The sequence below is a fragment of the Epinephelus lanceolatus genome, chromosome 20 (assembly GCF_041903045.1).
Source record: "Epinephelus lanceolatus isolate andai-2023 chromosome 20, ASM4190304v1, whole genome shotgun sequence".
In the NCBI taxonomy this organism is placed as follows: Eukaryota; Metazoa; Chordata; class Actinopteri; order Perciformes; family Serranidae; genus Epinephelus; species Epinephelus lanceolatus.
The window spans coordinates 4,313,777-4,436,943 of record NC_135753.1 but is presented as its reverse complement, the minus strand read 5'-3'; the positions used below and the strand labels follow the sequence as shown (position 1 = coordinate 4,436,943).

The following is a 123,167-nucleotide window of genomic DNA, read 5'->3' as shown; positions in this document are numbered from 1 at the left end:
CAACAACATACATTACAACATAACAGCGACAGAGCTCTCCGGCACCTCCAACGGTATGCACGACTCTGGCGAGCTCGACGAGAGGAGATTTGCTGCATCTCCGAAGTACAACAAAACAAAATATTCAAATGTGGTGCTACGGACGGCAGCGGAAGTGAGCAAGAGGGTCGGAGTTCAGGGAGCGATGGCAGATGTAGTGTGTCCCAATAGTATGCATACTGCATGCATACTGCATACTACACTAGATACTTTTTAAGGGCAGCTGCAGTACATACTAAAAGTATATAGTAGAAGTATGGGATTTAGCAACAGAGTTGCCTATGGTTTCGTCCTACTGCCACCATTTTGGACTGTCAGCAGACCGCAGCAGACCCGCTTGCATACAAAAACACACAGAAAAACTATGCTTACAGTGCTACTCACCTCGTGATAGCTTGGTCACAGCTGCTTTTTCATGTTTTTGTAAAGCAAAATATAGACTTAAAAAAAAAAAACGAAGAAAAACAGCCGAGATGGCATCTCTACATATTACATCCACTTAAGAGAAGATTAACTTAAAGGTAGGATCTGGAGGATTTTCAAACAAAACAAAATATAGACATATACAGATGAAATCCTGCTTAATAATCACCTATGGGCTTCTACTCATATGTGGCGGTGACTCTGTTTGCAGAGCTCCTGCCCTTTAACTGTATTTTGATGTTTTTGTGAGCTCGGACCGCTTCTGGGCGGAGATTTCCCCAGCCAATGAGAGAGCGCAGGTGCCGTGCCCGAGCGTGTCCGAGCGTGCACCAGCGCGAGCCTTGCCTGAACCTCTTCTGTGAAGCCTTCTTCCGTACCTCCGGGCTCCGTACACCCGGGAGAGTTGAGCCTGATAGGAGGGGCCAAATTTGAATGTGTGTTTACAAACAGCAACTGGAAAATCCTCCAGACCCTACCTTTAATTACTCCTTCAAAATCACCCCATAAGCCAATCTACCAAAAAATAAAAAAAATAATTAAAAAAAATCAATATTTTAACTAGAAACACATTAATGGCGACATCACATAGTCAGGAATAAAGATTTATTTACAGTTTGTACAGTAAGGGGACAGTAATAATAATAATAATAATAATAATAATAATATATAGGCTATTTTAATGCTAAAGCAGTAATCAGTTCTGATATAAATGGTCCAAGAGGCTAGCCTGGTTCCAGACCATAGACCCCGCCCACTCAACTGAGTAGGCTTGCATCTCTGGTCTGGCATACTTCAATGAATTTGCAATTTATCTCGTCCAAACGCTGGACGGACCAATGAACGCCGGGGGTGGGGGCGGGTCTAGCGATTAGCCAATCAGCGCCTCGCTGATGTCTCGCTGTACGCCGGTGGGTAACTGGTGAGGATAGCAACAATGGCGACCGCTACAGATCCTACAGACCACATTGACGATGCTATCGAGGTATTTCACCACTACTCGCGTTAATGGAGGACCAAATTAAGGAAGCTGCTAAACTGGATTTAACGGCGATGCAGCTGGGCGTGTACGACGACGGAGACATTTTAAACGGGCAATGCTCGCTTGTTTTCGGCACCCCCGAGGTATGAATACTAATGACGTCAGATTCTGGGTGAGTCGTTGATCTCTATTGATTGGTTAGGGAAAAATCAAATCAAATATATATATATACATATATATATATATATATATATATATATATATATAATATATATATTGTAGCATCCCTTCACAGTGAAGCTAAGAGGCATGAACTCGTTTCGTTGCTCTTTATTCTCAAACTCAATACAGGCTACTGTGGGCCGTAGCCAACGCCAAAAACACAAACCTGTCTGCTCGCAATGTGCTCTTAACATTAGCGGCTCACTTCAACATCTCCCGCTCGTCCCCAACCAAACTACACACACCCTCCCAACTAGCAGAAACAACAACAGCCCTCCCTCTTAGAGCCTCTGCCAATCACAAGTGGCTATCTCTCACAAATCACTGTCATAGGTAGCTGACATGACTGACAGGCTTCACAGCCTCTAAACACACACAACTTCCCTGGCAATGACACGTTCAGTAACATCATGGAAAACTCAGTAACTGCAATCGTAGACCTTTTTAACTAGATGAACATAACATGTCTTACGGTGACAGCATAACGTAACATAACAGTTAACACCACGTCACCCAGTCCGTTACAATATATATATATATATATATATACAGTACAGGCCAAAAGTTTGGACACACCTTCTCATTCAATGCGTTTTCTTTATTTTCATGACTATTTACATTGTAGATTCTCACTGAAGGCATCAAAACTATGAATGAACACATGTGGAGTTATGTACTTAACAAAAAAAGGTGAAATAACTGAAAACATGTTTTATATTCTAGTTTCTTCAAAATAGCCACCCTTTGCTCTGATTACTGCTTTGCACACTCTTGGCATTCTCTCCATGAGCTTCAAGAGGTAGTCACCTGAAATGGTTTTCCAACAGTCTTGAAGGAGTTCCCAGAGGTGTTTAGCACTTGTTGGCCCCTTTGCCTTCACTCTGCGGTCCAGCTCACCCCAAACCATCTCGATTGGGTTCAGGTCCGGTGACTGTGGAGGCCAGGTCATCTGCCGCAGCACTCCATCACTCTCCTTCTTGGTCAAATAGCCCTTACACAGCCTGGAGGTGTGTTTGGGGTCATTGTCCTGTAGAAAAATAAATGATCGTCCAACTAAACGCAAACCGGATGGGATGGCATGTCGCTGCAGGATGCTGTGGTAGCCATGCTGGTTCAGTGTGCCTTCAATTTTGAATAAATCCCCAACAGTGTCACCAGCAAAACACCCCCACACCATCACACCTCCTCCTCCATGCTTCACAGTGGGAACCAGGCATGTGGAATCCATCCGTTCACCTTTTCTGCGTCTCACAAAGACACGGCGGTTGGAACCAAAGATCTCAAATTTGGACTCATCAGACCAAAGCACAGATTTCCACTGGTCTAATGTCCATTCCTTGTGTTTCTTGGCCCAAACAAATCTCTTCTGCTTGTTGCCTCTCCTTAGCAGTGGTTTCCTAGCAGCTATTTGACCATGAAGGCCTGATTCGCGCAGTCTCCTCTTAACAGTTGTTCTAGAGATGGGTCTGCTGCTAGAACTCTGTGTGGCATTCATCTGGTCTCTGATCTGAGCTGCTGTTAACTTGCGATTTCTGAGGCTGGTGACTCGGATGAACTTATCCTCAGAAGCAGAGGTGACTCTTGGTCTTCCTTTCCTGGGTCGGTCCTCATGTGTGCCAGTTTGGTTGTAGCGCTTGATGGTTTTTGCGACTCCACTTGGGGACACATTTAAAGTTTTTGCAATTTTCCGGACTGACTGACCTTCATTTCTTAAAGTAATGATGGCCACTCGTTTTTCTTTAGTTAGCTGATTGGTTCTTGCCATAATATGAATTTTAACAGTTGTCCAATAGGGCTGTCGGCTGTGTATTAACCTGACTTCTGCACAACACAACTGATGGTCCCAACCCCATTGATAAAGCAAGAAATTCCACTAATTAACCCTGATAAGGCACACCTGTGAAGTGGAAACCATTTCAGGTGACTACCTCTAGAAGCTCATGGAGAGAATGCCAAGAGTGTGCAAAGCAGTAATCAGAGCAAAGGGTGGCTATTTTGAAGAAACTAGAATATAAAACATGTTTTCAGTTATTTCACCTTTTTTTGTTAAGTACATAACTCCACATGTGTTCATTCATAGTTTTGATGCCTTCAGTGAGAATCTACAATGTAAATAGTCATGAAAATAAAGAAAACGCATTGAATGAGAAGGTGTGTCCAAACTTTTGGCCTGTACTGTATATATATATATATGTGTATATATATATATATATATATATACACACGTACATATATATATATATATATATATATATATATATATATATATATATATATACATATATATATATATTAAATTGATATTAAAACACTTTAAAACATACACCTCAGGAGTTCTTACCTGTCGGGATCCTACGGTGGAAGGCCAGGTGCGGGGTGTTCCACTGATAGTTGTTGCAGTTAATTGCACTACACTGTTTCTTTTTTTCTCCTCTCTCCTTGACATCTTGCATGTTGTCTGGGCGCAACACTCCAAGCTCAACAGTCCAAAATGGCGGCAGCACTACCGCAGCGCCCCTAGTGGCTGTTAGCAAAAATTCAACGGAGCTTCGCCTCTTGGTATTCATGCTCTTTGTATAGTCTACGGCACTGCTACATTATTAATAAAGTTTCAACGCCGATTGGCCACGTACACGCACATAGGCGGATCTCCATCGTAAACGTGCATTCCAATTGGTAAGTACATTCTCTAATATTCTTCGTTGGACAAATCCGATTGGTAGGCGGTTCACTTTAGCCAATGGAAGAGCAGAAGAGGACAAAGTGGGCGGGAGCAGCGGTGTAAACATTCACGGCAGTTTGTTTGGTCTATGCTAAGCTAACTAACTCGTCCCTACCTCCCTCCGTCCTGTCAAACTTTGGACCTCGGTCTCTGCGATTAAATGGCCGGCGTTGCCCTGAAGTTGTTCGCTCCCTCACGCTTGGTCAAATTAAGAAGGTGAGGATCACAGCTAATGTTAATGCTGCTGTCGTAGTGTTTGAAGCGGATACTGGTGCACTGACGCTCACTAAATTTACCGGGGGGTTCAAACCGGTTTATAAACTCATCTGACAGTTACAGCTGCTATTAAGCTTGGCTAAAGTTTAGTTAGAACTCTGAGAAAGGCAGTTAATCAGTTAGTTCTTGTAAAGTTTAAGTAGTGAGCCATTATTATTCCACTTACGACACATGTTATTAACAATGATAGCAAAGCAGAAGCGTTAGCTGTGGTTCCTGTGAACTTTGCTCCAGATACCATGATGAGGAGGCTCTGACATAACCTGATATTCATTCATTCATTCATTCATTCATTCATACATAACGTTACATTTTTTCTTGGTATTTCCAAATTTGTTCCGCTGATGTTCATGCACAACGATCAGATTCACAGTTAAAACAACTCTAAAACACATTCAATGACCGAAAAGGAGCAGAGAGGAGAAACTTCATATAGGCCTAGACAAGTTATTTTTTCTTTATACATTATCTTGAACTGTAGAATATTTATTTAATGAATATTACATACATTAAAAAGCATTGTATTTCATGTCTCCAGCTGCTGGTGGGCCATCACAAAAGAGAATGCATGCAAATATGATGTTAATTCCACCACAGAAGAGACTTAATGATCACTACAATTAGATGGAGAAGAAAGTGGATACATCAATAAAAGTTATCTGCCATATACATTGTCATATATCGGCATATCAGCTATTGGCAAAAAATCCAATATCATGCATCCCTAGTGAACAGTACAGAATTCTTATTGCCTTGTAATCTAATACATACTTTGTTTTGTCCAAAACAGAAATATTCTTAGACTCCTTTGTCTTTACATATAGAGTATCATCCATTATCACACCCCAAAATCTAAATTGAGATGCTCTTTCAATATAAACTCCATCTATTGACAGTGAAACCATGCCACCCTTTTTTCAATTAGCAAAAAACCTTAGTTTTGTAAACTTTTAAGGATAACTTAAATCCATCAAAGCATCATTTAAACGTCCCATTTTCTGCCCATTTCTGCTCACAAGTTCATACTTGTATTTTAGGTTTGTACTAGAACATGTTTATGTGTGCTTTGTGCTTTAATGTTCAAAAAAACATTATTTTTCTCATACTGTTTGCCTGAATATACCTGTAATCACCCCTGTCTGAAACGCTCCATTTTTTTTTATATCTTTATAGGCTGTTGCACTGGACTTAAATCTTGGGTCCATGTTTGTTTCCTGTCAGCTGATGTCATAGACAGAATCACAATGTTTATTTACAATAACTTACAGGTAGAAAATCCTGACTGCAACACTGCATTAATTAGTTAGGTTTATTCACCTGAAAAAGTCAGAACAAAAAAATGTCATTATCATTTTAAGTGTACGTCTTATTTTTAATATTTTCACCACTTTACCTTGCTGACACAAAGACAGCCCTTTCTGACAGGGAATTGAAGCCGTTCTGTCAAAGCCACAGACTCCATAGACAAAAAGTAATTTTACTTAGCAGAACACTGGAGTTGCTGGTCTACCATGGCGTCTATCAGTGTTTAAGGTAAAACGGAGCAAATACTCAAATATAGTGCGCATTTACAGTGATGCAATTTTTTTAGCTAGCTAAAATTTGTTTTGCTTTGGCCCTGTCTTCAGCAGTATATCATTCAGCTCCTGTGTTGGTAGATTTGGTTTATCAAAGATAATAGCAAAGCAAGACACATCAGACAGGACGGACCATTGTGTTTAACTATATATCTTTAAACGTTACAGTTATGGCTGAAAATGACAACAGAAATAAATAACTTTGACAATTTTACATATCTCTATTGTGAACAACTGCCTGGTTTGTACCAGGAAGTGACTGTTGTTGTTAGGGCAATGTAACACTGATTTGGTCTGTTCACATACACTGCAAAACATTCCAACAACAAATACGAAAGGACCAATTTAGAGTGATTATATTTCAAAGGTACAGTGTCTGAATATGGCCTAAGTGTATTTCTCTGTGGACATCTTGTTGCATTGTAGCGTTATACACATAGTTTTGTATTTCTAACCTTACATACTAGTTTTATACATAATGTAGGCCTGGCATAATGCACATATTTTTTTATATTTTACACACTTTACATACTCTGCACACTATACATATTTTATACTTTTTAATATTTTACATACTAGCATTACACAGAACCCATTTTCATTCAGATATCTTGAGATGAGATGTCAAGGGACCTCTGTGAAAACTGCCATGCTGTATGTCCCTTGGCAAAATTTAGCCTAATATTAGAGCGTTATTTAGCCCCTTTTCTGAGAAGCAACCATTACATGGTTGGTATTAGGGGTGTAAATCACCAATTTCATCACAATTAGATATTATATCGATTATTTGGACAACAATATGATATTTTCCAATATTAAACAATCTGCCATGATACGGTTTTGATTCAATATGATTCAGGGGCATGCGATCGATATTAGGTGATATTAAATGCCCATTTAACACAGTCTGTTACAGAAGAAGCTGCCACCCCTTTCTTTTTTTACTTTTGGTCATAAAACACATAAACAACACATAAATAATGAGTACAGTAAAGTTCACTTCAAACTGACTCCACTAACACAAATAAAACAGCAAATGGGATAAGTTAACCTTCAGGGCTTTCTTTCAGAGAGACCTTTATGTAAAAAATCTTTTCATTTTAAACCAAACCATGATCTTTTTCAGAAAACTTCAGGAATATCTGGCTTAAAGCCCCAAAGGAAAACTTCTCCAAACAGTCATAAAACACAGATTAACAACAAGATCATTCAACAAAAGTAGGGGTGTGCCATCTAAGGTACCTCACGATTCGATTTGATTAGCGATTCAGGGTGCTACAATTCTGCGGTTATAACAACTGGCGATGCGATTACAATTCAGGGTGCTACGATTCTGTAATTATAATGATTATCAATGCTTTTTTCCCATACAGGATAGATTTCTTTCTCAATCAGTGGCTATTTTTTACTTTTAAAACAATGTACATTTGTAAATATCAATTAAATCAAGGAAACAAAATATTTACTTCCATCTTTTATTTACAAATGGAAACACTCACATTTTCCAGGGAAATAAAGTGCATTCTTCAAAAAAAAAAAAAAGACTTTCAGTCTGGATAGCTTAATTTTCTGGCTGGCGAAGATGAGTAACTGCACAATGTGCACACACATAGACCTGTACAGGTAGCACATACATACACAGACCTTCTGTACAGATAACACATACACACACACAGACCTTCTGTACAGGTAGCACATACACACACATAGACCTTCTGTACAGATAACACACACACATTCTCTCTCACACTCTCTCTCTCTCTCTCGTTTAGAGTGGGTAATTTTTTTGTGTAAACGTGTACACGGGTTTAACCACTGGGTGATGCTATTGCATTATACCAGTAAAGCCCCAGTTATCCAAATACCAACCGAACGGGCCATTTAACCAACGCGGCGTTTTAATAGAACGGAGCACGTAGGCTACTGACCTGTTGTCAAACCCGGTCTCACACCATTTCTTGTCATATTCACAGTTGTTACCGGCCAGCCCTTCGCCTTAAGACGGTGGCCGTGTGGGTGTGACGTAGTAGATGTTGTGGGAAGTAAAGCGGCATATAGAGTGTACGGACAGGAATGCACCATAAAAATAGTACTGTTCATGCTACGGGTGGTTGCAGTCTGTTTACAGTGTTTAGATAGGATCCAGTTACAGCATAGTCGCTGTGAGAAGGCCCTGCGTTATGCTATGTTTTCCTGCTGTAGAGGAGAAATAAATGAGCTTCTGCACGGACGTCAGTTCTGCATCCTCATTCTTCAAGCAGAGTTGGTCCGGACTCCTAGAGCTAGTTACCAGCAACGAGCCAAGTTGTAAAGATAATCTACAGAAAAACCAGAGTCTCCCAGCTATGGTTCGGAGCGCCAGACTGGAAAAGGTAACACAGTTAGTCAACAATTAGTATCATATATACATATATATCTATATCTATCTATATATATATATATATATATATATATATATATATATATATATATATATATATATATATATATATATATATATATACACGATCTTTACCTCATAAAAAAGATCGATACATGTTCAGCTAATCAGCGGGAGTTCGTAGCTCATAACCCCGCAAGAGTCCTGTGATCGGGGTCGTAATTCGGCACTTGTTCCATCTGAACGTAATGATCTGTTCCACCTGAGCGTAATGAGATTTGGTACGCGAGTGGTGGCACAGCCGTCACGTGATCGCGCTACACCAATAAGGTACCCGCATTTTGTGTCGCCATGGTTTCATTCAGCAGAGGAAAACAGACCCGAAAGTCCTCAAAAGTGAGCAGAAATGAGCTGAAACAGCGCTATTCACATCGCCGTGTCCATGAAACACGATGAGACAAATAGACAATAGGGCCGTAACGGTACATGTATTTGTGTCGAACTGTTCGGTACGCGACTTTCGGTTCGGCACGACCCTGTACCGAATTATTGGGCGCAGGATATTATTTTATTTTATTTTGTTTTATTTTAATTCCGTATTTAACTGTATTTTGATGTTTTTGTGAGCTCGGACCGCTTCTGGGCGGAGATTTCCCCAGCCAATGAGATGCGGGTGCCGTGCCCGAGCGTGTCCGAGCGTGCACCAGCGCGAGCCTTGCCTGAACCTCTTCTGTGAAGCCTTCTTCCATACCTCCGGGCTCCGTACACCCGGGAGAGTTGAGCCTGATAGGAGGGGCCAAATTTGAATGTGTGTTTACAAACAGCAACTGGAAAATCCTCCAGACCCTACCTTTAAGCATGTCTGCATTGCATAAATTAGCCCTAGCGGCTAGTGGACATTTTTCCTCTACTCACAGTTTAACAGATTATGTGTAATGTCATTATTATTCTTACTCACCGGTGGTTAAAGTCGCTGCATCTCCTGACAGAACAGCTCAGTAGAGTTTCAGTCTGCATGCATGGTTTTTCAGCTGAACATTGTTAAAACAGAGCAGCTGATGTTGCTGAAGCAATAAGTTATCAGAGTGAGACGCGCATCCAGGCAGGTATCGTTACGTTGTGTTTTATCTAGTAACATCGTTATTTACATACGGCATGAGCTCTGTCTGTTGTCCTGTATTTTCTCCGAAATCCAAAATATTTCCACTCTGCTGATTTATTCCCGAATAAATAATTTTATCCTCATGGTCTTTCAGTTGGCTGCTTGCCATCTGCCTGCTGTTTGATGGTGACACAGACTTTCAAAATAAAAGCCTATGCAAAAGATGATCATGTGGATTGATGTTTTCACTTTGCATCAATGATATTGGATCATTGATCATTAAATCAATATATCAATCTAGATTGACAGGTCGTTACATCCCTAGTTGGTACTACTGGATTCCTTAGGTCTTCTTGTTTTCTTATGATACCAGTGTCGTCACTCAGCCATCTATAGCCTTTGAAACACAGGTGGCAGCAAAAATTGCACATGATTAAAAAAAATAACGCTTATGTTCAGACCTTAATCACGTCACAGTTAATGCATTAACGCTGACAGCCCAAATATTTGGGGTCTTTGAAAAGTCATGGAAAAGTTTTGAAATTTCGTCTATGAAAATGTTTGCGGACCCAGGGTTTTGGACTTTTGGTTGACCAAAACAAGACATTGATGTCATCATAAAATTGAGTATTTCAGCTATGAGATACACTGCTGTTTAAAAGTAAAGTTGATGTTTTTCTTTTTTCCCTTAATAATAATGATTGTAACATAGAGATAAAAAAAACTGTATGATTGAGACACCAGGCATGTTATTGACATTTGAAAAGGAGCAGAATGAAGTTAGTGGATGTCTCCACAGTGTCTTATGACAGGGCAGAATACTGTGTGAACTTGGATGTTGAATTTGTTTTCAGTGGCAGTCAATCATTATTGAACCACACCTGGGCTCTAAATATTGAGTCAGTCCTATGTAGTAGACTCAGTGGTTAGACTGAAGAGGTTTTAACTGTCAGTGTGTGATCTGTTCAGCTGACAGACTAACCTTCTTTTTCTTTTGTGAAGTTTGAAGAAAAGAGAGTGCTGATACTTGAGCTATCAGAAACATTTGGATCAGTGTATCCCTATAGTCCAGCTGGAAAGGTGTCTTGAATACATATAAGAAATCAGATAAGTGTAGAAAACCAACAGTCATGTGATTTTCTTTTAACTGAATTCACTGAATGTTTTCCTCTCTGTCACCAGCTTGGTGAGATTAGCCACCATTCCCAGTCTGACGTTCCACACCACAACTTCTCCAACGATGGGTGAGTATCTGCTGCAGCCCTGTCACCTCAGTTCACTTGGACCCTAAAAATGTTCTTTTTTCACTGTAATTGACTCTTCACTAAGTCCTGCCCCTGGACGCAGACTTGCCAGTCATAGCGTATGTATTGGCCCAGCTCAGACCAGGGTTCAGCAACTGCACAGTTGTGCTCCATTGACTCTGATGTAATTGTTTTAAATTGTCTTCATTTTCAGGCTGGTTTTGTTGATTTCCAGCTAAATGTTATGCCTGGATCACATTGAGTGTTAATGATACTTGTAACCTTGAGAGGTTTGAAGAAGACATACATTTTCTCCTTTTCAAAACCAAAATCAAACCCTGCAAAGTGTAGGGTTAGCTAACTAGCTACTGAAGATATAGTCTACTGAATGTATGCTGCTTTTGCTTTTTAATGATAATAACAGTGGAAAAAAAGACCTACCCTGCTGTACAGGAACCAGTGAAGGTAAGCAGGGAAACTTTGCTGATATTGAGCCAGCTCTGTGCCATCACAGTGTGTAGATGAACAGTGTTTGGCTTCTCCTGGAGTTCCTTGCCTGTCCGACGGTGGAGGCCCAGGTGCTAGCGGTGGCATGGCAGAATGGAAGCCAAACACCGTTCATCTACATACTACTTTATGTTTATTATTTCTGTTATGTGGTGGTTCACTTTTACACTGTTATCTGTACGTTATCCTTTAGCCTTTAACTGTCTTCATCTTTTGAACACTGTTTTTGCTGCTGAGTCAGTGTGACATTCTGGATGTATCCTTCAAACACATATTGTCAATATTTCCTCAGGGAGTACAGTTCATTACATTGTGGGCTCCATGCTCACTCTGACCACACAAAGGTATGGGGCTTCAACCAATCATCAACCAATTCATCCATAAGTAACCACAGAAAACTCACTGTTAATTTCAGTAATTTATCAAGCACAACTTGTCAGGTTTTAGTTTCTCCAATATGAAGATTTGCTGATTTTATATCATTGTAAAATGAATACCTTTGTTTTTTTCGTTCTACTTTTTTTAGACATTTTATATTAATCAATCAGTTTAAACTTTATCTGTTACTCATTTTTGACAGTTGGGACAAAAACTTATATTTCTGGGTTTTGATTTTTACTCTTCAATTATGCTGGAAAATAGATTTTAAAAGATCAGAGTCTTGAATATTAAACCTTCTAATTGGCCAACCTCACATTTTTGCAGCTGAAGACTTTTGTCAACACCATTGGGCACTCAAAAAAGTCTTCGTACCATATTAGAAAACATGAAGGAAATTTTCAGTGTTTTTGTTCTATTAAATATAAGACAATTTAATTATGTGTGTAATCAATCAATCAATCAGTCAATCAATTTTATTTATAAAGCCCAATATCACAAATCACAATTTGCCTCACAGGGCTTTACAGCATATGACATCCCTCTGTCCTTAGGATCCTTGCAGCGAATAAGGAAAAACTCACCAAAAAACCACTTTAACGGGAGAAACAAAAATGGTAGAAACCTTGGGAAGAGCAACTGAGGAGGGATCCTTCTTCCAGGACGGACAGACGTGCAATAGATGTCGTACAGAACAGATCAACATAATAAATTAACAGTAATCCGTATGACAGAATAAGACAGAAAGACAGATAGAGACAGAGAGAGATGCAGGACAGACGCTAATGACAGTAGCTTACAACAACATTAATGAAAGTAATAATATTATAATAATAATTACGGCTACAGTACAGTACGTTGAAAGTATATATTAATATATGATAGTATACATATGTGACAATAATCATATGTGTATAATAATAGTAGAAGTATGACTAGAGACATATAAAATATAAAATAGTACAGAAACATTAAAAACCTGGAAGCACATCGAAAGCCACTTTGAACATAAATCTCTTTCTTTTTGATTGATTTGATTTTTACAGAAATCAGCTGTTACAGAAAAAACTCGAGACTTTGTGACCAAACTGACCAGCTTTCAAACTAAATGTTAAAAAAAAATAAAAATGGAGCAACACGTAAGGGTCAGTCAATAATTCAAGAGAACTGAGTTGACAGAAAGTTATATATTCATTAACTTCATAGTAGTCATAGTGAGGAACCATTTTATTTTTCACTGTTGTCTTAATGTTAATCAAAATACTAATTTTTAATCATTAATAATAATACACAAATATTATCTGCACCTCAACCCTGAGGACATTTTAAAACTGTTGATTGACTTTCTTAAAGATTCCCAGTTTGAGCAGACTTCTTGTTTGGATCATTATTGGTGATGACAGTAATGTCTGTGTGTAAGTGCAGGTGCAACGGTGGAGCAGTTTGAGCAGGCCAAGAATAAATTGTCGACGCTGAAGAACGACCCGGGCAACGAGGTCAAACTGAAAATCTACGCTCTCTTCAAACAGGTGGGACATTTAGAGAGGCACTGTGAGACAGGTGTTCTCAGGTAATCAGAACCATTTATTGTAAAGTGAGATACAATATAAACTGGGACCAACAGCTGTTTTGCAGAATTGAGTGAAGCCACAGAGACAGAGCTGTCTGATTAAATCAATCAACAAAAGAAAACCTCGGCCCAGTTCCAACTAAAGGTCACAGCTTATTGGCTGCTCAGATACGACGCGTCTCCACTTCCTCCCACTGTATAAAAATCAAGCCAAAATCTCCAGATACAGCTGCTGCCATCTTGCAATGGTAACATCATAAAAATGATTAAAGTCAGATAAACAGACTGAAAACTTTATTTTATTAGGTAAAACTGATGTTGACAAAGTTTTCCTTGGGGAAAATAATTTGCAGTTGGAAAAAAAGGTAATAAATCAAAATATATTGCAATATATTTTAACCCAATACTTGGCATATCACAGTAATATTGTATCGTGACCTAAGTATCGTGATAATATTATATCATGAGTCCTCTGGTGAATTCCACCCCTGACCAGGGGGTGATCCGGATGTTTTGGCGTCACATTGAGGGAGCTGTCATGTCGTCTGTATAGCGGCTAAGCCTAAACTTGAAGTCACTGAGGGGCTGCATAGACAGGCTACTTAATAATTAACGCACTCGCCTCACCAAACCGACCGCTGCTCTTAGATGGAAACAAAGAATCCACTTCTTCTTCTTCTTTGCTGCATAATTTATTTATCACCATCATAGTCTTGAACAAAACATGCAAACATCCATAAATCTGTGTCCATATACCATTCAAATACATAAAGTTTACCAATACATAAGCCCTGTTTCGTTTTTGGAACTGAAAGTACCCTTCAGACTAAGGCTGACCAAAAAATTTGAAGCTTCGAAGCTTCGTTTGATGGCCCAGGATTCGATTGTGAAAAAAAAAAATTGAATATTTGGCCTTTTTTTCTCCTGTTTTTTTTGGGGGGACCTTGAACACAACACTAACCCCATTAGGCCGAGTAAAGAAGTCATCTGGTCTGATTGTTGCATGAATTGCCTAAAAAAGTTTCACAGTAAATCAGAGAACAGGGATATTATTATTGCCATGGGTTATTTGAAATGGACAAAGGTATTCTTCACTGGTGAGTTAAGGGAGAATAGCTATCATGTAATTAAAAAAGAAAACATCTCCGACAAGGAAATAGAAAGCCCGACGTGCAATGAATGGAGACCTATTATCCTGCTTGAACACAGACGACTAAATTCTTTCAACAATGTGACTCAAAATAATGATAAAATAGATTTTATTGATGTAAAATAATATGCTGATGGTGACATTTTCCACCGGTCCGCTGCGCTCTGAGTCTGGTGTCAATGACACATGCTGCTCTGAGTCGTGCATCTGTCTGCTTGCGCTGCAGTGCGCGCCAAGGGTTTTAATTTTTAGTGTTTTTAGCAACCAGAAGTGTTTTTTCGTTTGTGAATATTTTTACCTTTATTCTAGGGTTGCAAGAAACTACCTTTTCCTTTACTTCAGACATGGTACCTACACCCTAGCGTTTCCACTGCAAACCGTACCTTTTAAATGTGGGTGGGGTTGTTGTCACTCACTGCTCCATCCAGCACTCACTGTATTTCCTTATTATCGGTGACATAGAGGGAAGTCAGCACCTCGTTTCTTGTCCACAGATCGAGGCTGCATGCTGACATTTTCAGAACAAAAAAGCTCAAAACAAAACAGGCTGCAGTGGGAGTCTCTCTCCTTGGGATATTTAAAAATAGCGGGTTTGTGCATTTAGTCCTTCTCAGGCAAGCTCGGGGGTTTAAGGTGTGTTGATTGAGTGACATCGTCAGCTCGTGCATTGAGTAACATTACGAGTTAATGTTCCACCTTAAAAATCCTGGCAGTCGGCCCGGTGAATGAAGTTATTTTTTTCTCCGACTCCGGCTGCTGCAAGAGGCAGCAAAACATCCTTTCATTGTATATTTACAGTTTACTAATTAAACTCTCCACAGTCTGAACAGTGGCTTCTGCCTCAAAACCAGCCACAACTCATCCCTGAGCAGAGTGACCCAGCATGGTTCCAGTGGTATCATCCACAACTTTTCGCAGTGGAAATGGAACTGAAACGTAACGTACCATACTGCTCGGTGGAAACGGGGCTCTAGAGCACCATACACCTCACTTAATGTGGCCTGGCGTTGCGTTCAAAAAAACTATGTGTGCTCCCGTCGAGCAACACCTGTCTCTCAATCAATAGCTCCTACCTATATTGGCAGACACCCATACAGGACAAATCAGCAACTAAAACACATTTTACACCATGAATGGCTCCTTTTGTCTGTCTTTCTATAAAGTCTATGTTTATCACACCCACACAATTATACTGTCTGTAGTTTCGTACAGGCTACGTTACCTACAAGGCCACTGCCCTTAAAGGTGAAGGTCAAGGTACACATAGATATCGAAACATAGATACCTCGCCACTGCTGTGTGTTGCTGCTATGTGTGTCTGCCAAGATCCGCAAGTAAGCAAATAGAGAATGCAGATGATTTGTAAATCCTTTTTGACCTATATTCACTTGAATTTACTACATCCATCCATCCATCCATCCATTTTCGTAACCGCTTATCCTCTTGAGGGTCGCGGGGGGGCTGGAGCCTATCCCAGCTGACATCGGGCGAGAGGCGGGGTACACCCTGGACAGGTCGCCAGACTATGGCAGGGCTAACACATAGAGACAAACAACCATTCACACTCACATTCACACCTACGGACAATTTAGAGTCACCAATTAACCTATCCCCAACATGCACGTCTTTGGACTGTGGGAGGAAGCCGGAGTATCTGGAGAGAACCCACGATGACATGGGGAGAACATGCAAACTCCGCACTAGGGATGGGAATTGATAAGATGTTATTGATACCAGTGCCATTATAAATTCTGCCTATCGATCCGATTCTTTATCGATTCCCTTATCGATTCCTTTTCTGTGTAGAAAAAGTATACCTTACAGGTTTTTGGTGTCAACAAAATCTTTTTATTGAATTTCAAAATAAGACAGATAAGTGCTTGTGAAGTAAACAAATATGAAATCGGTCACTGGATCCTAGATCTCTGGACATAAATAAAAATAAATTAAAGTCCTTACATGGTCACTGGATGCTAGATCTCTGGACATAAATAAAAATAAATCTCTGGACAGAAATAAAAATAAAGTATTTACATGGTCACTGGATCCTAGATCTCTGGACTGGACTGATTGGACTAATTAACAGTTCTTGCTCAAAAAGATAAGCATGTCAGCTTTTTCAGGGAGGATCCTTGATCTCTCTGGGCTAATTGTGTCTCCAGCTGTCGAAAAGACCCTCTCAGATGGCGTTGAGGATGCTTGAACACACAAATATTTACTTGACAGCACTGAGAGCAGGGGCAGTGTGTCTTTTTTCTGCCACCACCAGAGGGCAGGGTTGGCGGACAGAAATTGGAGGTAGGCCTCTGTACAACTGGACCTCATGCTCCACTCTGTCAATGACGGACTGGCAGGTCTGCAGTTGTTGGACCGTCTGCTGCAACTGCTGGTCCTCTACTGGAAACAGCTCCTCCAAGGCTGACTTTGGTTTCTTCACAGCAGGTGTAATCTGAAATTATATGACGATATTCTAATTTTAGTTTCATATTTTAATCCATGCAATGCTCATGACATTTTTTGACACTTCACAGCAAAATGTTCTTTTTCCATTTATGACAGTAATACGATATGATCATTATAGTGAACTGAGCTTAGCTTACATCTTCTTCCTCCTCCTCCTCTTCATCATCACACCATGGCTGACTCTGTCTGGCGACTGCCACTTCTTGTTCTTGCACTGATGGCTTAAGAAGAAACTGACCATGAGTATCAGTTTTCCATGTATAGAACAAGAGGAAGTATCACAATAGTAGTATGCTATAATCAAATTACTATCATACCACCCTCTTCCTCCACTGCAGTATTTGCTGCTACTGCTGCTGCTCTTAATCGGTCCCAGATGGCATCCGTATCTTTTTTTAATTTAAACCTTAGGTCCATCACCGTAGCCTCCTCCAGAAAGGCGTGGACTTCTTCATCCTTAATTCAAAAAAGAGAAAAGGAAAACACATCCATATTCAGGGTATGAAATTAACAAAATATTTTGGGGGCAATTTTGGCCCCCACATTCTAAAAAATGGGGGCATTTTTAAAATGATTGGGGACCATGGAAAAAATTGTAGTTAGAGCTTGGTTATTTTTATAGATTAAAATGCACAGTGGTTTCTGCCAAGTTCCAACGCAAATAAATGAAAAGCATACGATTTCTTTTTCAGAGAGAAGTGTGCAAGTAGTAGTTATGACAGAAAGCAGGAGACAGCTGTAGGCAAACTATTTAGGGTTTATTTAGCTCTTAACAGCCTGTAAATATTACACAAAACCTTAAAAACAGTGCAATGCAAACAGATTGTTTCTTTAAAAACTGTAGGTCTATTAAAATAAGATAATCAAATTCTTTTCTAAAAATAAGCACATGAAAAGCAAAAATAACCACAATAGTGTCTTTACTCTTTAGTATAAACCACTAGATATAAAATAAACAAGACTCAGCAGTGTCCTCTGCTGGAGACCTGCGGTGGTTTCTCCATTCGACACAACATGATGATGAATTGCCTCCCATAGACCTGCTTGCGTTCGCCACAGATAATAATGGGTTCCTTAAAGTTGTGGTTGCTAAATATCACTCTGATTTCCTATAATTAAACCAGTTTAAATTTGTTGATTTAATCATTAATCTACTGATAGCAGTACTAATAGAGAATGTGAAGGTACGTCACGCCGCTTTGCATTGTGGGGCATCAGCGCCATCTTTGGAACGCGGGTGTAAACAAAAGCGAGAAGCCAGCTCTTCAAGCCAGCTCAACATTTGAAGTAATCATGTTTTTTTTATATTTTTATATTGTTTTGTTATATTTCTCCCTCTCCCCTCTCTGGAAGCATCCGACCTCCCGCCGCCCTCCGCCTCTCCCACCTTAATTAAACACCGAAAACGAAAATAAAAGACAGAGACATTTTTCTATTTTCATCTTATTTAGCTATATTTCTCACTCTCCCCTCTCTGGGAGCGTCCATCCTCCAGCCGCCCGCTCCCGTCTCAAACATGGAGGCCCCGCACATACTCCCACGGGCAGCCCCCGCTCGGGTCTCCCTCTCCCCGGAGCCTGCCCTCCCGGCCCCGCACACACTCCCACCGGCACCCCCGGGCAGCCAGCCCCCGCTTGGGTCTCCCTCTTGCACATAACGTTACTCCCACTTGGGTGCTATAATTTGGTGTTTCACCACATTACACATAATCACAGTAGTTGCATTACTGTTAAAAAGGCCCAGCTTAGTCTTGTGAACATGTGAAACATAATTTATAAATATTGCGCTTCACAAGTCGGGACAGATGCATACAGTGACGTTAGTTTTATGCTAACATTTACGTCAACATGATGAGCTAACGTAAGATTAGCCTACTATACAAATGTTAAATCTTACCGTAAGCATATCGGTGGTGCTTTGTGGTTTGATGACTTTTTACTTGGTCGCTTCCTTTTATGAAGTCGTTAGCTTTAGCGTTTAGCCCAATCTTGTGTTTCGGTGGGTTAGCTCGGCATGCTTTACTTAAGAGGATTTTCTTGTCTGCCGCCTCTTCCACACCAAGCCAGTCGAGTTTCCAGTTCAGTATAGTTGCTGGCAGGGTACATTTCTTCGTCAACGTGTTTGCGGGAACTTTGGGAGGATCTGGTGGAGGAACTTGGGCTGGTTCACTTTGGTGGGTGGGTGGCTTAACCAAGTTGCGGTCCATGGTCCATTGCAGCACGGCAGCTTCAGGTAGGCTATGTAGTGAGGAACGTTGTCTGTGTGTGAGGGGCGCAGGCGCCTGCGGCGCGCACCCTGGTGCATCAGCGCAACCTTGTTAACGACGTCTAGAGAATAATGAGTTGTTGACAAAAACATGGGAGCAATTTTGGCCCCTGGAACATGGTTTTTGGGGACATTCTTGGCTAAATTGGGGGCCAAATGGCCCATGGCCCTCGCTAATTTCCTACACTGTCCATATTCAACTATTTGGGAAACATGATTGAATGTGAACTTATTTTAATTAGTATCTGTGATAAATGTCATTTGTCACAGTACCTGGTATCTTGTGGAGAGGTCGCTCCAAATCTTGTCCTTTATCTTTCTGGAGAATGGAGAGTCCTCCTCCTGGACTGTGAAGGTGCCCTCCAGTTTCTCTACAATGGGCAGAATCTGCCCGCAGGTTGGACTCGTGTCACTGTAGACACATAGGGTGGATGTGTAGAGGACCCGCATTAGCTGCACAAATTCCTCCGCCTTTCTGAAGTCATGCACATCCATTTTCTCCACCACTCTGTAATAGTAGATAATTATATTTCATAATAATTAACAGTCCTTCCATATAGCATAATGTTACGATTCAATAAGCCATATTGAAATAGTCACATAACCCCATCCTTACTTGTCCTTGCCACTCAGCTTCTTTAGCCATGGGTCCATCACTGCAGCCTGAATGGCGGGGAACTGCTCAAAAAATCTCTCCACCATTAAGTAGAGTGAATTCCACCGTGTTTTAACATCCATGATGAGTGCATGCTGGGGAAGATCTGAAATAAAGCAAAGTTACACAGACACCTGTATAAGTACATCACAGACATATACACACATAAACATTGTATAATAATCATTGGATTGTTTTAATTTATATTATTAGAATATAGTGAAAGGGTTGTATTGAAAAAGATTCTTACTGAGGAGTTGCTGCTTCTCTTTAAGCACAACTTTGGCCATGTGGGACCTCTTCATCCAAACCACCACTGCCCGGACTCTTGCCACCCAGTTTGAGACAGTTTGGCACCTCTGAATCTTCCGTGCTGCAAGGTTCAGTGTATGGGCAAAACACCCAATCTTCTGAAGATTCATCTTCTTCATTGCCAGTACCATGTTTGCCGCATTGTCCACCGTGGCTGCCACAACCTTCTCCCTAACTTTAAACTCATCTAAGATGCGTCCAGTGTCCTCTGCCACTGCTCGTCTCGTCTGCGCTTCATATACGGCTTTCGTTTTGAGGACCCTGCCTTTGATTATACCTTTTCTATCTCTAATATAATGTACAGTGACAGTCAGACAGTGGTCCTGGTTTAGACTGGTCCATTCATCTGCTGTTATGGCCACCTTTGGAACTTCTTTGAGTTCACTTATTAAATTGTCCTTTTCAATATTATACCACGCAGGATCAGGTGGTTGGACAGCATGTCTCTTGATGGGGGGTTATATCTGGGGCATAGTTTCTTTGCCAGCTCCCTACAAAATGTTAAATTGATTAGAATAGATTATACAACTTAACATTCATCTACAGGAACATGAGTCATGATGTTTTTTTGTGCAATATTGCAATATTAATTAACAGACGGGCATGGCTGGCATCCAATAATAATTAATGATATCACCTTCTGTTGTTTGTAATTAACCCAAGATATCTGCTTTCATAACGTTTTATTATAAACCTTAACCTACCGGAATGCTGGCTCCTCCACTGTGGAGAAGGGGTGCAAACCCTTCACAATAAATTTAGTAAGTGTTTGGTGACACTCATCAATCTTGTCCTGTGACATGTTGCCCTGTTCTGCAAGTGTAAATGCCGTTTGCTGGCTAAATGGAGAGGGAGAGGGAGGGGGGCTGGGATGTGGAGGAGAGGCAGCGACACTGCTGGCAGCAGATGTACACCGACGCTATCATCTAAAATGGATCAAATGAGAAAATATTTGCTAATGCTAACATATGGTACGTACCCTCACTGGCTCTGCTCTGCAGAGACGTTACTGCTGGAGCTGCACTCATGCGACGGAGATTGTTGAAAACATGGCACTCTTGGTATTTAATGCCGTGCGTCGACAAATGCTTCAACATGTTCGTGGCGTTACCACCTTTGCATGTAATAATCATGCTGCAGACATTGCATGTAGCGCTGTTTGCATCCTTTTTCATGAAATGAAGCCACGCTTTCGACCGCTTCTGTCTCTCCGCCATGATTACCTCTTCTTGTTGAGCTGAATGACGAACGTACGTGCCATGACGTGCGGCACGTCAACGTAAAGAATCGGTTCGAAGATCTGACGTAATGAAAAGAATCAATAAGGGAATCGTTAAGCATAAAGGCTAATGATGTCGATGGATTGAACCAGTTGGAACCAGTTCTTAACAGGAACCGGTTCTCGATTCCCATCCCTACTCCGCACAGAAGGGCTCCCTCCTGGGAGTGAACCAGGAACCCCCCTGCTAACCACCACACCACTGTGCTCGATGTATCTTCTGAGTCTTGCAGCGAAGACAGCACCACAGACCTCAGCCTTCACTGGTTCTCCCTTTTGGTCGAGTGGTGAGAGCTTTGCTTTGGACTCAACAAGTCGGACTTGGATGCCTTGCTCGGTCTCCCATCTGAAGTACACCACAGTTCCGTAGGTCACTATGGTCACTTCCATCAGAGAGTGTTATTCCGCAGGGTCTTCCAATCCTTTTGACCAGTGTGCGGCTTCTGTGGAAGGTGATTTGGTTGAGGCGTGTGTATTCCTCAAACAGATGGATGGCTTCATCTCTCAGTCTTTCAGACAGAGGTTTGTCCCATGTGTCTCGGGTCAGAGTTTTGCCTCCAGCTTCTTGAAAAGCTTTTCTGACTAGAATGGCTCCCTTTTGTTTGGCAGGTGTTACAAGGCCTATTGGGTCATACAAGCTAGCTACTTGGCTAAGCAGTTGTCTTGTAGTCAGTGGGTTTGGAGTTTTTTCTCTCACCTCTTCTCCGAGGACATTTTGTCTGATTCTCATCTTTTTTTTTTTTTTTTTTTGATGTTTCATAGTTTTTATTGGTTCTAATACACTCCTGCATTATATATTTAAAACATACCTTCATGGATTTAGTGGTACATTATTTTTTCAAAGTCAAAAGCAAAGTTTTAATGTTTTACAGTTACATGGTTTGGGTGAAATGATGTTAATATTGGAGGGTCTTGCATTCACGTGACAAATAAAAAAAAAAAGTCTGCTTTATTGAGTAATTTCTTTTCTGTTTTTCCGAGCAACCTCCTTATTTTTCTGTGTTTCGGTGCAATTTTTTCTTTTTTTCGTGGTATTTTTTTTGCGTGGTAATTTTTTCTGTTTTTCTGAGTAATTTTTTCTGAGTTAACAGAGCAATAGAACAACAGATGCTTTCATTCCTTTCTTGAGAGCTCAATATAATGGAAGCAAACATGACCCGCCTGTTTAGTTTAATCCAGTTTTACTTTGTTTTGGGTTTGAGACACTGGGAGATACTCTTGTCTTTAAGTCATATAGATGGTGTTATCATTAGTTTGTCAACTTTACGCAGGCACCGTAAGATCGAATTCGGGTAGCAGTTCCATTCCTTGATGACACCTCATCAATAAAGTATCCAGCGATTACCTTGGGATCACTGTTTGTAGAGTATGCATGTAGCCATATCACCATCCGTGAAAACTATTGCACCACTGATGCAGATCCCGTAAGGTTTGAGTTTAACATACGTGCCACGAAGAACAGAAAAAAAATTACACCGAAAACAGAAAAATAAAAAATTACTCCGAAAAACAGAAAAACAAAAAAAAATTACCCAGAAAAACAGAAAAAAACACTCAATAAAACAGAGTCTTCTTAACTTGTCAAATGAATGCAATTTGTTTCCGTACCAATCCAACACATTTGGCATGGAAAATTCAAACAGAGCTACAAAATTAACAAATCACAAGCCTTTTAGAAATGTTGCATTATTTGCAATGTTTGCACAGCCATGTTCAGGTATTGAAATGAACAGTTTTGAACAGTGACTCCTAATCCATAGAGTTACAAAAGACATCTAAAGTGCATACCAAACAAAAGCTGGGGTCTCAGGAGGAGAGTAAACAAAAACCCCATCAGTCCATCAATGTGTGTCCTCACACACATGCACGAACCTCCCTTTTACCTACAAACATACTGACCATAAGGCATAATATTTGATAATAAATCACAATCAATGGGAAGAGCTTAAAAAAACATCAACAGAGTGAAACTGACAGCAGCATAAACAAATGCAGATTATTATGAAAATATTCTAATATACAAGAGCAATTATTTTAAGCAACCCTTGTAGAAAATGACCCCAAAGTTGGACAGAGACTGTACCAGCTGAATATGTGTAAATCATTGAGATTACATATATCATAGTACCTACTAACTGAGATTTTTATTTAGGCTACAGGTGTACTGGTGACTTCAACCAGCAGTGGTTTGTAGTTTTCTGGGTCAGCGATCATCTTGTCTTCTTCCTTCTCGCTGCTGCTCAGAGCCTTGATGCCCATGACGGCAGAGCTGATGACGAGGCAGAGCTCCAGGGCTGACAGGACGATCAGCACCGCGTTGATGCTTCTCAGGAGCATTAGAGCCAGCTCTTGGCTGATTCTCATCTTCTTTCTTCTCTTTAAGAAGTTGATTGATGAAGTCTGATTCGACAAGGTAGCCGACTCCAAGGGCTTTGTTGTCTCTTTCTCTCATTTGGTGGGGGAGAATGAAGACTTGATCTGATAAAGCTGGATGTTTTGACGCATGCTTCTGCCTAGGGATGATGTATCAGCCGCCGATATTAGCAAAAAACGTGCATCGGCATCGGATCGGACTGCATGGAAAAATGCCGATCCCAGAACTCCAATTTTTCACGGAATCCGGTCCAGGTTTTCCAGCCAGCCCAGCGCTCCGCAATTCAAGCAGTCCATTCCAGTGATTCGCTCCAGCACTTACTATCAATCCACCAGGCCAGCATGCAGACACACACGGAGGGAAGGGTAGGAAGAGTAGCGGTCAATTTAATTAACTGACTAGGCCTATTTGTTTTCTGCTCTGGTTTTTTGAGAGTGATATTTTTATTTGGTTTACACTCGTACTGTTTAAGTATTTGTTTAAGTAAAGAGCACTGATGACATTGTTTTGGGCACAATTAGTGAAATTGGAGCCATGGATGGACTATTGGTTGTTTAAACAGTTGTACAATATTGTGTGTGGTTTTTTGTCCCCTCTGTTGGTCCCAGGAAACAGCACCAGGCTGGCACTGACACTACAAAAATAACTGAAAAGGAAAGGCTGCATTGTTTGTTAAATGTCAACAATGTTTTGTGGTGTTAATCTATTTTTTATGTATTAGGGGGGCAAATCACAAGTGTGTGGAGTCTTGCTGCTATTTTAATTTCAATGTTAGACATTTTAAAGATTTCTTGTGTTGATTTATTTTCTATTTATTAAGGGGCCAAAGCAGCCAAAGCAAACCAGCTATATTTTTTATTTAATGTTAATGTTCAAGTTTAAAGTTTGTTTATTTAACCCTTTTAACAATAAACGGGTCAGTTTCTCATACCAACAGTTGTGGATCATTCTAACTAACCCGATTAAGTAGTTGTTCTTGTTAGAGTAATACTGCTTCATCAAACCTTTTCTAACATGACTGACAACAAAATCAGTGAATATGTATAATACGCGCTTGGATCGGATCGGTATCGGCCAAAACTCAAGGCTGTAATATCGGTATCGGATCGGAAGTGAAAAAGCTGGATTGGGACATCCCTACTTCTGCCTCCCACTTTGGCCTGACCGGACCCACGGCTTGAGGAAGAATCCACCAGCCTTCAGGATTTCTTCAACTGTTTTGGTGGTTTTGTTTAGCTTTCCCAGGTCATTATTGGATGTCAGGATGTCATCTACATAGGAATCCTCTTCAAGGATCCTACGCTCCTCCTCCAGGTGAGTGAACTTGGGCAGCTTTGCTGTCTCTCTCATGAGCAGTTGTGCGATGCACCCTGCTGGTCGATCACCAATGTTGACTCTGGTGATGGCATATTCTACAATTTCTCCATCTTCACTGTCTCTCCAGAGAAATCTGTGTAGGTGCAACTCCAGGTCTTCAAGCCACACAGAATTGCACATTTTCTTGATGTCGCCCAGGGCAGCATGGACTCCTCTTCTGAACCTTAGTAGCACTGCTTGGATGAGATTGAGGACATCAGGCCCTTTCAGAAGGAGGTCATTCATGCTGAGCCCTTTAAACTTCTGGCTGCTGTTCCATACTAGTCGCACAGGTGTTGTGACGGAGTGTGGGTTTGGCGCCACCAAGTGGCTGATGTACCATACTGGGCCTTTCCAGTCGGCAATGGTCCCTTTGGTGAGTTTCTTTGCTGCTTTTCTGTCCACCATCTCATGGACTTGAATTGTGTATGCCACATACCACTCCGGTTCTTTCTTGAGCTGTCTCTCTGTTCTCAGAAAAGTGGCCTCCACTTTACTCCTGTTGTTGTGCAGGGAACTTGGATCTTCAATCCAGGGATATTTTGTGTCCCAGTGAGGCTCATGACTGTTAGCATCTGTTTTGACATAGGTGAGACCTTGTCTGATAATCTCCAGTGCTCTTTCCTCACTCAGAGTCATGTCTTTGCCTCCTGGTTGACAGTTACCGCACCGGCATCCTCCACACTTGGGTTTGCAGGCTGCTCCGATGCTGTCCCATCTCCACCAGTCTAAGAACTCTCTGCCAGCAACTGTGCTTTTGGTTTCAGCTTTGAATTCTTGCATCTCAGCAATTTCTTGATACTTCACTGCTGTGGTTCTCAGCGATCGAGCAAAGTGAGTCTCAGAATTGTGCAGAGCCATGTCCACTACTTAGCAGAGGTCTGGATGTGCTCCGCCAACTGTATTTCCTAATGGGCTTTCCCAAAGGACAAGATCTCCTACTACCTTTACTCTTTGTGGAGTGAGTCTTCCTTCACGGTGGCTGATGAGAAGCTCAATGTGCTCTGGTCTGTGAAAGTCTTCCAGGTTGGTGTCAGGGAAGAACCTCTTGAGTTGTTGCGGTTTGATTACTCTGTGCACTTTTGCAATTTCATCCAAGCCATAGCAGATAAGCTCATGAGCTCTCTCCGTGTCTCTAGGTGTCTTGACTCTCACCTTGAGTAAGTATCTTTTGGTCTTTACCTTCATGGCCATGCCTCAGACTCCATGGACAACAAGCGTGATCTTTCACTTCATAGATTAAGTCTTCTGGCAGCACTGTGAGTGATGTAGTTGGTATCTGATGCCAAGTCAATGAGAGTCCCAGTTTTCTGTCCTGCATTCGTAGTTACTTCCAGAAGCATAAGAATAACTGGTAACTCGCATGTGTTTGAGTCCATCACTCCAGGTAGGTTCTTTTCAGTGCAGTGTGATTTTGCAGCCATGTTGGTGAAAGTTTTCCTGGGGTGAGCTCAAATATTAATTTCTCTTGCTCCTCTGTGAGTGTTTGCCTTCTGGTGCTGGGTTTTCCCACTTTCTCAGATTCTTTCCTTTTGAAGTCTCCTTTCAGGCGAAGAAAGAAATGGTGGTCTGAGGAGCTTCCTCTCTTTCAATCTCTGTTCCTGCACAGGTAAGTGTCCATACATTCATCATATTCTGCATGACATACAAGGCATCTTTTGCATGCTCCCAGCTTTTCAACAGCATTTAGCTCCTCGGCAGGCTTTAGTTCTTTGAACCGCTTGCAAAAGAAAATCTTTTCACGGTGCCTTTAATCTCCACAGACAACACATCCTCCTTTCCTTGTGGACTTTGTGGAGACATACTTCTTCTCCAGGTAAGTAGGTTTCTTTATAGATTTTTCACTTACACCCAGTTGATCTAGTTTTTCTAGAATGTCCTCTTGAGTCTTTAAGACTGTAAGAAGGCTGTCAAAGTGATTGTCTGGTGTGACACTGTTTCTTGGATTGACCATGAATGTGAGCCAGTCTCTCTTCATATTGTCTGACAGTTTGCTCTCAATGGATTTGATCACCAGGGGATTCTTGATAGCTCCGGTGCTTTTAAGCTCGGTGAGGTCATTCAGGGGCTTTTCTACAGTTTGGATTAAGTCCGTTACCTTCCTTGGCTGGTGTGACTTTAAAGGAGGGATTTTCTCCAGGTCCTCAATTATTTCCAAGGCAATTGTCGACTTGTTTCCATACCTGTTTTCAAGTACTCTGAACATGTCTTCAGCACTGTTGTATGTTGACAGGTGCAGGTCTCTGCATATTCTCTCGTCCACACTGTCAAGGAGTTGGAACTTCTTTACTTCCACTGAGCCGATCGGCTCTCCCTGCCTTTGCAGGTTCTCCCAGTCTCTCTTCCATCTGTGGAAAGTCCTCTTAAACCCAGTGAATTTGGGTAGACCTGTTGGCTTTATTCTCACCACTGGTTGGGGAACTGGCATAGGTTGAGTCTCTCTTCCTCTTCTTTCCCCCTCTACAATTCTTTGTACAGTGAGGAATTGACCTATGGCTAAGCCCCGCCCTCAAATGCGATGAGCCAATCACAGTGCGTATAGCCATTTCCATACACTCGGACATTCTCTGCCTAGACGTCCATTGAAATGCATTACAGAAAGTAAGTTTCGTTTGGTTTTATGAGCTTTTTCTGAGATTTGAAGTTTAAAAATGGTCAGACGGTGTGCATGGGGTACATGCAAGTCTGACACAAGTTATTTTGAGAGGCTGGGTGACGGGGTGTATTTTTTACCCTTTCCTAAACCACATCTCAACCAAGAAAAGTTTCTCCTTTGGATAAAGTTGTGCAGTAGACCACAACATCAACTCAACGTGAGTAAGATTAACAAGGATGTCTACATCTGTTCTAAGGTAAGTCAACATCGTGTTTGAGGCAACATATTGTCACTTTGCTGGAAAGAAATATATAAATATAAATATAAGTTATCTTTAACATCCCTAGCTAACATTAGCTAAAGTTAGCCTAACGTTAGCTCCTAGCTGCATTGTTCATCATGTCACCTTGTTTGCTGGGAGTACATTAGCATATTTTGTTCTAGATTTTGTACTTTGGTGATCGTACATCATTGTTAGCTGTTGTCCAAAGGGCTCTAGTTAAACTAACGTTAACTTCTGGGGCTTAGCTTCATTAACTTATCTGTAATCACAGAGATAACAAAGGTTGGCAAACGTTATGCTGAATGATTCAATGCAAATACTGTAGCACCAAACTAACGGAGAGACACTCTTGGTAAAGATGGTAAAAAGGCCGTTACCCTTTTCTCATATTCTGAGCCAAAAACCTTAACTTCAGTGGTACTTTGATGCACCAAAATTTGATCGTTGTGTCTCCAAAAATCATCAATTGCCTCCTGCGAAATGCCGTGTACTGTGACACCTGCCATAACGGCGGTCACTGAATGTTGATATTTTGTCCGAGTGAGTGGAGGGGGGCGTGGCTTAGTCATAGGTCAGTTCTGCCCTCCTGGCTTCAAGGTTGTTGCCGAGTGCTCTCAGGTCCTTTACTCTGCCTTCCAGGCGTGCTGTCTGATCATGTGGGATCCACTTTTCCCAGTCTTTCAGGCTTGCACTGCATCTTGGACAAGCCTTTTTGCTCCTTCCAGCTGCAGTTCATAGCCGTCTCTATAGATAGCAGTGATGGGCTTTGCATGAGCTCTTTCACAGGCTATTCCTGCTTCTTGGATTGCAGAGTTTACCTCATCTTCACCATATCTTGGCCAGAGGTTGGATTGGACTGCTTTCCGGAATTCATCAAGTTTTACGTCACACTCTGTCATTGTCTTTTCAAGCTCATCTTGCTGGTGCTTGTCGAGCTTGACTTCTTCACCCTCATCAGTTTCAGTTTCAAAGTCTGCCAGTAGGCCAGCCCTGTATTCATAATTTGTATCGCTGACATGCCTTGCCAGGTAAGTGAGCTTGCTGAACTCTTCTTGTCGTTCATGCTTGATCATGCTATCTGCAGCTTTGCTCAGGTAGTTCGCTTGCTTGGTGAAGGCAGTTTTAGCTAAGGTTCTCTCTTGCTTCAGGTTGATTGACTGTTTTCCCAAGGGTTTCCTTTGCCATGGTGAAGAGTTTCCAGTCAATTCTTCCTTCACGTCGACAGCTTGCGTGACTTCAGGCCTTTGATCCTTGTCTTCACTGCCATGCTGGTTATCAACTGTCAAGTTGTGCTTTAGAAAGCACACAGTGTATATATATATATATGTGTGTGTACAGTACAGGCCAAAAGTTTGGACACACCTTCTCATTCAATGCGTTTTCTTTATTTTCATGACTGTTTACATTGTAGATTCTCACTGAAGGCATCAAAACTATGAATGAACACATGTGGAGTTATGTACTTAACAAAAAAAGGTGAAATAACTGAAAACATGTTTTATATTCTAGTTTCTTCAAAATAGCCACCCTTTGCTCTGATTACTGCTTTGCACACTCTTGGCATTCTCTCGATGAGCTTCAAGAGGTAGTCACCTGAAATGGTTTTCCAACAGTCTTGAAGGAGTTCCCAGAGGTGTTTAGCACTTGTTGGCCCCTTTGCCTTCACTCTGCGGTCCAGCTCACCCCAAACCATCTCGATTGGGTTCAGGTCCGGTGACTGTGGAGGCCAGGTCATCTGCTGCAGCACTCCATCGCTCTCCTTCTTGGTCAAATAGCCCTTACACAGCCTGGAGGTGTGTTTGGGGTCATTGTCCTGTTGAAAAATAAATGATCGTCCAACTAAACGCAAACCGGATGGGATGGCATGTCGCTGCAGGATGCTGTGGTAGCCATGCTGGTTCAGTGTGCCTTCAATTTTGAATAAATCCCCAACAGTGTCACCAGCAAAACACCCCCACACCATCACACCTCCTCCTCCATGCTTCACAGTGGGAACCAGGCATGTGGAATCCATCCGTTCACCTTTTCTGCGTCTTACAAAGACACGGCGGTTGGAACCAAAGATCTCAAATTTGGACTCATCAGACCAAAGCACAGATTTCCACTGGTCTAATGTCCATTCCTTGTGTTTCTTGGCCCAAACAAATCTCTTCTGCTTGTTGCCTCTCCTTAGCAGTGGTTTCCTAGCAGCTATTTGACCATGAAGGCCTGATTGGCGCAGTCTCCTCTTAACAGTTGTTCTAGAGATGGGTCTGCTGCTAGAACTCTGTGTGGCATTCATCTGGTCTCTGATCTGAGCTGCTGTTAACTTGCGATTTCTGAGGCTGGTGACTCGGATGAACTTATCCTCAGAAGCAGAGGTGACTCTTGGTCTTCCTTTCCTGGGTCGGTCCTCATGTGTGCCAGTTTCGTTGTAGCGCTTGATGGTTTTTGCGACTCCACTTGGGGACACATTTAAAGTTTTTGCAATTTTTCCGGACTGACTGACCTTCATTTCTTAAAGTAATGATGGCCACTGGTTTTTCTTTAGTTAGCTGATTGGTTCTTGCCATAATATGAATTTTAACAGTTGTCCAATAGGGCTGTCGGCTGTGTATTAACCTGACTTCTGCACAACACAACTGATGGTCCCAACCCCATTGATAAAGCAAGAAATTCCACTAATTAACCCTGATAAGGCACACCTGTGAAGTGGAAACCATTTCAGGTGACTACCTCTTGAAGCTCATTGAGAGAATGCCAGGAGTGTGCAAAGCAGTAATCAGAGCAAAGGGTGGCTATTTTGAAGAAACTAGAATATAAAACATGTTTTCAGTTATTTCACCTTTTTTTGTTAAGTACATAACTCCACATGTGTTCATTCATAGTTTTGATGCCTTCAGTGAGAATCTACAATGTAAACAGTCATGAAAATGAAGAAAACGCATTGAATGAGAAGGTGTGTCCAAACTTTTGGCCTGTACCGTATATATATATATATATATATATATATATATATATATATATATATATATATATATATATATATACATATATATATATATATATATATATATATATATATATATATATATATATATATATATATGTATATATATATATATATGTATATATGTATATATATATATATATATATATGTATATATGTATATACGTATATATATATATATATATATATATATAGATATATATATGTGTGTGTGTGTGTGTGTGTAACATACTTATTGATCCTTCTTCTCCTGCAGGCCACTCAGGGTCCCTGCATCACCCCCAAACCAGGCATGCTGGACTTCGTTAACAAGGTCAAATGGGACGCATGGAAATCTCTGGGCTCCATTTCACAGGTACACCTGCTCCAGGTGAAACAAAGAGAGGAAACTAAAATCCTTCAGATTCTTCTACTGCTAAGTTAAACTGGTGGAACTGTAATCAAATATGGATGATTGACTGACACTAAAAGCTCTGTTTGTGCATTTGGACTTCAGTTTCACTCCCCAGCCCTGTATGTACTTTCAGATATCCACCTAATTTTACCTTTTGTTTATCCCTTTACAGTTATGTCAGAGCAGTGTTACTATTTCCTGCTGTTGATGCTGTTAAAAGCTTTCCACCGGTGTTGTGACGTTGTTGTAAATGTAGTGTTTGTGGAGTTTTGTTAGTGATGCTTTTCTTTAGGAATAGCAAGTGCATAGAAACATATTCTGCTGTATTTGGTTCGTACATCTGTTTTAAGTGTTGCCGAGAGGAAGAGTTGAAGAAAAGACTGCCAGCTGCTGCCAATCAGCCAGAGGTGGAGGATGTACTCTTGTCATATCAATCAATCAATCAATCAATTTTATTTATAAAGCCCAATATCACAAATCACAATTTGCCTCACAGGGCTTTACAGCATACGACATCCCTCTGTCCTTAAGACCCTCACAGCGGATAAGGAAAAACTCCCCCAAAAAAACCCCCTTTAACGGGGAAAAAAAACGGTAGAAACCTCAGGAAGAGCAACTGAGGAGGGATCCCTCTTCCAGGACGGACAGACGTGCAATAGATGTCGTACAGAACAGATCAGCATAATAAATTAACAGTAATCCATATGACACAATGAGACAGAGAGAGAGAGAGAGAGAGAGAGAGAGAGAGAGAGAGAGAGAGATGCAGGTAATGACAGTAGCTTACAACAACATTAATGAAAGTAATAATATTATAGTTATAGTTCTGGCTACTGTGGTACAATATGTTGAAAGTATGTATTAATATCTGACAGTATACTTGTGTGACAATAGTCATATGTGTATAATAACAGTAGAAGTATGACTAATGACTAATGATGGCAGCAGCAGCAGGAGGCATCTGGCAGGACCACGGCAGCAGCACAACCACACACGTCACGCTGTCCAGGCACCGCTGCGGCATATCAATACTAATACTACAGTTAGAAATACTCTGTTTGTTTTAAGTAAAAGTCCTGCATTCAAAATGTTACTGAAGTAAAAGTATCAGTATCAAAATATACTTAGAGTACTTATTATTCAGTATAATATATATGATATTATTGGATTATAATTATTAATGCATTAATATGTTGATCAGTTTAATGTTGCAGCTTGTAAATATGGAGCCCATTTTATTGACTATTTATACTGCTGGGTAGATTGAGCTATGATAATATATAATCTATTGATTATATTTGTATTAGTAACTAAAGCTGTCAGATAAATGTAGTGCAGTAAAAAGAACAGTAAAAAGGAAAGTAAAGTACAAGTACCTCAGAACTGTACAAAGTAAAACAACACGTCTTAAACAAACAGTTAAATTCACCTCCTCTCTTTGTGTCACTCAGGATGAAGCTAGACAGCAGTACTGCGACCTGATTGGCTCCCTGGTGGCAGCAGAAGGTGGAAGCTCCGCCCAGGTGGCTGCACAGCTTGCTGGGAGCAGGACGACGTATGAGACACTATTGGTCACCACAGTGGATGACATCACCACCATTAAACTGAACCGGCCGACCAAGAAAAATGCCATCACCACTGAGGTGTGTTTTATGCACATTAGGAAGAAACAGGAAATCTAAAATGTTTTTTTTTTATCCCTCCACACTAGCGATAGCTGTGGCCAGAGGTATTACGTTTTTGGGTTGTCCATCTGTCTGTCCTACCCATTCTTGTGAACGCAATATTTCAAGAACACCCTGGGGAATTTCTTTAAATTTGGCACAAATATCCACTTGAACTCAAACATGAACTGATTATATTTTGGCAGTGAAAAGTCAAGGTCAATGTGACTTTTTCCATCTAAGTCTCAGGAACGCAATATCTGAAGCCTTGTGGGGATTTCTTCTAATTTGGCAACTTTAGCTTTTTAGTGGCGTCCAGTTAAGCCATGCTGTGCCGGCATGGCTTGACTGTTATCAGTTTCGATGCCCGGAGATGTCCGGAGTAGGTCCAAAAGCAGGACCGCCACTCAAGCAGGTACCGGTGGCGTCTTGACCGCAGCCAACACCCAACCACCATGTATGTTGTGAGACTCTACACACCTCTGTCTGCAGGAGACCAGAGAGAAAGGCGTTTTAAAAAAGTCTCTGTGTGTTCAGCTCTCAGTACTTACGTAGCTTCTAACTGAATCTCTATAGTTTGGAGTTTAGTTTCTCTCCTGTGTCCTGTTTTTACTTACATATCTGCTTTATTTTACTGTTTATGTTCACCATCAGCCATATTTGAAGTTGCTGTTCGAAAACTCAACATTTCCGTATTTTGGTGCTTCACAATAAAAGTTTGTACAAAACAAAATAACAGGGAGCATTTATTTTTAAGACTCTATAGGTATTAAAATATGTTTATTACTGAATTAGCCAAACTTTATTAGCGGCTTTTCATCAGTTAAGATAAGTGTAATACAGAGTTGGGTAAGGGTTACTTTAAAAGTAATCAAAGTACTTTACTGCATTACCCCCTGAGTAAAGTAACTCAAGTACTTTTAAAGTACTTTTGAGTATTCTACATTTCCTATTGGGCAATGGACCACAGTGCGCTTAGCCTACATTTTTTGTCTCCAAAATTAAAGTTATGGACCACTTGCCCTTCACTGAGATCCAATTCTCCCATCACAGCCGTCACTTTGACCAGTAGAAACACAGAACGATCTGCTGCTGACAACTGTATGACAACAACACCCCAGCGTTTTTAATATTTCCTCTAGGGATGTTACCACACAGAGTAAAAGGGGGAAATGATGGTGTGAAACAGCAGAGGCACTTTGTTAACCCGCTGAGTACTGTCATTAGCATCAAGCTAGCAAACAATGTTATGTCCTCATAATGGAGACGGACATACAGTAATAGCATTAACAAATAGAGGCTTTTACTCACCACAACTGCAGAGGCTCCCAGCTTCATTTGAAACAAACTACATTATAGACGGTCCATTATTTATTAATCCCTCTATATCTTTATATTTTTACTTTTTATCTGTTCCTGTTGTCTTTATAAAGTTAACATATTGTGCTGTCATTTCAAACTCAACCCTTCCTGAATTTCTTTCAAATTAAAAGCCCCTTATAACCTTGGCTGAGAGAATTCCTCCATTTTCTAAATAGGCTTTTATTCTGAAACATTTGTAGGAACTTGGTTGTGGGGGATACAGTAGCTTGAATGTTTACATACGGTACTTCAAATGTAGCTCCTGCCATCTGCTGACACTTTTAGGTGACTACAACAACATGTCGGCTGGCACATGAACAGACACAGTAACTGAAATAATAGTAAAAGTAATAAAAAAGGACAAGAATAACTCGATGACCTCACACACGTCGTGAAAGACGACCGGGGATAATTGGTGAGTACCATCGTGTAGTGTGTCATGTCTGTCGGCCAAGTCACAGCACGATTTTGTGACTCCACAATCATGTGATGTGACATAGTGACTTTAAGAACAGGCAGAAAAGTTGTGTAGTGTGTACCAGGCATAATGCAAGTTCTGAGTGTGACCTGTCTGTCAGCAAGTCCTCCTCCACCTTTTTTTAGACTCCACCGTAGACGATGGCAGCATTTCTTCTACCATGTAGCGAGCCACAAGCTTCAAGTTTATCTGTGGATTACAAGCAACGTGTAAACCATAGCCTCTACTGCCAACTTTTTTACCAAAAAACACTTTCTGTAGCCGAGTTTATTTACTCCAAACCAGTTGATGGAAACACGTCTAATTCAGATTTCTTTTTGCTTGACAATTAAGGGGAAACACGATAGAGGTTAATTCTTAACTTTCTCTTTTCTTTCAGATGTACAATGAAATTATTGCAGCTCTGCAGCAGGCAGCTAAAGACGACTCAGTCATCACTGTTTTTACTGGTACACACTCACACACACACACACACACACACACACTAAAGGACTATGTTGAGTTTTTGCAAAGGTAAAAACCATCACAACTGCAAATAGTGTGTTTGGTCTGATGCAGTATGTATTTTAAAGGAATAATTTGAATTTTTGAAGTGGGTTTGTATAGGACACTTATCCATAGACAGTTTATTTAATGCAGTGGATATCAGTCAACATGCTCCCAGTTCGGAAAAGCAAGCTGGATTCCAACATTGAAGCTCAGCAATGTACCGCTGTGGATGTGAACAGCAACAAAATCTATTTTTGACACCCCTCCAAAAAAAATCTCTATCAGTTTAGTTGTAGGCTAAGTTGAGACAGTTTTTCAATGCTTTACCTTTTCATCAGACAGCCCATTCTAGCGGGGAAGCCGTTAACTGCTTCAGTTCCTCATCCATGCTGTCTGCAAAGCCACCAGATTCAATTAAGAAAAACAGTAATTTTAACTCGCTGAACACAGGAGCTGCTGGTCTACTCATGGTTCCCGCGCTGGTGTTAAAAAGTCTTAAATCCAACAATCCAATTTTTTAATTTTTAATTTTTTTAATTTTGGTTATTAGGTCTAAAAAATTAGGTGTTGGTCTTAAAAATGAGATTAGCTCTCTATTGTGTTAAAAATGTTTAGTGTTCTCGCGGCACTTGCTTAGCTAGCCAGCATTCCTGCTTGCTGCAGAATCAAGTGACTCCCTGACCACGGCTAGCCTACGCTGCGCCGTGGTAAATATGCGTTTAGTTTGAGTTGGTTGAACGTAGACTGTCGTTTGCTCCATTTAAGAGCTTCTAACTTCACTTTGTTTTGAGTTTCCATGCTCGCTATGTAATTTGAGAAGCCATGGGCAAGTGTAGGTTTAATGAGCTGTGGTTAGATTAAAGAGCGTGTAGGTCCTGGTTAAAAGCAGCGGATGGGAATCCGCACGAAGCCCGTTGCACTTTGTGCAAAACAAATATTCAACTCGGAACATTAGGGGTAAAGGCTCTGGAATCGCATGCGAAGTCCTCGAAACATGAGACCCAAATAAGAGGTCTGCAACACACCAGACAACTCTCCTCCATGCTTCCTCCTTCGGGGGACCCAGTGCCTGCAGCACCGGCTCCGCCTCCAACCTCCCAGCCACCCGCTACCGCTACCCAGCCTCCCGGTACCTCTACTCGGCCTCCCGCTACTCAAGAAAGAATCGACCTTGCGCTGGGATCCACGCCAACACTGGTGGCACAAGTGGTGTGGACGCTGGAAACCGTAGTTAAACACCAGTACTATAACAGCAACGAAGGCATAGGGAAGCTTTTTGCCCACATGTCCCCCAATTCCGACATCGCGAAAACATTTGCATGTGGTGGTGATAAGACGGCTTATATCACAAAGTTCGGTTTGGCAGAATACATCAAGAGGGATCTCGTCGCGAAAGTCAACAACGGACTGTTCGTTGTTATGTTTGATGAAAGTTTGAACCAGGTGACCAAGACCAAGCAGCTGGACATACATGTTGGTTTCTGGGATGAGGGGGAAGTCCAGTCGAGGTACCTGGGGTCCCAGTTCATGGGACATGCAACCGCGCAGGACTTGCTGGTGAGTGTCAGAGTAAGTAGCTAATGCAAATCAATTATTTATCTGTTCCATTTGGTAGCTAAACATTTTTCTAGAATGCCACTAGCTGTAGTATCCCAGCTAACTTTATATCAGTGGGCCTATTGTAGGCTAACGTTAACTTAGCCTACTTGTCTCATCTGTGAACATACTATCAACATGTATATTCATTTTCAGCTTCATAGGAATGAGTGTTTGAGTACATTTGAAATGCGTGTTGGTACGTAGCCAATATTGCAATTATCACAGCCATTTGAATATTCTCAGTCACCCTTCCTGTAGCTGCAATTGAGTATTAGACTACACATTTGTTCATCCTGCAACCCTTGTTGTTTTCATTTGTAATGCTGAACACTTTTTGTGTTTCAGGAGTGTATTAACCAGCTCCATCTAAGGAGCCTGGTCTCTGTGTCGATGGATGGTCCCAGTGTAAATTGGAAATTCTTCAACCTTCTCCAGGAGGAGCAGGCTCATCTCCATGGAGGTGTGTTTTAGAATCATTACTATATAAAGTGTCTTCATGATTATTTATCACACAAACACACAACTCATTTCCCTAAAGCCTATGGCCAAAGCCCTGGACCACTAGGGAAGAGAAAGGACAGCCTCCAACTCTTCTATCTCTCAACAGTCACATCATGTCCTGTTATACCATATGTCACTTTCCTACAGACACAGCAGAGAAGGGTTTTAAACTGATATGGTTATATACGTTTTCTAATAAAGTTATATGAATTTCAATGACAGGTAAGTAGCTGGTGGCTGTGGGGAGCTGTGGTCTTCACACACTTCACAGTGCCTTCAAGTGTGGCTTTGTGGCATGGGAGCTGGACAGACTGCTGAAGATATAATAAGTCTGTACTACATTCATAATCCCCCTTTGCGTATTTTTGCTGTAAATATTGATTTGCAGTCTGATCATGATCTCCACACCTCTGCTGTTAAACCCAATAGACCCCTTTCACTGTTTACAAACAATGTACTAGCTGCCTGGAAACAGAGATGTAATTGATCAAATTAATGAATGCACCTCTTCCATTTAGTGTGACACAGCCATTCCAGTGATGGGGCCACAATTAATGTTATCAATTCCACCTGGGAGCAGTGGAGCAGTTTGCTGCCAGTATGACATCATCAGAAAAGGGGTGTTTAAGAATAATAAGAATAAGAATAACTTCATTCATCCCTAATGGGAAATTCAATTATCTGTCAGCTCATCTATTATATGTCAAAGAATTATAGAGCATGATGGCTGTTGGTATATAGGATCTTCTGTATCTCTCCGTCCTGCATCGAAGAGAGAGGAGCCGTCCACCACAGTTTTTTTGGTCCATCAAGGTGTTGTAGAGTGGATGATCTGGGTTGTTCATGATGGCCTCTAACATCTTCAGTGTGCATCTCTCCACCACCTCCGTCAGTGTGTCCAACCTGACTCCAATCACAGAGCCAGCTCTTTTGACTAGTTTGTCCAGCCGCCTTGCATCTTTGTGTCTGATGCTTCCTCCCCAGCAGACTGCAGCATAAAACAACACACTTGACACCACAGACTGGTAAAACATCTGCAGCATCTTACTACAGATGTCGAGAGATCTGAGCTTCCTCAAGAAATAGAGGCGGCTCTGCCCCTTTTTGTAGAGAGCGTCTGTGTTTAGGGACCAGTCCAACTTATTATCCAGGTGTACACCTAGATACCTTTAGCTTGGCGCCACCTCGATGTCCACCCCACAGGTATTCACTGGCTGAAGAGGGGGCTTGGACCTGCGGAAATCTATGATCATTTCCTTGGTCTTTGAGGTGTTCAGGAGGAGACAGTTCTTGTGACTCAAGTCACTGAAGGCTTTTATCAGGTCCCTATATTCAGACTCCTGCCCATTCCTGATACACGCCACAATAGCAGTGTCGTCCGAGTATTTCTGGATGTGGCAGGGCTCAGAGTTGTATTTCAATGTAGTTGTATTTGTATTTGTATGTTGGGTTGGATGGTGTTGAACGCGCTTGAAAATCAAAGAACATGATTCTCACATAAGCGCCAGGTTCCTCCAGATGAGCTAGGGCACGGTGAAGCATCTAGAGAACAGCATCGTTCACTCCAATGTGTTGTTTGTATGCAAACTGCAGGGGGTTGGGTCTCAGTAGGCGTAGAATCAGCCACTCCAAGGTCTTCATGATGTGCGAAGTGAGGGCTACTGGTCTGAAGTCATTAAGTTCAGCTAGACATTTAATTTTTGGTACCGGCACAACACAGGAAGTCTTCCACAGTGCCGGGACCCGCCCCGACTGTAGACAGAGGTTGAAGATCTTGTGGAGAGGTTGACACAGTTGGGCAGCACAGTCTTTGCAGAGCCTTGGACACACACCATCTGGGCCAGCAGCCTTCCCAGAGCAAAGTCTTCCCAGCTCCAACCTCACCCCCAGGTCCTCCAGGGAGGAGGAGGAGGAGGAGGAGGAGGAGGAGGAGAAGCATTGGAAGTGGGAGTGGCTGCCGTATTGAATCTGTTGAAGAACTGATTGAGTTCATCAGCTCTTTCTGCATCACCCACCACTGGCTGTCTTTTCTTGTTGTTGTAACCAGAGATGGTGTTGACTCCTCTCCACATTTCACGGATGTTGCTGTGTTGTAGATTCCTCTCCAATTTCTTTTTGTATTCCACCTTTGCCATCTTAAGTCTCTTCTTCAACTCATGTTGCACTTGTTTGAGCCGTGCTTTGTCACCATCTCTAAAAGCTGCCTTCTTCTCATTGAGGATTGCCTTTATGTCACTGGTAATCCAAGGTTTGTTATTGTGGAAACAGCGTACAGTCTTTGTAGGTATGACTGTGTCTCTACAGAAGTTGATGTAATCAGTAAAGCAGTCAACCTGTCTATCAATGTCCATGATATTCTCCTCTGTTTCCAGCAGCACATCCCAGTCTGTGCATTCAAAGCAGTCTCTTAGAGCCTCAGTAGCCTCTGGTGTCCATTTCCTGACTGTGAGTTTAGTTGCAGACTGCCTCCACACACGGGGTTTGTAACATGTCTGCAGAAGAACCAAGCTGTGATCTGACCTGCCCAGTGGTGGTAAGGCAAAGGCTCTGTAAGCTTCCTTGACATTGACATACAGCAGATCAAGGGTTTTATTTTCTCTAGTTGGACATTTAACAAACTGTGTAAATCCAGTCAGGTGAGAGGAGAGGGAAACATGGTTGAAGTCTCCTGATACTATCAATAGTGCCTCAGGATGTTTAGTCTGTATCCTAGCAACGAGTTCATGGAGAACTTCACATGGAACTTCAGCAGTTGCCTTGGGTGGGATGTACACAAGTATTGTTATGATATGACTGAATTCTCTTGGTACATAATGTGGCCTCATACCAACTGCCAAAAGTTAAATATCTGGACAACATCTTCTCCTTGACAGTAATATGCGCAGGACTGCACCATCTCTGGTTCACAAATAAAGCCAGGCCCCCACCTTTTTTCTTGCCACTAGCTTTAGAGTCTTTGTCCGATTGTATGAGAGTGAAGCCAGGTAGATCCACGTTGGAGTCTGAGATGTTTTGATTCAACCACGTTTCCGTAAAACACATGAAACTGCACTCACGGTATACTTTCTGAGTCTTCACCAATATCTCCAGTTCATCACTCTTGTTGGGCAGACAGTTGACATTTCCCATGATGACTGATGGCAGAAAGGGCTTATATCTCCATTTCCAAGCCTTCACCTTTGCACCAGCATGGCAACCACGAAAACACCTATTAATCTCGGCTGGAAAAGGATGGTGTCTCACAGACTTGCTCCGTTTCAACGAAAAAAGCTCCTCTCTTGAATTAACTCTTCTCTTAACAGAAGTATCCATTAGTAGTTGAGAAAAATATAATAAAAATTCAGTAAAACTAAGTACAACCATAATGTAAATTTTATCTGTGCACATGGTTCCCCCCACCGACAACCCACTGTACAACTCTGTACATTGCTGTTGTGTTAACTGAAACTTTTATTCTAATTCTAATTATTTAATTTTTAATTTGTATTTCTATTTTTCAGTCTTGTCATGGACATGTCATGGAAGCCATCAAAAACATTTCACTGTACAATGTTTTTGAAGGCAATGCACACATAGTTAAACAATGTGCCAGCGAGGAGGGAGGACTACATGCAGGTCACCAAGTCAACAGTAAACTTTTATTTCAACCAGGGTAGTTTCAGTGAATCAAGAGGGTTTTAGTTTTGTATGTTGCCACCTTTTTCACTACAGAGTTTGCAGGTCTCAATAATGACCAATACATGTCTGATTGTTGATGTACTGATTTATGTTATTTTTCTCACCTTTCTTTATATGTTTTGTGATAGGTGATGTTATACTGGAGCAGTTCACTGTTCTCCTGTCCCTTGAGGGGAAAAGTGAGGAGTTCCACTCTTTCCAACCCATGCGAAAGAGAGTGGACGTCTTCTTGTGTGATGTCCTCAGCAAGCCCTACCCTGACCTCTGGGCTTTTTGCCAGAAGCTGCTCATCTTGTCTCATGGTCAACTGTCTGTCGAGAGAGGCTTATCGGTGAACAAAGAGGTGGAGACAACCAACATAATGGAGGACACTGTTGTTGCTCGGCGGCTTGTGTGCAACTATGTCGCTCTACACTGAGGTGTTACTAAGGTGTGTTAATTTCATCAAGTTTCTTCATTTATTAAAAAAAACTGTCAACAGGCACAGCGGTAGAGAGCTTTAAGTGATCTATTAGTTTTAAAAGCAATGCAATGTTTTATAATACAATTACATGAATTTCCCTGACAGGTGCCACTCACTAAGGAGCTCCTGAAGCCTGTGGAAGGAGCTAGGACCAGGTACTGTGACTACATTTCAGAGGAGAGAAGGAAGAAGGAGTTAGAAGCGCAGGCTCAGAAGAGAAAGGCTGCAGAGGACAACTTCGAGAAACTAAGAACGAGAAAGAAAACCATCCTAGAGGTGTGTCAAGGTCTGGCCAGAGAGGCTGATAAGTCAGTAGAAGAGGCAGAGGCCAAGTCTGGCACGAAGCTGGCCGAGCTCATCTCCAAGTCAAATATCCTGCGAAAGGGCAGCGAGGAGAAGTTGGCTGAGCTTGAGATCATTGAGAAGGAGATAGAGGCAAATGGAGCAGAGCTCAGAAAGATGAAGTGACTTTTTTGTTGTTCGGGACTAGTTCAGTTTTCTTATCAACCAGGTTTGATTGCTCTGGCTTTGATCTGAACTGAGCTTTTGTGACTGTGTTCATATGAAATGACTGTTTTCTACTTTAATAAATTCACTTTTGATTAATTTTGGGACTTAATTATTTTATATTTATTATCATTCAGACTTTTTTGTCTGTATGGCAGTGAAATCCCTAATTTCATCACCTCGAGGATGACAAAAAGCTATCATATGGTGTCGCGAGTAGGTCTAAATTCTATTCAAAGAGGTCTAAAAAGGTCTCCAAAAGTCTTAAATTTGACTTGTAGGAACCCTGTCTACTGCTGCCTTGATCAGTTAGTTAGTTTGTGTTATTGTGTGACCTATTGGGTGAATCTGGACTAACCCTTTAAAACACTTAAGTCACACAATAACACAAGCTAACTAACTGATCGAGGCAGCAGTAGACCATCACCTCCAGTGTTCAGAGATGTTAAATCACTGTTTTACTCAGTGGAGTCTGGTTTTGAATCTCAGACTTTTAGACTTTTTAGACTTTTATTTATTTGCACATATAAGTATAAAACAAAACAAATACATATACATATCTCTCTTGGTAGAGAGGAAGATAAGGAAATGTGCAGGTGAGGTCGGAAACCCGAAAGGCTTATAGAGTGACCTCACCTTGACCTAACAATAATTTAAGCAAAGAAAAGAAATAATATTGGCATAGAATTAAAAAATAAATAAATAATAGTAGTAATAGTAGTAATAATAATAATAATGATAACACTAAATAAATAAAGGGGAAAAAAATTATATGTTCTGTTAACTTCAATAATAGTTTCTTTTTGAGTATTGCCAAGGAAGAAGAGCTGTCAGCCAGTTGGTGATGTTCATTCCACAACAAAATCCCTCTGTATTTGATGGTATACTGCCCTCCAGTGGTATTGCAACGGGGTCGGTGCAGGTGACCTGCTTATCTTGTTGCGTGCAAATGGAAACTTGAATTTATGCGAAAGTATTGTTGAAATTGATTTGGTAGTACATAGGCCTGTCACGATAACAAACTTTGCTGGGCGATTAATTGCGTCAGAAATTATTGCGATAAGCGATAATATTGCGTAATATTGTGCTTTTAAGACCATTTTTATTGTTGTAATTTTGCTGTTTTGAGACCATCTTTTAAACTTCTATAATGATAATAAAGGCATAATAATACAAGTACACCCTTAAACATTTATTTAACGATAATATTTAGGAATGCAAAAAAAGAAAATTTGAATATCAGAAATAACATGTAAAACTACCAAAATAGATAAATAAAGACCTTATAAATACAAAAAAAGACTCTCAGTCCCTGTTAACAAAAAGTGCACTGTAATAGAAAAAAAAAATCAAACAACCAAAAACAATAAAATGGACTCTCGGTCTCTTATCAAAAATTGCACTTGAAAAACCCCCAACCAAAAACGATATATAAATTATATATATATATATATATATATATATAATATAAATAAATAAATGCCGTGGCATTTGGTTTAGGAACAAGTTCCATGTCTTTCTCTTAGCTCAACTCTTCTCTTTTTTTCTCCGCCTCGTCTCCCCCTCACGAAGATCGCAGTGTGTGTGTGTGTGTGTGTGTGTGTGTGTGTGGCCCATAGCCCCGCCTCCCCCACAGAGACAAAGACTCTCGATGACAAGAGATTTCCCTCCGTTCATTACGCTAATGAACCAACTCACCTGGCTGCCAGATGATGCACGGCAGTGAATGCTCTTGTCGTCCAGTCTCTTTGGTGGAGAGAGACGAGGAAAATAAACACGCATGAATATGGCAATTAATCGCGGCCGGAAAAGTTACCGTCTCCCTTTAAATTTACCGTGCAGTTAACCAACTTATTGCATTTCGCGACAGGCCTAGTAGTACATGACATTGCTTTGTAGATGAAGATGCAGATTTGGATGATGTTAATATCAAATATAGCGGTACAGCAGTACATTGACCAGCAGAGGCTGAGATGCATCTGCTGGATTGAGCCATGATCTGTTTGGAGACCAATAACAAGGAAAACAAATGCAAACATTTAGATAAAAAACATCAGTAAGCATCATTTAATGTGTGTTTTTTTAATCTGATGGAAGGATTTTTCTGTCAAAGTTGAAACAACAAAGATATGATGGGTTAAAATGTGATTTGCAGTGCCCGCCCCTTTGACTCCAACAGAACTGACATAAAAGTCTAATTCCTCCCATGCGGTCACTGTCATCGATACCTTTCCTTCTTTGTAATTTGCTTGTTCAAAGGCCCCCAAAAAAGGGCGTAGCAAGTCTTAAAATGTCTTTAGACAGTAGACAGTAATGGCTGAAAATGGCTTAGTGGGTGGAACAGGCGTCCCGTATACAAAGGCTACGTCTTTGTCACAGCGGCCATGGTTTTGATTCCAGCCTGCGACCCTGTGCTGCATGTCATCTCCCCCCTCATTCTTCCCTTTCCGACTTGGACTATCATATCCAACGAAGGCAAAATGCCAAAAAAACAATCTTATGAAAAACAAATATAACATCAGTAAATGCTTCAGGCAGTTATCGATGTTCTATATCTCTAAGTGAGAAGTTATAAACTGAATGTTTTTCTTTTTTTTTTCTTTTTTTTAATGAATTTATTTAAACAAAACAAATACAAATTACACAAGACCACTGACATAGACATACAGTAATATATGGATATGGATTTGAAATACTCCATGATCTTTCCCTGTATGCTGAGAGTGGTCCACAGTGGTAAACTTTTTTGCTCCCCTGAAGATGCTGAGATTTTCCTTGGCGAGTTAAGGCTAGTTCACATTACACGATTTTTACCGCGATTTTTATATGGAAATAGATTTGTTTCATAATTATGTGTGTGAACAGATCAACAACCTGTGTGTAAATGTGTAATCTGAAAATATAAAACACCTTCCACAAATACAAAGAATATATGTGAATACATTAAATTAATTTGCAAATAAATGAAAAGCATTTTGAATATCTTCCTAACATTTAAAACATTGGAACAGGCATTTGTGAACTCAGTTTTTATTTGTGAATCGAAAAAACATTTGCGGATCTCAGTTCTACGTGTGTGGATTTGCTTTTTACACACACAGAGTTTTGAAACAAACTTTCTGCCGATCCAAACAAAAATGCACTCGTATCACTCGGCCATTTTTGGATAGCACGTGATCACCCAGCTGATGATGTAATTTCCGCATGTCAAAGTAAGAGCACGCAGTCTTTCTATGACCTGCTTAGTTTTATGATGCAGCTTGATTTTGCTTTTGTCTTTTCTCTGTTTTGTGTGTGTGTGTGTGTGTGTGTGTGTGTGTGTGTATGTATGTATGCGCTATGGCTCTCCTACCCTCCTCTCCCAGATACTTTCCCTGTCTCACTCTACCCTATCAGTACTTTCATTCGCTTGACTCGTAACTGATACAGTTAAAGGTTTAAAAATGATGCATTTGAATATACGGAGCCTTCTCCCAAAAAAATATTTAATTAGAGTTTTGGGTTACAAACCTGATGTACTTACCTTCTCAGAGACATGGTTGCACAGTAAAATAAATGACAATGACATCAAACTTGAAAATTGTAGATTATACAGAGCAGACAGAAGTACAAGAGGAGGAGGTGTGGCTATATATGCTTCCTCACATTTTGTTTCTGAACTTACCATTCCTAATGCAATCCCGTCATTTTTTGAATCCCTTTTTGTTAAGTTAAAACTAAAATAACTAAATTAAAATAATAAATAATAAAAATAAGCATCTTATTATTCGTAGTATTTATAGACCTCCCCCTGTCCATCCTGATTCAACTAGATGCATATTATCTACTCTTACATCTTTTAGGAACCCTGGTGAAATAATTATCTTAGGTGACTTCAACATCAGTTGACTTGATCATTCTTTGTCAATTGATAAAAACCTGCTTAAAAGCAGAAAATTAAGTCAGTTAATCGATGAGCCCACCAGAGTCCATGCCAGTCCTTATTAGACCGGATCCTTGTCACTTGTCTAGACAGAATTTCAAATTCTGGTGTTTTATGTGATTGCTTTACTGATCACTCTGCGATCTTTTGTGTATGGAAGATTAAAGCCCCTTGTCTTCCTCCAAAATGTATTAGAGTTCACATTCATTTTGACAACTTCATACATGATTTGGGCTCAATAAACTGGAGCAGATTTCAACTCATAGCTTATGAGTATACTGAGAAGTACACAATGAACTGACAAGGGAGACAAACAAGGACAATGTTGTCAATTTCCATGGACACAAGATCTTCTCCATTTTTTGAAGCTTGCGTTCAAAATTAGATTTAACAAGTTCATCCATCTGTTTTGGAATATGAATACCAAGTACATCTATTGATCCATCTGACCATATTAGTGTTGAATTGGAAGTTATTATAAATGTAGAACCATGTAAAGAACCTAATCGCAAAATAATACATTCAAATAGTTGCCTTTCGGTGACAGAAAGAAACTTGTATCATCTGCATATAATGAAATATTTGATTCTTGTCCATAACTATCTAAACCTTTAATATTTGTGTTATTTTTAATTTTTATCGCTAATATTTCTATTACCAGTAAGAATAAATATGGGGATGGGGGCAACCCTGTCTGACTCCCCTAGATAATGAAAAACTTTGTGAAAGATAGCCATTGTTTATGGATTATTATATAACACCTTAACCCAATTTACCAAAGAGGCACCAAAATTAAAATATTCTAAACATTTTAGATGTACTCTCATTTCTTTGATCAAAAGCCTTTTCAAAAATGAATGAAGTGACTTTTTAATTAGTAAATCCTTAATGTCATGAACTTAATGTACCTAATGAATAATTTTTCACACTAGGGCTGTTGCAATGGTTTCCCCTGAAGTGATTTAGGGTGGCTCAACAGTGGGATATGAAGTATTAGAGCCCTTTTTTGTGAGTGTGTGCAAATTACTTCATTTATCCTGATTTTAGTGCTTTAAAAATAAGATTCATAGTTATGATATTATTAGTTTGATTAAATACTTGTTTATTGTTAAATGCAGAGCACAGAAGGGCAATAAGAACACAAGGTAGGCTACACACTTTAATGAAGAAGGAAAAAAAAGGATTACAGGCTGACTTCTGTATTTTTCAACTTGGACCGTGTTTTCCCAGAAACAGTCCCAAAGTCACCATCAGTGATCCTACTAGACTCAATTTAAATTAAAGATGCTAGCAGCATTGGGCGGGACCTCGGAGTCTCGCCGTTTTGGCCTTCAGCTCACGAAGGCAGTGCGAATTATTCGTAATAGTAGAAATGTCGATAAAACAAGTTTTTTATTTTCTTTTACGTATGTGTACTCTGCCCAAGATGTACTGTAGTCTGAGTAGTAAATTTACCAAGGAAAAGGCAGACATCATGATTTGGAAGTGGAACGTTGATGGCTTCTGAAATCGAAACTGCTGAAGAAATGAACCCCCTGTGCCATGGGAGGTGGCTGCTGGGGAGTGTGTGATTGTGTGGTTTTGTTTATGTGTTTGTGTGGTTGACTCGTCTGATAAGTAAGTCACTTGTCATGCTGCGTACTACATGTGCTACAATTACTGAGCACTATGTGTGTGTATAAGATTACAGTACGTTACAATATGTATTTAACAGTCATAATCACAAAAGTAGCAACAGTATTATCAGTAATAAAGGCTGTAGTCATATGTGAGAGATGGAAAACACTCATATTGTTGTTATGACGAGTAATGAGATGACTCCTCCCTTGAATTCCCAAACCGTGGGTCCAATCGTCAATCTGAGCATACCAGCAGAGAGATACACTCATTCCGAACATAGACATATATACATAGACGCCGCATTGACTGTGGAGGGGCGTGCCTAAAGCGCCACCATCTTGGTACAGGGCTAGCAGAGGCGGTAGTGCATGTACATCTATGGAGGAAAGAGGTACTCCGCAATCTGAAAGTAGAATTATTCACTGAATTTTCCACTGATTTCCAAACGGTTTGATTTGTTAAAAACGTCACACATGTAGCTATGACACAGGATGCTTGGACATTTTAAAAATGCCAGTTTTACTACCCAAATACAAATTCTACTTAATGTTTTCAGCAGACTGGCATCTTTTTCAGTTAGAAGACTGACTTTTGTGCTGCTTATGGATGTTCAAATGAGCGGAACATACAAACCAGATCCCATGGAATCACTTTTCACAGGTAAGGTGTACATAAGGGATAATATCGAGTGAGCAGGTTGTTAAATAGTGAAATAAACCCCGACAGGACAAATAGAAGCCCTCCGCTCCGCGTCCGGGTTCTATCCATAATAACCAGCTCACTTTACGTTATCCCACGTATTACACAGCTTCTTACTAGTGAAATAACTAATATGAGACATAATTTTGGTTAAAATGCAATGTTATTTCATCTTTAAACTGCCTCTGGTCTGAAAAAAACTGACCTTAGACTGCAGTGATTGACCAGTTAGAAGATTAATGATAGATATTGGATGTATATGTATATGTATATTTTATACCTACAATAATAATAATAATAATGATAATTGTTGTAGCCAATTTAGATTTGTGCAGCGTGTGTGTGTTTGTATGTGTGAATGTGGGTGTGTGTCTTTAGTGAGGCACTATGGTTGCTATGGTTACCTGCACATCGGCCTCGTGCCTATGACCGAATCACAGCCGTGACGATATACATCACTCCCTCTCGTGTGATATTGCTTAAATATACACACACACACACACACACATACACGTATATATATATATATATACAGTACAGGCCAAAAGTTTGGACACACCTTTTCATTCAATGCGTTTTCTTTATTTTCATGACTATTTACATTGTAGATTCTCACTGAAGGCATCAAAACTATGAATGAACACATGTGGAGTTATGTACTTAACAAAAAAAGGTGAAATAACTGAAAACATGTTTTATATTCTAGTTTCTTCAAAATAGCCACCCTTTGCTCTGATTACTGCTTTGCACACTCCTGGCATTCTCTCGATGAGCTTCAAGAGGTAGTCACCTGAAATGGTTTCCACTTCACAGGTGTGCCTTATCAGGGTTAATTAGTGGACTTTCTTGCTTTATTAATGGGGTTGGGACCATCAGTTGTGTTGTGCAGAAGTCAGGTTAATACACAGCCGACAGCCCTATTGGACAACTGTTAAAATTCATATTATGGCAAGAACCAATCAGCTAACTTAAGAAAAACGAGTGGCCATCATTACTTTAAGAAATGAAGGTCAGTCAGTCCGGAAAATTGCAAAAACTTTAAATGTGTCCCCAAGTGGAGTCGCAAAAACCATCAAGCGCTACAACGAAACTGGCACACATCAGGACCGACCCAGGAAAGGAAGACCAAGAGTCACCTCTGCTTCTGAGGATAAGTTCATCCGAATCACCAGCCTCAGAAATCGCAAGTTAACAGCAGCTCAGATCAGAGACCAGATGAATGCCACACAGAGTTCTAGCAGCAGACCCATCTCTAGAACAACTGTTAAGAGGAGACTGCGCCAATCAGGCCTTCATGGTCAAATAGCTGCTAGGAAACCACTGCTAAGGAGAGGCAACAAGCAGAAGAGATTTGTTTGGGCCAAGAAACACAAGGAATGGACATTAGACCAGTGGAAATCTGTGCTTTGGTCTGATGAGTCCAAATTTGAGATCTTTGGTTCCAACCGCCGTGTCTTTGTGAGACGCAGAAAAGGTGAACGGATGGATTCCACATGCCTGGTTCCCACTGTGAAGCATGGAGGAGGAGGTGTGATGGTGTGGGGGTGTTTTGCTGGTGACACTGTTGGGGATTTATTCAAAATTGAAGGCACACTGAACCAGCATGGCTACCACAGCATCCTGCAGCGACATGCCATCCCATCCGGTTTGCGTTTAGTTGGACGATCATTTATTTTTCAACAGGACAATGACCCCAAACACACCTCCAGGCTGTGTAAGGGCTATTTGACCAAGAAGGAGAGTGATGGAGTGCTGCGGCAGATGACCTGGCCTCCACAGTCACCGGACCTGAACCCAATCCAGATGGTTTGGGGTGAGCTGGACCGCAGAGTGAAGGCAAAGGGGCCAACAAGTGCTAAACACCTCTGGGAACTCCTTCAAGACTGTTGGAAAACCATTTCAGGTGACTACCTCTTGAAGCTCATTCAGAGAATGCCAAGAGTGTGCAAAGCAGTAATCAGAGCAAAGGGTGGCTATTTTGAAGAAACTAGAATATAAAACATGTTTTCAGTTATTTCACCTTTTTTTGTTAAGTACATAACTCCACGTGTTCATTCATAGTTTTGATGCCTTCAGTGAGAATCTACAATGTAAATAGTCATGAAAATAAAGAAAATGCATTGAATGAGAAGGTGTGTCCAAACTTTTGGCCTGTACTGTATATATATATATATATATATATATATATATATATATATATATATATCCTCTGTTGTTGTTCAGCACTCATGTAAGTACAGTACATGTAAGTTGTGATGGTTTATCTTCACGATATTTGTCCCTCCTCCACTGAACCGCTGAAGTGACAGTGATGAGTGCACTGTTTTTATCCAAAGTTGAACATTTTTCAACTCAAGTTCTGAATTAAAAAATAGCCCAACCGGCAGAGCTCAGCACAGAATTCATGTGGCGCTCTTATTGCGAAGCTTAAAAAGAAAATATGCAGGCCTCAGAAAAAAAAACACTTTGGTGGACACAGCCCCTAATGCAGTGTAAAAGCCACTGGCTACAGTTAAAAAATAAATGAAAACAAATTATTCCATTCCTTTAGAATAAAGTCTCTATGATTTGACCTGCATGTCCTTGGTTGTGTGCTATTAGAATCAACATGCACACTGCAAGTGGTTTCAGGTTAAAGAGCTGTCAATGATCCTGATAGCGCTTAAACTTACTGATGGTAATCACACAAATGGACATGTACATATGGGCGGTTTTGTAGAACCAGGGCAAATCTACTGTGAAAGCCCCAGTAATGCGGTAGTATGCATCACTGTTTCTCAGGCACAACGTAGTTTGTACCACTAAAAATAAAACACCACAAATGGAATGGTGACGTTCAGGATTACATTAAAGGAATATTTCACTCTTCTCTGCAGGAACTGGGGATTTCTACTGCAGTGGGAACGACCTGTCCAACTTCACCAACATCCCAGCGGGCGGGGTGGAGGCGATGGCCAAACAGGGTGGAGAGCTGCTCAGGTGATCACTGATTCGTTCATTGCTTGATCAGCTGACCTTCTGATAATGAGAGAGAGCTCACCAGCATATTAATCTTGTTTTATAGATTACATATGGGGAGTGAGTTATGACGTGTGTATGAATCAGTGCAGCTCGAGTTGTCTGCCTCAACTAGCTTGCAGGCATCACTCCATGATAGGCCACGATCAGCTGTTGCTGCTGTCTAACACAGCGCTGGAGGAGTCATTCTCCTCCAGGGCCCGGTTGCACCAACTGGTCTTAAGCCTGGTCTTAATCTAAGTCGGTCGTAACTTGCCGTTCTAAGTCCGACCTTATAGTTACGCCGGTTGCACCAACAGGGCATAAGCCTTCTTCTCACTAAGACCGGGCGTAAATCTTACACCTAGTCAAGAGCAGGCGTAAGGTCATTATCAAGCTGCTCTCATGCGCTCTAGAGCGCAGAGAGCGCAACTTGGTTATGGCACGTCTCATCCACCGTCTGTATACGAGCGGGCATTTAGACGGGAGAGGGTAATTAGGGACAGAAGCAATTGGACATAGCCTATATAATGACGAGGAGCTGATTGAGAGGTTTCACTTCAGTCGGAGAGATCAGTTTGAACTTACTGAAGAGCTGTCACTGGATTTACAGTTTGTGTTGGGCTGCAACACAGCACTACCACTGGCCTTCCCACCAGGCAGGGGAATCCTCCCCAAATACGTCAACAATGATGTCACTATAAATTGAGGTTTTCAGAGAGGACCCCCGCCAGTTGGATGATTTTTTTTTTGGAGGAGATGTATTTTTTGCCTTGTTGAGAAGATCTTTCCACTTCTTCCTCATGTCAGCCTCTGTATGAAGGCAGCCAGAGTCTGAACACGTATTGATGTGCCCCGTTATCTCTGCCCATACCAACTGTTTTTTCTTAATTGTGATACGTCTCTCTGCTGGCTGTACAGCTTGATTAATTTTCTAATTTCAGTGTCGGTAAAGTTTTTCGTTGATCCTTAATGTTTTCTTCAAATCTTAAACTGTAAATAAACTGTCAACACAGATGAGAGGGGCTGTCAACTGTCAATTGTCATCTGTCAAGCACACGGGGTGATTCAGCGGCGCGTCATTTAACGTCACCGCGCTCCTCTAGGCAGGCTGCAAGGGGCATTCCGGGGGCATTCACATGGACGCACACAGCTAAAACCAGCGTAGCTAAGACCAGCCGTAAGCCCTGTTGGTGCAACCGGCGTAAGTCCACTCTTTAAGACTGGTCTTAACAAAGACCGTCTTAGGAGTTACGACCAGGCTTAGTAAAGACCAGTTGATGCAACTGGCCCCTGGTTTCTCTGCCAATTAGAGCAATAATGAGCTAAAACAGCAGCAGTGGCTAACATCAGACACTGAGCTATTATACAGTCCCAGCTATTTCAAACCAACACCAAAACGGCTGGACTCTGTCATAAAGCCCATTAATAAAAGTCGGGAAAATTTAGCTGTATGATGCTAAGAGTTAGCCCTGTCACTGCGGGTGCTCCAGTTGCTGTGCTCACACTCCTGCAGCAGTAGTCTTATGATCAACAAAAGCCATTTTACACATAGATGGTGCTATAGAGCCGCTAAGTCCCTTCTTTACACTAACTTTGCATTTGTTGCTGCAGTGTGTGATTATAGACAGCATGCTAGCATCCCAGAACCAAAAGAGGCATTACAGGTGTCACATGTAACCAAACAGCGTTGGCCTCCAGTGTGACATAAAACATATGCATCTACAGTGCTTTATAAACAAAAACAATGACCTAACATGTCAATAACAATCATTTACCATCTCTATTATATGTCTATATCTCATACTCTGCTTGGAGGGTGAGGAGCTCCTGGACCTCTTTCTTTTCACTATTTTTGGACATTTTTGGCTGCTGTTCTTCTTTGAGCTAGCTGCTTACTACAACTACCACAGTGGGTCACACATATAACACGTCATCAAAACATCACACTTGTGTGAGACACAGTCCCACACAGGGACACAGTCTAGGTCTATGGACCTGTCCCACCAGCCGTCCCTTTTGCACAAGCACCGACTCAGTCAATCAATGCAATCAATCAATTTTGTTTATAAAGCCCAATATCACAAATTGCAATTTGCCTCACAGGGCTTTACAGCATACGACATCCCTCTGTCCTTAGGACCCTCGCAAAGGATAAGGAAAAACTCCCCCAAAAAAAACCTTTAACGGGGAAAAAAACAGCGATCAATTCGGGAGAGGTTAAAGTCGGTGCGGGAAACCTCTGTTACTGAAGGACATGGTATTAAATTTAACAACGGAGGAATCATTTCCTTAAATTTTGTGACAGCAGTATCTGATAAACATCTAGAATAGTAACTGTTGCTGAGTGGCGTGTAATTGAGTAAAAAGAAATCAAAAGTAATCAAATAATGATCCGATAGTGAGGGATTCTGTGGAAAGACTGTTAGGTTATCAGTTTCAATTCCATATGTCAGAACTAGATCGAGGGTATGGTTAAAAGAGTGAGTGGGTTCATGTACACCCTGACTGAAGCCAATGGTGTCTAATAATGAGATAAACGCGGTAGCCAGGGAGTCAATATCAACATCGACATGAATGTTAAAATCGCCTACAATAATAACTTTATCTGATTTAAGAACTAAACTGGATAAAAACTCTGAGAATTCAGATACAAATTCAGAATATGGGCCAGGAGCACGGTACACTATAACAAATAAAAGTGGCTGCGAGGTTTTCCAGGTCGGATGTAAAAGACTAAGAATGAGGCTTTCAAATGAATTATAATCTAGTTTAGGTTTAGGGCTGATTAACAGACTAGAGTTAAAAATGGCTGCAACTCCCCCTCCTCGGTCGCTGCCTCGAGGAATGTGGGTGTTATGACTGGGAGGTAGGGTTGGGCGGTATGAGCAAAATCTTATATCACGGTATGAGTAATTTCATATCACGGTAACGGTATTTATCGCGGTATGGTTTTTTCCCTGTAAATTCAATTAATGGCTTAAAATAACCATACTGTCGCATTTGATAATTTTCCTCTTTTATTTTTGAACTTGGAAAAACAGGAAAAATGCCAGTGCAGTGCAGTATATTTAAAAAAAGAAATCACGCACAGCATCACACAAATGTGCATCTCAGTATATGAAAAGAAAAAAAAAACCCTGAGTTTTTAAACTAAGCCTCGCTTCAATTTGTGCAATATGAACTCACAGCAGCTGCAGCATAACATTATTTTAAAGAAAATATAATAATATAATAAATAATAAACCACAAAGAATGTGCAAATGTCTGGTAAACACTGAACTCCAGCTTTAACTTAAGCTATAGTGTGCGTGCAAATGTAAACACAGAGCTCCAGCTTAATAAGAAATAAAAATAAGAAATGAGAAAAAGTATTTTTTACACAAGGTAACAGGTGCATAACAACAGTTAGTGCAATATAAAATCACAGCATTTCCTAAATGTTCTGAAGGACACTGTCACTAGTGTGCAAATGTCTGGTAATTGCGTATATCCAGCAATTACAGATTGTGCGCAAGAAACACCAGCTGATCAACTTTCTCTAGTTTCAGTGCTGATCTGCGGCAAGTGATAATGTTACCACTTGTGCTAAAAGCACGCTCTGATGGGGCACTTGTGGCTTGAATGCACAAGTATTTCTTTGCCAGGCTTGCCACTTGTGGAAAATTGGCCTCATGCTGCCTCCACCACTCTAGGGGGTTGGTCTCCCCATCAGCCTCCACTGTTTGAAGGTACCTGTTAAGCTCCAGTTCAATGGACTGTCTGTGTGACTGAGGGACAGTTTGGTCTTGGCGTGATGCAATCTTGAAGAAGCTGCCCAAACTCCTCTTCTTCTTAGCAGGAGTCTCTGGCACCTCTGGCAGCTTCAGGTGGTGGTATGGAGTCTCCCCCTGCAGACTTTTCCTGTTCAGACACAAGGCTCTCTATCTCTGCAGCAGCTTTGGTCTTTATGTAGTCCACCTTCTCTGGCTTTATGTAGGTGATTTTGAAGCAAGGGTTGAGAAGGGAAGCCATATCAAGCAGATCCTGGGTGGATGGGTCAGCATATTTTTCATCCAGGTACTCCAGAATGCTTGCTTTGATTTTCTTGGTGAGATCGACGTCATCATCCTGTGGTTTAAGAACTTGCTCACTGAAAAGATGGAGCACAGGTTTTAAATATGAGACACTCACATACTGCTTGCCGGTCAAGGCATCTGTGAACGCAACGAGAGGGCTCAACGCTTTGCTAACAGATCCCAGTACATCAATGTCCTGCCATGTCAGAACCAAATGCCTGGTCTTCCTGTCAGCTCGAAGGACTTGTGTCAGAGCTTTCTCCTGCTCTAGGATCCTTTCAATCATTTGTTGTCGAGAGCCCCATCTTGTTGGGCTCTCTGTTATGAGCTGGTGAGCAGGCAAGCCCAGCTCTGCCTGAGCAGTGGCCAGCTCACGCTTCCTTTTCCAGGAATTGCAGAAGGCACTCACAACTTTTTTGCATACCCCAATGGCACGTTCCACTTGTGGCTCTTTCACACTTCTTTCTGTTTACAATAAACACAGAGGAGAAATGTAAATTGTTGACAGATGCTGACAGTTACTACACTTAAGGACAAGCGACAAGTATTACCATTTTGCATTTGCAATTATGTATATATTATAATTAATAATCATAACTATTATGTAAATTTTTGACTGAGGATAACTTTATTTTTGAAGCTTAGGTGTCACTTAATTTTAACAAACTGTCTTTCTGAAAAGGTGTTTATTTTTATTTCTTAATTACAAAAATGTGAAATCTTTCAAACAGCTATACAACTGTTCAACAAAGAAGTCCAGGTTACATAACATGGCTTAATAATACTGACCCCTGAAGACCAATTATTGTAAATGCCAAGGTATACAACTAGTTGGGGTAAAACAACAAGCAGAGAGGTATTTGTCATTGAATAATATTTAATGAAAATCCCACACGATTACCAGTCACTCAATACGTTTACATTCAATTCAATTTTCAATTTTATTTATAAAGCCCAATATCACAAATCACAATTTGCCTCACAGGGCTTTACAGCATACGACATCCCTCTGTCCTTAAGACCCTCACAGCGGATAAGGAAAAACTCCCCAAAAAAAAACCCTTTAACGGGGAAAAAAAACGGTAGAAACCTCAGGAAGAGCAACTGAGGAGGGATCCCTCTTCCAGGACGGACAGACGTGCAATAGATGTCGTACAGAACAGATCAGCATAATAAATTAACAGTAATCCATATGACACAATGAGACAGAGAGAGAGAGAGAGAGAGAGAGAGAGAGAGAGAGATGCAGGTAGCTTACAACAACATTAATGAAAGTAATAATATTATAGTTATAGTTCTGGCTACTGTGGTACAATATGTTGAAAGTATGTATTAATATCTGACAGTATACTTGTGTGACAATAGTCATATGTGTATAATAACAGTAGAAGTATGACTAATGACTAATGATGGCAGCAGCAGCAGGAGGCATCTGGCAGGACCACGGCAGCAGCACAACCACACACGTCACACTGTCCAGGCACCGCTGCGGTATGAGTTAATCTGAGAGACAGTGGAGCACAAAGGCTCCGGAGAAGAAGCCGAGTTAGTGACATCCAGAATGGCCGAGTTAGCAAGATGCAGTAATAGGATGAGAGAGAGAGAGAGAGAGAGAGAGAGAGAGAGAGAGAGAGAGAGAGGGAGAGAGAGGGAGCCCGGTGTATTATAGGGGGTCCTCCGGCAGACTAGGCCTAAGTCAGCCTAACTAGGGGCTGGTACAGGGCAAGCCTGAGCCAGCCCTAACTATAAGCTTTATCAAAGAGGAAAGTCTTAAGTCTAGTCTTAAATGTGGAGACGGTGTCTGCCTCCCGGACCGTAACAGGAAGATGATTCCACAGGAGAGGAGCCTGATAGCTGAAGGCTCTGGCTCCTGATCTGCTTTTGGAGACTTTAGGGACCACGAGTAACCCTGCGTTCTCAGAGCGCAGTGTTCTGGTGGGATAATATGGCACTATGAGCTCTCTAAGATATGACGGAGCTTGACCATTTAGAGCTTTATAAGTTAACAGTAGGATTTTAAATTCAATTCTGGATTTTACAGGGAGCCAGTGCAGAGAAGCTAAAACAGGAGAAATATGATCTCGTTTCTTAGTTCCTGTTAGTACACGAGCTGCTGCATTCTGAATTAGCTGGAGAGTTTTTAAGGACTTACTAGAGCTACCTGATAATAGAGAGTTACAGTAATCCAGCCTTGAGGTAACAAAAGCGTGGACCAATTTTTCTGCATCTTTTCGGGTCAGGATAGGCCTAATTTACATGCATACTCACCGATGGCCAAATGAAGACGGTGTCCAAAACACTGTAGCCTTGTCCAGTCATTCAGCTGGAGTGCTTTGACGTTGTTGGTGGCATTATCTGTGGTTACGCAGACTTGATGGGCCTCCGGTAATCCCCACGACTCCAGTGCCTCCCTTAGGTTTTGGGCTATCATTTCCCCTGTGTGATCCTCCGGGAAGTAAGAGGTCTGAAGACACCTACTCTTCAGTTCCCAGTCTTTAATAAAATGGGTCGTTAGGCTCATGTAAGGCTGTGTGGTGCGGCTCGACCACATGTCTGTTGTTGTAGCAAAATAAAGAACACTTTGAAGCTCCTTTTCAATTTTGCTACTCGTGGCAACTCCACCTCTGTAAAGTGCTTGCGGCTGGGCATTACATACCTCGGGTCGAGGGTGGTGAGTAATTCTCCGAACCCCGGCTTTTCAACGGTATAAATCGGGACCATGTCTTTGCATATGTGCATCGTGATGGCCTCCGTTATCTCCCTCCATCGACGTGATTTTTTGTCATACGCTGTGCCTTTGGCCAAAGACTCTGCCAAGCTCTTTTGGACGAGAGGAGCTGCTGCAACTTTTGTTTTTGATGCAGCGGGCGCGCCACGCATCTTTTGGCTTTCATAATATTGCTTAGCGTGTTTTATCTTTAAGTGGTGGAAGAGGTTACTGGTGTTTCCACCTCCAGCAGCAACAGTCATGCGACACTCTTTGCAGAGTATCGCCTTTTGTTCTTTGTCGGATTTTCTAAATCCGAAAAAGTTCCACACAACAGACGTAGCACCCTTTTTCGGAACGAGTTCCTCCTCCTCCTCATCATGTTGCGGGGGCCGGGCTGCCTCCGTTTCCTCGTGACTCCCTTTACTCTCCGCCTCCGCCATCACTCCAGTAAAGATGTTTCTTCTTCGTCGTGCACATGCAACCACGGCAAGCAGTCTGTTGCAGTGCTGGCTCCCCGTGTGTCGAGGCGGTGTAACTACAGTGACTCAGAGAGATGCCGCAGACATCTGCACTTTCTCCGGTATAAACGGTATTGCAAAATCTCTACCGGTAGACACTTTATACCGTCACACGGTATTATACCGTCATACCGCCCAACCCTACTGGGAGGAGGGGATTCATTTAGACTGACATATTCATCTTGACACAGCCAGGTTTCAGTGAGGCTAAGTAAATCAATATGATTTACTGAAATTAATTCGTTTACTAACACTGCTTTAGATGAAAGAGACCTGATATTTAACAGTCCGCATTTAATTCTCCTGTTTTGTCTTTCTGTCACAGAAGAGGTTTTAATTTTTATGAGGTTGTTATGCACAACTCCTCTTTGTTTAATTTTAGATAAAGATAATTTAGGTGGTCGGGGGACAGACACCGTTTGTATAGAACTATAGGTGGGTAGCTGCACTAGAAGCTCAGAGAAGCGTATAGGACTGCGACTCTGAGTCCTGATCTCAGCTCTGGGTTGACAGGGTTTTGGATTACTAATAAACTTTGCCAGATTTCTAGATATGAGAGCAGCTCCATCCAAAGTGGGATGAATGCCGTCTCTCCTAATAAGACTAGGTTTTCCCCAGAAAGTTTGCCAATCGTTAATGAAACCCACATCGTTTGCTGGACACCACCTGGACAGCCAGCGATTAAGTGATGACATGCGGCTAAACATGTCATCAGTCCTGTAACTACCTCCACTGCAGATTCAAAGGCAGGACAACTCTGTCCTCGCAATCTGCAATCCTGTGATTCTGTCAATCCTGTGAGTTTATGCACAATGGCAAGGCAAAGTAACAGCGTGATATTCCTGCCTTGAACAGTGTGTAAGGGGTTGTGGAGAGAGAGAGAGTGAGAGAGAGAGAGAGAGAGAGAGTCACACAAGGCGATCGCAACATCACAACATCCCTAACGAACTAATGCCATGAAAAACCTGTAGTATCTCACTTTAGGACATTAATATTTCAGTGCAATTTGGGTCAGACTTTTCTTCTGCGGTGTTTCTCTACAGGAAGTATGTGAAGGCGTACATTGACTTTCCAAAGCCGCTTGTTGCTGTTGTGAATGGACCGGCGGTAGGAATCTCAGTCACAGTGATGGGACTCTTTGACCTGGTCTACGCCACAGAGAGGGTACACACACACACACACACACACACACACACACACACACACAAGCACACACTAACAGCTGAGGCCAGATGCAGACCAGTAGATGTGGTATTTCTAAAGGAAGAATGTAAACTCCTCACATCCTCACACTGATTTCAGATCAGTGTACACACAGTTTTATCTGATATCTCTGCAGGTTAGATGATGACAAGGAGTCAGGATAGAAGTTAAAAGATGGTAACATTGTTTTAATTTACATTTGAGCATCATCTTCTTGTTAATGACACTGCTCAAAGCACTTAAGCAATACATGCCACATTCACCCATTCACACACACATTTATTCACTGGTGGCAGTGGCTAGAATACAAGGTGCCACCTGCTACACAGTTAACCATTCACACACTGTTGGCTCAACCATCAGGAACAATCTGGGTTCAGTATCTTGCCTAAAGGTGCTGACACACCAAACTCACATCAAAGATCTAGCAGCGACAAAAGCCAACTGTTGCGTCGTCTACGTCACCTCACGTCGCCCTGTGTCAGTTGCATTTGAACACACTACAAAAACTACATCTGACGGCCAAGTAGCACGTATGTTCTGCGCCTGCGTGAGAGGAAATAACGCTAAAAGGGAAACCGGAAGTCCGAGGAATGCATGAGATAAACAAAGTAGCGGAGTGAGAGAGTGGTACATCCTTTCAGCCGAGGGGCTTCCTATCTGTGCAGCCGAGCACCGCAGCACCTCCACGGACTATCACATCCAGACGGTCCCGGTGTTTCCTCCACAGGCTCCACTTCACTCAGCTGCCTGACAAACCCACTGCTTCTTCCCACTTTAACCTGAATAACAAACCGGGGCTTGGTGCTTCGGTTGGATCCAAACAGAGAGCCGGGGCTAGCTGGGAAGCTAGCAGAGGCTAATTGGCTGTGCTTCCCTCCGGTCATGCTGCGGCTAACGTTCTGCTAGCCTCACAGCTGGCCCCGGTTTGTTATTCAGGTTAAAGTGGAAAAAAGCAGCGGGTCTGTCGGGCAGCTGAGTGAAATGGAGCCTGAGGAGGAAGCACCGGTTAGCCCCGGGTTCACTACAGGCAGGTTCACTCGCTAAAGGGGCGAGGAAATAAATACTGAATAACCAATCAGAGTGATCTCTCTCACCGACAAGTTCTGCCACCGATTCAACATGCTCAGTTGGCTGAAAAGCCGCCGACGAAAACTAGGGCGACAGATGCTCACCGACGGCCCGACTTTGACCAACGGCCAACTGTCGGCGTGGTGTGACAGGGCCTTAAGGATACTTTGACATGTGGATTGGAGGAGCTGGGGAGACAAAACAGAAGTGATGGGTGAGACATGTAACACAACAGTGAAGGCCACTAGTGTGACATACAACTTGTGCATTAGCAGCACTTTATAAACAATAACAATGAAATAACATGTCAATAACAATCATTTACCGTCCCTGTTATATGGCGGCTGATCTCGTTCTCTGCTCAGAGGGTAAGGAGCTCCAGGATGTCATTGTTTTCACTATATGTTGACATTTACAGCTGCTGTTCCTCTTTGAGTTAGCTGCTAACTGCGATTAGCTACTTTTTGAATCTCCTGCCGTGGGTCACATGCTTAACACATCATCAGAGCATCGCATGCATGCCGCCTATGATCCTGTGGTGTCAGCTGTCCCGTTTACACAGATGTTGTTTTGGCGCTGTTACTACCTGCGCTGCCACCTACAAGGCGAGATGACTCTGTCCTCGCATTCTCTGATTTTACCTTTTCTAAAGACTGGTGTGATAATTCTGCCTTGAAGAGGCAGTGTGTAAAAGGGGCTTTTGAATGCTGATGTGGATATGATCCAGGATCTTACAATAATGGAAAGCTGCAGTACTGGAGGCTGCAGTTTCAGGACCACAGTTTTACGACCCTTCAGTTTTCGTCACAGCGCCACCTACCGAACAGAGGCTGCAATAATGGAGGCTGCAGTTTCAGGACCGTAGTTTTAGGACCATTTAATTTACCGAGCGGAGGCTGCGATTACCTGATTTTTTTATTAAAAACTCACTCACTGTTTATTTTTATTTTTTGCTGTACCCAAATACTACTTTTTTATTAAATAGTTACAATCAGTGTTGAGTAGTGACGCATTACTGTGATTTGATTATCAAAAATAGGAGACATTAATTAGTAATAGTAATTAGATTATAGTTTCAAGCCCAGGTTCATTACCATTGCCAGTAAGGCAGTGTTGGCCCGCCCCACCTGACCCCAGCGGTCCTTTCTGCTCCTCTCACCCACACTTAAACACGCATCCTGGGTTACTCAGTGTCGGGACTCTCCGCTGTCCTGCTAGAGTTTGTTCTGTGTTGTTTATTATTATTTATTTTTTGAGGGAATGTAGTAACTAGTAATGTGATTACTTGTGAAATAAAGTAAACTGATCAGAACTGTGATTACTTTTTAAAGGAGTAAAAAGTAATTTAATTACTCTTAACTAGTAACTTGCCCAACACTGTTTATAATTTAGTATAATGGTATAATAATAATTAAGTACACCCAGAAATAATAACAATTGCATGTACAATTCAGATCTCCATCAAAAGTGCCCTAAAAGATTAACAGACCTCTGTTATTGTATGATTGATAAATAAAGCTGAGTTGACTGACTCCTCACCAGATATTAAAGATTACAAAAACATAAAACACAAGGATTGCTGTGGGGACAGATTAAACATTTTAAACTGAACATGTATGAATATATAAAACTGTACAAAAAACAATCAATAAGAAATAAATAGTCAGAGAGACAAGTTTTTTTTCTTCCCATTTTTAATGGAAATTCCATTCCTCGATCTTCCTTCTCTTTGCAAGCTTCTGTATGAAGTCTTCCACTTCACTAAACTGGTAACAGAGAACACAGTTATTGCCAAGTTGATATTTTACTTCAAATTGCATTTGAAAATATAATTATCCACCCTTACCTTTGATCATAAACTGGACCAGAGAGATATTCCTGCTCAACCTCCTGTGAGGACAGCCCCTTTAGCTCAGTCAGTCCATATATGAGTGCCTACCGCCAGAATATATACACACACACACACACATTATACTTAACTCCTCACAGGGTGTCCACAGGTTCTTTAAAAGTATTAAAAGTTGATAAATCAAATGTCGGGAAATTAAGGCCCTTAAAAAGTCTTAATCGCGATTTTATTAAGTATTAAATTTTCTTGGCATTCAAGCTTTGACAAAAAGTATCCATGAATGTATGATTTATTTTCCTCCTCGCAACTATTACAAACAACGATGTGTAGGTAGGCACACTCGGACTGCCACTTGGGACTGTGCGTGTACCTGTGCGACATCACGCAACGGCGCATGTCCAGGCGCCAAACAGAGGCGCAAAAGACAATAAAAATGGGGAAATGCAAGTTGATGGAAGGCAAAACACACGAACTGAGGCACATGTCCTGAGTTTTGATATTGGTGTAATATTGTAATTTCAATTATTGTTGTTTTCAGCAAATTGGCCTTGAATAGCTGATGTTGAGCTGTAGAGCTGTGTTACTTGTTATGACCTAAGGTGTATTTTAATAAACCTGCCTTTGGTTTAATTTATTCTTTCAAGCTTTATTCCTTCTCATCTTATCTGAGTTCTGTTGTGTTTGTGCTCCATAGATTTAATTGCAAACTACAACTGTTTAGTAAGTTATAGATGCGTTGCTGCTAAAGACAGCTTGAAGTGGCGAGGAGGTCTTAAGGTTTTTCGGGAAGGTCTTAAAAAAGTCTTAAAAAGGTATTGAAATTAACCTCAGGATTCCTGCATATACCTTGCCTCAAAAAAGGTTTGGAAACGTTATTTCAGTCAATTATTTCTCCCCTTTAATTATACCAATCGGTGTTGTATTTTATATTGTTGGAAAGCCTGATTAGTCACCTTTACAACGAGGTACAACTTGTAAGGATCATGCATTAGTGGTATGAGCAACACAGCTAAACGTGGGTAACGCCCCAAAACAATATGCCAAAATCCCCTGCAACATTCTCCTGTTGGTATTCACTCTTGTTCTGAGCTTCAAGTGCTGCTAGGTGTGTGTCAGTCACAGGTGTATGGCACCTGATTGGAGCCCAAACCTCAACCCAATTGAACACTTGTGGGATCAGCTTGGGCATGCTGTACGTGCTAGAGTGACCAACACAACCACGCTGGTTGACTTTCAACAACTCCTGGTTGAGGAATGAGATGCTATCCCACAGCAAAATGTGACCAGCATGAGGAGCTGTTGTGGCTGCGTATGGCTCTTCCACACGCTACTGAGGTCCCTGACAGTGTCAAGTGAATAAAGTGTAAAAATGGCCAATATGTGTTGTTTTTTTCCTTATTACTGTGGGAAATATATATGTAGGTACATGTCTGTATGTGTGTATATATATATATATATATATATATATATATATATATACACACATACATACATACATACATACATATGTATATATATACAGTACAGGCCAAAAGTTTGGACACACCTTCTCATTCAATGCGTTTTCTTTATTTTCATGACTATTTACATTGTAGATTCTCACTGAAGGCATCAAAACTATGAATGAACACATGTGGAGTTATGTACTTAACAAAAAAAGGTGAAATAACTGAAAACATGTTTTATATTCTAGTTTCTTCAAAATAGCCACCCTTTGCTCTGATTACTGCTTTGCACACTCTTGGCATTCTCTCGATGAGCTTCAAGAAGTAGTCACCTGAAATGGTTTTCCAACAGTCTTGAAGGAGTTCCCAGAGGTGTTTAGCACTTGTTGGCCCCTTTGCCTTCACTCTGCGGTCCAGCTCACCCCAAACCATCTGGATTGGGTTCAGGTCCGGTGACTGTGGAGGCCAGGTCATCTGCCGCAGCACTCCATCACTCTCCTTCTTGGTCAAATAGCCCTTACACAGCCTGGAGGTGTGTTTGGGGTCATTGTCCTGTTGAAAAATAAATGATCGTCCAACTAAACGCAAACCGGATGGGATGGCATGTCGCTGCAGGATGCTGTGGTAGCCATGCTGGTTCAGTGTGCCTTCAATTTTGAATAAATCCCCAACAGTGTCACCAGCAAAACACTCCCACACCATCACGCCTCCTCCTCCATGCTTCACAGTGGGAACCAGGCATGTGGAATCCATCCGTTCACCTTTTCTGCGTCTCACAAAGACACAGCGGTTGGAACCAAAGATTTCAAATTTGGACTCATCAGACCAAAGCACAGATTTCCACTGGTCTAATGTCCATTCCTTGTGTTTCTTGGCCCAAACAAATCTCTTCTGCTTGTTGCCTCTCCTTAGCAGTGGTTTCCTAGCAGCTATTTGACCATGAAGGCCTGATTCGCACAGTCTCCTCTTAACAGTTGTTCTAGAGATGGGTCTGCTGCTAGAACTCTGTGTGGCATTCATCTGGTCTATGATCTGAGCTGCTGTTAGCTTGCGATTTCTGAGGCTGGTGACTTGGATGAACTTATCCTCAGAAGCAGAGGTGACTCTTGGTCTTCCTTTCCTGGGTCGGTCCTGATGTGTGCCAGTTTCGTTGTAGCGCTTGATGGTTTTTGCGACTCCACTTGGGGACACATTTAAAGTTTTTGCAATTTTCCGGACTGACTGACCTTCATTTCTTAAAGTAATGATGGCCACTCGTTTTTCTTTAGTTAGCTGATTGGTCCTTGCCATAATATGAATTTTAACAGTTGTCCAATAGGGCTGTCGGCTGTGTATTAACCTGACTTCTGCACAACACAACTGATGGTCCCAACCCCACTGATAAAGCAAGAAATTCCACTAATTAACCCTGATAAGGCACACCTGTGAAGTGGAAACCATTTCAGGTGACTACCTCTTGAAGCTCATGGAGAGAATGCCAAGAGTGTGCAAAGCAGTAATCAGAGCAAAGGGTGGCTATTTTGAAGAAACTAGAATATAAAACATGTTTTCAGTTATTTCACCTTTTTTTGTTAAGTACATAACTCCACGTGTTCATTCATAGTTTTGATGCCTTCAGTGAGAATCTACAATGTAAATAGTCATGAAAATAAAGAAAACACATTGAATGAGAAGGTGTGTCCAAACTTTTGGCCTGTACTGTATATATATATATATATATATATATATACATATGTATATATATATATGTATATGTATGTATATATATATATATACATATGTATATATATATATATATATATATATATATATATATATATATATATATATATATATATACATATGTATATGTATATATATATATATATATATATATATATATATATATATATATACATATGTATATGTATATATATATATATATATATATATATATATATATATATATAAATGAGAGTGAGAGGGGAAGCTTTGAAAATCAATAACCACACATAAATGCATTACACAGTCATGCTTACTTCAGGAAAAAGAACACCACATATGAAGTCTACTTCATCTTTACCGATGTGTTGTTGGTGTTTTCTCCAACATGCCCTTAAGACAGGCAAACAGGGTGTCCTGCTGCTCTTCACTGTCGAGGTACACAGGCACCTTGTATGAGGGTTTCTGAGGAAACCACTTAGATAGCTTTCCATTAAGCACATCCTGTAAATAAACCAACGGACAGAAATTATTATGTTATGTATAATATCCTAACAATGACAGAGGGTGAATCAATTCACTTATTTAGTATGTAAAATGTAATAGTTGTCAAAGTACCACCAAATGCTGCACTGCTCTCTGACTGTATGATGAGGTCTACAAGTCTTTTTTCATTTTGGGTACGGTCACTGACTGTCTGCATGTGAGCGGGAACATCTTCAGTTGGGGCTATCCGTTTTGGCACTCTGTACACTTGGCTGAAGAGTTCCCTGGAGCAAGCTTCTGGCCTCATTACTCCAGAAAGCAAATCTCTGGCCATGTCTTAATAACAACATTGAAATAAATTTATTACATGTGGAAAGCATAGACTGTATAAGGTACAAGTTATATGTGCACAACTGACATTCCTAAACACTGTCAACAGAGACAGCCTTCAAGACCACCTGATCTGTTAGGAAAATGTCAATATTGTGCATATCTGGTATTAATGCATAGACAGACACATGGTAACTTTATTAGCATTTTCTGAGAGACGTTTCCAAATCTTACCTTCATGGACAACTGCATGAGTGAAGTGGCTATCCAGATGAGCCTGTACTTTGCTTTGTGGGTTGATAAACCCACAGCTGCAGAACGGACAATGAAATTTGTTGCAGCATGTGCTGCATCTTTTAATATCTGGCAGTTATCACCCGCTTTGTATTGAAATAAGCATCCAAAAAAAGAGATAACATAGATAGTCAAATCCAAAATCAACCCTTTACATCTATTTCACAAACCAGCAGATTGTAGTAGCTTATGTACCGAGGGGCACTACAGTATTGTGAAAATGTCCTCAATCAAAGTATACCCTGGTAAAACACTGTCAGTATGGAGTTAATAAAATGTGTCTGCAAAAACCTATATAATTAAACCAACTTGTGATGTTCTCTAAGTAACAGAATAGACCCACTAGGATATAGGATTTTTTTTTTTTTTTTTTTTTCAAAAACACACGTTGTCATGTAATGTTATAGCATCCGTGTAAGCCAGCATGCTAACAAGCTAACGCCGTTGCAGCAAACTATCATAAAAGTGTCATACTCAGCGGGCTTTACGAAGGGTAAAACTTATCGATTAATGCATAATGAAGCCAGCCCATAGTAACTCGCAGATTCATTTAAAGACAAAGTAGCCAACTTTTAACCTTAAACAATTAAAACTGTACTCACTTTTTGTCGTCTTGTCCTCTCTAATGTTACTCCTTCTAACCGTAGATACTCACTTTTTGTCATCTCATCCTCTCTGGTCCTTCTAACCGTGGGTGGCGCTGTGACGAAAATTGAAGGGTCCTAAAACTGCAGTCCTGAAACTGTGGTCCTTAAACTGCAGCCTCCGGTACTGCAGCTTTACCCTACTTGGATCTTAAGTATTTCTTCTTCATTGTTCATGTCATTAAATTTTTTTTTTTATTAAACAGACTTTAATACAACCTTCTTGCACATGAAAAACACATTTCAGAAAACTGCTTCAAAGGCCTTTTTGCTCCATGTAATATGATCATTCACTCTCTAATATCTTTTTTTAATTTTATTTAATCTTTATTTTGTAATGCAGTGATAACAGAGTAAGTGAAACAGGTGTAGAGACATATACAGATAAGAAAAACATTACATAAAGTAAGAAAGAGACATACAATAAAAAATAAAGACCAACAAAGTACATCAGAACAAAATAAAACAATATTAAACAAAGAAGGAGTAGAGCACAGGCTGAAACTGTTGGGTGTACAGGCAAAAACAAGTCAATCAATCAATCAATTTTATTTATAAAGCCCAATATCACAAATCACAATTTGCCTCACAGGGCTTTACAGCATACGACATCCCTCTGTCCTTAGGACCCTCGCAGCGGATAAGGAAAAACTCCCCCCAAAAAACCCTTTAACGGGGGAAAAAAATGGTAGAAACCTCAGGAAGAGCAACTGAGGAGGGATCCCTCTTCCAGGACGGACAGACGTGCAATAGATGTCGTACAGAACAGATTAACATAATACATTAACAGTAATCCGTATGACACAATGAGACAGAGAGACAGAGAGAGAGAGATGTAGGACAGATGGTAATGACAGTAGCCTACAACAACATTAATGAAAGTAGTGATATAATAATATTATAATTATAATTCTGGTTATTGTGGAACAATATGTTGAAAGTATATATAAATGTCTGATAGTATACATATGTGACAATAATAATATCTGTATAATAACAGTAGAAGTATGACTAATGATAACAGCAGCAGCAGGAGGCATCTGGCAGGACCACGGCAGCAGCACAACCACACACGTCACAGGACATGAAAGAGAGAGAAAAGGAGAGAAGGTGCCTGGTGTATTATATGAGGTCCCCCGGCAGACCAGGCCTAAGTCAGCCTAACTAGGGGCTGGTACAAGGTAAGCCTGAACCAGCCCTAACTATAAGCTTTATCAAAGAGGAAAGTCTTAAGTCTAGTCTTAAATGTGGAGACGGTGTCTGCCTCCCTGACCGCAACAGGAAGATGATTCCACAGGAAAGGAGCCTGATAGCTGAAGGCTCTGGCTCCTGATCTACTTTTGGAGAGTTTACAGACCATTTAGAGCTTTATAAGTTAACAGTAGGATTTTAAATTCAACTCTGGATTTTACAGGGAGCCAGTGCAGAGAAGCTAAAACAGGAGAAATATGATCTTGCTTCTTAGCTCCTGTCAGTACACGTGCCGCTGCATTCTGAATTAGCTGGAGAGTTTATAAAGACTTACTAGAGCTACCTGGTAATAGGGTGTTACAATAATCCAGCCTAGAGGTAACAAAAGCGTGGACCAATTTTTCTGCATCTTTTTGGGTCAGGATAGGCCTAATTTTCGCAATATTATGCAGATGAAAAAATGCAGTCAGTGAGGTTTGTTTTAAATGAGAATTAAAAGACAAATCTTGATCAAATATTACTCCGAGGTTTCTTACGGTAGTGCTAGAGGCCAGAGCAATGCCATCTAGAGAAACTATGTCATCAGATAAAGAGTCTCTGAGTTGTTTGGGGCCAAGAACAATAACTTCAGTTTTGTCTGAATTTAACATCAGGAAATTGGTGCTCATCCAATTTTTTATGTCTTTAAGGCAGTTATGGAGTTTAGTTAATTGATTACTTTCTTCTGGCTTCATCGATAAATACAACTGTGTATCATCCGCATAACAATGGAAATTTATAGAGTGATTTCTAATGATGTTACCTAAAGGAAGCATATATAGAGTAAATAGGATTGGTCCGAGCACAGAACCTTGCGGAACTCCAAAACAAACTTTGGTACGTAAGGATGATTCATTACGAACGTCAACAAATTGAAAACGATCAGATAAATAAGATTTAAACCAGCTTAGTGCTGAACCTTTTAGGCCAATTAAGTGATCCAGTCTCTGCAGTAGAATTTGATGGTCAATTGTGTCAAACGCCGCACTAAGATCTAATAAAACAAGAACAGAGACGAGTCCTTTGTCTGAAGCAATCAGAAGGTCATTTGTAATTTTAACTAGAGCTGTCTCAGTGCTATGATGCACTCTAAATCCTGACTGAAATTCCTCAAATAAATTATTATCCTGGAGAAAATCACACAGCTGGTCTGCGACTACTTTCTCAAGGATCTTTGACATAAAGGGAAGATTAGATATTGGTCTATAGTTGGCTAACACCTCTGGATCCAGGGTGGGCTTTTTTAGGAGAGGTTTAATTACAGCTACCTTAAAAGACTGCGGTACATAGCCTGTTAATAGGGATATATTGATCATATCTAATATATGAGTGTTAACTAAAGGAAAGACCTCCTTAAGTAGCCTAGTTGGGATGGGGTCTAAGAGACACGTTGATGATTTAGATGAAGAAATCACTGCGGTCAATTCTTGAAGAGAAATTGGGGAGAAGCAATCTAAATATATATTAGATTCTACAGCTGTGTTTGAGGTTAGATAGGTAGGCCTACCATCTGAGGGCAGGAGGTCATGAATTTTGCCTCTAATAGTTAGAATTTTGTCATTAAAAAAGCTCATAAAATCATTACTGCTAAGGGCTAAAGGAATACAAGGCTCAATAGAGGTTTGACTCTCAGTCAGCCTGGCTACAGTGCTGAAAAGAAACCTGGGGTTGTTCTTGTTTTCTTCTATTAATGCTGAGTAATAGTTTGCTCTGGCATTGCGGAGGCCCCTCTTAAAAGTTTTGAGACTGTCTGTCCAGATTAAACGAGATTCTTCCAGTTTGGTTAATCGCCAATTCCTTTCAAATTTTCGCGATATTTGTTTTAACCTACGGGTTTGAGAGTTATACCAAGGAGCAAACTTTCTTTGCTTTGTTAACTTCTTTTTAAGAGGAGCTACAGAGTCGAGCGTTGTTCGCAGCGAGCCTACGGCGCTATCAACAAAATGATCAATTTGGGAGAGGTTAAAGTCGGCACGGGAAACCTCTGTTACTGAAGGTATTGGTATTGAATTTAACGACGAAGTAATCTTTTCCTTAAATTTTGCGACAGCACTATCTGATAAACATCTAGTATAGTAACTGTTGCTGAGTGGCGTGTAATCGAGTAAAAAGAAATCAAAAGTAATCAGATAATGATCTGATAGCAAGGGATTCTGTGGAAAGACTTTTAGGTTATCAATTTCAATTCCATACGTCAGAACTAGATCGAGGGTATGGTTAAAACAGTGAGTGGGTTCATGTACACCCTGACTGAAGCCAATGGAGTCTATTAATGAGATAAACGCGGTAGCCAGGGAGTCATTATCAACGTCGACATGAATGTTAAAATCGCCTACAATAATAACTTTATCTGATTTAAGAACTAAACTGGATAAAAACTCTGAGAATTCAGATACAAATTCAGAATACGGGCCAGGAGCACGGTACACTATAACAAATAAAAGTGGCTGCGAGGTTTTCCAGGTCGGATGTAAAAGACTAAGAACAAGGCTTTCAAATGAATTATAATCTAGTTTAGGTTTAGGGCTGATTAACAGACTAGAGTTAAAAATGGCTGCAACTCCCCCTCCCCGGCCGCTGCCTCGAGGAACGTGGGTATTATTATGACTGGGAGGAGTGGACTCATTTAGACTAACATATTCATCTTGACACAGCCAGGTTTCAGTGAGACTGAGTAAATCAATATGATTATCTGATATTAATTCGTTTACTAACACTGCTTTAGACGATAGAGACCTGATATTTAACAGTCCGCATTTAATTCTCCTGTTTTGTCTTTCTGTCACAGAAGAGGTTTTAATTTTTATGAGGTTGTTATGCACAACTCCTCTTTGTTTAATTTTAGATTTAAATAATTTAGGTGGTCGGGGGACAGACACCGTTTGTATAAAACTATGAAAACTATGGCTGGGTAACTGAACTAGAAGCTCAGAGAGGCGTTTAGGACTGCAACTCTCTGTCCTGGTCTCAACTCTGGGTTGTCAGGGATTTAAATTACTAATAAAATTTGCCAGGTTCCTAGAAATGAGAGCAGCTCCATCCAAAGTGGGGTGAATGCCGTCTCTCCTAATAAGACCAGGTTTTCCCCAGAAAGTTTGCCAATTATTAACAAAACCCACATCGTTTGCTGGACACCACCTGGACAGCCAGCGGTTAAATGATGACATGCGGCTAAACATGTCATCACTGGTCAGATTTGGGAGGGGTCCAGAGAAAACTACGGAGTCCAACATCGTTTTTGCATATTCACACACCGAGGCAATATTAATTTTAGTGACCTCCGATTGGCGTAACCGGGTGTCATTGCCGCCGACGTGAATAACAATCTTACTGAATCTACGTTTAGCTTTAGCCAGCAGTTTTAAATTTGACTCAATGTCGCCCGCTCTGGCCCCAGGGATACATTTGACTATGGCCGCTGGTGTTGCTAACTTCACGTTTCTCAGAATAGAGTTGCCAATAACCAGAGTTTTATCCTCAGCGGGTGTGTCGCTGAGTGGGGAAAAGCGGTTGGAAACGTGAACAGGCTGGTGGTGAGCCGTGGGCTTCGGCTTGGAGCTGCGCCTCTCACGAACAGTTACCCAGCCTCCCGGCTGCACGGGAGTTGCCGGAGGACAGTTAGCAGAGGCTAAGGCTATGCTATGTGGCTCCGCACCGGCTACAGGGGGCTGGCTAACTACCGCAGCTACTGAATGGTTTTCCATGGTGCGGAGCCGTGCTTCTAATTCACTAAGCCTCGCCTCCAACGCAGCAAATAAGCTACACTTATTACAATTACCACTGTCGCTAAAGGAGGCAGAGGCATAACTGAACATTTGGCACATCGGGCAAGAAAGAGCAGGAGAAGGAGAAGCCATGGCTAAGCTAAAGTAGCTAACAAGGCTAAGAGCGTGCAAACAACAGCTAAGAGATTAGCAATTAGAAAGAAGGAGAGCTATAAGTGCTTAAACAGAACCAGTGTGGGTTAAGACTTGAAGTAGACGTTAAAGCAGCGTTAAAGCAACTGAGGTGAGAAAGCAGGCTAGCAGAATTCACCAGAGCAGTACAGAGACGCTGTCACAGAAACACCGGAAATGACACAACTCGCTTACCGCAATACGTCACCAAAATGTTTAATTTCTCTGTAGCATCAGGATTCTTGCTCGCACTGTCGCGAAGACCAAATTGACCATGGGGATCAGAGATAATCAATAAAATGTAGGCTGTAAAGCCACCAGTATACCTCTATGTATATGTAGAATGAGAAGGTGTGTGGACACTATACTAAATAAATGAGTAAAGAGACCAAGCAACAATTATCATATTTATCTGAAGAAAAAAACAAATAGTAATGCAAATAATTATACCAGAATGCACAGTACCAGTACAAACAACTCACAGTAAATTATACCAATATGCACAGTATCAGTACAAACAACAGTAGACATGTAAGGGATAATGTATAGTGAGCCGGTGACTGTTGAAAAATAACTCCCGACAGGTGAATGGAACCCCGAGTTATTTTTCAACAGTCACCGGCTCACTATACATTATCCCGCTTAGAACATGGCTTACTACTAAAATATTTAAATGTTACAACTGGCATCAGTATTATTAAACTGCTGGCAGAGTGTATTGACAGAGGAGAGGCGTTCACCAGACAAACGGGAGCGGAGGAGAGGATTTTACTCCACTTCTCCCGGTCGGAGAGGTTGGGTGTCCAGTAGCTGTGGCGGCGGGGGGGGGTTGGGGGAAATCACTGTCCGAGGGCTGCCATAGAATGGCAACGAGGATGTCAGCCAACCAACACTCGCTACCCAGCCCCTGGTTGCAGTGATTTGCCATGCTGGCCAGCTAGGAATGAACTAGCAGCCAGTACAGTACAGTCCTCTCTCGGCTAGCTAACATTTAGCCGTGTTATTTACTGATCCATTTGAAAGAAAGCTAGCTGGACATCGGTTTTGAAGCCTCTTTGGTCACGGAGCTCCCTCCATCTCTTGAACGCCTGACTGAGGTTTACTCTTGTTTTTCCTCTTCTTTTATCACTCTCCTTTTTGTGCATCCTCGCCTCCTCAGACAGATTAGCTCATTTTCTTTTGGGAGGCTGTTTTTCACTTATCTCCTGACTCAACTATCTCATGCCCCGGCTAGTTCCTCATAAGGACCAGGTCCAGTCCCTGATTGGCTGACCGACCAGTTTGGCAATACATGATCCATTTCCTGCCGTAAAGCATTTTTTTTCTGCGAAAATTAGTCCCCGGTGGCAGAAACTTATTGCAAAGATTGCAAAGCCATTAAGTAACCTATGTAAACGCTGAAAGTCTATTTTACTGTGTATACTACCCTGTGCAACCCATATTATTGTCATAATGATATATATAGGCAAAAATGCTGTCTGTTGCTTCTTTAACATAAGGAAATTGGTGCTCATCCAGGTTTTTATGTCTTTAAGGCAGTTATGAAGTTTAGTTAATTGATTACTTTCTTCTGGCTTCATCGATAAATACAACTGTGTATCATCCGCATAACAATGGAAATTTACAGAGTGATTTCTAATGATGTTACCTAAAGGAAGCATATATAGAGTAAATAGGATTGGTCCAAGCACAGAACCTTGCGGAACTCCAAAACGAACTTTAGTATGTAAGGACAATTCATCATGAACATGAACAAACTGAAAACGATCGGATAAATAAGATTTAAAGCAGCTTAGTGCAGAACGTTTTTGGCCAATTAAGTGTTCCAGTCTCTGTAGCAGATTTTGATGGTCAGTTGTGTCAAACGCCGCACTAAGATCTAATAAAACAAGTACAGAGACGAGTCCTTTGTCTGAAGCAATCAGAAGGTCATTTGTAATTTTAACTAGTGCTGTCTCAGTGCTATGATGCACTCTAAATCCTGGCTGAAATTCCTCAAATAAATTAAAAAGTAAAGTATACAGCAAAGCAGTATGAACAGGTGGATATGTGTGTGTGTGTGTGTGTGTGTGGGGGGGGGGGGGGGGGGGGGTGGGGGGGTTCTCTTGAAACTGAGAGAAGAAAGAAATGGGTAAACATAATGAATGTATACCCATTGTAACGATGATGATAATCATGATATCGGTGATAATAATATCAAAAACAACAATAATATAAAGTCAAATTAAATATAATAAAATAATATATTGTTATATAATGTAATATAATACAATGTAATAATCAGTCACTTCTATGTGAGTAAATTAGGGATGATGGAAGAAAGTTAAAATAAAAATGTAAAAAAAATAAAAAAGATCAATAAGGTGGATGGGGGGTAGGATTCTATATATTCATTGGGTGTATGTTTGCAATTTCTGTGTGTGGTGTGTGTGAATTATGGTGTGCATGTATGTTGTGGGTGGTGCACAAGCAAAAGGAGCTGGTAAGTGAGGAGGTGAAATTGGGGTGGGAGTATTATGGACTGAGGATATTGATGAATAGATTCCAGGTTATGTCGAAATCTGCGGGTTGTTTTTTAATTGAAGCAGATAGTTTTTCCATTGATATGTATTCAATTAGTAGATTCTTCCAGTGTGAGATGGAGATTTGGTTCCTTGTTTTCCAGGACATGAGGACAGTTTTCTTGGCGATGGTTAGGGCAATGGAGAGTATTCTGTGAGATGTATTGTTGAGGTGTATAGTGGATATGTCGCCAAGTAAGCAGAGTGAGAGTGGAATGTGGCAGCCCAGAAGAAGAAAGAAGGTTGTCAGTGATGTCCTGCCAGAATTGTTTAATAGGTGTGCAGTTCCATGTGGCATGCATATAGCTATCTGTGGTGTTTTGTGAGCAGTGTGGATAGATATCTGTGTCTATAAAACAAAAATTCTGAATGTAACTACGGTTCTATGAATCCCAAATGACCAGAGGCGGTGCTTTAAGCACTGAATATTCTTAGGGCCTGCACTGGGCACAACAGTTCCAACTTGTCACCCCTCTCTCCTGATGGAGGGTCAAATCGTGCAAGCCTTATAGGCTGGTTGAGGTGCGAGCATGACAGCACCTTAGGGTGGAACACTGGGTTCAGCCACAGAGTGACCGCTGATCCATCTGAGTTCCACCTCAGACATGAGTGAGACAGAGTCTGACAGACAGAGCGTGCAGCTCACTGACACACTTTGCCGAGAGAATGGCCAGGAGGAATGCGGCCTTATATGACACCCACTTCAGCTCTGCCTGTGCCAAGGGTTTAAAGGGAGGCCTGCATAGAGCATCCAGCACCAGGGGAAGATCCCATGCTGGGGGTCTCGTGGCTCTTGGAGGAAGCACCCTCCGAGCCCCCTGCAAGAAGAGGGACACCAGACTGTGGTTCCCTACTGTGCCGTTGTCGACCCTAGCACGTCGACACAATATGGCCGCTACATACACTTTCAAAGTAGAAGGAGAGCGGCCATTGTCTAGGAGGGACTGCAAGAATTCAAGGATTGTAGGCACAGAGCAATACATTGGGTCTTCACTCCGACCCATACACCAGTTGGAAAATAGCTTCCATCTATTGTCGTACTGCAAACGAGTGGATGGTGCTCTGGCATTCATTATGATATGCCTGACAGGGTCCACACAGCTGCTCAGCAGCAATTTGGGCCCTCCAGCAGCCACACACACAGTTGGAGGCGCTGGGGATTGGGATGCCAGATCCAACCCCCTAGCTTGGACAGGAGATCTCTCCTGTTGGGGAGGCACCATGGCGTGCCGCGACAGAGTCTGTGCAGCAGGAGAAACCCTGTCCTCCCCGGCCAGAAGGGGGCCACCAGCAGAAACTTGTGACCCTCCTGGAGAACTCTCTGAAGTACTGGCCGAATCAGAGGAAGCGGTGGGAAGGCATATAAAAGACCCTCTGGCCAAGGGTGAGCCAGAGCATCCTGGCCTAGAGGGCTGGTCATCTCTGCCAAGGAGAACCACCCAGGGCAGTGGGTTGACACCTTTGAGGCAAAGAGGTCCACCTCTGCTCTGCCAAAGAGGCTCACATGGTGTGCACCACCTCCGGATGTGGGCGCCACTCCCCTGATGGAGACTTTTGACGGGGGAGGAAGTCTGCAAGGTGGTTCTGCTCTCCCGGTAGATATATTGCCCGTAGGCTGATCAAGCGGGGGGCTGCCCAGGTCAGGAGACCTGTGACACCTGCAGCAGCCGTGCAGACTTGGCCCCACCCTGATGGTTGACGTGATATACGGTTGAGGTGTTGTATGACCGTATGAGGACATGCTTGCCTCTCAGGTACGGCAGAAAGTGCTTGAGAGCTAGGTGCACCACTGGCAACTCCAGCACATTGATGTGTTGGGCGCGGTCGTCCACAGACCACCGTCCGTGAGCCGTTCTGCTCTACCACACTGCACCCCATTCCAAGGGGCAGGCATCTGTAGTGACAGTCTCCCTGCAAGATGGAATGGAGCCCAAAGGGACACCCCTTTGGGTGTCATGTAGGCCCTGTCCCTCCACGGGGCCAAGGCGAGGAGACACTGCTGCGACACTCTGAGCTTCCTGCGCCTGTGCTACCTGGCATCCAAGTGGAAGCTGTTCAACCACCTCTGCAGGGGGCGCAGCGATAGCAAGCCCAGCGGAACAACAGCTGAAACAGATGTTAGTTAGCCCAAAAGCTGAAGAAGCATGACCAAGGGCAACAGACGTCCCCTTTGGAATAGGGGAAGAAGGTGCAGGATGTCGGCCACACGGTGGGGGGACGGACAAGCTGTCATAGTTACAGTGTTCAGTTCTATACCAATGAAAATTGTGGTCTGAGATGGTTCCAGACAGTTCTTCTCCATATTTACCTTGAGGCCTAGGTGGGCCACGTGGGACAGGAGACGCTCTGTATCTTGGGACACCTGAGTCCGGGATGGGGCACAGATCAACCAATCGTCTAGGTACGGAAGAACCTTCATGCCTTCAGACTGCAGAGGCGCAAGGGCCGCTGCCGCACATCTTGTGAACACCCTTGGGGAGAGGGAGAGCCCGAATGGTAGAACCCTGAACTGCCAGTGGCGGCCTTGATAGGCAAAATGCAGAAACTGCCGGTGTTGATGGACAATGGGAACATGAAAATAAATGTCCTTCAGGTCTGTGGACACAAACCATTCTCCCTGGGCAACAGTTCGCAGAACATCTGCCGTTGTCAACATGTGGAATGGCATGACCTTCAAAAACCTGTTCAGTCCCCTCAGATCTAAGACTGGCTGAAATCCGCCCCTCTTTTTTGACACGAAGTATGTTGAGTAGAACCCCCTGGGGTGTGACAGGGGGCCTACAGCCTCGATGGCGCCCTTGGCCAGGAGAGCGGATAACTCCTGGTCCAATGCTAGGGCTTTTGCCGGGTCGCTGAAGTTTGTACCCATGGGTTAAGGTGGCAACCACCCACGGGTCTGAAGCATGAGCAGCCCAGTAATTGACCTGCTGATGGACTGACAGCCGGCCCAGAGGCCTCAGTTCCTGGCCCCCCGGCCCCTGGAGGTCCTGGAAGGGGGGCGGACAGGATCCAGGGCTCGAGTTTGCCTGGAGGGCAGGCGGGCAGAGTCTTGAAAGTCACGGGCTGGCCTCTGCACAGGACGCTGAGGCTCACGACGGCCACTGGAGTGAGCTGGTGGTGGTAAGCGAGCTCGGGAGGCAGCCACGGAGCCCCTAGGTCTGTTGAGGGGAGGCATAGGTCCAAGACCTGCAAGCTGCTGCCTGGTCTGCCCAGCCTGGATGGTTCGCTCTAGCGCTTCCTGCGCCACTGGACCAAATATCTCTCCTGGCTCCACAGGGAGACTACGGAGAGTTCTCCTAGAGGCTTCTGTCAAATTCAATTGTGAAAGCCAGACTTGGTGACGAGTTTGAATTATGGTGGACATCATCCGTCCGATTTCCCTGGACAGAAGGCCGAATGCCTCTAGCGACGTGTCACAAAAAGTCATGGCATCCACATTCACATTGCCCCCCTGCAGAGAAGCTGAGAGGGTGAGCATGAGGTGTGATAGGGAGTTGCCTATGCAGCCGGCCCGTGCTTCAGCATCACAAGCCCTTGTGAGAAGGTCATCCATGATCCGACACTGGGGACGAGGGCACCTAGTATCCCGTCGCAGAGCCTCATCAGGGGAAACGATGAGGGATGCGATGGTAGGCTCGATAGCCGGCATACGATCCAGGCCCACTCTTGCTGCGTCGTGCATAGCTGCCAGGGTTCAACCATCAGCAGAGAGACCGGGGCAAGCTCTAGTGTCCCTCCAACAGGCATGTAATTCCTTCAGGTAGTCCTCAGAGTGGGGAACAGCAAAGGCAGTGGAGGCTGGCCTGCGCCTGAAGAAGTCCGCCTGCTGTGGTATGTCCGTGTGTAGGTGATCTAGGGCCATGCGCATGATACAACGCATGGAGCTGTCTTCCTTCTCGGCCAGTGAACTCTGCGCTGAGGAGCGATTCTGCATGTGGGGCATATTGGTAGATTCATCCATCGCTGAAGGTTGCCCTCTATTGTTTTGAGTGAGAAGTGGGTTGAAGTTGACTCTGACAGCCTGGGGGAGATGTTGATTCCTAGATAAGTGATATTACCAGTGCGGAGTGAGAGTAGTGGTGATTGGGCAGCCACATCCCAGCTATTTGGGCTGAGGCAAAATGGTGGATTTAGACCAGTTGATGGTGGAGTCGGAAATTTGAGAGAAGGTGTTTATTAGACTGATGGTTTCTGGTAGTGATGAGGAAGGGTTTTGTAGATAAGGCAGTATGTCATCAGTATGAAGACTAATCTTATGGTGTGAATTTTTTGTTTGTATTCCTGTGATGTTAATGTTTTGATGGATGGCTGCTGCAAGTGGTTCGATAAATATTGCAAACAAAGATGGAGAGAGTGGTTATCCTTGCCTAGTGCCCCTGTGCAAAGTGAAATGTTGTGATATTATTCCGTTAGTGGTGATAGTGGCCATTGGTAGTGTGTACAATATCCTTGACCAGTAGATAAATGATTCACCGAAACCGAATTGTTTTAGTGTAAAAAATAAAAATTCCCAATTTACCTTATCAAATGCCTTTTCTGCGTCCAATGATGCTGTGACTGTTGGTGGGTTTATGTGTGATGTGTGTGTCTTCCTTTCATAAAGCCAGTTTGGTCTGAGTGGATGATGGATGGAGTGACTGTTTCAATTCTTAGTGCAAGGGCTTTGCTGATGATTTTTATATCTGTGTTGAGGAGAGACAGGGGGTGATAGTTTGAGGGGGGGGGTGGGGTCTTTGCCTGGTTTTTGTAAGAGAGTGATTGTAGCAGTGTTCATGTCTATGGGAAGTTTAGATTTTTGTTTAATTTCGGCTGTTAATCTGTTAAAAATGGGGGCTAAAACATTCCAAAAGTGTTTATAGAACTCAGCAGGGAAGCCATCAGGTTCCTGGTGATTTGTTGTTGGGCATGAGTTTGGGTGCGTTGTGGTATTCTGTAATTGTAAATGGTTGATCCAGAGTATTAGCTTGGTCTTCTGTGAGCTGAGGCAGAATCTTTTGTAGAAAGGTGTCTGTCTTTTTGGTTTGGTTTCTGTGTTGATGAGTATAAATTGGTATAAAAATCTTGAAAAGTCTCGTTTAGGTGTATGTACGAGCTTCCCTGCTGAGTTCATAATCGTTGTAGTTGTTTTTTCTTTGTTCGCTTTTCTGTTGAATCATTTATTTGTAGGAAGGATGCCCACTCTCTTTTGATAAAATTGTCAAAGCCAGGGTCCTCAAGTAAAGATGCATTAAATCTCCATCTGTTGAATGGTTTATGAGAATGTGCGATATTCCAGGTGATGGAGACAGGAACATGGTCACTGATGGTGATGGGGTGTATGAGTATTTTGAGATTTGGGATATTATTGAGTTGCTGGTTAAAAAGAAGTCAATGCGGGAGTAGGAGTTATGAACTGGTGAAAAGAAAGAAAATTCTCGGGCAGATGGGTGTTTTAGCTGCCAACCATCAGCAAGACCAAAACTGCTCATGAACTGTTCGATTGTTTCTGTGGTGTGGCAGTTCCGTGTGGTGTTTGAATTGTTAGATCTGTCTAGTGATGGGTTCATGACTGCGTTGAAGTCTCCTCCGATTATCATTAGTGAATCTGATAGGTTGGAGAGAGCGGTAAAGAAGGTGTGAAAGAATGATGAGTCAAAAAAATCATTCTTTGGGCCGTAGATGGATGCAATAGTCATGGGCTATTGTGTATTGTGATACTGATAATGATAAATTGTCCTTCAGGATCTGCAATGGTGTTGTTATCCATTCATCCATTTTCATCTGCTTATCAGGGGGCGGATTGTGGGGGCAGCAGGCCGAGCAAAGCACCCCAGGCATCCCTCTCCCCAGCAACACTTTCCAGCTCATCCTGGGGGACCCCAAGGCGTTCCCAGGCCAGACGAGATATGTAATCCCTCCAGCGTGTTCTGGGTCTACCCCAGGGCCTCCTACCAGTCGGACGTGATGTCTGAGCTCCTCACCCTATCTCTAAGGCTGAGCCCAGCCACCCCACTAAGGAAACTCATTTCTGCCGCCTGTATCCACAAACTCTCCCCCAAACTGGAGAGGGCAATACACCAGTTTCCGACAGAGAACCATGGCCTCAGACTTGGAGGTGCTGACTCTCATCCCAACTGCTTCACATCCAGCTGCAAAACGCCCCAGTGCATGCTGGAGGTCATGGTATGATGGAGCCAACAGAACCACATCATCTGCGAAAAGCAGAGATGCAATTCTGAGGTCCCTAAACAGGACCCCTTCCTCCCCCCAGCTGCGCCTCGAGATCCTGTCCATGAAAATCACAAACAGGATTGGTGACAAGGGACAACCTTGGCAGAGGCCAACACCCACTGAGAACGTGTTTGACTTTACACCAAGTATGCGGACAAAGCTCTCACTTTGGTCATACAGGGACCGGATGGCTCGTAGCAGCAAGCCTGGCACCCCGCACTCCTGCAGTACCCCCCACAAGACCCCCCGAGGGGCGCGGTCGTAAGCCTTCTCCAAGTCCACAAAGCGCATGTAGACTGGCTGGGCAAACCCCAACGACCCCTCCAGCAGCCTCGCAAGGGTAAAGAGCTGGTCCACTGTTCCACGTCCAGGACGGAATCCGCATTGCTCCTCCTGAATTTGAGGTTTGACAATCAGCCGGAGTCTCCTTTCCAGTACCCTGGAGTAAACTTTAACCGGGAGGCTGAGCAGTGTGATACCCGGGTAGTTGGAGCACACCCTCCGGTCCCCTTTTTTAAAGGTGGGGACCACCACCCCGGTCTGCCACTCTGCAGGCACCGTACTCAACCTCAATGTGACACTGAAAAGGCGTGTCAGCCAAGACAGCCCAACAGTGTCCAGAGCCTTCAGCATCTCAGGGCGAATCTCATCCACACCTGGCACCTTGCCACTGGTGAGCTTTTTAACTGCCTCAGCAACTTCTGCCAGGGATATGGACGAGAGTTTCCCTGAGTCTTCAGGCTCTGCCTTGTTCACGGTGGACGTGATGGCAGGGTTCAGGCGGTCCTCAAAGTGCTCCTTCCACCTCCCAACGATGTCCCCAGTTCGGGTCAACAGTTCTCCCTCTCTGCTGAGCACAGTCTGAGACAAGCCCTGCTTTTCTTTCCTGAGTTGGCAAACGGTCTGCCAGAACTTCCTTGAGGCCAACTGAAAGTCCTTCTCCATAGCCTCCCCGAACTCCTCCCACACTTGGGTTTTTGCTTCAGCGACCACCACAGCTGCAGCCCTTCTGGACAACGGGTACCTGTCTGCTGCTTCAGGACACCACTGGGCCAGCCAGACCCGAAAGGCCTCCTTCTTCAGCCTGACGGCCTCCCTCACTGCTGGTGTCCACATGCAGGTTCTTTGGTTGCCACCACAACAGGCACCGACAACCTTCTGACCACAGCTCCTAGCAGTCGCCTCCCCACTGGAGGCTTTGAACATGGATCCCTCAGACTCCATGTCTCCAACCTCCCCTGGGATGCACGAGAAATTCTCCCGGAGGTGGGTGTTGAAGACCCCACGGACAGTGGCCTCAGCCAGACGTTCCCAGTTCACCCTCACTACACATTTGGGTTTACCAGGTCTGTCCGGCAGCCTCCCCTGCCATCTGAGCCAACTCACCACCAGGTGGTGATCAGTTGACAGCTCTGCTCCTCTCTTCACCCGAGTGTCCAAGACACACGGCCGCAGATCTGATGATACGAACACAAGGTCGATAATTGATCTTTGGCCTAGGGTGTTCTGGTACCACGTACACTTATGAACCTCCCTGTGCTCGAACTGATTATGATGATTATGGTGATTATGATCCGTTGAAGTTTTTGTTGCAGTATAGCTTGCCATCAGTGAAGTTAGTCGACTGATATGACTGCTTTTTTTTCTTGCTGAATGTGTTGTTTTTGAAGTGGGAGTAGTATTTTGTGTCTGTCCAGTATCTCTTGAGGGAACTGATCGTGAAGTCCATAGTCCGTGCCTTTAAGTTGCTGATGTTTTTTTTTTTTTTTTTTTTTTTAAGATTATTTTTGGGGGCTTTTTGCCTTTAATTGACAGGAGAGATTGAAATGGGGGAGTGAGAGAGAGTGAGGGGATGACATGAAGCAAATGGTTGCAAGCGACCACTGCAGCGAGGCATCACCTCTGTACATGGGGCGCCGGCACTATCCACTACGCTACCGACGCCCCATTAGTTGCAGATGTTTAAGGTTGTTTCTTCATCCACTCAGAGCTACCTGTGGGAGTGTAACTGAGGCTCATGTGCTGAGCTCTAAAATGACTGTGATTAGGGATGTAAAGATTACCGGTAAAATGATAAACTGCGATAAAATTCCCGATGGTTAGTATTACTCTTTCAAATTTTAATTATCATTAAAACCATGTTTTATTACCGCATTTTGAAAAACTCATGGTGATACTGCTCATTGCGTGACACACTAAACAATGGTCCACACCACTTATCCCCGGTCATCTTTCATGACGTGTGTGATGTCATCGGGTTATTCTTGTCCTATTTTTATTACTTTTACTATCATTTCAGTCACTGTGCCTGTGTTCATGTCCAGCTGAAATGTTGTTGTGGTAACGTAAAAAGTGCCAGCAGATGGCAGGAGCTACATTTAAAGTACCGTACGCAAACATAAAAGTCACCGAATCCTCCACAACAAGTCCATACAAATGTTTCACAATAAAAGCCTATTTAGAAAATGGAGGGATTCTCTCAGCCGATGTTATAAGGGGCTTTTAATTTGAAACAAATTCAGGAAGTGTTGAGTTTGAAATGATGGTGTGATGCATTATCTTTATGAAGCCAACAGGAGCAGATAAAAAGTAAAAATATAAAAACACAGAGGGATTAATAAATAACTGACTGTTTATAATGTAGTCTGAAGCTGGTAGCCTCTGCAGTTGTGGAGAGTAAAAGCCCCGTCACTATTTTTTAATGTTCTTACTTTATGTCCGTCTCCATTATGAAGAAATAACATTGTTTGCTAGCTTGATGCTAATGGCAGTAGGTACTCAGCGGGTTGACAAAGTGCCTCTGCTGTTTCACACCATCATTTTCCCCTTTTACTCCGTGTGGTAACATCCCTAGAGGAAATATTAAAAAGTTGTTGTCATACAGATGTCTGTGGCAGCAGATCGTTCTGTGTTTCTATTGGTCAAAGTGACGGCTGTGATGGGAGTAATCAGGAACGACAAAAAGAAAATCAAACATGCTAAACTTTCTGTTAGACAGAAAGTACATTGTGCTCTTTATTTTATTTGTTTTTCGAAATAAAACTTGGTTAAATGATTTCAGTGTGTGTGTATAAGTACTTTATGAACATTTGGAGCACATTTCAACAAGACCGCGGTAATAATGATAACCGTGATAATTTTGGTCCAATAACCATGATATGAAATTTTCATACCGTTACATCTCTAACTGAGATTTATAGAACACAAATATGCGTACATGCATCGGTATAAATAAATATGGTCTGCATATTTCTGTCTTTGTGTGTAAGTTAAGTTTTATGCATTGACTGCTGTTTCTCTTCATGACATTAATCAGCGACTCTCTCTATCAGGCCACCTTCCACACTCCGTTCAGTCAGCTGGGTCAGAGTGCTGAAGGCTGCTCCTCATACACCTTCCCTAAAATAATGGGCAACGCCAAGGTACACACATACGGACACACAGACACACACACACATACACACACAGAGGGAATATTTTCTGTGCTTGTAAACTGAATGTTTGAGGCTAGTTTTCTGATTTCAGAGAGAGCAAAATGTTGCTTCATGTGCTGATGAACTTCCTGTCTGTCAACCTGCACAGTTGTTGATGTGAAAGACAAGAAGGAACCAGATCAACATACTGGTAATAAACTAGTAACCCTCCTTCTCCTCCAGGCCACTGAGATGCTGCTGTTCAATAAGAAGCTGACGGCGGTTCAGGCCTGTGAACTTGGTCTGGTCACTGAGGTTTTCCCCGACAGCAGCTTCCAGTCTGAGGTTTGGACCAGACTGAAGGAATACGCCAAGCTGCCTCGCAATGTAAGCACACACACACTAGGGCTGTAAACTTATGTTCAATTCAGTTCAGAAAACGTTATTTATCCCCGAAGGGCAATTTAGTTTATACAGTCCACCAACCAACTGGTTGGTTGATGTGCTCTTGTCCAACCAAATTCTCATTGGTCAAACATTCGCTGGTGTTCCTTCAATAAGGCTGTGTGTCCACCAAAGCGTTTCTTCTCCAAACTAAAAACGACAGTTGATATTCAGCACTTGTATTTGTCCTCTGTGATGGTTGGTCTTTGTGGTATTTGTTCCATCCCTTCTCTACTGTGATTGAACGGCTGAGGACAGTGAGGAGCTCAGCGTTTTACCCAAAGCGAAACATTTTTTTAACTCTTGTTTTAATTAGAAAACAGAAATAATTTAGTGTCAGATTAGTCTTGCTTGTCACCTTGTTTCTGGAGGCGACAAGTAAGAGACAGGGCGTCGCAGTGTGCGACCCAGCAGCCCAGTCGCTTTGTTGTTTTATCGTCTTTTAAATTGTTTTTAAGTGTATGTTTTTAGTTATTTTTTTAATACATATGTGTGGAAGATTTGTCGGTAGCACTTTATTTTACAGTACGCTAATTAGACGCTAATTAGACGTAATAAGCTGTATTTTGTATCAAATTAGAAAAAACTACACCTAATATAATCTTTATTAGACAGTAAAATAGACAACATTGCTCTAATATGACGTAATAATCCGTAGTTTGTACCAAATTAGGTAGAAATATGTTCGCAATTTAGACATTGAAGAAAAACAATTATGTCCTAATAAGAGCTAACAAGACGTATTTTGCAACAAATTAGAAAAAAACTAACACAATTATATCCTAACTAGGACTAACAAGACGTACTTTGGAACAAATTAGACAAAAACTAGAGGTAATTATATTTTATTAGATATTAAACAAACACAATTATATCCTAATAAGAGCAAACAAGGCGTACTTTTCAACAATTGAGACAAAAACTAGAGGTAATTATGTTTTATTAGATATTAAACAAACACAATTATATCCTAAAAAGAGCAAACAAGACGTACTTTGCAACAAATTAGACAAAAACAAGAGGTAAAATATTTTATTAGACAATAAACAAACACCAACAAATCCCTTGTTGCCTGGATGGCTCATTCTCTGGAGTCCCATTTGTAGGTAGTAATACATAGCGACCCTTATTCAGCCTGAACTAGATCTTATTAGAGGCTAATCAGGTATAAATTACAGCAAAACCATACCCTAAATTAAAGTCTGCACCGTTTCGCCTTATTCAACCTCAACTAGATCCTATTAGAGGCTAATCAGGTATAAATTACAGCAAAACCATACCCTAAATTAAAGTCCGTTCCACCTTATTCAACCTGAACTACATCCTATTAGAGGCTAATCAGGTATAAATTACAGCAAAACCGTACCCTAAATTAAAGTCTGCACCGTTCCGCCTTATTCAGCCTGAACTCAATCTTATTAGAGGCTGATCAGATATAAATTCCAGCAAAACCGTACTCTAAATTAAAGTCTGCACCGTTCCGCCTTATTCAGCCTGAACTCGATCTTATTAGAGGCTAATCAGGTATGAGGAATTCCAGCAAAACCGTACTCTAAATTAAAGTCTGCACCGTTCCACCTTATTCAACCTGAACTCGATCTTATTAGAGGCTAATTAGGTATAAATTACAGCAAAACCGTACCCTAAATTAAAGTCTGCACCGTTCCGCCTTATTCAGCCTGAACTAGATCTTATTAGAGGCTAATTAGGTATAAATTACAGCAAAACGGTACTGTACACTGAAGTGTATTATTCAAAGTTTTTAACAAATACAACAACCAATAAAAATTTCTGGGTAAGGGTTACACAGGAAGGTGCAACACCCCTTGACGCAGGGGCTCCAGGGATGAAGAGTTAATGTTGCCCCCCGTCCTCTTCTTGCTGTAGCATGTTTTAGGTGTTCAGCTGCATGTCTTCAGACATTATCTGTTCCCTCTTTAAATGACTTCAGGACAGCGTCTGTAAAAGTTGGAAGACAAAAGGTGTTAGCATTGCATAAGCAATCTGTAAGCCATGCACTTGAGCACACTGTCTGCATAAATATATAGCTCCATTTGCTGCATAACAAAGCTAGAGAAACTACATTATACTACCTCAGTCAAATACACATGTTGAAAAGTGCTGCAACCAGCAAAAGAATCAAACATCTAAGATACTTTGTATGTCAGGGTTCAATATAACATTTCTTCCCTACTTCCCTACTATTTTCACTGGCCCGGCCGCTAAAAAAATGAAAATAACTTTTTTTTTTTTTTTTTTACCTAAGTTTTATTAATTTGATTTCATCTCACATTAATTTCATTGAAATGAATTCACATCAATTGTACACATTTCAGATAATAACAGATAACTAACAGACTAATCCTAATTTATCAGAGAAGAGAATTTTGGACTGTTGAAGCTGAAATATACATAGTGTGCCTGTATAAAAAGCAGGCTATATTAATTTTTCAGATATTTGCTTTCTAATTATTATTATCATCTTTATTATTATTACTATTATCATCATCATCATTTTCATTATCTATGTTACTCTTGTTCTTATTACAACAACATTTTGCATCTTCTCTTATTCATTAATGTAACTAAGTAGGCATTCTGGGCTTGTATGATCTGTGTTTTTCGGTGTATGACACTTGAGAATTATTTTGAAGAAACTTTTATTTGTAAGGATTGTTAATATTTATGTTCAGTTAATGTGGTAAATATTTTGTTAAAACAAGACTGTGCATTTCATTTCAATATTTGAGTTTGAGGTAATAAGTACACAAGTTAATTTCCAAGTAAAATGCTGTTGTATTAAAAGGGACTTCACTCCCCAGAATGCTCGGGGAGAAGCACGTATCACGTGGTGACATCAGTTAGCAAGCTGTGTACTTCTTGTTTGCACAAGCTCACGTGTCTGTGGCTTTTGTCATTCACCAAAGATGAGGTTTGATTTTAAGTAGTGATGTTACGTGGTGTGCCGATGCTTCGAAGCGTGTGTCGAGTAATCCAGGAAGAGTTTCCGCGATGCGCCTATCGAGGCTTGCAGCGTTTCAGACAAGTGACGTCATTGATGACGTCCGAAGCCTCGCTGCCCAGCTGTACCATGAGACTGGTTCGGGAAGCGGTTCAGATCTTGGTGTGAGGTCTGCACAGAAGTGACACAGAACACAAATATTACCCCTTTTGTCATTATTATATTATATGACACTACACCACAATACAATTTTTGGCCAAATTATTGATTTATACACATAGGATGCATTCACAAAACAATAACAGTTTATTGTACATGTATTTGATACAGTATAGTCCTGATATAAAAATAAAAATAAATAAAATATAAAATAAAGTTATATGGTCATATATTTTACCATTATTATTATTATTATTATTATTATCATTATTATTTATCATTATTATTGTTATCATCATCATCATCATAATCATCGTCATCATTATTAATAGTCATTCCCAACACTCATTACTGACACAAAATACCGTGTATCACAGATTACATGGTTAAGTTCACAGCTGCCTGTCTTACACACTTTGGCCATCAGGTGGTTTCGTGTGCACATGAAGCCTCGAGAAATGAACCCTTTTCTGAACCAATTTGCTGGAAAGCTTCAATGCCTCATGAGGCTTCATCTCACCATCACTAATTTTAAGTCCAGGATCTCATCCATTTTTAAGGTTTTAAGACGAAGCTGCGACAACTGGAGTTAACTACGTTAGCATTAGCTAGCGTTAGCATTAGCTAGCGTTAGCTAGCTAGCTTGTTAGCTCCGGCACACACCCTTATCTGAACACACACATACAGCCTCTGAACTTCGACAAAAACACTGTACTTACTCAATGTACTTACAACTATTACAATGCACCGACCGCAATAATGTTTAGGTACTTACAGAACATTCTGGAGCTTCTTCGCCAGCCTCCCACCGAGACACATCAGACTCGCGATGACTGATCTCTTCTTCTTCCTTCTTCTTCTTCTTCTTCTTCTTCTTCTTCTTCCTTTTGATATTTTATGGCAGGTGGCAACCAATGTTAAGGTGCATTACCGCCCCCTCCTGTGTTGGATGAATTGATCTCCCATCACACAAACTAGCATGGCGCTCTGTTAGGGTTGTCCCGGCCCTCCCTCTCCCCCCAAGCAATCAATACCTAAAGAAATGTTGTCTTCAATGTCATCTGTAAATTACATCACTCCCCATATCAGTCTGTCTATGATCACAGGACTGAACATTACATATAGAGTGCCGAAGTCAAGCCCCTTCCGGTAGAGCTCATGGGACCTTAGATCGGAAAAAATATCAATGGCAGTGAATGGGGAGAGCATTATCTTTTGTTCCCGTTTGAGTTGCGATATGAAATCTAAATATGTTGTTAATGAATTTAAAATATACATTTTAAGGTCAAGAAAGTCATACTTTGTGGTAAAACTGTTGAGATTTAAGCTTTTGAAAAAACGTAATTAGAAAGACTACACAGGAGGCGGTCGCATATGTGACGTCATAGCTTTCGCTCGCTTCCAGCAGCATGGAGTGACTGCAACCTGGCATAAAACCACAACACACAGACATCTTCAATCATAAATCGATTAATCATAAAACAGTGGAATTTCAGCGGGGAGGCCAAGCTGCAGGAAAGGAGCGAAAGCTATGACATCACATACATGACCTCCTCCTGTGTACTCTTGAGTCTTTCTAATTAAAAAGCTTATATCTCAACAGTTTTACCACAAAGTATGACTTTCTTGACCTTAAAATGTGTATTTTAAATTCATTAACAACATGTTTGGATTTCATGTCGCAACTCAAACGGGAACAAAAGATAATATTGTTCTCCCCATTCACTGCCATTGATATTTTTTCCGATCTAAGGTCCCATGAGCTCTACCGGAAGGGGCTTGACTTCGGCACTCTATATGTAATGTTCAGTCCTGTGATCATAGACAGACTGATATGGGGAGTGATGTAATTTACAGATGACACTGAAGGCAACATTTCTTTAGGTATTGATTGCTTGGGGGGAGAGGGAGGGCCGGGACAACCCTAACAGAGCGCCATGCTAGTTTATGTGATGGGAGATCAATTCATCCAACACAGCAGGGGGCGGTAATGCACCTTAACATTGGTTGCCACCTGCCATAAAATATCAAAAGGAAGAAGAAGAAGTAGAAGAAGAAGAAGAAGAAGAAGGAAGAAGAAGAGATCAGTCATCGCGAGTCTGATGTGTCTCGGTGGGAGGCTGGCGAAGAAGCTCCAGAATGTTCTGTAAGTACCTAAACATTATTGCGGTCGGTGCATTGTAATAGTTGTAAGTACATTGAGTAAGTACAGTGTTTTTGTCGAAGTTCAGAGGCTGTATGTGTGTGCTCAGATAAGGGTGTGTGCCGGAGCTAACAAGCTAGCTAATGCTAACGCTAGCTAATGCTAACGCTAGCTAATGCTAACGTAGTTAACTCCAGTTGTCGCAGCTTCGTCTTAAAACCTTAAAAATGGATGAGACCCTGGACTTACAATTAGTGATGGTGAGATGAAGCCTCATGAGGCATTGAAGCTTTCCAGCAAATTGGTTCAGAAAAGGGTTCATTTCTCGAGGCTTCATGTGCACACGAAACCACCTGATGGCCAAAGTGTGTAAGACAGGCAGCTGTGAACTTAACCATGTAATCTGTGATACACGGTATTTTGTGTCAGTAATGAGTGTTGGGAATGACTATTAATAATGATGACGATGATTATGATGATGATGATGATAACAATAATAATGATAAATAATAATGATAATAATAATAATAATAATAATGCTAAAATATATGACCATATAACTTTATTTTATATTTTATTTATTTTTATTTTTATATCAGGACTATACTGTATCAAATACATGTACAATAAACTGTTATTGTTTTGTGAATGCATCCTATGTGTATAAATCAATAATTTGGCCAAAAATTGTATTGTGGTGTAGTGTCATATAATATAATAATGACAAAAGGGGTAATATTTGTGTTCTGTGTCACTTCTGTGCAGACCTCACACCAAGATCTGAACCGCTTCCCGAACCAGTCTCATGGTACAGCTGGGCAGCGAGGCTTCGGACGTCATCAATGACGTCACTTGTCTGAAACGCTGCAAGCCTCGATAGGCGCATCGCGGAAACTCTTCCTGGATTACTCGACACACGCTTCGAAGCATCGGCACACCACGTAACATCACTACTTAAAATCAAACCTCATCTTTGGTGAATGACAAAAGCCACAGACACGTGAGCTTGTGCAAACAAGAAGTACACAGCTTGCTAACTGATGTCACCACGTGATACGTGCTTCTCCCCGAGCATTCTGGGGAGTGAAGTCCCTTTTAATACAACAGCATTTTACTTGGAAATTAACTTGTGTACTTATTACCTCAAACTCAAATATTGAAATGAAATGCACAGTCTTGTTTTAACAAAATATTTACCACATTAACTGAACATAAATATTAACAATCCTTACAAATAAAAGTTTCTTCAAAATAATTCTCAAGTGTCATACACCGAAAAACACAGATCATACAAGCCCAGAATGCCTACTTAGTTACATTAATGAATAAGAGAAGATGCAAAATGTTGTTGTAATAAGAACAAGAGTAACATAGATAATGAAAATGATGATGATGATAATAGTAATAATAATAAAGATGATAATAATAATTAGAAAGCAAATATCTGAAAAATTAATATAGCCTGCTTTTTATACAGGCACACTATGTATATTTCAGCTTCAACAGTCCAAAATTCTCTTCTCTGATAAATTAGGATTAGTCTGTTAGTTATCTGTTATTATCTGAAATGTGTACAATTGATGTGAATTCATTTCAATGAAATTAATGTGAGATGAAATCAAATTAATAAAACTTAGGTAAAAAAAAAAAAAAAAAAGTTATTTTCATTTTTTTAGCGGCCGGGCCAGTGAAAATAGTAGGGAAGTAGGGAAGAAATGTTATATTGAACCCTGACATACAAAGTATCTTAGATGTTTGATTCTTTTGCTGGTTGCAGCACTTTTCAACATGTGTATTTGACTGAGGTAGTATAATGTAGTTTCTCTAGCTTTGTTATGCAGCAAATGGAGCTATATATTTATGCAGACAGTGTGCTCAAGTGCATGGCTTACAGATTACTTATGCAATGCTAACACCTTTTGTCTTCCAACTTTTACAGACGCTGTCCTGAAGTCATTTAAAGAGGGAACAGATAATGTCTGAAGACATGCAGCTGAACACCTAAAACATGCTACAGCAAGAAGAGGACGGGGGGCAACATTAACTCTTCATCCCTGGAGCCCCTGCGTCAAGGGGTGTTGCACCTTCCTGTGTAACCCTTACCCAGAAATTTTTATTGGTTGTTGTATTTGTTAAAAACTTTGAATAATACACTTCAGTGTACAGTACCGTTTTGCTGTAATTTATACCTAATTAGCCTCTAATAAGATCTAGTTCAGGTTGAATAAGGCGGAATGGTGCAGACTTTAATTTAGAGTACGGTTTTGCTGTAATTTATACCTAATTAGCCTCTAATAAGATCGAGTTCAGACTGAATAAGGCGGAATGGTGCAGACTTCAATTTAGAGTACGGTTTTGCTGTAATTTATACCTAATTAGCCTCTAATAAGATCGAGTTCAGGCTGAATAAGGCGGAACGGTGCAGACTTCAATTTAGAGTACGGTTTTGCTGGAATTTATACCTAATTAGCCTCTAATAAGATCGAGTTCAGGCTGAATAAGGCGGAACGGTGCAGACTTTAATTTAGAGTACGGTTTTGCTGTAATTTATACCTAATTAGCCTCTAATAAGATCTAGTTCAGGCTGAATAAGGTGGAACGGTGCAGACTTTAATTTAGAGTACGGTTTTGCTGGAATTTATATCTAATTAGCCTCTAATAAGATCGAGTTCAGGCTGAATAAGGCGGAACAGTGCAGACTTTAATTTAGAGTACGGTTTTGCTGTAATTTATACCTAATTAGCCTCTAATAAGATCGAGTTCAGGCTGAATAAGGCGGAACGGTGCAGACTTTAATTTAGAGTACAGTTTTGCTGGAATTTATATCTAATTAGCCTCTAATAAGATCTAGTTGAGGTTGAATAAGGCGGAACGGTGCAGACTTTAATTTAGAGTACGGTTTTGCTGGAATTTATATCTAATTAGCCTCTAATAAGATCTAGTTGAGGTTGAATAAGGCGGAACGGTGCAGACTTTAATTTAGAGTACGGTTTTGCTGGGGGACTTCTCTGAGGCTTTTTGCACTTTTTTGCATGTCATCGCTGCTGCTGGATTTCGCCAGCCACGCCGAAGGACATGGCAGCAGGAGAGTTGCTCTCAGCCGGGAGCTTCTCCTGTCCTTACAACTTCTACAGCTGGCACGGTCCCAGTGAATATACCGATGGAGCTCCGAAGGCAGTCTAAGAAGTCAAGCCATCGGAAACGAGGAAGAAGAGGTGGTTTACAACGGAGACTTAAGACTCTTCGGCTTGACAATCACCGCAAACTACTGCCACTTCCTTCTGTCTTGTTGTCAAACGTTCAGTCTATTAGACACAAGATAGATGAGCTGGAGACGTACGCCAAGTTTAAACGGGAAGTAAAAGACAACTGCCTTCTTGCCTTCACCGAGACATGACTCGGTGACACGGACCAAAACTTGGACCTGATTTTAACTGGGTTTGGCAGCCCAATTCACATGGACCGGTCACCGGAGATCACCGGCAAAAGTCGAGGTGGAGGAGTCTGCTTCTACATGAACCAGAGATACTGTAACACTGTGGTGATCAGGGAGAGGATATGTGCCACTGATGTGGAGTTATTGTCTATTTCTCTCCGCCCCTTTTACCTGCCTCGCGAATTTCAACAACTCTTTTACACATTAGTGTACATTCACCCGCGAGCCAATGCGTCAGCTGTTTCCCAGCTGATCAGTGACGTCACACACAAACTGGACTCTATTTGCCCCAAGGCACCCAAGTTTGTCTTAGGAGATTTTAATCATTGCAATTCAAAAAAGACGTTGAGGACATATGATCAGTATGTCACTTGACCACCACACAGAGGAATACCATACTGGATCTTTGCTATGGATCAATCAATCAATCAATCAATCAATTTTATTTATAAAGCCCAATATCACAAATCACAATTTGCCTCACAGGGCTTTACAGCATACGACATCCCTCTGTCCTTATGACCCTCACAGCGGATAAGGAAAAACTCCCCAAAAAAACCCCTTTAACGGGGAAAAAAACGGTAGAAACCTCAGGAAGAGCAACTGAGGAGGGATCCCTCTTCCAGGACGGACAGACGTGCAATAGATGTCGTACAGAACAGATCAGCATAATAAATTAACAGTAATCCGCATGACACAATGAGACAGAGAGAGAGAGAGAGACAGAGAGAGAGAGAGAGAGAGAGAGATGCAGGTAATAACAGTAGCTTACAACAACATTATTGAAAGTAATAATATTATAGTTATAGTTCTGGCTACTGTGGTACAATATGTTGAAAGTATGTATTAATATCTGGCAGTATACATGTGTGACAATAGTCATATGTGTATAATAACAGTAGAAGTATGACTAATGACTAATGATGGCAGCAGCAGCAGGAGGCATCTGGCAGGACCACGGCAGCAGCACAACCACACACGTCACGCTGTCCAGGCACCGCTGCGATATGAGTTAATCTGAGAGACAGTGGAGCACAAAGGCTCCGGAGAAGCAGCCGAGTTAGTGACATCCAGAATGGCCGAGTTAGCAAGATGCAGTAATAGAATACGAGAGAGAGAGAGAGAGAGAGAAGGAGAGAAGGTGCCCGGTGTATTATGGGGGGGTCCTCCAGCAGACTAGGCCTAAGTCAGCCTAACTAGGGGCTGGTACAGAGCAAGCCTGAGCCAGCCCTAACTATAAGTTTTATCAAAGAGGAAAGTCTTAAGTCTAGTCTTAAATGTGGAGACGGTGTCTGCCTCCCGGACCGTAACAGGAAGATGATTCCACAGGAGAGGAGCCTGATAGCTGAAGGCTCTAGCTCCTGATCTACTTTTGGAGACTTTAGGGACCACGAGTAACCCTGCGTTCTCAGAGCGCAGTGTTCTGGTGGGATAATATGGCACTATGAGCTCTCTAAGATATGACGGAGCTTGACCATTTAGAGCTTTATAAGTTAACAGTAGGATTTTAAATTCAATTCTGGATTTTACAGGGAGCCAGTGCAGAGAAGCTAAAACAGGAGAAATATGATCACGTTTCTTAGTTCCTGTTAGTACACGTGCTGCTGCATTCTGAATTAGCTGGAGAGTTTTTAAGGACTTACTAGAGCTACCTGATAATAGAGAGTTACAGTAATCCAGCCTTGAGGTAACAAAAGCGTGGACCAATTTTTCTGCATCTTTTCGGGTCAGGATAGGCCTAATTTTCGCAATATTACGCAGATGAAAAAATGCAGTCCGTGAGGTTTGTTTTAAATGAGAATTAAAAGACAAATCTTGATCAAATATTACTCCGAGGTTTCTTACGGTAGTGCTAGAGGCCAGAGCAATGCCATCTAGAGAAACTATGTCATCAGATAAAGAGTCTCTGAGTTGTTTGGGGCCAAGAACAATAACTTCAGTTTTGTCTGAATTTAACATCAGGAAATTGGTGCTCATCCAAGTTTTTATGTCTTTAAGGCAGTTATGGAGTTTAGTTAATTGATTACTTTCTTCTGGCTTCATCGATAAATACAACTGAGTATCATCCGCATAACAATGAAAATTTATAGAGTGATTTCTAATGATGTTACCTAAAGGAAGCATATATAGAGTAAATAGGATTGGTCCGAGCACAGAACCTTGCGGAACTCCAAAACAAACTTTGGTACGTAAGGATGATTCATTATGAACATCAACAAACTGAAAACGATCAGATAAATAAGATTTAAACCAGCTTAGTGCAGAACCTTTTAGGCCAATTAAGTGATCCAGTCTCTGCAGTAGAATTTGATGGTCAATTGTGTCAAACGCCGCACTAAGATCTAATAAAACAAGTACAGAGACAAGTCCTTTGTCTGAAGCAATCAGAAGGTCATTTGTAATTTTAACTAGTGCTGTCTCAGTGCTATGATGCACTCTAAATCCTGACTGAAATTCCTCAAATAAATTATTATCATGGAGAAAATCACACAGCTGGTCTGCGACTACTTTCTCAAGGATCTTTGACATAAAGGGAAGATTAGATATTGGTCTATAGTTGGCTAACACCTCTGGATCCAGGGTGGGCTTTTTTAGTAGAGGTTTAATTACAGCTACCTTAAAAGACTGTGGTACATAGCCTGTTAATAAGGATATATTGATCATATCTAATATATGAGTGTTAACTAAAGGAAAGACCTCCTTAAGTAGCCTAGTTGGGATGGGGTCTAAGAGACACGTTGATGATTTAGATGAAGAAATCACTGCTGTCAATTCTTGAAGAGAAATTGGGGAGAAGCAATCTAAATATATATTAGGTCTTACAGCTGTGTTTGAGGTTAGATAGGTACTATCTGAGGACAGGAGGTCATGAATTTTGCCTCTAATAGTTAGAATTTTGTCATTAAAAAAGCTCATAAAATCATTACTGCTAAGGGCTAAAGGAATACAAGGCTCAATAGAGCTTTGACTCTCAGTCAGCCTGGCTACAGTGCTGAAAAGAAACCTGGGGTTGTTCTTGTTTTCTTCTGTTAATGCTGAGTAATAGTTTGCTCTGGCATTGCGGAGGCCCCTCTTATAAGTTTTGAGACTGTCTGTCCAGATTAAACGAGATTCTTCCAGTTTGGTCAATCGCCAATTCCTTTCAAATTTTCGCGATATTTGTTTTAACTTACGGGTTTGAGAGTTATACCAAGGAGCGAACTTTCTTTGCTTTTTTAACTTCTTTTTAAGAGGAGCTACAGAGTCAAGTGTTGTTCGCAGCGAGCCTACGGCACTATCGACAAAATGATCAAAGTCGGTACAGGAAACCTCTGTCACTGAGGGACTTGGTATTGAATTTAACGATCTTTTCCTTAAATTTTGCGACAGCACTATCTGATAAACATCTAGTATAGTAACTGTTGCTGAGTGGCGTGTAATCGGGTAAAAAGAAATCAAAAGTAATCAGATAATGATCCGATAGCGAGGGATTCTGTGGAAAGACTTTTAGGTTATCAATTTCAATTCCATACGTCAGAACTAGATCGAGGGTATGGTTAAAACAATGAGTGGGTTCATGTACACCCTGATTGAAGCCAATGGAGTCTATTAATGAGATAAACGCGGTAGCCAGGGAGTCATTATCAACGTCGACATGAATGTTAAAATCGCCTACAATAATAACTTTATCTGATTTAAGAACTAAACTGGATAAAAACTCTGAGAATTCAGATACAAATTCAGAATACGGGCCAGGAGCACGGTACACTATAACAAATAAAAGTGGCTGCGAGGTTTTCCAGGTCGGATGTAAAAGACTAAGAACGAGGCTTTCAAATGAATTATAATCTAGTTTAGGTTTAGGGCTGATTAACAGACTAGAGTTAAAAATGGCTGCAACTCCCCCTCCTCGGCCGCTGCCTCGAGGAATGTGGGTGTTATTATGACTGGGAGGAGTGGATTCATTGAGACTGACATATTCATCTTGACACAGCCAGGTTTCTGTGAGACTGAGTAAATCAATATGATTATCTGATATTAATTCGTTTACTAACACTGCTTTAGACGATAGAGACCTGATATTTAACAGTCTGCATTTAATTCTCCTGTTTTGTCTTTCTGTCACAGAAGAGGTTTTAATTTTTATGAGGTTGTTATGCACAACTCCTCTTTGTTTAATTTTAGATTTAAATAATTTAGGTGGTCGGGGGACAGACACCGTTTGTATAAAACTATGAAAACTATGGCTGGGTAACTGAACTAGAAGCTCAGAGAGGCGTATAGGACTGCGTCTCCGAGTCCTGGTCTCAACTCTGGGTTGTCAGAGATTTGATTTACTAATAAAGTTTGCCAGGTTCCTAGAAATGAGAGCAGCTCCATCCAAAGTGGGATGAATGCCGTCTCTCCTAATAAGACCAGGTTTTCCCCAGAAAGTTTGCCAATTATTAACGAAACCCACATCGTTTGCTGGACACCACTTGGACAGCCAGCGATTAAATGATGACATGCGGCTAAACATGTCATCACTGGTCAGATTTGGGAGGGGTCCAGAGAAAACTACGGAGTCCGACATCGTTTTTGCATATTCACACACCGAGGCAATATTAATTTTAGTGACCTCCGATTGGCGTAACCGGGTGTCATTGCCGCCGACGTGAATAACAATCTTACTGAATCTACGTTTAGCTTTAGCCAGCAGTTTTAAATTTGACTCAATGTCGCCCGCTCTGGCCCCAGGGATACATTTGACTATGGCTGCTGGTGTTGCTAACTTCACGTTCCTCAGAATAGAGCTGCCAATAACCAGAGTTTTATCCTCAGCGGGTGTGTCGCTGAGTGGGGAGAAGCGGTTGGAAACGTGAACAGGCTGGTGGTGAGCCGTGGGCTTCGGCTTGGAGCTGCGCCTCTCACGAACAGTTACCCAGCCTCCCGGCTGCACGGGAGTTGCCGGAGGACAGTTAGCAGAGGCTAAGGCTATGCTATGTGGCTCCGCACCGGCTACAGGGGGCTGGCTAACTACCGCAGCTACTGAATGGTTTTCCATGGTGCGGAGCCGCGCTTCTAATTCACTAAGCCTCGCCTCCAACGCAGCAAATAAGCTACACTTATTACAATTACCACTGTCGCTAAAGGAGGCAGAGGCATAACTGAACATTTGGCACACCGAGCAAGAAAGAGCAGAAGGAGAAGCCATCGCTAACTGTAAAGCTAATGTAGCTACCAAGGCTAGTAACGTGCAAACAACAGCTAAGAGATTAGCGAGAAAGTCGTAGAAAGGAGGAGAGCTATAAGTGCTTAAACAGAACCACTGTGGGTTAAGACTTGAAGTAGACGTTAAAGCAACTGAAGTGTCACAGAAACACCGGAAATGACACAACTCGCTTACCGCAATACGTCAGCATCAGCCAGATGCATCAGATGGATCAGTTAATAGGGCTTACAGATCCCTGCCTTTACCTCCCTTTGGTGCTTCTTACCACAGCAGTGTGTATCTCATGCCTGTATACAAGCTAGCCTTCAGACGTCTGGAGCAGGAGGAGAGAACAGTGAAAGTCTGGTCAGAGGACAACGTCTCCTCCCTCCAGGCATGCTTTGAGTGTACAGAGTGGAACTGCTTTTATGATGTGTGTGATGATGTAAATGATCTCTCAGACACCATCTCATCATACATCATATTCTGTGTGGACTCGATAATTCCCACTAAAAAAGTGATCATTTGTGAACACTTAATAAGCCCTGGGTGACTAAAGAACTTAAAAGTGTGATAAACAAGAAAAAAGAACTTTCTATTCAGGTGACCACCTGGAGAAAAAAAGCAGTCTCCAGAGAAGTTAAGGAGGAAATAAGGAAGGCTAAAACAAAGTACAGGAATAAAATTGAAAGTCAGTATTGTAGTGATGATCTTCAAGCTGCCTGGAGAGGAATAAAATCTATGGCATCAATTAATCAGTCATCTTGTGAGACCAAGCAGCTCATCCGAGTAAATGGTGAGGATGATGACAACTTGGCAAACTGTTTTAATTCATATTTCTCTCAGTTTGAAAGGTCTGATTTAATTATATTTCCATGTTGCGGGAATCTCAGTCTCCACAGAATGATATTGTGATATCACAGGAAAATGTCACAAATCTCCTTAAGAGGATGAATATACGTAAGGCTGCTCTACTGACTCCATCTGTGGTCGCACTTTGCGACACTGTGCCGACCAGCTCAGTTAAGTGTTCACACTATTGTTCCAGATGTGTGTTGAGAGTGGCCAGATAGCCACCATGTGGAAGACATCCACCATAATTTCTGTTCCTAAAGCTAGTAATCCAAGAGAACTCAATGAATTCAGGCCAGTCGCTTTAATGTCTCTTGTGATGAAGGTACTTGAGAAAACATTGAAGGATGAAATTGTTTCCCTTTTAAATGGCAAACTCGATCCACTCCAATTTGCCTACATGCAAGGCTTTTATTTGCTAATTTTTCCTCAGCTTTTAATAAGATGCAGCCTCACATTTTAATCAAATGTCTTGCTTCTTACTTTTTTCTACCTGATCTTGTTGTTGCTCTTAAATTTTTTAACAGACAGAATTCAGCGAGTATTTGTGAATGGTCATATGTCCACCTCCATCACTTCAAATACAGGCTCTCCACAGGGCTGTGTCCTTTCCCCCTTGTTATTTATTATGTATACTGACAGCTGCAGGTCTTCCCAAGTGGACAGCCATCTTGTTAAATTTTCTGATGACACGGCCCTACTGTCACTCCTCCAGGGGGCCCAATCAGATCATGGTTGTGCATTACCTTCATTTGTGGAATGGTGTAATGATAACTACCTGGACTTGAATGTGAGAAAAACCAAGGAGTTAATCATTGATTTTAGGAGGAACCGTCCTAATCCTGTTGCTAGCATTATTCATGGAGAAAATGTAGAAATTGTGGAGACATACAAGTACTTACGAACATTGTTTGACTCCGGACTCAAGTTTGATAAAAAAAACATCTATTGTTAAACGGGGCCAACAACAACAACAACAACAACAACAACAACAACAACAACAATTTACTGAGGAATCTGAATTCTTTTAATGTTTCTAAGAGCATTTTATGTAACTTTTATCATTATTTTATTGAAAGTCTGTTGACGTTTTCTTTTACTTGCTGGTTTTATGGTCTATCTGTGAAAGAGAAGAACTGTCTCAGCAGCATTATCAAAATCTGCTCTAAGATCATTGGAGTCCAGCTTACAGACTTAAGCGCCACCTGGAAAAAACGGGTGATTCAGAAAGCCAGACAGGTCATTAATCATCCTGACCACATCCTCAGTCAGGAATTCTGATTGATGCCCTCAGGACGGCGTTACCTTGCCCCCCCAAGGAAGACAAACAGATATGCAAATTCATTTATTCCTTCGGCCATCAGGCTTCTAAATGCTGCTGACAACTAAATTAACACAGGCCAGGCATTGTAAACCTGAGAGCCTTGATGTGTATATTTATTCATTATTTATTAGGAACCTCGGCCGAAGACCTACAAATCACGCGCTGACACCCCTGAACTAAACCCAACAGGAAGTGAGCCATTTGCCTTTTCAAAGTAAGATTTCGCATCAAAAATGCTCTTTTTTCAAAAAAATATCTTCTCCTACACCGTTTATCGTATCGGCTTCAAACACGCACACATTACAAACCAACTCCCGCTGAACAGGTCTTCTGTATAACTTTGTCATTACTCAGATGGTTTGGATTTTATGCCCTCTTACAGGTGAGGTGCCACAAAATCCCCTGACGATCTTCGTGCCACCTAGACACACTAAAATGGCCACTCCTGTAGGAATGTCGTAGAAAGATCAAACCAAAACTAGCTTGTTCGTCTCATCAAGACCTACAAATCACGCGCTGACAACCCTGACCTAAATCCAACAGGAAGTGAGCTAGTGCCTCTGAAAGTAACATGAGCAAATGTGGAGAAATTGCCAGCTGTGAGCTAGAGTGGAGAGGGGTCTAAAATCGTCTAAAACTTTTGTCTTTAACTGTCTACATGAGCTGGAGGCTGAAACAGCGGGAGTCAGAGGTCCCACCAACGCTGCTTGCAGCTTTAATTTTAGTATTGTTATTGCTGCTTGCTCCGGTTGCCCATGCCAACCTGTTGTTACTGACAATGGATGTTGTATGTGTTGTTTTTATTTTGTGGTCCCACTATGTGACTTGAGGCTGCAAACTGAATTGGCCTATGGGGATAAATAAAGTTGTTTGAACTTGAACTATGGATTCATTTTACTATTACCGTGATCCAAATACAAACTTTTCAAGATTACCAAATCCAGATAACCAGTTCTTTAAATGGGACTACATGTCACTATGTAGAATGCTAGCTCTGTCAAGACCAACAGTGTGATCCCTTCAAGTGTTTTTATTCGAAGAGACACAAAACAGCATTAGGGATGTAACTGTTAAAAACTACTGTGGAATATCTCATTGTAATCAATATACAGTGATGAATAAAAGTTGAAATTAAGTATTTTTTATTCAATATTGACAGCTTTTTGGGGGGTTAATTTTTGGGACAAAATCCTTTATTTTATCTTTTACTTTACTGTACTAAAAGGATTGATAGCTAGCCAAATATCTTCTTTATCGACATCCTCGCTGTAACTGGTTAACAGCTTAAGTGCAAAATATATATAAATGTTCATGAATTTGATCAGTTTAATAGTTTTATTTCATTGTGCCCCTTAAGTCCGTCCTGAACCAGCCTTCTGCTGGGATCAGGATCATCCTGATCCTACTAACAAGTTTTCAATAATACATACTGATGGTTTGCTCCAGATCAAAACCAAAACTGGACTACATGATCTATTCTATTTTCAGAATCTTTTGTTCTTTTTTAGATTTGATCTAATCAGGCAGTCAAAATCTGATCAGATTTCCTCTGAAGAAAGATGGAGGCTACAAATCCAAACTGCAATACGCTAAAAAAAACCCCACTTAGAACCAAACAGTAAAAACTGTTCAGGAATGACCTGAGGAACATGACAAAGAGCTCAAGGCATTAACCTGTCTTCCACATTCCCCAGACCCAATCTGATCACGCATCTGTGGGACATACTGGTACCCCAGAGGTACCCACAATCCACAGTGCGGCCTCCTTGGATCAGACTTGGCTCTTACCTCTTGAGGCACGGACACAGGACCTCCGAGCTTTCCTCTGGTGTTTGGCACTGGTGGATCTTTTGAGTCCTGTGAGTTGTGAGGTGTGTCACCAGCACGTTCCACAGATGCACGATCAGATTGGGCCTGGGGAATCTGGAGGCTACGTCAACACCTTCAGCTCTTTATCACTTCCTTGGGTCATTCCTGAACAGTTCTTACAGTGAGGCAGGGTTCATTGTCCTGCTGGGGGGGACACTGCCATCAGGGCGTGCCATTGCCATTGGGGGGTACTTGGTTTGTAGAGGCTCATTTATACTCCCTTTACATCAAAAATAGTCACATCCATTTCAAACCTTGTAGACGCCACTGCCCTTATCCATGTGTCCTTTGTGATGTCGCAGATATAGCCAATAGATGGCATTAGAGGGCGAAGTCAAAAGTTTCACACAACAACAAACGAGGTGGTGGTGGGGGAGGTTGTGATGATGTACCTTTAAATAGAGTCCGCGTTGTGGATAGCGGTGGTCTGTGTGGCCATTATATACATCTTGATATGTGGACGGAGAATTCTTCTCACTATTATTGTATGTTACAAACTCATTCCGTTCTGCCATTATTTAAATTTCTTCATCATCTCCTTCTTCTTCATCTGTCATCGTGGTATCTTGCTTGAACTACGCTACACTGCCTCAATGATCTCCGGTGGTGCTGTTCTGTTTCGTCCGTAGCTGTAAGCTTTTACAAAATGACAACGGTTTGAATGAACGAGACGGACACAATCAGAAAGGAAACGGAGGCTGCGCATTGATCCTTGCCCCTGTCTGCAGGGACGAATGGACCGCATGATGGTTATTTTCTGAAAGCACAGAGCAAAGAAGTGTCTTTTTTCTCCCCTGGTCTGCTGTCAGTTATTTACGTGTTTTGTGGTTAATTATACCGTGGATCCTTTCGCTCCTCTCATGTAATCCGTGCGTCTTGCATACAGTGGCGCACGGGACAGATGAGCAGCCTTCGTATCCTGTCAGATTGCGCGTGACTTGTTCATTCAAACTTGGTCGGGATTTGTAGAGGACATGTATATGCTGCTCACTATAAAACGTGGTTACTATAAATAAATGCATCTCTGTGCAGAGAGTCTGTGTCTCATCGTGTCATACGGATTACTGCTAATTTATTATGCTGATCTGTTCTGTACGACATCTATTGCACGTCTGTCTGTCCTGGAAGAGGGATCCCTCCTCAGTTGCTCTTCCTGAGGTTTCTACCGTTTTTATCCCCCGTTAAAGGGTTTTTTTGGGGCGTTTTTCCTTATCTGCTGTGAAGGTCCTAAGGACAGAGGGATGTCGTATGCTGTAAAGCCCTGTGAGGCAAATTGTGATTTGTGATATTGGGCTTTATAAATAATTGATTGATTGATTGATTGATTGAGAGGGAAATATATGCTGCCTGCGTCTGAGCAGGAGGCTACACAGTAGAGATGCGCACCCTGGCTGACGCACGGCTTTCTTGCCATGCGGATCATTTTGGATTTATTTTGAGATATCTGATATTGATGGCTCCACCCTCCAATACGGTAGAAGGCATTTCATTTGCGATGCTCACAACATTGGAAACATTTAACAGATTCAAAAGCAACATATCTTTTTAGAAACAGTGACCCAGTGTTATTAGTTTTCCTTGGAAGTGCTTTCAGCTGAAGTCCCTATGACAAAAAATCTTGACAGTGAGGTCTGTGGATTATCCAGAGTACCAGGGACACTCTTTCTACAAAGACAAATTGCTGGTGAACTTATTAAATAACATTTTCACCAGCCGTGACACACCGTGATGCCTGGTATTGTTTTCACCTTGTGAGTGAGTGTGTGTGTGTGTGTGTGTCATCGTGGCAAAGTGTGGTCCATGGCTGCCTTTTACGCACAGAACACACATAACCATTATGCCATGTCTTAGTGGGACTGTCCAGTGATTTCAGGCTTTTAAATTCCCACATAGTATAGTAACTAATGCTGAAAACTAAGTAGTGAAACAACTGCATGTAGGTACAGGGTGGCAACGCGTCTAGGTCCCTGCTCCAGCTGCAGGTAGCTCGTACGGATCGATGTTATTTATTTCTTGGATCTTCTCCAAATACCTTAGTTTGAATCATGATAACACGGCAAAAAAGTCACACAAAGCACAGTAAATGAGATGGAGATTAATTACACTGGGGTGGCCTAATTAACGGGAAACACAGGGACAAGTAGGTTTTGAAAGATAAAAAGAGAGCATCCTCTTGGCTTTTCACATGGTAATATTATTTTAAAAAATATGGGTTGCATACAGTAGTTGTAATTCGACCTATTCATAAAATGCTACTAGGCTAAATAGTGGCTCCGTGGAGCCATGGACCAGCTGATAAGCCGTCTTTCCCAAATCTGCAGATATTACAGTATTTTGGTGATAGTCACTGCTACTCCCTGTGGACAAATGAAGCATTGCAACTGGTTTTCACACAGGTCTCTAGGGGCGTTACAAGTCAGGTCTGCATTTCCTACATCATCACGGGGGATTAAATTAACTCCACAGAGCAGGTGGCAGGCTTGCACGATCTGCCACGGACCTGCCGAAGTTCAGTCATGGAAACGGGAACTTTTGAGTGGCTCCCACTGTAACAAGATGATTGATGTTACTCACTTCACCTGTCAGTGGTTTGAATGTTGTGGCTGATCAGTGCAGCCTGCAGCTCTTCCAGCAACCACTGACGTCACTGGTTTGCACAAGAACAAACAGATTTTGAAGCAGCTCCTGCAAAAACATAGAGGATCAAAAAAAGTCTTTTGTCACACTAAATCCTTAATTCAGATAGATGAAGATAAAGTTGAAAAACAGCAGTGTCACGCCATATGAGTCTGGACAGCCGTGGATATTAACTGTAACTTGACTGGTTGGTGGAGGTGTACAACCACAAGGCAATGATTTTACTTCATCTTTTGAAGTTAATCAATGGATGTGAAATCATTTAAATGAGTGAATTTAATCAATCCCCCCCCCCCCTCTCTCTCTCTGTCTCTGACTGTCTCTCAGTCTCTGGCATTCTCTAAACAGCTCATCCGGTCGCTGGAGAAGGAGCATCTACATGCGGTGAACGATGCTGAGGTGGAGCGTCTGGTAGAGCGATGGACGTCAGACGAGTGTTTCAATGCAGTCATGAGTTTCTTCCAGGCCAAGTCCAAACTGTGAGAGGGGAGGTGTGTCAATGATAATTATAATTCCTTTTAAATAAAAATTTAAATGGTAGAAGCAGTTTCAGTCCAAGATAACTATACCACACATTCAGTCAGTCTCAAACTAAAGTAAATTCATTACTTTAATGTGTTGTGGACTTTCTACAAGTGAAACTGACTGACCACTTCTTCTCTCACATTTCAAGATGTTGATGTGCAGGAAATGACCTCAGATTCAGTCCCTCAGCCTTTTATCTCTCAGTTCAGTTAGATCAGATTTGGATCCTGTTCCAATGTCACAAATCTTCTCTTAATCCAGACTTCATATCTGCCACCCACAGATCACCACACATCTCCACTGTGAGTTTTATTTGAGTTATTTAGCTGTGTACAAACATTGAAGGCAATGTCAGATTTGATGGGGGTTGGAATCATCATGGAGCAGCTGTGGGGAACAAACCTGCCTTCATTCTTTTTCAGTGACTGTGGACTCACATCATAGTCTAATGTCTGTAATGTTTTTGATCGCATGAAGGATTCAGTTTGTGTTTGAGCTCTGTTGATAGATAAAGTGCCTTCAACACTTTGTAATATTTTTCAGAGGATTAAACTCTCATCTTCTCTTCACTCTGTCTGTTCAATAAAAACAGTCTTTGTAATCATTCAGAGCTGTGTTTTCTGTTAATGTTTAGTTTAGGTAGAACAGAGCTGTGACGTTTGCTGCTGCAAAAACTCCCCACTGTGGTCTTTATGTTTTTGATAAAACAGCAACACTTACTGACTGGGCCCCATTTACCAACCATTCATAAGAGGGAATTTCTTTTAAAAACCCACTTACAGTTTTCATATTCACCAGTGTTTTCTTGTTTTGGGTCTCTCCTTAGGTAAGAGAATCTACGCACACTTTAGAGCACATTTTCAGGCTGTCTGTGTTAAGAACATGACACCAATGACTGGGTCTCAGATGCACACTCTGGAGACTGTAGTGAAGTTTAACAAAAATCGTTACTTGGAAAAACACAAAACAAAAAGCACTCACAATGGAGAAAAAGTACAAACAAAAAAATTTTAATGAGGATAAAACTACTAACAAAAAGCGCTCTCTTGGAGGATCAAACAATTGCACTAAGGCTTGCAAACAAAACAAGGACTTGAAACAAAAACCTGGTAACATGCATGGATGGCTTGGACGCTAGACAGTACTCTTCTGATCATAATACGAACTGACAAGAAAGGAAGTCAGGGTCTGAAATGAGGGAAAAGGTGAGTACAAAATAAAACAGAAGTGCAAGACGAGACTAGACATGAGTGACTTTCACTTAACATAAAAGTGTTCATGACAATGAAAGACTAAACGAAACTAAACTAAGGCATGATATGATAAACATAATATAAACATGAATTAACTTAACAGATTTTATGTGATGTGACAGTACCCGACCCCTGGGGAGACGTAAGTGCACAGACAGGATTAATGACCTTTGAGACTGGGAAAAGTCCAACAAACCTGGGAGCTAGCTTACGTGACATGACATGAAGAGGCAAGTCCTTGGTGGCCAGCCAGACTTTCTGGCCAGGCCTGTACCATGGGGCCGGACAACGTTGCCGATCAGCCACACTCTTCATCCGAGTGGAGCTTCGCAGCGGGGCCCTGCGAGCCGCAGCCCAGATGTGATGGCAACGACAAACTATGGCGTTAGCAGAGGGGACCATGACCTCACTTTCAGCATCTGGGAACAGCGTAGGCTGATAACCATATGTACACTGGAATAGTGTGAGACCTGTAGCTGACGTGGGGAGCGTGTTGTGGGCGTATTCCACCCATGTGAGGTGCTTGCTCCAAGAGGCCTGGTTTTGGGAGACCAAGCAGCGCAGACAAGTCTCCAGCTCCTGGTTAAGCTTCTGTCTGACCGTTCGACTGAGGGTGGTAACCAGAAGAGAGGCTGACGGTGGCACCAAGGAGATGGCAGAACTCATTCCAAAACCTGGAAATGAACTGAGGTCCACGATCTGACACTGTCTCTTGAAAATCCATGAAGCCTGAAAACATGGTGCAGCATGACCTCTGCCGTTTCCTTGGCAGAGGGTAACTTGGGCAATGCAATAAAGTGTGCCATTTTAGAGAACCTGTCCACCACCGTCAGCACAGTGGTGTTACCTTCTGAACAGGGGACACCAGTGACGAAGTCCATCGAGATATGACCAGGGGCGGCGTGGAACAGGCAGAGGTTGCAGCAGACCCATCTGCACTCTGGACGAGGTTTTGTTCCGTGCACAGACTGGGCAGGCTGCCACGTACTCTTTGACCTCCTTCTCCATGGCTGGCCCACAGAACCTTTGTTTGATGAAAAACGCTGTTCTTTTCAACCCTGGATGACAGGTGAGCTTTGATGTGTGAGCCCAGTGAATTACCTGGGAATGGAGGGACACAGGGACAAACAACCGGTTTCATGGGCAACCATTAGGTGCCAGGCTCACACCATTAGCACGCTTCACCTCTGTTTCTATTTGCCATGTAACCCCTCCTACCACACGGTTAAGTGGTAGGATACGTTCAGGTTCTTTGGCAGCAGGCTCAGGGTCATACAAACGAGACAGGGCACTCGGTTTAGTATTCTGGGAACCGGGTCTGTAAGAAAGGGTGAAGTTAAATCTATTAAAAAAATAGGGCCCACCTGGCTTGACGTGAGTTAAGTCTCTTGGCTCTCTTCACATATTCTAAATTCTTGTGGTCAGTCGAGACCAAAAAGGGCTGCTCTGCCCCTTCTAGCCAGTGTCTCCACTCCTCTAAGGCAACTTTGACAGCCAATAGTTCTTTGTTTCCCACATCATAGTTCTTTTCAGCAGGTGCCAACTTACGTGAGAGGAAAGCACATGGGTGCAGTTTGTTGTCCTTAGCCGATTTCTGAGAAAGTATGGCTCCAATGCCATCATTTGAGGCATCCACCTCCACCACAAACTGTCGATGCGAGTCAGGAACGGTAAGTATGGGAGCTGAGGTGAGCACAAAACAAAAGCACTCACAATGGAGGAGAAAAGGTACAAACTAAAAACTCTCACAAGGAGGATAAAACTACTAACAAAAAGCACTCTCTTGGAGGATCAAACAATTGCACTAAGGCTTGCAAACAAAACAAAGACTTGAAACAAAAACCTGGTAACATGCATGGATGGCTTGGACGCTAGACAGTACTCTTCTGATCAACATAACAAGACGAACTGACACAAGACAAAGGGAGACAAGGACTATTTATACATGAGGTAGGGGGAACACAGGTGAGACCAATCAGGGAGCAGGGAGACAATCACAGTGGCGGGAAAATCACACAAAGGGAGGAAGTCAGGGTCTGAAATGAGAGGGAAAAGGTGCGTACAAAATAAAACAGGAAGTGCAAGACGAGACTAGACATGAGTGACTTTAACTTAACATAAAAGTGTTCATGACAATGAAAGACTAAACATGAAACTAAACTAAGGCATGATATGATAAACATAATATAAACATGAATTAACTTAACACATTTTACGTGACATGACAGTCTGCAGCTTCTTAACAAAGTCTTAAATGTCTTAAATTCAATTTTATAAACACTGGGCCTTACATAGTCTTAAATTTGAATTGGTGCAGTCTTAATTACCACCAACATTTAATCTAACTTCATTTATCCATCTTTTAATCTTTTTTTTTTTTGGTCAAAGTTTGAGCTCCTCTGCATGAAAGTCCATATTTGTGAAGTTGCAGATCTTTAAACCTTTCATTGAACCTAAAACTGTCTTTTTACTTTATACTTGCACTTAACTGTTGGCAAACTGTAGTAATAATCATATTCATATACATAGAACTGCATAAGGAGTATAGTAAGTAGTAGTAAGTCTTACATTCAGTTAGGAATTAACTTAGCATTAAATTTAAGTGTCTGATACCCACAGACACCCTGTTTTTGCGCTGATAGGTTTGTGCAAAATGATTGGTCATAGTGTTTTCTACCACAATTGTATATTATTATAGGATTTATATTTCAATAAAAGTTTCAGACAATGACGACCACAGAAAAACAGGTGCTGTGTGAAGGAACTCACACACAAGCGTTACTGCTGCCTCTCAATATATTGTCATGTGATTCATTACTTTGCAGCACTACTTATACTGAACAGGCTCTTCCTTGATACTGTAATCATAGACTGATATCACCTCAATCAGGGGTGGCCAACCCGCGGCTTGCGAGCCACATGTGGCTCTTGGCCTATCACTGTGTGGCTCTTCGATCCATTCATTAAAACTATGGGCGTGCGGCTCTTCTATCCTTCATAAAAAATAATTCATTGTTATGAGCGGGCCCTTTAAGAAATGTAACAGGCGTAAGTGGAGCGAGTGAGAGAGGGAGGAGTGCGCATGGGCAGGTGAGAGGGTGTATGGACAGTGCACTGGGTGTGGAGTTCAGGAGGAATGAAGGACGACAGGGCGGCGTCACCCATCAAAAATGGCAGGGAAGAAATGCGTGGCTAAGGGAAAGTATGAAGACGAACAAAGGACATTTTTAGCAGAGTGGGGGAGTGATATTTTCTTTGTTGAACGTAATGGAAAGCCGTTCTGTCTGATATGCCAGACGTCGTTGGGACATTTCAAAGTTTCAAATCTCAAGCGGCATTTCAGTGCGATGCACGGCAACATTGACCAGGAGTTCCCAAAAGGTACTGAACTTCGCAAGCACAAATTAAACAGCTTGAAAAGTCAAACTCAAAAACAGACCCAATTGTTTGGAAGATTTAGGAAGCACTCTGAGACAGTGATACTTGTGTAGCAGCATAGAGGTGCTTATTGTCATTGTTTACAATGTGCGCCGCTGGGGGCCGCTAATGAGGTGGGCCGGTATAAAAGCGGCAGTCCTCCCACTGGTTTTTCCTTTGCGCTCCTATCGTCGCCTCTGCGTCACTTCCGGGTCGGAGGTCGTCTGGTCCGACAGGTATGGCTGCACGCTGCTTCACCTCGCTGGTCGTTTGTTTGCCCACGTGCTTAAGGCATTGGTGTTGTGTTATTGGCAGCTCTATTCTGAGGAACGTGAAGTTAGCAACACCAGCGGCCATAGTCAAATGTATCCCTGGGGCCAGAGCGGGCGACATTGAATCAAATTTAAAACTGCTGGCTAAAGCTAAACGTAGATTCAGTAAGATTGTTATTCACGTCGGTGGCAATGACACCCGGTTACGCCAATCGGAGGTCACTAAAATTAATATTGCCTCGGTGTGTGAATATGCAAAAACGATGTCGGACTCCGTAGTTTTCTCTGGACCCCTCCCAAATCTGACCAGTGATGACATGTTTAGCCGCATGTCATCATTTAACCGCTGGCTGTCCAGGTGGTGTCCAGCAAACGATGTGGGTTTTGTTAATAATTGGCAAACTTTCTGGGGAAAACCTGGTCTTATTAGGAGAGACGGCATTCACCCCACTTTGGATGGAGCTGCTCTCATTTCTAGGAACCTGGCAAATTTTATTAGTAATTTAAATCCCTGACAACCCAGAGTTGAGACCAGGACAGAGAGTTGCAGTCCTAAACGCCTCTCTGAGCTTCTAGTTCAGTTACCCAGCCATAGTTTTCATAGTTTTATACAAACGGTGTCTGTCCCCCGACCACCTAAATTATTTATTATTTAAATCTAAAATTAAACAAAGAGGAGTTGTGCATAACAACCTCATAAAAATTAAAACCTCTTCTGTGACAGAAAGACAAAACAGGAGAATTAAATGCGGACTGTTAAATATCAGGTCTCTATCGTCTAAAGCAGTGTTAGTAAACGAATTAATATCAGATAATCATATTGATTTACTCAGTCTCACTGAAACCTGGCTGTGTCAAGATGAATATGTTAGTCTAAATGAGTCCACTCCTCCCAGTCATAATAATACCCACATTCCTCGAGGCAGCGGCCGAGGAGGGGGAGTTGCAGCCATTTTTAACTCTAGTCTGTTAATAAGCCCTAAACCTAAACTAGATTATAATTCATTTGAAAGCCTCGTTCTTAGTCTTTTACATCCGACCTGGAAAACCTCACAGCCACTTTTATTTGTTATAGTGTACCGTGCTCCTGGCCCGTATTCTGAATTTGTATCTGAATTCTCAGAGTTTTTATCCAGTTTAGTTCTTAAATCAGATAAAGTTATTATTGTAGGCGATTTTAACATTCATGTCGACGTTGATAATGACTCCCTGGCTACCGCGTTTATCTCATTAATAGACTCCATTGGCTTCAGTCAGGGTGTACATGAACCCACTCACTGTTTTAACCATACCCTCGATCTAGTTCTGACGTATGGAATTGAAATTGATAACCTAAAAGTCTTTCCACAGAATCCCTTGCTATCAGATCATTATCTGATTACTTTTGATTTCTTTTTACTCGATTACACGCCACTCAGCAACAGTTACTATACTAGATGTTTATCAGATAGTGCTGTCACAAAATTTAAGGAAAAGATTACTTCGTCGTTAAATTCAATACCAATACCTTCAGTAACAGAGGTTTCCGTGCCGACTTTAACCTCTCCCAAATTGATCATTTTGTTGATAGCGCCGTAGGCTCGCTGCGAACAACGCTCGACTCTGTAGCTCCTCTTAAAAAAAAGTTAACAAAGCAAAGAAAGTTTGCTCCTTGGTATAACTCTCAAACCCGTAGGTTAAAACAAATATCGCGAAAATTTGAAAGGAATTGGCGATTAACCAAACTGGAAGAATCTCGTTTAATCTGGACAGACAGTCTCAAAACTTTTAAGAGGGGCCTCCGCAATGCCAGAGCAAACTATTACTCAGCATTAATAGAAGAAAACAAGAACAACCCCAGGTTTCTTTTCAGCACTGTAGCCAGGCTGACTGAGAGTCAAAGCTCTATTGAGCCTTGTATTCCTTTAGCCCTTAGCAGTAATGATTTTATGAGCTTTTTTAATGACAAAATTCTAACTATTAGAGGCAAAATTCATGACCTCCTGCCCTCAGATGGTAGGCCTACCTATCTAACCTCAAACACAGCTGTAGAATCTAATATATATTTAGATTGCTTCTCCCCAATTTCTCTTCAAGAATTGACCGCAGTGATTTCTTCATCTAATTCATCAACGTGTCTCTTAGACCCCATCCCAACTAGGCTACTTAAGGAGGTCTTTCCTTTAGTTAACACTCATATATTAGATATGATCAATATATCCCTATTAACAGGCTATGTACCACAGTCTTTTAAGGTAGCTGTAATTAAACCTCTCCTAAAAAAGCCCACCCTGGATCCAGAGGTGTTAGCCAACTATAGACCAATATCTAATCTTCCCTTTATGTCAAAGATCCTTGAGAAAGTAGTCGCAGACCAGCTGTGTGATTTTCTCCAGGATAATAATTTATTTGAGGAATTTCAGTCAGGATTTAGAGTGCATCATAGCACTGAGACAGCTCTAGTTAAAATTACAAATGACCTTCTGATTGCTTCAGACAAAGGACTCGTCTCTGTTCTTGTTTTATTAGATCTTAGTGCGGCGTTTGACACAATTGACCATCAAATTCTACTGCAGAGACTGGATCACTTAATTGGCCTAAAAGGTTCAGCACTAAGCTGGTTTAAATCTTATTTATCTGATCGTTTTCAATTTGTTGACGTTCGTAATGAATCATCCTTACGTACCAAAGTTTGTTTTGGAGTTCCGCAAGGTTCTGTGCTCGGACCTATCCTATTTACTCTATATATGCTTCCTTTAGGTAACATCATTAGAAATCACTCTATAAATTTCCATTGTTATGCGGATGATACATAGTTGTATTTATCGATGAAGCCAGAAGAAAGTAATCAATTAACTAAACTCCATAACTGCCTTAAAGACATAAAAAATTGGATGAGCACCAATTTCCTGATGTTAAATTCAGACAAAACTGAAGTTATTGTTCTTGGCCCCAAACAACTCAGAGACTCTTTATCTGATGACATAGTTTCTCCAGATGGCATTGCTCTGGCCTCTAGCACTACCGTAAGAAACCTCGGAGTAATATTTGATCAAGATTTGTCTTTTAATTCTCATTTAAAGCAAACCTCACGGACTGCATTTTTTCATCTGCGTAATATTGCGAAAATTAGGCCTATCCTGACCCGAAAAGATGCAGAAAAATTGGTCCACGCTTTTGTTACCTCAAGGCTGGATTACTGTAACTCTCTATTATCAGGTAGCTCTAGTAAGTCCTTAAAAACTCTCCAGCTAATTCAGAATGCAGCAGCTCGTGTACTAACAGGAACTAAGAAACGAGATCATATTTCTCCTGTTTTAGCTTCTCTGCACTGGCTCCCTGTAAAATCCAGAATTGAATTTAAAATCCTACTGTTAACTTATAAAGCTCTAAATGGTCAAGCTCCGTCATATCTTAGAGAGCTCATAGTGCCATATTATCCCACCAGAACACTGCGCTCTGAGAACGCAGGGTTACTCGTGGTCCCTAAAGTCTCCAAAAGCAGATCAGGAGCCAGAGCCTTCAGCTATCAGGCTCCTCTCCTGTGGAATCATCTTCCTGTTACGGTCCGGGAGGCAGACACCGTCTCCACATTTAAGACTAGACTTAAGACTTTCCTCTTTGATAAAGCTTATAGTTAGGGCTGGCTCAGGCTTGCCCTGTACCAGCCCCTAGTTAGGCTGACTTAGGCCTAGTCTGCCGGAGGACCCCCTATAATACACCGGGCTCCCTCTCTCTCCCTCTCTCTCTCTCTCTCTCTCTCTCTCTCTCTCTCTCTCTCTCTCTCACTCTCATCCTATTACTGCATCTTGCTAACTCGGCCATTCTGGATGTCACTAACTCGGCTTCTTTTCCGGAGCCTTTGTGCTCCACTGTCTCTCAGAATAACTCATACCGCAGCGGTGCCTGGACAGTGTGACGTGTGTGGTTGTGCTGCTGCCGTGGTCCTGCCAGATGCCTCCTGCTGCTGCTGCCATCATTAGTCATTAGTCATACTTCTACTGTTATTATACACATATGACTATTGTCACACAAGTATACTGTCAGATATTAATACATACTTTCAACATATTGTACCACAGTAGCCAGAACTATAACTATAATATTATTACTTTCATTAATGTTGTTGTAAGCTACTGTCATTACCTGCATCTCTCTCTCTCTCTCTCTCTCTCTCTCTCTCTCTCTCTCTCTCTCTCTCTCTGTCTCATTGTGTCATATGGATTACTGTTAATTTATTATGCTGATCTGTTCTGTACGACATCTATTGCACGTCTGTCCGTCCTGGAAGAGGGATCCCTCCTCAGTTGCTCTTCCTGAGGTTTCTACCGTTTTTTTTTCCCCGTTAAAGGGGTTTTTTTTGGGGAGTTTTTCCTTATCCGCTGTGAGGGTCTTAAGGACAGAGGGATGTCGTATGCTGTAAAGCCCTGTGAGGCAAATTCTGATTTGTGATATTGGGCTTTATAAATAAAATTGAATTGAAATTGAATCTACTTACCAACGCCGTGTTATGTTTGTCATTAAAGATGCTTCGTATAAATCTGTGCTACCACCAATGTTCCCTCTAATTTTGAAAACTCCTGAGCAGACATTCAACTCCTCCGATTGACTGTGGGTGACTCAGGTCCACATCACAATTCTCTGCAAGTCTAGTTCATGGCTGGAGTAAAAGTCTATGATCACCTCTACAAGATCATGCCTTCAGCTGAACAATGCCACCAAACACAGTTTTGTTACTGACATCATTCTCCTCCCCGTATTTGACCAAGAAGGAGAGTGATGGAGTGCTGCGGCAGATGACCTGGCCTCCACAGTCACCGGACCTGAACCCAATCGAGATGGTTTGGGGTGAGCTGGACCGCAGAGTGAAGGCAAAGGGGCCAACAAGTGCTAAACACCTCTGGGAACTCCTTCAAGACTGTTGGAAAACCATTTCAGGTGACTACCTCTTGAAGCTCATCCAGAGAATGCCAAGAGTGTGCAAAGCAGTAATCAGAGCAAAGGGTGGCTATTTTGAAGAAACTAGAATATAAAACATGTTTTCAGTTATTTCACCTTTTTTTGTTAAGTACATAACTCCACGTGTTCATTCATAGTTTTGATGCCTTCAGTGAGAATCTACAATGTAAATAGTCATGAAAATAAAGAAAATGCATTGAATGAGAAGGTGTGTCCAAACTTTTGGCCTGTACTGTACATCACTAACATTTTGTGCAGTGTTATGTCTGTGCTCTCATCAATTATCAAAGTATGCCATGGGGAGTTTCAGATACTGCACATAGTTCCCTTCTGTACAACTGTATTGATTAACTCTGAAAAATTCAAAGACGTAATTATTGCCTCTCCAGTGCTCTGGGTTACTCACATATTTTGCCGTGTGATTGTGAATTTGTTGTACAGCTAGCATCGATGCATTCATTTGGATGTCAATTGTCATTGTCAATGAGAATTTTAACTTGCTCCGGATCTGACTTTTGCTTAAGTAACAGTTCATTTCTCCTCTGCCATTCCTTCGTGCTCTCTTGCAGTAAAGATCCAATCTCAAGCTCCTGCTTGTGTCTCTTTACAATTTCCACAGCATTTAAGTATCCTTTTGTTCCAACATGTCGCTTTAGGTAGTCTAGTTTCAACTCACTCCACACTTTCCCCTCTGAAAACTCGCCTTGTACTTTTGATTCATTGCACGTCTTGCAAACAACGTAAGTTATGTCCATAACTATGGATCTATGAGACCAAAAGATGACCGTCACCACGGTCTTTACGCTGAATGATGCCATCTCCAAACCTATCTGCGAGACCATAATAACAACAAAGTCATGTGACTGACCTTAGAGGCTGGCCCAAAGGCTATAAAACATGCGCGGAGGTCACATAGACTCTATAAAACCTGGCAAATGTGCATTGGGAAATCCATGACACAGCTGCACAAACAGCAACTCCCCTAAGAGCTGCCCATGAAGTGGCCACACTGTGTGTGGAGTGGGCCACCAGACCATCAGGGATTGGAAAACCTTGGCTGGAGTAAGCATGAGAGATTGTTTCCACCAACCAGTGTGACAGACGCTGCTTGGACAATGGTCAGCCCAACTGACACTATAACACACGAACAGCCGAGTGTGTTCCTGTCTCAGTGACCGAGTACGCTCAACATAAGCCTTCAGTGCTCTGACTGGATACAAAGTATCAAGAGCAACACCCCCTCGGTAGGCAGGATCAGGTCGGAATGCATTTATTTCAATTGCCTGATTCACAGTCTGAGGACTTATCACCTTAGGGAGGAAAAAGGGGTTTGGCCACAGGAATACCCCTGCATTCTCTGCTTTCCACCTTAAACACTCCTTACTCACGGATAGTGCATGTAGCTCACTGACCCTCTTGGCAGAACATATAGCCAGGAGGAAGGCAGTCTTTTGTGACAGAAGCTTCAGATCTGCCTGCTCCAGAGGTTCATATGGGGCAACAGCCAAAAACCTCAACACCAAAGGGAGGTCCCAAGATGGAGCTCTCAAAGTCCTGCCTGGACTGCACGTTTAGCACCTTTCAGAAATTTGGATACCATGGGGTGTTTCCCTACAGAAGGACCCCCCACTGGCTCATGGAAGGCATATATAGCAGCAGAGTAAACCCTTAAAGTGCTGGCACCCCTACCTGCATCAAGCAGTGCCTGGAGGAAAAGCAGCACCGAAGCCAGTGAACAGGTGACAGGATCCAAACCCTTATCATGGCACCATGACTCAAACAACTTCCATCTTTGATTGTAATTAGCACGTGTGGAGGATGCTCTGGCATTGCCTATAGTCTCCAGGACAGCCTCACTCAGTCCCTGAGTGATGGGCTGAGAAGAGGCCAAGCCCACAACTGCATGACAGCTGGCTTGGGATGCCAGATTTGCCCCTCCACCTGAGAGAGAAGGTCCGCCCTGAGGGGCAAGGGACAGGGTTGACTGTGAACCAGGAGAAGAAGGGCTGGAAACCACTGTCTCCCCGGCCACCGTAGGGAGACACTCGTCTCCTCGCACTCGTGAGACAGAGCATCCAGGCCCAAAGGACCGCTTGGATGCCTCAGGGAAAACCACCATTGGCAGTGAGTTGTCTCTCGTAATGCAAACAGATCTACCAGGGCTATGCCGAAGCGAGCCCACAAGCCTGCCACCACCTCCGGGTGCAGTCTCCACTCCCCCGGGAGAGGCCCGGTCCTGGACAGAAGATCTGCTGCCAGATTCAGTACCCCTGGCAGATACACGGCCCTGAGTGAGGCTTGCCATGAATGAATGGAAGAAATGCCCTGAGAGCCAGATACACTGCTCTCAGCTCCAGCACATTGATATGTTCTGTGTCCCAAGGTGGTTCCAAGACACCTCTCACTGTTCTACCCTCCCAGACTGCTCCCCAGCCTGTTCTGCAGTCCCGCCATGGATGCAGAGCTCTCTGACAAGACTGAGTCACTCTGAGTTTCACATACCTGTCCCTCCAATGGATGAAGGTTGAAAGCATTCAACCACCACTGTAGAGTGCGGGCTTTGAGCAGGCCCAGTGGAATCACCACCACCGCTGCTATCAGCCCCAGCAGTCTCTGAAACAGCACCAACTCTAGGAGTCGGCCCAGACGAAATTTGTGCATCACTGCCAGCAGACTCGCTACCCTCTGAGGGGTAAGAGATGCCCTCATCGTTATAGAATTCAGGCAAAGCCCCAGGAAGACCGTGTCCTGCCATGGTTCAAGGTTGCTCTTCTCCAAGTTCACCTTGAAGCCGAGTAATTGGACGTGGGACAGTACCTTCTTGGTATCTCGTATGACCTGCTCGCGAGATGGAGCACAGATCAGCCAGTTGTCCAGACACGGGAGGATCTTTAAGCCTGCCTTCTGGAGTGGCATTAGAGTGGCTGCTACCATCCTGGTAAAGACAATCTGAGCGAGGGAGAGACCAAATGGAAGGACCCTGAATTCGTACGCCTGTCTCTGAAAGGCGAACCGGAGAAACTGCCAGTGTTCCCGACAAATGGGAACGTGAAAGTAGGCGTCCTTGAGATCGATAGTGGTGAACTACTCCCCTCTTTCTATTGACTCCATTATGAGACGCGTATGCAGCATTTTGAAAGTACCTTTATGTAAGCGTTTAGGGGCCTGAGGTCTAGGACAGGACGAAGTCCACCATCTTTCTTTGGAACCAGGAAATATGTTGAATAAAATCCAGTGTGCTGTTCTCTGGGACCCACCTTCACAATTGTGTCCTTCTGAAAGAGTGCCGTGAAGGCTACCCACCTTTCTTGGAGAAAAACTGGGTCACATATTGACACCCTTTCTTTTGCCTCTCCTCTCTCTCCTTTCTCTCTTTCCTTTTTTGAAAACCAGATTTTCTTGTAAGTACTAGGTAACATGATGATGACTGAAGCGTGCCAGCACAACTGCTGACTGCTACTAGGCACCGTCACTGTCAGTGCGCTAAGGCAGGACAAAACCATTTCATGCAGATACAGGGGGGTGGTCAGTCAATATGGATGTGTACTTTTTGGTCAGTGGGGATATTTAACTTTTACTGCCAAAAACAAGTTAAAACAAAGAGAACATTAATTTTATTACTATATTTGAAAAAAAAAAAAAATTCTTAATGATGATGGTTTAATAATTTTATATTAATTTTTACCTATTTTTGCTTGGAATCGTCCTAACTTTTCTCCCATATGGCGCCACGGCTCCGACAGCCACTCCACCTTAAACAATGCACGTTTTTTCTTAAAAATTCCAGAGGACGAAGTGCCACAGCCCACACGTTTAGCCATAGTGGTGATGCTATGGCTAATGGCTAACAACAAATATGACAACAGCGAATACCCAACATAATGCCATTGATTGGTTGTCAAGCTAAACAACCATTGCAGGTATTTGCTGGGCAGCGCCTGGTGGGCATGTTTTTTTAATCATCATCACTGACTGACAGTTCACTGTCACCTGTCACTCAATGCACAGACAAACGCCCACAGTGGAGTGTGTATTTACTGTTCAAGTCACAAGACAGCGCATATGGGGGAAAAAAAAAAAAAAGAAATACAGTAAAAACTGGTCGGGGATATTTGAGTGCGCAATTTTTTTGTCATCTGCGCTAAGAGGTGGGGAGCAGTGCGCAATTGCGCAGTAAGACAGCTTAGAGGGAACACTAGCTAACACCCGTATAGACATAAGCCCCTTTTACACTGCCAATTTTTCGGTGAATGTTAGGCTGTTTTGCCAGCAAGCTGCGAGCGTTTAGACACAGAGCCGGATTGGCGAGTTGATCCAAGGTGCAGTGGTGGTTCTAGGCCAGTTTCAATGTGGGGGGGGGGGGCAAGCTAGGGCCAGTCCTTTTGCTACAGGGGCACATACAAGTAGGGTCCAATATCTACGTTTGAAAAATAAGATATATATATATATATATATATATATATATATATATATATATATATATATATCACCCCTGATATATATACATATATATACAGTACAGGCCAAAAGTTTGGACACACCTTCTCATTCAATGCGTTTTCTTTATTTTCATGACTATTTACATTGTAGATTCTCACTGAAGGCATCAAAACTATGAATGAACATGTGTGGAGTTATGTACTTAACAAAAAAAGGTGAAATAACTGAAAACATGTTTTATATTGTAGTTTCTTCAAAATAGCCACCCTTTGCTCTGATTACTGCTTTGCACACTCTTGGCATTCTCTCCATGAGCTTCAAGAGGTAGTCACCTGAAATGGTTTTCCAACAGTCTTGAAGGAGTTCCCAGAGGTGTTTAGCACTTGTTGGCCCCTTTGCCTTCACTCTGCGGTCCAGCTCACCCCAAACCATCTCGATTGGGTTCAGGTCCGGTGACTGTGGAGGCCAGGTCATCTGCCGCAGCACTCCATCACTCTCCTTCTTGGTCAAATAGCCCTTACACAGCCTGGAGGTGTGTTTGGGGTCATTGTCCTGTTGAAAAATAAATGATCGTCCAACTAAACGCAAACCGGATGGGATGGCATGTCGCTGCAGGATGCTGTGGTAGCCATGCTGGTTCAGTGTGCCTTCAATTTTGAATAAATCCCCAACAGTGTCACCAGCAAAACACCCCCACACCATCACACCTCCTCCTCCATGCTTCACAGTGGGAACCAGGCATGTGGAATCCATCCGTTCACCTTTTCTGCGTCTCACAAAGACACGGCGGTTGGAACCAAAGATCTCAAATTTGGACTCATCAGACCAAAGCACAGATTTCCACTGGTCTGATGTCCATTCCTTGTGTTTCTTGGCCCAAACAAATCTCTTCTGCTTGTTGCCTCTCCTTAGCAGTGGTTTCCTAGCAGCTATTTGACCATGAAGGCCTGATTCGCGCAGTCTCCTCTTAACAGTTGTTCTAGAGATGGGTCTGCTGCTAGAACTCTGTGTGGCATTCATCTGGTCTCTGATCTGAGCTGCTGTTAACTTGCGATTTCTGAGGCTGGTGACTCGGATGAACTTATCCTCAGAAGCAGAGGTGACTCTTGGTCTTCCTTTCCTGGGTCGGTCCTCATGTGTGCCAGTTTCGTTGTAGCGCTTGATGGTTTTTGCAACTCCACTTGGGGACACATTTAAAGTTTTTGCAATTTTCTGGACTGACTGACCTTCATTTCTTAAAGTAATGATGGCCACTCGTTTTTCTTTAGTTAGCTGATTGGTTCTTGCCATAATATGAATTTTAACAGTTGTCCAATAGGGCTGTCAGCTGTGTATTAACCTGACTTCTGCACAACACAACTGATGGTCCCAACCCCACTGATAAAGCAAGAAATTCCACTAATTAACCCTGATAAGGCACACCTGTGAAGTGGAAACCATTTCAGGTGACTACCTCTTGAAGCTCATCGAGAGAATGCCAAGAGTGTGCAAAGCAGTAATCAGAGCAAAGGGTGGCTATTTTGAAGAAACTAGAATATACAACATGTTTTCAGTTATTTCACCTTTTTTTGTTAAGTACATAACTCCACATGTGTTCATTCATAGTTTTGATGCCTTCAGTGAGAATCTACAATGTAAATAGTCATGAAAATAAAGAAAACGCATTGAATGAGAATGTGTGTCCAAACTTTTGGCCTGTACTGTACATATATATATATATATATATATATATATATATATATATATATATATATATATATATATATATATATATATATATATAGCTAATTTTCACCATTTGTACAATACACACACAACACATATCTAAACCCATCTGAAAATCATTGCCGAGATGCCCAATTTTCCACCTCGTAGGGTAGTCATATTGGCGGAACCTTTTTGGTTTAAACAGAACGAGGCGCCCTTCGGCCACAGGAGGGGCTGTTGATGACTTGTGGGAGGAGCTGTTGATGATGCCGCATGTGCGACCCACTGGTGGTGGATAAACAGGAAACAGCTTGATCCAGGAGGACTGGCCATCCAGGTAGGCACTGTGGCCAAAAATTGACCAGCCTAGAAAGGAAGGCAAGGTTGTAGGCTTCAGGGAGCCATTTGGTTTCATCAATGGCAAGCGCGTTATGGAAGAGACTTCAGCAGTGAGCTGAAATTTGAGCTTGGAATGAACACATAGTG

General features: G+C 41.9%; 2 protein-coding genes and 1 pseudogene across 2 annotated transcripts; 2 read left to right on the top strand and 1 right to left on the bottom strand.

Annotated features, from left to right (window-relative positions):
- Positions 1-4,441: 4,441 nt before the first annotated feature.
- Positions 4,442-107,262, top strand: eci2 (enoyl-CoA delta isomerase 2). The gene is made up of 11 exons (XM_033638973.2): positions 4,442-4,601; positions 10,903-10,964; positions 13,275-13,378; positions 31,398-31,496; positions 32,987-33,178; positions 35,419-35,488; positions 51,394-51,496; positions 59,844-59,964; positions 85,053-85,142; positions 85,377-85,520; positions 106,457-107,262. Exons 1-11 carry the CDS (start codon positions 4,546-4,548, stop codon positions 106,610-106,612), a joined length of 1,197 nt encoding a protein of 398 aa, XP_033494864.1. The 5' UTR covers positions 4,442-4,545; the 3' UTR covers positions 106,613-107,262.
- On the top strand, positions 35,495-43,648 carry LOC117264756 (uncharacterized). Its single transcript, XM_033638977.2, has 4 exons — positions 35,495-37,085; positions 37,473-37,587; positions 41,435-41,736; positions 41,875-43,648. The coding sequence occupies exons 1-3, from the start codon at positions 36,570-36,572 to the stop codon at positions 41,722-41,724; spliced, it is 921 nt and encodes a 306-aa protein (XP_033494868.2). The 5' UTR covers positions 35,495-36,569; the 3' UTR covers positions 41,725-41,736; positions 41,875-43,648.
- Positions 54,317-57,397, bottom strand: LOC144458968 (E3 SUMO-protein ligase ZBED1-like; annotated as a pseudogene).
- Positions 107,263-123,167: the final 15,905 nt, after the last annotated feature.

Coding starts and splice junctions, on each gene's coding strand:
- eci2 (XM_033638973.2), top strand. CDS start 4,546: ATGGCCGGCGTTGCCCTGAAGTTGTTCGCTCCCTCACGCTTGGTCAAA. Junction 35,489..51,393: donor AGTCATCACTGTTTTTACTG/GTACACACTCAC, acceptor TCTTCTCTGCAG/GAACTGGGGATTTCTACTGC. Junction 59,965..85,052: donor TGGTCTACGCCACAGAGAGG/GTACACACACAC, acceptor TCTCTCTATCAG/GCCACCTTCCACACTCCGTT.
- LOC117264756 (XM_033638977.2), top strand. CDS start 36,570: ATGCTTCCTCCTTCGGGGGACCCAGTGCCTGCAGCACCGGCTCCGCCT. Junction 37,086..37,472: donor CAACCGCGCAGGACTTGCTG/GTGAGTGTCAGA, acceptor TTTGTGTTTCAG/GAGTGTATTAACCAGCTCCA. Junction 37,588..41,434: donor GCAGGCTCATCTCCATGGAG/GTGTGTTTTAGA, acceptor GTTTTGTGATAG/GTGATGTTATACTGGAGCAG.